Source organism: Plectropomus leopardus, chromosome 6 (assembly GCF_008729295.1).
Source record: "Plectropomus leopardus isolate mb chromosome 6, YSFRI_Pleo_2.0, whole genome shotgun sequence".
NCBI lineage: Eukaryota > Metazoa > Chordata > Actinopteri > Perciformes > Serranidae > Plectropomus > Plectropomus leopardus.
This window is the reverse complement of record NC_056468.1, coordinates 17,240,267-17,384,445: the sequence shown is the minus strand read 5'-3', so window position 1 is coordinate 17,384,445 and position 144,179 is coordinate 17,240,267. Positions and strand designations below refer to the sequence as shown.

The following is a 144,179-nucleotide window of genomic DNA, read 5'->3' as shown; positions in this document are numbered from 1 at the left end:
GCACACTGGGAGAACAACTCCTTAGCTGGGAAAGAACGAAAGGCCCCGTACCCCTGCTCACTACCCACTAATAACAGATGTGTGCAGATCCTTTCAAAGGATTCATCCCCACGCAAGGCAGCTAGACCTGATGGAAATTTGAGGCAAGCTCTTAAAGTATGTGTAGATCAACTGGCAGATGTCTACAAAGATATTTTCAATAAGACCATGTACTGACCACAGCATAGTAGCACTCACATCCATTGCATTATAAAGTGTTACTATTATAAAAATATATAATTAATATATGTTTATTTTACAGCGTTACTTCTTCTGCACCATGTTATGTCTGTTATTCCCATTTTTTACTTGCACAATTTTCTTTTTACACATATTTAATAAGCATTTTTGGAGGTGTAAGACTTTCATTGCCTATTTCCATTGCTTCTCTGTAACTCCACATGACAACAAGGAACTTGAAACATGAAACTTAACAGGTTGGATCGTGTTTATTAATTTATGACATGTCAACCTTGTGTGACATAGTATGGTTCAAATAGCTCTACATGAGTGTTATGTAACTGTAACTGGACTAACATAACCTGAGTTATGTAATTGTGCATAGATATTTTGGAAAACGCCAGGAATTGTTGTGTTAAACAGCCACTTGAGCATCAGCGGCCTGAGGAAGAGTAGTTTGACAGTGACATCTAGTGGAAAGATAAGAAATTACATATCAACCGTTTCTTTCTCACAATAGGAATCACCTTTATCGGCAAAGTGTACACATACAGAGTGGAAGAGTGTTGCATGGCAACCAGAGGGTCGTACGTTCAAGTCCCCATCCAGATCAATTATGGTGTGTGTACTAGTAACTTAAGAGGTCCTCCTGAGCACTGTCGAGGTGCCCTTGAGCAAGGCACAGAACCCCCAACTGCTCAGGGTGCCTGTCCATGAGCAGCCCCCTCACTCTGACATCTCTTTATTTAATGCATGTATAGGTCCTGTTTTTTGCATGTGTGTATCTTCAAGCCTTCTTCATCTTCCTCTTCTTCGCTCTCCCTAACGGCCGTGGCCCCCTAGCAGGACCATGTGCCATGCCACAACATAAAAGCTGCTCTGAAGTGACTCTTGATGCCAGATCCCATTCTGATAAGTACTTTTGGGAAGTATCCCGAGGTTGACTCCTCGAGCTCTTTGTCACATCACTTTGGTAATTTCTGAGCAGTTTTTATGGTGTGTCATGGCACAGTGTGTTAGGGTGGGGGTGCATGTCAAGTGGCAAGTGTCCCGTAGAAAGCCAAACAAAAGTTTTCCAGTAGAACATTGCACAAAGTCATTCACCTCACCTGTCAGTGGTTTTAATGTCGTGGCTGATCAGTTTAAATGCTGATGGATGAGTATGGACTGACTAAATGATTATGTACAGCGTGTGCAAGTCATGTTTATATTCTATAAATATGACTTGCAGGATTTATATTGACAGTGACAGATGATTTGTACAGTAAATAATCTGTAATAGTCTATAATGGTAGCAGTAGTGTTTCAAGGTTACTGACAGGCTGATGTAACTGTTCATCAGAGTGAAGGCCTGTGGATAGAAACTTTTTTTGTATCTGGTTGTTTTGGCGCACAGCACCTCCCGGAGGGGAGAAGTTAGAACAGTTCGGCACCAGTCTCCCCTCTCCTCCACGATCACTTGACCTGTCGACCTCGCAGGATCAAACCAACATATTCCTCTGAATCCATTCGTCTTTAAGCAGCTTCTTCACTGCAGACTGAGAGGGTTTTCTTGTAGATATTACACAAACTCTTGCAAAATCAAACTAATCAGACCAAGCTGCACGCAGGATCAGACACTTCTGCCCTTACATCTACAGAAACAGATCTGACGAGATTAGAAAAGGCAGCAATTCAGTGTTTTCATGCAGCTTGCCCTCATGCACACACAAAAAGTATGAGGCTACAAAGTGTGCCCCTATGTATGTGTTTGTTTCTGTCTGAGTGTGTGTGTGTGTGTGTGTGTGTGTGTGTGTGTGTGTGTGTTGGGTGGTGGGTGGTGGGTGGTGAAGGGGGCTCTCCAGCCTCTGCCAGAGTCTATGGAACCTGATACTTGATGACTCCCCATCACAAGAATGTGAGTTTCCTTCTCTCGGAGCATCTGGCCCGACGCCCGGCCACATCTCCATCTGTGTGTTTGTGTGTGTGTGAGAGAGAGAGTGTGTTACTTGTTACTATTTGCCCCTTTTTCAGAATGAGCGGCCTCTTTCAGCACAGTGAGGCATTCTTTGTGTGATGGTTGTCTGATTTGTTTTCTTTGTCCTCTGCTAACGTGCTGTCACTGTCATTTGCAACTTCCTGTCTGGAGAAAAAGGTCACATTTCCAGACTCTGAGACACAGGGGTCTCAATACAGCGGACAGAAAGTTTTCTACAAGTTTCTAGGACAATTTTGGATTATATGTAAAAAAAATCTCCTTGCTCAAGTTTTTTCATTGTCTCCCTAAACAGAGGGATAACAGATCACACTCACACCTATGAATATAATGTTTCTGCTGCCCTCCAGTGGCTTTAACGTCCCACCTTGCCTCAGTGATGTAGAAGTGTACATCAGGGTGTCTCTGTGCAGTGTGACATCACTGCTGGGTGTGGTCACAACAGATTAGAAACTGTCAACCAGAGAAAAGAAAGTGGAGCGCTGCTTTTCAATCTGGTTAGTTACTCGTAGGTTTCGTTTCGACAATTGAGGACCAGTGTGTAAGAGGGATATATTGGCAGAAATGATAATAATAGTAATGGTAATAATAATATAATCAGTATGTCTTGTTTAGTTTTTAATCACCTGAAAATAAGACCAGTTTTGTTCAGCTAACCTTAGAATGAGCCCTTTATATCTACACAGGGAGCAGGTCCCTGGTTTATGGAGACTGTCATGTTGCACTGCCGTGTTTACAGTAGCCCAGAGCAGTCAAACCAAACTCTGGCCCCAGATACAGCCATTCTTGTTTTCACCGCAGCCACCACACTAAGCAGTCCAACTGTTTGTAACGTCAAAGTGCTTTTTTAAGTATTTCTAGTGGTTGGAATCACCTGATCTGTTTGTTTTTGACCTTTGTGGATAATTTGGTTTCAGGTGAAAACCTCTTGACGTCTGGATCTAAAGTTATTGGAGAAAAAAAGGAGACTTCACACAAGTATGTGTTGGACCAGCCACTAGCAGCAACATGCCAAAGTGTGTAGGAAATACATGGATTTCTAAGATGAAGCTGCTATATCCGGTCTTTATAGCTGTTTTAATCGCCTGATTTTTGTTTTGGAGAGAAAGAGACCTCTGGGGATACTTTCGCTCCTGATAAAAACCTCCTGAAAATAATAATAATAATAATAACAATGATAATAATAATAATAATGAAAAGTGAAGGACTTCTAGCTAGGATTTCTTTTAGATGGTTGCAATCTGCAACTCACTACAGAAGCCACTATACCCCCTTAAATTTGTACATGTTTCCCCTTTAAAGGGGACAAATATAAAACAGAGGGTTCGTGAGTCCTCCACCAGAATTGTGGAAATTTCGGTTTTACTGTTTAATTTAACCTGGAAAAGGCCTCAGACCAGAATAGTTTCTGTTACAGAAGTGTCCTCGAAAAGATAGCAGGTTTCTTTTCAATATTAGGGGGGGCACTTATGAAACAGGTAGTTTAAGGGCTCTCAACCAAAATATTTCCTTCATTTTAGAGATTTTTTCTGCACCAATTAGTGCCTTTTTTGCATCCATTAATGGTATAAATGAACTCTGCCCCCCCATCACTTTATGCATTCTCAACATTTTTGCACTTTGTCAAAGTCAACATGAATGGCCAAAAATGGTCAAATATTTGAGCTCATTTTCCTCCTCAGGAGCTTAACATGTAATCTGTCATTTAGCCGATTTATTAAAACACACAGACAGTGGGGAGAGGATAGACGTCCACTGCACTTTATTACATCTAACTCTTGTGGTCTTTGCAATTTCAAACATTTTTCAATTAAATAAGCAGTTTTTTATAGTGTAAAACATCCCTTTTATAGAGTTACATTTTTAATCAGCACAAACATGCAAGGGACAGTGATAGCATGTCAAAGTGTAAACCCCTAATCACCTGAACAACAGAGATTGTTGTCTTCACGTATTATAACATGATATGATGCCGTCCAGATGTAATCACACCACCAGTTAGTGACTCACTCAAAATCTATAGAGCTGCTTTATATGTATCTGGCATTTAAATTACAGGGAAAAGATTAAATATTAAGTCATCAAACTGCTAAGGGAATAATGCACTTTCAGTTAACTCACACAGTGTTACAGTGTGTTAAAAATCTAAATAAATGTCACACAGTATCCTGTTCTCATCTTAAACCATCTGACACATTTGCGTTCTCATTCTCTTCAAACAGCCTCAAAAAATATTTGGTAGACATACTACAATACTTGCTGTAAAAAGAGAAAATTTGTGACCGAAATGCCATAAAAAAAAAAGGTGAAAACAGCGAAAACCAGGCACAGCTCACCTGTTGGAGCAAACTTTCTCATTCTGCACATTTGAGGCAGTATTTGCCGATGCATTAACAGAATCTTGATTCATATTTGATCAGCAGTGCTGAGTTTGACAGTTTGACCGCAGTTTTTGAGCAGTGATGACATGATTGACAGCTGCTCTACAGACTCCTGAGCTGTGGTTGGTTGTTTTTCAGCAGCTGCAGTGGATTCTAGCAAATGCCTTAAACCACTTGGAGGAGGGACATGATTTTGTTTTCATACTATCTGTAAAATACATTTTTCTCCTGCTATTTATTTTGCGAAAGTGACGGACAGGTAGAGAATATTGAGGGAAAACTCCTGTTTGGCAGTGCCACTTCAAAAACATCGTTAAGTGTCTAACTCAGTCACTGTGAATGAGGTGCTGGATTCTGTTTCCCTTCTTTAACATGCAATAAACTTCACTTCCCAGAAACCCAAACACAATACAGCGTGTGTGTGTGTGTGTGTGTGTGTGTGTGTGACAGCAGGAGAGGCGAGTGAGAGCAGGTATGAGTGAAGACAAAGGCTCACTTGTTCACAGCGGTGCTTTATCCTCATTACACTCCTCATTTGTTTACACTGTTAACTCTCTCACTTCCTCCATCCTTCACTGTCTCTCTCTCTCTCTCTCTCTCTCTCTCTCTCTCTCTCTCTGGTGACACATTCATTCAGTACGCGATCCGTAATCAGTGTTTACACTCTCGCCGCCCTTCACTCATGACATGAGTTGCAGCTCAAACATGTTACTGTAAATTGGTCCGTACGCTGTGTTGGCAGGACACGCAGGCTTACAAACATCTCACATCTGAATCAATAAGCCACGGTGCTAAGCCAGATGAGGAGAAGTCAACAGACATATTTAAGAGGATGATGAGGAGGGCGAAGACTTTTGGCCGAAAGAAGGGATTGTAGATGAACGGTGTAAAGTGGAGGGAGCGTGTTGGTGTGAGGGAGATGTGAGTGAGGGCAAAATGAAGGGGTTAACTGTGAAGCTGACTCTTGGTTCACAAAGAGACAGGCCTGCAGAATTAAAATCAGACAGACAGAGAAAATTTGAGGATAAGAGAGAGATGAAGAGAATAAAGAGAGGGAGAAAGGAGGAAAGAGGGGGAGTGAAGGAGAGCAAAAGACGGAAAGTAATTGGTTCTATGATGGCTTCCAGCTGCATGGCACCCGGCCAGACCAACTCTTCATAACATGCACTCGCACTCGCACACACAAACACACACACACACACAAACACACACACACACTCACTCACTTTAAGTCAGTAATGCACCATAAACATAAGATCTTGGTAGTTCCCGACAATAACTGTGACATGCTCGGTTGCTCAACGTGAAAAATCCATTTAGTGATTGGAATAATGACCTGTTACTCCCAGTGATTTCTTCCTGTTGTTTCTGGTGGCAGATGTATAACACACATATAAACATATGTTTGCCCATACTACCATACTAGGATTTAAGAAAAAATGTATTTTATTTGGGATGTACCTCTACAGCAGAAGCCTTTGAGGTGTCACAGCAGCTACCATGTGGGTGCAGAAGAACGGTGATCAGACTAGCTGTTAGGAATTACAGACAGGGGGACAAAACGTTCTAAATTGGGACCCTCATTCACGTCCGCACCAGCATCACCAACACTGATTAACCCTTAATTCTAAGGGCTACATCACACCAATATTCAATATCCTGTTGTTGAGCGTCTGTCACTCCAGTTTTGGCAGTTTGTCCCACATTATTGGCACTACTCGGCCCTTGTTAGCTTTTTTTCGGCTGATTCAGCATGTCGAATTGGTGTTGGAGACAGCAGAGCCCGTCACTGATTGAAATAACTCTGACTGGCAGTTCAGCTCAGTGAACAAGAGGAAATTAAGAAAGGAAAGTGAACAAACAGCTAAAGTAAATAGGAAGTGAGATAAAAAAAAAAACTATATAATAGAATGATTTTTTTAGCCATTAAGCTCTGAAGCAGAAATGGTCTGTGATGGTTTATGTCATTGTTCACATTACTTGCTCTCTCAACATCGGGTTATTTTATTGATCTCCATCCTGTTGATCCTCTAGTTTCCCTTTTTGAATGACAAATACAGACTGCTGCTGCCTGCTGGTATAGAGAGTTATTTTCTCCCACGCAGGTGCAGAATATACACACCAGTTGGCTGTTGGTTGTAGTCTTCGGGGCGTGTTCAGGTGCAACATCTTGGCTGAGACACAGGGGATGTGAGGCGACGCAACAGTTTGCTTTCATTGCCAATAGTTCTTTTGTTAGTTTAGTATATCTGGGCCTCAGTACCAACACAGGCTATTTCAAATGGTTTCACTTCAATGAAATGGCTACTATAGGGATTAACTAAGGAATTCTAAGACTGTTTAGAGACCTTAAAATGCAGAAATACTTAAATATACAGTTTTTTAAAGTGATAATGGCACTTTTTCCTGCTGAAATTTAGCCTAATTTTGGTTATTTAGCCCCTTCCCGACAAGATAGCATGACCTGGTTGGTATTAAGCCACAACCTCTGGGGCTGAAAAATGAAGCCAATGCAGAAGTACCAGAAATGGCACTTCCTTGAATGGCTACTTGAGGCTGGCAGGAGTTAATCCCCATAGACCCCCATGTTAAAATGCCCAATTTAACATCAGAAATGAATATGTTTACAGCCTGGTACAAAAAGGTGTTTTGGTCTCTATAGCAAATTTCAACATTTATGTCAACTGTACAGGGGGTGAATTTTTTTTTATAAAAATCACCCTTTTCGATTTTACTAAGGATTAAAGTTATGGGGCAGGAGTGCTTTAAGTGACAGTACGAGAAGTTGCTACAATCTGTGAGTCAGATCCACCATTTGTTCCTTCAAAAATCCACTTTCTCATCCAAATATGGTCACTTCTGGATCGAAAAAAACCAAGATGGCAATGGCTTTAATGCCAAACTCAGAGCTTTAAAAATGACAGCCCACAAACTAATGGAGGACTTCACAGCAGCTTTGTCCACTGTTTTATAAAGTCTGTGATTCGTACCAACAGATGCGTCAGGTTGTCTAGTTTTTTTTTATATCACACTGACATATTGCATTACAAAGCAAATCTCTTATCTATTCAAAAACACTTTGCAGTTACAACAGGATCTCATTTTAGCATAAAGAGAGACAGAAAACAGCAAGCTATATGTGTTGGTAAACAACTTAGAGCTTGTTGGATCCTTTTCTAAAGATTCTCCTGCGAAAAGCGGAGCTGCGGAAACTCGGCTGGGGACGTCGAGACTTGGTGACAGAATCAACTGATTTAAGCTCATATGAGCAGATGTGTACGGGTTTGGTGGTGATGTATGTTTGTGTGTATGTAAATGTTGGAGGCATAATGTGGCATCTGTTTAGAGATAGTAAATTAGCAAGTTTCCCTGCGAGGAAAGCGACATTGTCACTCAAAACAAATTGCTCATGCATGCACGCGCGTGCGTGCACGCACATACATACACTTGTGCACTCATACAGAGTATACAGCACAACATAACCACAAACACACAAGCTATCATGAACATTAAATAGTGGAAACATTGTAAATAACTCAAGGACAAATCAGGGCTGTGCAGCAGAAACGAGAATGACAGATTAACACCCATGTTAGCTATTTTTACGACTCACATTGTCAACAAATGAACAATCAAAATGAATTATGGTAATGGAAATCGAAATACTAATTTGTAATATTTTAAAATAGCAGCAAATGGGCCTCATTTTGTCAAAAAACACAAACAACCACAAGCAACTTATGACAGTGTTAAATTAACAATCAGGCATGCAGTTACATGTTCTGCCAAATGAAAGAAACCAATACTAAATCACTGCATATTGCATGAATGCAAACATCATGAACAGTTTCCATTATGCCTCACAGGAATAGATTTTGGCATTTTCAGCTAAAGAAGTTTTTTTCTTTTTTTATGTTTGTGAGCATTTCCAAAATGCAAATTTGCTGTCACAGATGCTCCTACAAAATGACTTCTAAAACTTGACAAACATACACGAACAGAAGTCATTAATTATCGCCGTCTTTCTGTCTTTTCTTTCTTTTTCTTTTTTTTTTTTACGATGTAGCAGAGCTTGGCTGAAATATTTATCAAGCCTGAGATGGGGAAGTAAATTTGTCGGCCAGTTGAACAGCTCATTTTCAGCTCTAATGTCTATCTCTGCAGAAAATCTCTCTAATTGATATGCATCTAACACTGTGCTTTACACTGTAGGTTAGTCATGGGCTGTTCAGTAATACTGTAACTCCTAAAACAAGGCTTCAGATGGCTAATCCATGTCTTGAGTCAGTAAAGCCGTCTGCTGTTTGACATTCTCACAGCTCCTTGCGCTCTCTCCCTCCAACCCTAGTTGCCTAGAGGCTTTATCCACTAAGTCAAAACATTGGCAGCTCCAATATTTTAATTCCTTTTTCAAAACTGCTTTTCCCCTTTATGGCTCATGCTCATCTGTTTTTTATGTGGCCGTGACTGAGAGAATAATGTTATTAGACTCCAAGTAAAGACAAGAGCGCTGTTTGGATCAGATAGAGCTTGATGAGAGCTGGAAAGAGCAAGTAAACGCATCTTTGTGATGCGCCAAATTTTCTCCCTCTCTCGCCTCTCTCTCTCTCTCAGTGACGGACGTCCACCGCTCTGCTCTCAAACAGATGGTAGAGGCATTAGGACGGGGATCTTCAGAAACCAAAGAAGTAAAATTATTATCTCTGACATTTCAATACAGCCTTTAGTCCGAGCTTCCACGAGGGCTTCCAAATCCATTCAAGCTAATCTAGAATCCTCTTCACACAGCTTATCCTCCTCAAGGCTCTTCCTCTTTAAGCCCCTTGGATCACTGCTCGTCAAAATCATTTCAAACAATTTACAGTGTGTAGAGCGCACCCACAACATAAAGACACCATCGTGTAATGACATTTAAGCCCTCAGATACTGACTGGAAGTGACTGTATCCATTTCTCTCGGTGTTTATGCTCTCAGCGGGAGACGGGCCAAATCCCAGGCTATGGCACGGTAAATTAGCATTGCATGAGTTGACTGTGGTCTTCACTTTCGCAGCAATATGAGCAGCTATCAGAATCACACAAGAGAGTCTTATTATGCATATTAGTAAATGACTAATCTTTAATGAGACCCACATTTAACCTTCTAATGGCTCTTTATTAGACTAACAAGCTATGCCCCAGCGTGTGTGTGTGTGTGTGTGTGTGGAAAGGAGAGAAAATGTGTGTGTGCAGACTGTATGTGAGTGCAGCAGTGAAACACTAATTAAGCTGTCGGATGGTGCGGCAGATTAGGCAGGCCCCCTGCAGAGTTTTCGGCCCCGGTAGGCAAACAGGCTTCATCCCTCAGCCAGCCAACCCAAATACATCTCAGCCCAGCACTACCCAGAGCTCAGCAATAACATCAGCGCTCACTGCACCCAAATATCTTTAGCCCAGTGAGGACAGATCAGATGGCCTGCCAGAGCCAACAGCCCAGACTGCTGGTTGACTCAGAAAATGGCTGGACAGAGATTTTAGACTCAGCCTTCTCATAGCAGTGCATGCACACATGCGTATGCATTGAGCACGTATGCACGAATGTTTAAACACAGAAACTTGTGTCAGAGATAAAGTTTGCAGAAAAAGAGAGGAGGGGATCGAATTTTTCTGCAGAGAGCAAAGCGTTTGTTTTATGGTTTTCAAAAACCACAAGATTATAAAGTTCTTGTGTGGTGTGTGTGTGTGTGTGTGTGTGTGTGTGTGTGTGTGTGTGTGTGTGTGTGTGTTTTAAGATGTTGTTACTGCACCACAAAGGGAAGGAAACTCTAGCCTCGGCTTTGCACAAATAACAGTTGAATCTACCGTAAGAGGCATGATGGGGCAAATGTTAAAATAACTTGTTTATATGATTTCCCTCTCTCGCTGTCTCTCTGGCTTTTTCTTGCACATAATCACTTGCACGTACTCACCCGCCCACACACACACACACACATACACATACACACTTTAATCAATTTCACTCTACCAGTATTCACATCATCACTGTGTGTGTGTGTGTGTGTGTGTGTGTGTGTGTGTGTGTGTGTGTGTTTGTGTGTATACAGCAATAATTGCAGTGCATCTGCTGTCAGTTTACATAAATTAATGAGGTATGTTTTGTTCTTTTCCTTCTCTTGTAGTCCCACTCACTGAAATGTGCAATGTTTCTCTGAAGGTTTTGCGAGTCTTTGCATCCAGGGGCATCCTAGTGGAGGGAAAAACTGGATTTGATTACCGAGGGCTCCAATGTAAAGTGTAGAGTGAAGAGTTAGGCTTGTTTGGAACATTTTTTTTCTAAATAATTTGTGCCATAAATAAATTATAATTGGCTAACTGCAGGCAAAAATACCAGTGTTGACAAGTGCCTACATTGGTATTTTTGCTTATTGTGATTTCTTAGAGTATCTGTACAACATTAGCTAAAGGAAATTATGTCAATAATCCATAATATTCAATAAAATTGTTTAAATTGTGTCATTAAAAATAATACAAATATCTGATGTTTTTCATCAAATTTCACAAAACAAAAAGACAAAACATATTGATCCAAGAGATGTTTCAGTGTAAAAACATAAAACATATATATTCTTTAATATCCCAGAAGTTATTTGAACAATGTACATTATTTGGTTTTTCAGATATGCTTATTTTTATGAGGAGAGTGTAAAGGCGTTGTGATGGATTCATCATTCGTTCCTCTGGCACCACTGCACGTTTAGCACAATGACGTCATTTCGAGCATACATGGAAGCCACTGAAGACTGAAGCCTTAGCTTTCTACAGCAAATAGAATGAATTTCCTAGCTATTATGTTTGTTTTTTTATTTTAGATGAATATACAGGACTATGCAAGCAGCGTTCCCCCGCGGCCGTATTCCCACAGAAATACCGGCATTATTATGACACCTTTGCAGCTGCATGCAAGGTAAGGTAAGGTTGTGACGTAATGACTGGGAGGACAGAAGCTTAAGCTTTCTGCTGCAAAAAGGTGAATGCTAAGAACCACTATTATGGTTCTTATATTAGATCTATTTCAACAAAACTATGCATCTATCTGTTGGAGGTTCATTTTTTTTAAGGTGGATGGTCTCTAAGGCCTCTCTTACCCCTTAAAGGCACAAAATGGTTTAGTATCTCCCTTTACTATAGGATTGATCTCTCAACTGACAGGAGTTGACTGGGTGACTTCTTATGCTGCCCATGACTTCCCCTAAGAATGGGAAATTAGTGTTCCAAAAAAGAAAAGAAAGAAAAAAATGACATGGGGGGGGTGAAGAGACATGGATCAAGCGAGGAAGGGCGGAGCCCACGGAAATGTCTCATGCATAGGGACCAGAATTTGGTGCTACGCCCTGTATGCATCTATAGTGGCTGCACATCCTAACATGGGTTTGAATAAATGAAAAATGTTGCTGCACATTTCTCACCGTATGAATAATACATATTTTGTGTGTCTCTGTTGGATTTGTGGGTTTTTCATCCAGGGTGGCCAAAGATTCGGATCTGGCCTTTTTTTTACATTTACAACAGCATCGGCTATAGCATCCTGTCCAAAACGAACACAACACCGTTACTCCACCTCACAGTGTGCGAAACGACGAACAAACCACAAACACGGGAAATGATCGTTTTCACCTTACGAGCGTTCACATTTACAAGTTGCGACTATTCCGGTTAAGCCCATCCCCGGCCGTGTGCATGTACCTGCGTGCCTGCGCATGGCCTGTGTGTGACTGCAGCTCGTCCTGGAGGATGCGAGGCTGCTCTCCCAGGCTCTTAAAATGGCCGCCTGGAGGCACGGAGGAATAGGGCTCCTTTTATTAATGCTACACCTTTGATTAATCTGAGCAAATCTGTTCCCCATCCAATGGCTGACAGCTCTGGGGCCGTGGCAGGGACCCCAACACACACACACAAACACACTCACTCTCTCTCACACACACACACACACACTGTCAGTGAGTGTTGACACAGTCCAGATGTTGGCAGCTCTGTTCCAAATGAAAGCAGGGCAGCCGGCCAACAACCTGAACCACTCTCCCCATCAAATGATATGTTTACAATAATACTGTTCTGAGACTCGAGAGACACACGCACATGTGCACATGCATGCTCACACATTCGTACAGAGCACACACACATAACACGCAACATGCGAGCGCGTTCTCAAAGCAGGGGGAAATGAACTAATGGAAAGCTAGCGAACCACATGGGTGCAAAAGGGAACCAGCTTGTGGTGGGGCAGAAAAAGAGAGAGCTGGAGAGAGAGAGAGAGAGAGTTTGGTGCAGAGGAAAAAGCAGAAAATAAGAGATGGGGTGTGACAAATAGACTGATCAAAAGAGAGGAACGAGTCATTATCATTGCCTTGTTTGGATCTGTATTCCCCCTGCTATGTCAGTCAGACGGAGAGAGGCAGGGGATGGAAAAATAATAGCGTAGTTATGTAATGTGCCTCGGAGGGTTGGAACTGAAACAGACAGAGAAAAAACCCACCACTGGTTCCACACAGAGGTGCGGCAGAGGTCAGACTGTACCTACTGTTCTCTATAGCCGCCACACTTAAGCATTTTATACCTCTGGACCTCAAAAACGTACCTGACCCATTTTTACAGCACCATACACTGAACTCCACCACCACTATCAGACACTGATTATTTTTCTTTCCTTATCAGGTCATAATTAATTATTGGTGTGAGCCTAAGGGCTGTAAATACTCATTATTTCTCAAACATTATTTATCACAAAGATTAAAAACATGATCATAAATTTATGCAATGGGAGTTTTTTTCTCCACACATTAATCATTTGGCAAATCTTTTTCTCTCAGAGCTGCCTGGGGGGTCCTGAGCTCCAGGTAGACTGCTGTTTCTCTTTTTTCTCTCTCTCACGCACACTTCTGTTGACACACTAAAGTATCTGCACAGGTGTTTTTATCTAATGACTGCCTGAGAACATTTTCTATATGTTGGCATATAACCAAACATTGTTGACATGCCTCTAATGAGCAGCCACTCAGTTTCAGTCTGCTGACTCTAATCAGTCGTTTGTTCTCAGCGTGTTACTCTTGACTGTCACACGGTGTCAAACCTTCACGTGTACCTGACAGCTCAAAGCTTCACTCTTCTTCATTAGGTGGACACACACATGCCAAATGCACACACGCGGGCGCATGCATGTAGGTGCATATGTTCAGAAATGAGATTTGTTTCGATAACATTACATCCCCGAACATACAGGCACTGCAATAAACATCCTATTATCTCTGTTGCTGCTCTGTTCCGGACTATTTCCTGGAGCTACGGCAATCAGATAATATTTCCTTGTTGTCGGTCCGATGAAGACAAGCCACTGCAGGCATAAAAAGAAGGGGAAGAAAAAGCTACGTAAAATGGTTTGATAAAGATTTTAATCCATTCATCTGTTCCAACAAGACCAGACAACAAGAGAAGTGGTACCGACTGTGCTGACTGTTTGCCTCAGCTTGTTTAGAGGAGGTTTATATCCAGAGTAGAATGAAACTGCACATTATAGAGGTATGAGGTGATGTGGATGCACTCAGACTATCAGACTTTAAAGTATCTGTCCACATATGCTTGAAGCCCTTCGAAATATCATGTTGTACTGCATTATGATGGTATGAAAACAGTGAATAATGATTGAAAAAAAATTACTGGCAAATGGTTTAATGGCACACATACCTGCCCTCACTGAGAGAAGAGAGACACTATGAATATGCAGATTTAAGAAAGCAGCTGAGTATATTTGCTGTTGGGGAACTCCTTTCATCCTGCAAGACGCACACATAATCTTGCAGATTAGTCAAAGTGTGTTTGTGTGTGTGTGTGTGTGTGTGTATTTGTGTCAGAAAAGGAGGGAGAGAAGGAGGGAGAGAGAGACTTGTCGATAGACTGTATAAATAATTTGTATTGTCATCAAATGTTGATTTGCAAAGCAACATTAGGAAATTTGTATGAAAGCCCTGATGGTAAGAGAGAAAATTTGATAATCCATTTCCATAGTCTGATCTAAAGTGTTTTCTTTCCTGGGTTTATGACCTAAAACTGGTGTCATTTTTTATTTTTTATTATTTTGAATTAGTGAAAAAGACGTTTTCATTGTTGTAATACACATTTTGACCACAAGAGGCTGAAGTACATCACTGCCCCATGTTCTGACTAAAAGCATTTATGTTTTATTTCAGGTGTTTTTTTAATTGCTCCATCCACTCAGATTAGCTCCAGTTAAAGTACATTTCTAAAAAAGAAAGATGTGATAGAAATGTTACTCAACTTCCTAAAGTGCACTATATGTATCTTGTTTTAAGAGTGCATGGAGAAATTAAAACTCAGGGGCACTAATAATAATAATAATAATAACAACAACATCAAACATTATATATATAGTGCTTTTCTTACCAAGGTCACAAAGTGTTTTTTATTTAGAAAAACAGCAGATTAAAACAAAAATAAAATAAAATGCAAACAATACATTCATTCATTTTGTTCATTGGCCATAACCGCTTGTCCTATTAAGGGTTGCAGGGGGACTGGAGCCTATCCCAGCTGTCATTGGGCGAGAGGCGATGTAAACCCTGAACAGGTCGCCAGACTATCGCATGGCTGACACATAAAGACAGACAACCGCTCACAATCACAGTCACATCTCAGGCCAATTCAGAGTTAGCAGTTAAGCTGACCTGCATGTCTTTGGACTGTGGGAGGAAGCTGGAGAACCCAGAGAAAACCCACACTGACATGGAGAGAACATCCCAACAACACAGTCACTGTAAAATATATAAACAATGGGGAATGTAGGAAAGTTTAAAAAAGTAGCCTAAAATGACCAAGGAGTGATGATAAAACCTATAATGAATATTTATAGATGCTTTCATATAAAAGACATTTTAAGACAGTATTTAAAACATGCTAATGTAGCCTCTCTGATCTCAATAGGCAGACTGTTGCACAGTTTTGGGGCTCTAACAGCAAACGCCTGGTCTCCTTTTGTTAAAAGCCAAAATCCATGCACGACTGGTATAGTATAAGCCAACTAGGTAGTTGCCTGGGGCTGCAGCTTGGCAAAGGTGACAAATAGTGGGCCAGCTATCATTAGTAAAATCATGTTGTAAACAATAGCAGTAACCGCAGTTTCCCAGCACGCTATGTTATGCTTTTTGTTTATCACGCTCTACCACAGATTTGCGAAATACTGGCATGATGGGTCATGCATACTTTGATATTGTTGGCACTGAACACTTGCTTTGCATGTAGGATTGCTATATGTGTGTGTGGCATATTGGTCTTTGTGCATTAATGCTGGTGTGTTACATTGCAAATACAGGGGTGGCATAATTGTTTTTTGCCTATAGCAGCAAAAGTGCATGCACTGACCCTGTATCCATGAACAACCAGCAGAGTGGCGTCTCTGAACACCCAGGCAGAAGAAAGCATGAAAGCGTCACTCGAATGTTTGAATGAACTTCTTCATCCTTAAATATAAAAAGATTATACGGTGACAAGATCTCTAGTTGGTGTTTTAAAAAGGTAACCTTAGCATGTGCACCTTATGCATTCAAATGGGGTTGTTTATTGTGTTCATAAGAAGAAACCATATGAACTTGTGGTACTCTAGTGGAAACATTCTGAGAGCTCTTAGTTCACGACTTTGTGCACACAACTTTCCACATTGTATACGTAAGCCCATGATATCCATTAAAATCCAGAATTAGGGACGAGGGGAAACCAGAACACGACTAATACCTCTTTCTACCAAAATAAACACATGCATGCAGGTTTTTTAAACACAAGGACACCCGCTAAGAATAGGCTATAGACACAGCTCTGCAGCAGATGAGCATGCCTGTGTGTGGGTTATTTTGGTGTGTCCATTCAGCGTCATGGACAGGCAGGAGAACAGGTGAACAGTTGACAGCAGCATGAACAGATTTGGCTTGTGAAATATTTACGGTGGTTACTTTATATATCTCTTACTTATTTAATTTCTCCATCAAACTCGGTGAGGCCTAATTTCGGTCAATGTTTTAGTGCTGTTTCCGAGGAGAGGGATAGTAATTAGTGGTGGTATGTCATTGCATCTTTCCGGTTAAGGAGCAGAAATTAGCGCATTCACCCTGATGTTGTGTTCCCATTGCTGCTGATTGGAGCTGGAGGTGATAAATACCCATGACTACTACAAAGTCAATTGATCTGGATGTGAATGTCGATTGTACATTTTCCCACTGCATTAAAAAGCCAGATGTTAGCGGGTATTAGCAGGTTTTTGTGCAGTGGGAATGAGGCTTGAAACACCAGCGAGCGTTTTGAGTTGTTTTTGCACTCTAGTGTGGACAGAGATATTTCTTAAAAGGCAAGTTGCATATACAGAATTATTTTTGACAACAGAGGGGAAAATATCAATTTTCAACCATATCTTGTAGACAGAGCCTAAATGTTGGCACTGTCGTGGGTATTTTGTACAGTGGTCTCACAGAGCTGCTAGCATGGCTAGCACGTCTTGTTGCTAAATCAGGTCAGCTATAGATGAAATTAGCCACAAAGAAAAGTAAATATGCTTTATAAAAACCCTGGAGATATGCAAAAACAACAGATTTTTTGGGGGGTAATATATCATTGAAGCAATATAGTATTTGAGCAAATTAGTGTTGGAAGAGTGTACTTCACCACAGAGCTTGCAATGCCTGGCACTGCTCAGACATATGGGATGAATTATCTGCACAACACTGAGGAAGAGAGAGAGAGAGAGAGACAGAGACAAGAATATTTCCACAAAATGTTTAACCCAATAATTGAACGCTGCCTTTTATTTCGCTGTCTTCGGCCTTTTGAAGCTGCACTGTTCCATGCTATCACTGAGCTGATGGAAGTGTAATGAAGTGTGGAGGAACAGTGCCAACTTCAGCAGAAACGCCTGTGGTTCTGCCTTCCAGCCCAATACTAACAACGCAGCAGACAAACGGTGCAGATGAAAACTAACCAAGGAGTTGAAATCATTTTTAACACCGAGACACGCTCCCTGTGCGTCACATAATCTCATCCACTAAGGGGTGTGTGTGTTCGCTATGGGGGTCCATTAATAAAATATGACTGTATCATATAATAGACTCGTCTGCCAAATTACAGGAGACAGAGAGACAGCTTATTAGGAGGATTGAGGGGGAGGTGTGTGTGTGTGTGTGTGTGTGTGTGTGTGTGTGTGTGTGTGTGTGTGAGTGTGAGCGAGAGAGGGAGAAAGAGAGAGGGAGAAAGAGAGAGTGTGCAAGTTGGAGCCTGAATAGAGAGATTAAGTGGCCTACTCTCATCAAAAAGGCACATTACCTAAGTGTTGGCATCATTAATAAGACTAAGGCAGAGCCAATCTGCTAACAAAGGCTCTAACTGTGACCGAGGAGACATGAGAGAGGTGGACAATTTCTCTCTTCTGCTGTGCAAAGGAAATCTCCCTTTATTTACCCTCTTCTCTTTCTCATCCCACCAGCACCAAAATACAAGCCTATATATGTACGCATTTACGTATATGCAAATAGGTGCATTGTCACACATGCGTATGCACATCCGCACACACAAAACAGGGCACCGCTCTAACTCCAAATCAAACTGCCATGAGTCACACTGTCACCGTGGCAACAGTGGCCGGCTCCATGCAGAACACATTCTGTCATATCGCTGGTGTTTTTTTTTTGTTTTTTTTTTTCCAATGCGCCACACACACACACAACTTTCAGCGTCTGTAATTCCTGCACTGATCTCACTGAAGTGGATCAATGAATAAAGCACCGGAGTGTGCAGGTCTGACTGCTTGAGGTCATAGTGCAGTTTACTATCATTCAAATCCACAAAAAAACAGTTTCCTTTTTAAAGCTAAATCAGAAAACTGTGTTTGTGTACCTGTCATATTTTCTGCTCTGACTACAGTGATGCTCTCTGTCCTGTGGATGTGACATCAGGGGTTTGAGCCGCACTGATATATTTCACCACCAGATGGTGTCTCCCATCACTGCCATGGCTGTGCAGAGGAGACACAGAGAGGAGGGAGAGAGGAGGGGAGCTAAGATGTTGCCAGCTCTATCCATCTTCATAAACACACGCAATAGTCGTCCTCTGAAAAGCCCAACAGAGATAAATTGAGAGGATGCTTGGTTACACGGCAGGCGTCCTGGTTAGTTGTCCTGGACTATCTGTTGAATATTTATGGCTCAGACTGTTGTTGGTGGTCTGTGTGGTTTTTGACGCGTCTCAAACGGTCACTACTGTTTATTAGCACTCACTCTTGTATCCTGACTCATATTTTTAGTGTTAAGAGGTGAAGAAAATAGTCATACAGTACTGTCTGACTGTGCTGAAGTTAGAAAAGTTGTGATGCACTAATGAAATGTACCTTTTTTTAACCTAAAAACCATGATCAATGATTTGACCTTTAAACTCAGAAATGCTTTAAAACAACTGTTACTGCAATCTGCCATTTTATTACCTTGAAGATCATGTGTGCAGCATTAAGGAAGATATATTAACAGAAATAGATTATAATTATGGCTTTCAAACACTGATTTAAAAAAAAAAGATTAATTGCTAAATTTCAATAGTTAATCCCGATTAATCACATTTTTTACTGCATGTTTACTATTCCATTATTTTGCATTTTCAAAACAGTTTTGAAGTTCATATTAACAAGGTAAAGCAAAACTTACCGGATCGTCTTGATTGGGGAACAAATAATAGCATTTGGTTATCGATGTTTACTGATCTGCAATCAGTTGCCACGGTCAGCAGCACTGTAGTTAACTTCTTTGATTTAGTTTCATCCACAGGTCTGTGGTGATTCACACACTCCAAAGAAAGAGCTTTGCTGTTTTGGTGATACGGTTGCCCACTGACGTCAGTCTGATTAGCTGCATCTGTGTGCTCAGCTTATAGGTGGGAGCAATTTCAAGACCGTTTAGGGACCCCAAGATACAGAAATATTCAAATACAATAAATAAAACAAAAATAACACATTAAGCAGCCATCGTACTGAGCAGCCCCCCCCCCCTTTTTTTTTTTACGTAAATCTCGGTGTTGTTACCAGTTTAAATCTCCGTCTGTCTCTTGAATAATGAACACTGAATTCTAACCATGAGAATTTTCAGCTTGTTGCAATCTGCAGTCCTCACCGTGAAATGCTACACACTACTCTTTTAATTAGATACATAGGGAATGCAAAGGCATGCAATTTGTGTTTCTTTCATCTACAGATGACTGTTTTAAAAGTAATAACAGAGAACATTTTGTGCACCTATCAAGTAGTAATTTGTTCCTATTCACTTAAGATTACTTATTGCATTATTATTATCATTTACATCGCTAATCATGCTATGGTTATTGTCACATTATCAGTTATTCTGTCGTTCTCAAATTCACTATTCACTGCAATACACTTACTGTTGTTTTCTTTGGCCTGACGCAGTCCCAAATCACAGAGAACTCAAGGAAAAGCGCAGTAAATACATTTACTGTAGTTTGTCTTGTGTTTTGGTTGGATTTTGTAGTAATCTCAAGTTTTATACCCTGTTTTCTGTAAATTGATTCAGGAAATTTTGCCTGAATCAATTTACTTTTTATTGTTTATTTTTTAACTAAAAGTGCCTTTGTAGGGTAGAATAGTCACCCGAACAAGCAGTGTCACTTTTGAGAGTCTTACTTTTGTAGTATTTTTTGTGTTTTGTCCTGAGAGGCTGCGAGAACTATAAAGAACATAATTAATAAAAGGTGACATTGGGATCACATTCTGGGCCCATACGAATAGGCTCCTGGTCTTACTCCGAAAAACATCAACAGAAAATAAAAACTTGCCAAAATACAAATATATGATAAAATACAAATATGAATATGTAGGTAAATCTATTGCCAAAGAGATGGAGGTGAATTGTCAAAAGTTAACACAAACTGTGATAGTTCACAGCCAGTTCAGACAGTTGTTGGTAAGACAACAGTTAAAGTTGCTATGTCAGCAAAACTGGGCCGAGACCACCAACAAAGCCGGCTCTGATTTATTCCCACTAACTTGTCCTTTTGTCTTCCAAAGTATGCTTCCAGGACATATGCTTCGGTAAAATGCTGATTTATGCAGGTTTGATGAAGTGGGTAGAATTTGGGAGGAAGAATCAACAATTTGAGAGTATAATCACCAAAGGCCCACCCACTCCATCGACGATACACTTCAAAGCTCCTTCAAAGCTCCCACCAAACGAAGCTCATATTCTCATACTCGTGGCTGGCAGCTATGTGACAGATGCAGCTGGCTGTTGTTGGGCTGTGTTTGAATGTCTGTGCCGATTATTACATGTACCTTTTATGGTTTGTCCAGAAATGACGCCTTTTTTGGCTCTTATCGGGGGCTGTGTGACAAATTTGGGTCACTTTTTCCTCTTTATAAACAGCTGAGCAGCTCAGACAGACAACAACAAGTAATGCAAAGCAAAACTTTACTATACTAGTTAAAGCCTCTAGAGATAACTTTTTTATTCAGTTCATTTAATTCTGAATTCAATGTTGATTGCTCAGTGTAATGTCTATTGAAATTGGTTTGCTGTTAGTCTAGCTTTTACTAACTCTGCCTGCCTCCCGGTACGATCTCCTGGGAAGCATGAAGGATTGATTTAAAGCAAGTGTTTGTTTTTATCAAGCCATTGACGGCTTCTCCAGCCATAATTGTTCCACCAAATACATTTTTTTTTTAAAGCCAAACTTTCTGTGCATTTCAGTACCCATACTATCAAACTATATATAGTATGCCAAAAATACCAGGATGTTCAACTTCATCCAGTTGGATTTTACAATATGCAAGCAGCACGCTTTTCTGGCTATTCTTACCCACAACCCTCTGCATAGTGGCAGATACTGTATGTCACATCTTGACATCTGGTTGAAAGCTCATTGACAGCTGACAGAAGCCACAATGACGGATGAGAACCCATTCAAGTGTCTTATGACCGGTCAAATGGCAACAACAGGAATAATCATGGAGATTACCAACATCCGGTCACACTAAGCTTTTGCACATATGATTTTTTTTCACTGTAAATTTGCCATCTTTATATAATTGATCTGTTGCTATACTGTTGTTTTTTGACTCTTCCTTGGAATGTAACTTTGAATGTTTTGAAAGGTGCCTACAGATAAAATTTATCATTATTGTTATTGTTATTATTATTATTATTAACTAAAAATGAAAAAAAGAATGGCAGAAATCTATAATAGGCTTATTTAGTGGATATAAAATGTTAGAATTCACAATGCATGCAGTTAGAACTTAAAATTGAAACATTGTTAAGTAACAACAGCAGAGCTCTCCGGGTTAACCTCCGTCTCTGCCGAGTTTGGCGAATGGTGATTTGTTTTACCTCCATGGTAACAGATACATGAAAAACAGGGTCAAAGTTCAGGGCGCAGTGTTATGAAGAAGTAGTACGTCCTGATTGTGTGCATACTGCATGCAACGGTAGGTACATACTTTGTAAAGGCAGCCGTAGTACCTACTAAAAGTTTTTTTAAAAAAGTATGTGATTCGAAACATACCCTTTATCTTTTACTAACCATAACCAAGTGTTTTTTGTCCCCAACTCACGCCTTAACCACAGTGCAAACAGCTGTACTATTACACTGCTTTAACCATAGAGTATTGCTATTCTGGGCTAAGTCTCCCAAGATGTGTAAAGATTTCCAGTCAATAAAACAACTCAGTGTTGTTGAAACGTAAAAAGTTTCAACATATTTGCTACACACTAACGTACAAATGTAAAGTAGTTTGCAGAAACATACAATGGCGGGCATTGTATGTTTCTGCAAACTACTTTACATTTGACACTTCTGCAGATTAGTTTGTGACTCTGTAGTAATGCCCTTTGGTCTCGCGGCTGACATGTACCTCTTCAAAAATGTCATTATGCATCGGGTGTATGTGGGGAATGTGGAGCACGAGAACTGTGACTGGTCAACTTAGATGGTGCATATTTATGAGATGCACACCCTGACTTACCCTCAACCCTAAATCCTTCATCCCAAAGGAGGTTGGTCCACCGAGGATTGGGAGGATGATCCTCCCAAATTTTTGGAACGGTTTCCTTAAAAAGCAGGTTGTTTAAGTTTCGGATATACAGGCCCCAGCTGAGCACCACAATTTATAAGCCCTGTCCTCCTCCTACACTTTCTGAGTGCAAACCTCCAGCACTGCATTTCCATCACAGTCTGTATCTCCAGATACCATATCATAACACTGATCCAACACTGCAAATATTTCTCTTTCTTTTACTATGTGCTTCTATAATTGTACTGAAATATTTCTGCCTTGCACAGATGTCACAGAAGATATGATTTACAAAATGATACAGTATCATTATATGAAGTTGAAAAGTTGTAGAAAAAAATTGCACACTTTTGGAGCAAGGAGAAAAGAGGGCAAAACAATGACAAGGAGTTTAGATTTCATCCATTTCTTTTGTCCAGCATGGGGGCTCCACCTACTGACCAGGTGGAGTATATTTTACCTTTATATTTCCATGAAAGTGCCATGTGAACACTTTCAAATATACATGTTAATGAATTACGTAACTTTATAGATGGGCAGAATTTTGCTATAAATTACTGATCCAGGTTCCCTTTTCAAATTAAATATTGTCACATCTTTCTATCAACACTTTTCAGTGTTTTATATATATATATCTATGCAATCTTTATATCTGGAGCGTGTGCAGTGGACAACGCTGTCTGGGAATAAACTACATCTGACACGAAACCTGGTGAGAAAATCCACACATTGCACATCAGATTGATGATCCTGCTTCTCTCTTTTAAGTGTAGCTCGGGCTGAACAGTCCATCCTTCATGCAGGATGTGTTTTGCTGTGCTGTTTCATCGTGATCAGAGCCCTGGTGATCTATCTCATCCCCTCTCTTGTGCTGGAGGTGGAGTGGGGCCATGTGGGCTCATTTACAGGCATCAGTGGAGAGTGATTTGGGTGCAGCCCCACTGCAGCCCTCGCTTCCATCAGAGGGGGGATTTTTTTTCAACATAACACCGACGGTGCCAACGGTTCCATCAGCACCACTAGATACACTGAGACACATTTGGGCAGCTCACCCTGCAACCATGGTAACAGAAGAATTTTACTAGTTGGCAGCAGCCAATAGTGGGGCACTTCCCACTCAGCTCTGTCCAATGACAGAGCAGCCTGCAGCCCAGCCCACCTAGAACAGACACTGATGGGCTAGAGCAGGGTGGATTTAGAGATGTAGGCTTGGCTAATGAACAAGAGTAAGAGTGTGTAGGTATGTGTGTGTGCGCGTGAGTGAGTGTGACAGAGTGAGGCTGTAGCATAATCTAATGAGAGGATTCCCTCTCTTTAAACTGCGACAAGTGAACACATTGTGGGATAGTACTCATTCACTGAGACCATCTGACTTTCAGCACCAACCGTGCAGCAAACCCTCCTGTCATCTTACTCCCACACACATTCACATGCATGCTGCACACACACGCGCGCACACACACACACACACACACACACACACACACACACACAGACCAGATCTCAACTGGCTCTTATCACAAAATTGGCCTTATCTCGGCATGTGACAAAGCAGTTTTTAGGAATAGTTTCCAATACAGTATTAACCAGAAAGAAGAAAATATGTGCCACCATCAGCTGTCAATAAAGTCATTTATTATTTCACACAATGGATAACATGAACAACTTCAACTGTAGTTCTTCTTGATAAGTGCTCAACGCTGCCAGCCAACAGAAGGGTAGCAAAAGAATGAGCTTTTCTTTCTGAGGAAAGAGAAATAAAAAAAAACAAACAAAAAAGAACCTACAAGATCATGAAAGATAAACATGACCAAAAGCATGCCAGCGGACATGGATATACATATATATTGCATGTATATATGTGCTTAAGACATATATCTGTATGCCAGCAAATGCAAATACAAAATATATGTGTACATTTACACATACATACTGTGACGGATATATGCATATGCATGCGCATCTAGTATTTACTCTATATGTCAAATATTTGCAGTTTTTAATATTCATACAATGTACAAAAATGCTTCATGAATTAAAAAAGTCATTACAAAAAGAAACATATCAAACAATGTACAAGTCTTGCTCCAAATTCAATTGAAATTCAACTTTCGGCTTGTCTAAAATATTTATGCATACAATCAGGTTGAGCATGCAAATAAAGGAAACCCACTCTAGAAAAAGGTTCAAATACACTATGTATACAAACTAAAATATGCCCACACTGTTAGAAGAGCTCACTTTGTGCTCTAAAGAAGTACATTTATTGGTTTTCTCGATCTGCACTTTCAGCTTTGAACAACATTATAGCTTAGAACTGTAATGTATGCTGTGAGGATGACTTCATGTACATTTATGAGGTTCTGTCTCACGTGACCCCTCACTCCATGTGTAGGACACTCGTCACAGCATGCTACAAAGGGAATGGGGGGGTGATCAAAATGTAGGTGCCATTATATCCCATTCTAGTCGAACTGGTAAGTGCAGACTTCAGTAAACACACCCCGAACCACTGGTTTAAGGTCAAACACTGTTGCGCTGTCCTTGATGCTTGGACCAAAGACAAGGTAAAAGACCCTTACATCAGTTCTTAGGGGCATCCTGTAGCCACTGGTCCAGATTGGCTGCTAAATACAATACAACAACAGTGACCTTGAACCCTATTCACAGCCACATCCCCTCTGCAGTCTCTGTGTAGAGTGAAAGCTCTGGATTAGGACAATACTTGTCAGTGTTAGAAGGCACCGGAGCATTGGCTGGTAGGAGAGACAGACAGGACAGACAACACCTGGGGTCTTTAACTCTTACATCAGAAACCACTGACCGACCACAGTGTGGAGTAAGCTGCCAAGCATGTAGTCTCTACACCTCACGGACCACACATCTAGACCTCATCCTTACCACAACAGACTGCAGACCCACCGAAAGTCATCTAGCGAAGCAAGGTTAAGCGCACTAACTTTAGGACGAGTGTATTTTTGGCTATTTCCTCTGAGAACTCCCCCCTACACACAACCTCACTTGCTTCATGCTACTGCACTGCCCCGACTGGCTGCAGGCAAAATAGCTGCAAGTCAGCGGGGATTCCTATTTTTGGTTGAGTACACTACAAAGGGGCTTTTATACTCCAGAAACTTTTAAAGGTGTGATAAGGCAAATTGTTTTAGCATTCTGTGTAATTTAACGGACTGGACCGATGACTGTCAACGTACAGCAGAATTTGTCGAATAGAAAAATCAATCAGGGTTATCATTTGTGTGTGTTTCCTTGGGGTCTTGAGCAGTCTTAATATAGAGATAAGGTCTACTGTGGTTTTAGGAGACAGTCCCAGCATAGCCGAGCCCAACCGGTATCCATGCAGGATGGACATACTAACACTATTTACAACAAACACTTCAATACTGTAGTTTTACATCTGGTTAAGGCTGTACTGCAAAGAGCTGCAGTAACGATAGTTTTCATGAAATGATAGTCACTTTCTGCACAACTTATTACAAATTATTACTGGTATTATTCACAATTCTTGTTACATGAATTCATTTTATTCAGTAAATAAGACCACTTATTTCTCTTTGTCGAAGGGTGGACCCAGAACAGAAATTCCTTTTAAGGTCATTGCCAGGCACGGCCTGATGCATAGCAAACAACGATGTAGGAGAAGATGGTTTTCATGACAACCTCCTCTGTTCCTGCTTTGCCAAGTGCATAACCAGTGTTAAATAACTGGTTAAATACTGGGCAGAGTCAGTGATCTGTAGTCACATCTGGGACACTGAATACAATCAATATTTCTGGACAGAAACACATCTGACACAGTGTATCGTTCTGTTTCCACCACTACTGTGGAGCAGTATGTAGGCCAGTACGTGATGTGTATTCAGTACAGTAATATTATATTCATCAGTTCAGACTCTATAGTTCTGTTATAATAATATGGGTAAGAAAATTAGGAGGAAGCTGGGAGGTGACTTTGCAAATCCTAGGATGGTGAAGGAATGGCCTGCCTTGCTCCGCCCCTGATTACCCTAACCCTAACCAGTCCCAGACGTCTCACTGAAACCTAACCAATACAACCAACAAAAGCAACTAGTACCAATCGTTCTAACAGGGCGTTTCCACCAGCAGGTCGGTTCAGTTCAGTATGCATTTTTTTCAGTACAAAAGTTTTGGATGGTACCTTTCGTACCTTTGGAACCTTCCTCATTCTTGGTCATACCTCTGCCTGAGGTAGCTAGCACACAGATCCATTACTGAAAGGTGGAAGTAGAAACACTGTAGTGCGTCAATAGTGGAGAATCAATACTCTGTGCTCAGGGCTGAGCAGTGGCTTGTTTGACATCCGTTTTTACCGTAACCAGTTTTCATAGATTAGTAAACTATAATTATAATACAGAAAGGGTGTTTTGGAGCCTCGAGCAGCAGCTGGGCTGACTGCCCGCAACTTTTAAGGGGGAACGTTTACTTGTAGTGTTACTCAATGCACGAGTTGGCGATGTGAATCCATCAGCACACCTTAAATTACAATATGACAACTTTGACCACTCAATCTGTTTTTATTGTCTCTCTTGGATGACATACACTTTAAGTTATGAGTGGATCTTCAAGCATTTAAAAAAATTACATGCATCACAAGCAGATTGTGTGAACTTCATATGTTTATTCTAACTTGGAGAAATAAACAAAATGGAGCTTCGCTTGGTGTTCTCCGGCAGCACTAAACCCCTGCTCTTGCCTGACAAGGAGTCGATGCACAAACGTGCTTTTTTTTAAAAAATATCCCATGATTGAGAGAGACTCTCACTCCAGCCTGCAGCCCCGTTCTGTGTATGATAAATGAGGTGCAGACTTCACTCAGTATCACCTGTGAACAAGCAAATACAGCGAGTACTGCTGGACGGAGCAGTGAGTAACAACAACCCCGCCCACATGTAAGAGTACTGTCTGTGGTGGAAACACTATACAGATATAGGGTCTAATTACCTGTTCATAGGTGTTGCTTTTGGTTCCAAAGGTACTATACCGAAAGCTTTTGATGGAAACGCAGCTTTGGGTAAGAGCAGTCATTCCTTCGCTATCCTAGAATTCACACATTGTAGCTGGAAAACAGAGGATGCTGGCTATGGAAGCTGTGAAGGGACACAGGCAGTGTCAGGGTTCGGATGACTAAGACACATGCGTCATATGCACAATCATGAATATTTGGGGTCAATTTCCGGGGCACTCTTTGCCACTTGTTATTTCTCAGGTCAAATGTAATTGGTGAGAGAAAGAAACATAAGGCACAAGTTGAACTGCTGCAACTGAGAATCCCACCCAACCCAAAGAAAACTCTGTAAATCTCCTGTAAAAAAAACAAAAAACTTGAACAAAGTTGCCAAAGAAACACTGATCGATTGCTTATATTCTGAAATACTTAGAGAAAGAACCAGCCACTACCCAAAGCCACAGATACTGTAGATAGAGTTTAACAAAGGCTTAACATATTGACACAAAAATCCAAGATGGCTACATTCTAGAGTGCACATAGGAATGCTTTACATTGGTGCCAACATGGTGGAGAGTTTGTCAAACTCTGATTCTTTTAAATAATACATCCTTACACTGAATACTGAGACTTTGGTTTCTAAATCTAAATACTGGATTTGCTTTAAAAAAAAGGATATGGATTAAAATCATGTTAAGTAGAAAGACTGGGATTAACTTTTCAAAACACTGACTGTGAGCCCTCTTCAGCTGAACTGTCCAATCACGATTCAGACTCGGGCTTCGGTTCAACGCTTTTGGCTGCGCAGCCTGCATATACAAATTGATTAAAATAATGCATGCTCTCTGGAATGGATATCCAAACCATCGAAGGCCAAAACATAAGGCTGGAACAAGCATGTAAGTGCTGCATTTGATTGATGCAAGTGTATGTTTTTTTCCCATAGTGCAATAAACCAGTTTTAAGGTTTACCAAAAACACACCTGATATTCCTCCTGTATGCAATGCCCCCGGATATAAACACAACAATGAGTGTATGAATGAATATATGTGGTTCTTTCGGTCTGAAAACAAACTTGTCTTGAGTCGCACCCATGTCTGTTTTTGGTTATAAAACAATACACAACTTTCATTGTCTATGGTACAACAATTTGATATACTGTATGCCAGTACGCGTCTATGAGCTGGTTTCTCATTGTACAAGGCAGGCAACAGTGGACTTTGTTTCTATGTACAGTCTGGGACAGTCTCATCCACTATATTGCCTTTATGTCCCTGCTCAGGTCGGGCCTGAGCAGGGAGCGAGAAATAGATGAGACGGGGGCGGGGGTGGGTTGAGGGAGATCAAGCAATGGGAGATGTAAAACATGACTGGGAGTAGATGAGAGGACAAAGCGAGATGGGGCTGAGCGGCAGGCACCAGGGAGGGTTAAAGAACTGGGGTGAGTGGGGAGCGGGACCAGGGGTGAGGAGCTGCCAGCAAGTATCAGTTACTCCTCGGAAAGAAAACAAGGAAGGTACAGACGAGGGTGGGAGCAAAACACAGGGATAAGTAAAAGGGTAAGGTGGTTTAATTACTGCTGTTTATCCCACGTCTTTGACAAGCTTCCTCAGAAAGGCAAAAATAAGCAGAGCTGCACAGTTTAATATTAACCATTCCCCCTCCCCTTGCTGGTAAATATATGGCTAAAGCCACATTCAGATACAGTATCATAAAGTACCATACACATCACTGTATCAGATACATAAAGAATCACATAATATCCTACACTATCATAAGTACCACACACTTTTATAGCATCAGAGTCAGTATCAAATAGTACCATATAGTGCCATTGTAAATGAAGGTCCAATGAATCCTCGAAAGGCTCATGTCTTGTAGCAAGCAGAGGGGTGGTACCGAAAGTGTTCCCTCCTCCTGCTCCTCCACTGACCCTCTGTAGTCCTCGCCAATCATTAACAAGTCAAAGTGCACCAAAGGAGTCCAACAATTAAGGACGCTGCATCTGAAGCAGCACTGACTCCGATAACTGCTCTCCGTTCAGGAGTTGCTCCCTCCTGCAGGTCTATTGACTGGAGGGAGCCCATAACTCGTCCCTGCTGTGGGCCCTGCCTCTGCGTTTCCCACCTTTGGCCATCGGAGGCACAGATCGCGCTTGATGCACCACGGTCTCAATCGTTGCTGAGATGGAATCGTGATTTGAGAACTCCAGAGGCTCGGGGGTCAAGCTTGGCCTGAGGCTCTGCCTACCTGGCAGGTCGTCACACCTCTCCAGGACGGGCATCCCCAGAGTCCTGCCATCGCTTCTCCGACCGGCCAACATGTCCAAACCCCGACCATCAGCCCGATCTTCCTCCCTCTCATTATTCGACTCCGATTTCTCCACGGGTTGTTTTCGGGGCCGCCCAGGCCGTCTTTTGATGACATTGTTTCCTGTTTTGGCTTGTCGCTGCAGGCGCTTGGCACGGAGGATCTTCTGCACATGCTCAAAGTTCAAAGAATGCATTCTCCTCACGTCCTTCTGGATCTGCTCCACCTCCCGTCGCTTATACCTCCGCTTACTGGGAACATCTGGGAGAGGAGAGAGTGGGCATGAGTGAGGTGAGACATCACAAGGTAAATAACTAGCAAAGTCTATAAAGAGAAACCAGTTTTCACACTAACATGTCAGTCAAAAGGAGCAGCCTTGGAAAGGCCAGGAAAGACATCATGCCAATTTAGCTCATGGTGAGAATGTCTTTTTTTTTTTTTTTTGCTTCAAGAGCTTCCTGCTAATTTTGACATATTCATGTAAGCCTTTCAAAGCCCAGCTGAGCCAGGAGAGCAGATCCTATCCTGTAATTGTCTACTAGAGAGCAGAGAGGAGAGGGGTGAGAAGGAGATCCCATTCTGCAAGCAGGAAACCCACAGAAATGTCTCCTTCAACCATTTAATACGTCGCTACACAATAACAACCCTGTGCATCTGGAGCACAGGCTGCCAAAAAGCCAAACACACAAATGCAAACACACAAATCGACACATTTATCCACATGCGCAGTCACAAACACACACATGTGCATACACACTCATGCCCAACATGCACAAATAATGAATTCAGCAGTTCAGAATGGCTGAGCAGAAGAAACTGGAGCCATATTGTTTCCTTCACACTGATGAACTGGGCAGTATGCCCTTTACACGCTGTTCTATCCTGTCTCTTTCCCCCTTTTCTCCATCACCCTCATTCTTCTTTCCACTCTACTCTTCATGGGCGGCAATATGCTACTCTCTAATTTTCAATTAAATTGGTAACACTGCACCATTTCATTTCCGTCTCTATTTCAGAAACCGCTTCCTGGTCTTGGTCCATCTCTGTCATTCTTTTTGTTTCCCATCTCTGTCCTGTTTCTCAGCTCCCCCCTCCTCCTCCTCCTCTCTGCCTGGGCACTGTTCCCGGGGCTCAGACTGAGCCACAGCCAAAATGGAGGAAAAGCACAATCAGCCACCAGTCCCCAAGCAGTGTGCATACAACATGCTTGGTCTCTTTTTCTTGAGCTTTTACGCCCATTCCTGGATTCCCAAACCATCTCCTCTCCTCTTTCCCTCCAGAACTCTTGATGACTCGTGATACAATGTAGCATGTTTTTGCGGTGCTCTAACACATGACGACTGCAATAAACCAAACCAGTAACGTTATATACCGGCAAGATCTGGCGATACATAAAGAATCATGATTCAGAGCTTATGAATCAATATATTGTGATATATTGCTATACTGTAAGCAGGGTGATACATTGCTATTTGTATAATTTTACTAAAACTGTAATAGTATAAGGAGCACATCATCATATGCATAAAAAAAAGGTTTACTGTTTATGTGCAATCAAAACAGTGGAATCTGCATTTGTTTTTACCACAGTATAACATCCAGAATCCAAAATCATAGAACTACTTTTTTGCAATCTGAGGAAGGGAATTAACATTTGCCTATGTTGGTAAAAATAAATAAATAAAAGTGGTTTCAGGATTCTTTTGTTAAACAAATTAAAAATAAAAAATTGAGACCGTATTATACCCCCAAAAACTGTTTTATACACCAAATATGGTGAACTACGTTAAAGGGTATCATATAAAAAGTGATGCACACAATAAATTGAGAATATTTGATCAACATGGCATCTTGGGTTAGAATAATTTACTTTCATGTTTTTAGGTGTAAGTTGTAGAGAGCTCATTGCATGAATAAAGTGTATTCTCAAACAAAAAATATAAAATGCAAGTCTCCTTCAAAAGTGATCCAAGGAGTAAGGTTTGTGCAAAAATTAAGCAGATTACAGCAGACAATGACCCTGATGAAGACCTGTGAGTTGCTATACATTGGTATACATGCAAAATAAATGCATTTTTATTTTTCTGCACAAAACATCCAAAGACTTACATGTTATACTTTTTGATCAAGAGTATACTTTACTCATGTAATGAGACGTTCACAAAATGGAATAAACACAGTACACCTGAAGTATCCAAAGAGCACCTGCAGCACTTCTATTTCTGTTTTGAGATACAGAACATATTTGTATCATCCAATGTTTTTTATGTTACAAGAAACCAATTTGAAGGGAAAATTAAGAGTTTAAGAGTGCATGGATCCACGGTAAGGTGTTTGCTAATGAACTAAGAGTAAGAGAAGATAAAGAGAGGCCTGACCGCCCTCCATTTAAAACTCAGCGGAACATTTCACTCTATTGTTGCTCGAGAATTCAGGGCAGACAGTGAAATTAGTCTAATGCAGAAAGCACTAAGTAGCAGTAGTTTATGAGCTGAACAAAAGTGTGCACACACACACACAAACACACACGCACACACACTACAAAGTAGCAGAAATTTATGAGCTGCATACACGGAACATAAAACCAGTGACCTTCAGCAGTGTGAGGGGCCGTATAGCACTGAGGACCTGTTTCTCTGTGGAATAGGAAGTCACTACGGCACAGAGATACATGCTCGCAGACCGGGTTTCAGACAAGATGGAGTGATTCTCTATGTTTATCATTTGATGAGACTGTTTCTCTGCATGGGAGTGCATGCATGTGTTTATAGAAGTCATGTGACACAAAGAAAATGATTATGTGTAATTTAGTATAAGATGACCTGCTTTTATGCAAATGTGCATGAGAGAGATTGCTGTCAGCTGCAGGGAGACCTTCTGATTAGTTAATAAACACACACAAACACATTCACAAAAAATGTAATCACTGCAAACTAGTTCCACTGAGGAATGATTTACAATCTCAAACTCGTCAGTGCTCGTGCTCAAATATGTGAATTTTACATTTTTATCAGCTTGTGGATGGGGATCTATCTAACTGTGTATGTATCTAAGGTCTAGGGTGCACATGCATGTGCAAGTGTACATGTATGGTTGTGTGACATGCATGCGTATGCACACGCGCCAGTGTTTTAATTGGGCTAAAGCTGTGAAGTGAGGCAGTAAGTCATGCTAGAGGAGGGGCAGGGAGAATGGGGAAAAGAGAGGGTAATGGGAGAACGAGGGGGAGGGGAGACAGGGGAAAAGGCAGAAAGAGAAAGGGAAGAGGAAAGAGAGATATAAGGGGGAGGGGGAGGGGGAGGAAGAGGCGGAGGAACAAGGGGAAGTCTGGGTATGGATGTGGGGATTGTGGGAGACAGGCAAAGGAGGAAAGCAAGGGCAAGAACTGCAGAAGCAGCACAAGGGGAAGAGGGAAGGACATGGAAGGTAGAGGAGGCATAACAACACTAGAGGGATAATTTTCTTTCTACAGACACGCCGTAAATGGGGGAGTTGTGTGTATATGAGTCATCCGTCCTGGATCCCCTGGGGTGGGGGGGGTGTATTCTAACTGAGCCCCTGGCTTCTCCTCCCCACCACTGGACTAGGCCCCAGTCATTAAACCCCTGGCTGCCAGCCAGCTCTTTTAACACAGGCAAGGGCCTTTTACGGCGTGTCTGTAGAAAATAAATCACACTGTGTGAATAATATATCTCTGGCAAAGGCATTGGCAGGAGAGGAGGAAGGGAGGGAGGGGAGGAAGGAGAGATTGGTGAATTATAGTCGTCTCCATCCATGCATTACGTTCTCTCTATCCCCAGCCAGATGTGCTCAAAGACAGCAGAATACAGAGTGTACCAAAATACACATTATTTTGGAAGTGAGGATTTGGGGTTACCCTGCCTCTTTGTCCACTGTATGTCTGGATTATGTTGTTCATGGCACTTTTATAAATAGGAATCACCTTGACGAAAATGCTGCCATCTATGTTTAAAACAGGGAAACCCTGTTAACTGACTAAATATATGATTAAGTCTCTGCGCCAGCAAATTACAAGACCATCATCACTAGGGAGCAGAATAATATATTGGAGACCAATTATTTTTGCAAACATGCTCCAGATTTAGCTATGTGAACAGTTTTGCAACCTTGGCAGGTTAAACATAACTGGCTTGTAAGATGCTACACAGTAAAGCACAAGTGATGCATCATTCCTCACTGCAGGAAGCACTGGATGTGCACGCAGCAACCCTTGTCCAAGCTATGTCAACATCATGTTAAAATCAAGTTCAGTTATTTATTTTTAAACTCCTGTGTACAGTAGAAGTCACCATCAGTTGCAGTTTTGTTTCACTATATTCCTGTTCTGACTTTACTCTAACAAATAGGAGTCTCACTGTTTTATGATCTGCCCTCCTCTGCCTTACAGTCAGATCTGTAATGAGGTCCATTGCTGTGTTCAGCTACTGTTAATGTCAGTCGAACACTCCCTGCTGACTCTTTACATCAGAAGCTTTCCACAGGTGATCCATGAATGGCTTTTATTGTGAGGCAGCTACAGGAAGTGGCCATAAGTGAACTGGTTAGATAAAGACAAGCGAGCAACAGGCAGTTGCTGAAGTTTGGGCTAACCTCCAACCTCCAACACTTCATCAAAGTAAGCAATATAATTTAGCGTGACACCGCTATCAAAAGAAATACTATTCCTGCTGTCATGGTTTCTGATCATGGCAAACCGTCAGTGCACTCCTTTGCAAATACACAGTGTGGTTTAAAAATGAACAGGTAATCCTGATGTAAGAGGTTCTTACCAGTGAGGGAGGGACTGGAGCAGTTGTTCATCTGTCCTGGCTCCTGCCGGGCAGTTTGGAATGACATTAAGCCCTGATCTCCAAACACAGTGAGCCTCGTCTTCCTGCTCCTTCCTCCACACTCGTCCTCACGTGACCCTAGAAAGAGGTCAGAAGCGGACTCTGACCGCTGCGATTGGCTACTGTAGCTGCTCATGAAGCTGTTTATTGGCTGTCGAGTCTGACGGGAGTGGAACTGGCTGTCAGCGAGAGAGTGTGTGGACAGCTGGTCCGACTCAAACATCCCTAAGCTGGATCCCAGGCCTGAGCCTCTACTGCTGCCCCTCTGCTTCTCCAAATGCTTTGAAGAGCCCTGACTGGCCAAGTCCCTCCTGTCGCTCAGCATGCTGAGACGAGCGTTGGTCTTAGCTCCGCTGAAGAGCCCACCCAACTCCTGCCGGTCTCGCAGTGAAAGGAGGGGTTCGTCCTTGTGCTTGTGTTTGTGCTTGTGCTTCCTCTTATGGAGGCGAACCCCTGCGAGACCCCCTGCACTGCCACTGCCCAGGGATCCCAGGCCCTCTCCTCTTACAGAGGGCCCCTGGAGTGGCCCACTGGTGCTGCGGAGCTTGGCCCCTGGCTGGAGCTTTGAATGTCCACTTGAGTGGAAAGCCTTGGGAGGGGGGACAGCGGGCCTCATGAAGGGAGATGGAGGTGCAGGTCCAAGTGAGTGGTGGGGTAGATAAAATGGGGGAGCAGGGGGAAAGTAGCCGAGACTCAGAGGAGGTGCGTAAGGCATCGCATACGGTGCTGCATAGTAATTTCCCCCTGCCAGCGGATAACCATATCCTTGAACAAAAGGCAGCTTCGATGTGATTGGCTCGCTGGTTTTGGCTGGACGGCCGCGTCTCCTCTTAGCCTTTAGATCCGCACTCCTGCGGAGGTATGAGCTGGAGTCACAGGGGTAGGAGTCGTAGGTAACAGGGTAGTAATGATGGAAGTTGAGGCGGAAAATGGAGGGATAGGGTTGCTGGGGGTAGCAGGTGTATCGCCTGTGAGACACTCGTAGCTGCTGGAGCTTTAACACAACCTGCATGGAGGGTAAAAAGACGCAGAGTAAGAAAAATATACCGTTTAATATACACATTACAGTGCTTGGTCAAAGATCACAGACTGAATGTATTGTTGCGTTTCTAACCTCCTCCAATTCAGAGAGAAAGTGAAGATGATCCCGGCTCTGTAGGCACTTCCTCTTCCGTCGATGATGTTTCTGCTTCTTTTCCTGCTGCGACAGGAAGTTGTCAACAGTGGTTGCTTGCCGTTCACAGCGTGCTCTGCTGCTCCTGTTGGATGCTTCCAGGGCTGCTGCCTCTGCAGCCTCAAACCCACACAGATCAAATGAGTACCTGTATGAACACAACATGAAATAGAAAAAATCACATTAAAGCCAGAGATGTCTCCATACCATTTTCCTTCCCAATACCAATTCCAATGACTGCACTTGCTTATTGGCCAATACTAAGTGCGGATCCGATATGTAAACAAAAATGACCAGCTGTTTACTATTAACCCTGTATGGATATAAAATGATTGCTATCAGTATTTCATGGCATGGCTCAGGTTAAGGCCCTGGCACACCAAGCCGATGGTGGCTGGTCAGTGTTGGGCTGTATGTTGCCCTTGTCTTTGCGTTTTGTCCTGCACCATGGGCCCTCGGTGGCCCTTGCTGGCTTTTTATTGGCATACTGAATTGGCCCCTGAGACAGCAGAACATGTTGAATGAAATCACTCTGATTGGCAGTTCAGCTCAGTGCACGAGAGAAATGGAAATGAGGAAAGTAAACAATAATTAAAGTCAAGAGGGCGTGAGGTCAAAACAAACTTCAGAAGGCAAGATTTTTTTTTCTTAAACCATTGAGCTCTTTGGCAAAAACATTTCCTGATGGTTTTTGTTATTGTTCAGCATGGTAAATATGCTTTGCTCTTTTAACATTAGATTGTGATGTTACTGTGCTGACTAACATCAAGGCGATCTTCCGGTTTCCCTTATTTAATGCGGATTACAGACTGCTGATATGGAGTTTTCCTCTCATTTCCTCTCATGCAGTGGCAGAACATACGTGCTGGTTGGCCGTCAGTTGTAGTCTTTGTGGTTTGTTCATGTGCAACTTTTTGGCCGAGACACAGATGACAAGATTAGACGGAAAGTCTGCTTTAGTCGCCACTAGCTCTTTGATGTCGGTTTGGTGCGTGTGGGACTTTAAACATTAAACTGGTATGGCATTAAGCAAACATTACACAGTTAACTGAAGAGCAATTCTTCTGCATTGCTCTCTAACAGTACTTGCCAGTGGCTGTACAATTCAAATTTCTGTGTAGGCTTCTGTTTTAAAACAGCATTTTATATGAATATAAACATAAATAACATAACATAAAACTGAAATGCAAAAAAAACAAAAACCTCAAAGTTCAAGAAATGTAAGGAAGTGTATTAGCACCTGCGTCTAGAAGCGGGGCCCTTCTCAGTTTGATCTGAGGTGCTGTTGTTATCCGTCCCAATCCCGCTGTCACTTGGAATAGTCTCCTCACTGTGGGACTCGCTGATGGGAGACAGCGTCACCTCCTTCACTGACGCCCCCTCTGACAGGTGCGAAGGTGAATTGGCCAGAAGGCGTGGAGGAGACAGTTTCCATCCACCAGACAGGAAGCTCCTGCCCGGTGGCTTGGAGGGCAGGGCTGAGATGGGCTGCAAACTGGGCATAGCAGCATCAGAGTGGCTGGTTCTTATGGATGGAGCACTGGAGCTGGGAGACAAGGTGGCAGAAGGCACTACAGGGCTCTCATAGAGACTGGACGTGGAGACAGACAGAGGGGGCTTGTCCCTAGTGGTTTTAGGAGGGTTAGAGCCTTGGGCTTCTGCTCTGGGTTTCCGCCCTCTCTTTTTACCAATGTAGATGGTTCCTCTCTTGCTGACATTAATTTGTTTTCCCAGCCGAGCCTCGATGGTGGACGCCATGGCGCTCATAGCCGAGCTAACAGGGGCAGAAGGTGACTTCAGAGCCAGAGCCGTGTTCTGATTGGAACCTGAAAGGATCTCATTCAGGATGCTTTGCATTTTACCAAGCTTCATCTTATTAACTGGCCTGGAGGGGCCCCTGCCACGCTTTAGTTTCAGACTATTAGAATTTGCGCTGGTGGTGGGGGAGCCCATTTGGACTAATGTGTTGAGTGTGTGTGTCTTCTTTCGACGGTTTAGCCCCACAGAGGTTTCCTGTGCCAGCGGGCTTGGAGGTGAGGTGGAGGTGCCCTCATGGATGGTCTCCACTGTGAGGAGAGGCTGTTTCTTGGGGCGTCCTCGTTTCCTCTTAATGGGTGTGTGGACAGTCAGGCTGTCGGTGTTGGTGTAGAGGGGGCTGGAGGGGGTGATGGGGAAGGCTGATGGTGGGTCAGCTAAGGTCGAGGGGCTACCCCGGTTGTCTCTCTGTGGTGACGTGAGGCTGGCATGGCTTTTAGCTTTCAGGTAGGACCATCTGTCCTTGGCCTTAGTTGGTCTGGAGCTGGCTGTGGAGCTGGTGCTGTGGCTGGGGCTCGGACTCAGGGCCGCCCTGGGCCTGGGGCTGAGACTGGGGCTCATGTTAGCCCTGGGTTTAGGGCTGGGGCTGGGGCTGATGCTGCCCCTGGGGCTGGGGCTGGGGTTTGGGCTTGGGAGTCTGGGGTGTGTGTGAAGATTGGCTTTGTTGATGTGATTGTGAGGAGGCTCTCTGTGTTTAAGGGTGTCTGTGCTGACTTTCGGACGACCCACTGGGTTCTTTTTCATTCTGTTTGCACCCAAAGTTGACTCTGGGTCAGTTCCACTTGTAACTATCTCTCCTCTCTCTGCCCTCTCTCCCTTTTCCCTTTTATCACCTTTATCTGCTCTCTCTGCTTTCTCTATCCTCTCTCTGCTGACATCTGCCTGACTCGTGAGCCGAGAATCATTTTTGTGAGTCTCCATCTTATGTGATACTTTGGGTTCTGGGGGCCCAGGCTGGTGCTTCTCTGTAGCGTCAGAGTCCTGCCGCTGCTGTAATTGCTCCTCTACAGAAAGTGACTCGTCGAAAGAAGGCCTCCTCCTCCTCTTTCTTCCTTTCCCTTCCTCTGTCAGCATGGGCATCCCTCTGTCTTCTTCATCTCCCCTCCTCCCAGCAGTCGCTCGCTCTCTGTCCTCTTTCCTCCTTTCCTCTCTTTCTTCATGAAACCGCTCAGCCGTCTCCTCGTGCCTGTACTTCTGCCTCTCCTCTGAATTAGTTGGGCTCTCCGATTCTTTCTCTGGCTGTCTTCCCCAAGGTGTTTCAGCACTGTGGGGATTACAGAGCATCCTCTGGGAGTCCTTCCTGCCGTACTTCCTCTTGATGTTCCCAAAGAGCTGCTCACTGACCTCTTGCAACCCCCTCCCCCTGGAGAGATGTATACAGAGAAAAAATGATGACAAAGGGAGAGGAGGGAGAGAGAAAGAATGTTTTGTATTTCACCATAATATAACCAGTACCCATATTCACCAGTATTTACCAGTATTCACCAGTATTGACTATTTTTGTGTCTGTATTTATGGATTGGTATCATTAGAGGACTCTTATGATATAAAGTTTTCACAGTTTTACAATTATGATAACCTGTAATATTTTGCATTTTTTTTGTTATTATAGCAAAATTAAACAAAACCAGGAAACATCACAATACAGCATTATATTGACTTTCTCCCATCCACTTTGCGTAGTGCACAGCATAATTGTTCTAATGATCATGTTTGGCTCATGATAAAATCCACCATACAAGAAAACAAACCATACCTGCTGAGAGAGGTCAAGTTGAGAATACTGGCATCTGTAACCACTGGCAGCTGCAGGTCTGGAGTCAGAGATCTCTGAGGCGAGGGGCTTCGTGTCGCTGTGCGTGAGAACGGTTGGGTTGGATCGAGCAAAGAGCTCCTGCTGGCTCCTGCCAGTTCTCTGGCTGGCTCCGAATCTGCAGGATTGGCCGGGGATGCTGAAGGTGCTGTAGACGTGATCCAGTCCGGATTGATTTGGTGTTGGTGTGCATGCTGGAATTGTTGCGTGAGGGTGTGCTGTGTTTGCTGTGTGTGTGCAAGTGTGTGTGCAGGAAGGAGGGAGCTGCGAAGCTGGTGTTTGGGCGGAGTGTGATCTCCCAGTAGTTGCAGCAGGCCTCCCTCTCTCTGCTCAGGCATTCTGAACTGACGCTCATATGTCTGTGGAGGACAGAGAGGAGAAACAAAGACCGGTTACCACATACGATCGGCCATCACAAGGCAGCTGTATATAGCTGCAGGGGTAGACAAATGATATGATAATGATAATGTGATCATAAAGCTGTGACTACTCTATATCCTGTCTTCATAACATGAGCCTATCTTCACAGAGATAATACATATGTCACACAGCATCCAGTGCTGCAGTCAGTTTCTTTTTGTCAGCACAAATCAAATCAGTGATTTGCTCTTCTCTGATATGATATTCTCGTCTTTTCACGGCAGGACTGGAGCTTTTAATGCATCTTGTGTGCATGAGCAAACAGTGTGCAACAAAACAAAAGGCTTGTTTACAGAGCAATTAAATTCCTGTGGCAAGGATGTTGCATGCTGTGAGAGCTGGGGGGGATGGAGTCGGGGGTGTCTGACTACACACAGTATTAAACACTGACTGCCCTAGACCCAGAATTATTTACTATTTATTATCTTTACTTTGTTGACAACTTTCGTGTACTGTTCACAGCTTTAGTGTTCTGAACTATGGCACAATTTATCTACATTTTTCCCATGACGTGCCACAAATCTGAAGCAAATCTTACTTTACATTTGTCATGTAAAACTAAAATTGTAAAAGCTTGATATAGTATAGAAATCCTAACCCTGCTAAATGTATCACTGCTGCTTAATCGATGTACTGCTGGAAGATGAGAAATAGAGCAGCGGATGGCCTTTGTGGTTTAGCCTGTTATTAACAGACTCAGTATGACGCAACAAGACACTGTTCTGCTGTGCTGCAGGGAGATGTAACCTAACCACAGGCCTGCCTCTCAGCATATACACACAGGCGTGCAAGCGCGCACGCACACATGCATACAGTAGATGTACACATTTCAAAGGCTTCACGAAATCCTGGTTTTACACATAGTAGCACAAAGTGTATAAAAACAATCAGGCAACCAATTTAAGTCTAGATGGATCGGCACCTTGCCAGGTGATTAGCTCATTCTTTGTAGATACACACACTCTCATACACACACAGTAAAGAAGCATATAATGTTCTTATCACAGTATGCATGTTTGCAAGAAGAAGCACTTCATTTCTTCTACCCCGCCAGTGGCTTGCCTTTATCTCTTCTTTCCTTTTTCTATCACTATCCAACTGTTTTCTTCCCCTTTCTGCTGTCCAATCAGTAGTTATGCAGTTACACTTTTTGTACTTCCACAAAGGCAGCAGAAGCAAGCTGCACACACTCACAAGCGCAATAACACACATAAACACTGCGTAAGATAACACTCCACACATGGATAAAAAAACACACACTAGACACAAGCAAACACTAAGCAGCATGATTAACAAAGCCACAAAATGCACGTGCTTTTACTCTCATTTACCTCCTGAACACACTGCTATAGTATCCTTTAAGTCCTGAGATGTATGTGTGTGTGTTTGTGTGTGTATATATATGAGTTTTAAGTGTGTGTGTGTGCACAAAGTGACACTGGAGAGGAGATGCTGTGAGTCCACAGGGGGATAAGATGACAGACACCTGATACACCCATGCTTTCTCATTTAACCTGTCCTAGAATACCTGCTGTTTCAGGTTAAAGGAGGCCACAGAGGAAAGAGAGACGGGGAGATGGAGGTGGTTAGAGTCAGGCAGACACACATACACAAACTAACCACAAAGCCACCACTGAGAGATAATAAAGAGAGGAGGCATGGACACCTTTCCTACTAGAGATAGGAGAGCAAAACAGAAATAGGGAGCCCCCCTCCCTCTGGTTGTGGTTGGGTTATTGGCACCAGTTCAGCTTTTTGTTCTTAGTTTCCGCCCTTCTACCACCGCCTCCCCTTCTCTCTGCCTCGTACACTCCATGAAGCATTTCCAGGGAAAATACACTGTCTGATATTCACACAAGTAGATATAAATAGTGGGCATATGGATCAAGGTAGTCTCGTGGTTGTTGTAGTCAACACAGTGTGAAAAGAAAGACTTACTCTCCTTGCCGTTTGAGACAGGGTCAATCTAAGTCACTCATACAACTTGACAGATTGTCACTAGCTTTGTATCTAAAAATATTAGCAAATATTTTCATTATTAATTAATCTGTTGATTATTTTCTGAATTAATTGATTAGCTGTTTGCTCTAAACATTGTCAGAAAATGGTGAAAAAGTTTACTGTCATAAAGGAGGAAAGAAACCTCAAAATATTCACATTTAAGAGGCTGAAACAGTAGAGTAAATGAGTTAAGATGGGCCCCAGTACACACTGTAATGATGGGCCAGAGTACCTGATTTTGCATTTCAACTAGCTACCATATACCGCATCATCTTGTCACATGATAAAACTGAAATTTTACAATGGAAGGCATCAACATAACCCAGCAATCATTTTTACAAATCTGTATATAACAAAAATACTAAAGAAAATAAGAAATGATTTATTTAATTAAATATTTTTCTTTTAAATAAAGTTTATTTATCATTTTTGCTACTAATTATTTTACAAAAAAAAGAGAAAATGAAGGGCATTTTTGAGGGCATAAATAGCACATAACAACACTTTTGTTTAAATGTGAGTTCTTCTGTGATCACAGTCGTATAATAGAGTGCAATCTGAATCACTTGTAAAAGCCACCTTTATCCCAATTCTCTTTAGGCCCCAGTGCAACATGCACTGTCTTCACTGTCTTCTCAGAATTTTGACTTTTTTCTCTTAAAAAAATTACTCAAAAAGATAAATTGGTTGTCAAACTAGTTGCTGATTAATTTAATAGTTGACACCTAATGGATTTATTGTTTTAGTTCTCCTTGCTATGTGATTATTACTCTACATTTTCATATGTGCTATGCACTTTTCTCTGTTGCATTGCCTTTTCATCACTGTATTGGAGGTCTTATCCTTATCATGTACTTTAACAGTCTCTGCACGGCTGCACCAGTGCTACAGAAAAACATTGCTGTACTCTGCAAACTGATTTCTCTGTTGTACATACACTGCCCTGCTCTTTTCAAGTGCTGTGTGAATAGGGACTGTGCTACTGCTGGCCTGCAGCAGGGGGCAGCGGTCGGGAAAATCAGCAGAGCTTGGACTCTGACCCTGGAGCAGCCCACCAGCACAAGAGCTGCGAGGCTTCAACCTTTTCCACACTGTCCTTCTTCCACAAGTCCCCTCGGGTCACACTTAGATATGGAGAGAGGCCAGCACGAAACAGACCCAAGGCATGTTTAGTCGTGATGCACTCTCCTTCCCTCGAGGCGCTTAGGCAGGGCCGTGTTCAGGGGTTAAGGGTCGTGCTCAGCTGCCAGGTCAACAACCATTTCTAGGAAGTCTTCCACTGGGTCAGCACTGTAACAACATGAATTGGTCTCAGTCAGTCACAGTCAGTCTCCAACACCCGAATGCGGGCAGATATGGAGCTGCACATTCCTTTCTACTGGTGATGTAACCATTAGATAAGGTCAGAGCGCAGCAGAGGAGCTTGTGGATAATATGTGACTAAGTGCTGCAATCACCCAACTGAAAGGCACTTTGCAAATGAGTCAGCATATATTTACGGACAAATTCATGTGTGTGTGTGTGTGCGCCTGACTGTGGCTGTTGTGAACGCAGATCTGGATGTAAAAAGTTCTCTCTCCTCCACTCTGACGTGAGGGGAGGTATGTGACGGCCCCTCCTGTCCTTTCCTCTCCTGCAGCCTCTCGTTTTCCACTGTTGAATAAACTCAAGAGTGGAACTTCTCCCTCACGTACGCACGCACACGCACACGCACACGCACACGCACACACACACACACACACACACACACACACACACACACACACACACACACAGAGCACCCTGGCTGCACCATTATACTGGGAAAGAACACCCTAAACAGGCACACCCAAATCTCACAACCCAGCACACATATACACACATAATACACCGGCAAACATATACACAAACTCCATGCACGCACTCAGAGACACACACAAACACGCTGCCCTTCAAATAGTTTTTCGCAGCCTTTTATTTGGCTGCACGCCCGGTGGTTAGAGTGTTTCATTTTTCCCTGTGTATGGAACTGGGCAGCTGTCCAGACAGACACACAAAGAGAAAGAGAGAGAGAGAGGCACAGAAAGAGAGAGAGAGGGAAAGAGAGAGGGAGAAACGGGGAGGGAGGGGGTTACTGAAAGAATGAGAGCGGCAGAGAGAGGGAGGGAAGAAGAGGACCAGCAGAAAAACAAGGAGAGAGGTGCCTAGACCCGTTAACAACTAGTTCCCTCCGAAACCTTATGATTGATATGATCCTCTCTTTCTCCCACCTTCTCCCTCCTCGTCACACTCACACACTCACTCTCCTTGGCTTTGACACCATGCTGTCTCCCTCTGCCCCTGTGGCCTCGTGCACTAGCCCCCTCCTCCTTATCACATCCCTCCTTTTCTTCTTCTTTTCTCTTTTTTGGAGCTGACCATTCTCCCCCTGTGGGAACTACCCCCCCACCCCCCCCGGCCCCTCTCTCTCCAGCTCCATTCAGAGCGCTGCTTCACTGTGATCTGTGTTTCTGACAGCTCTGCGCACACACACACACACACACACACACACACACACACACACACACACACACGCACACACACACACAGAGACACACACAGCTCCTCTGCAAACAAACACCATGAATACTAACACGGCTTTGTGTCCACAGCACTTAAAACGGGGTGGAAGGAGAGGGAGGGAAGGTGGAGGGGAGGGGTGCGGAGAAAAGGAGGGAAAAGCGATGGAGGAGAAAAGAGGCACTGTGTTGATCTTGTGGCCACTCTCACAGACCTCCCTCCCTCCCTCATTGCCCCCCCCCCCCCCCCCCCAACCCCATCCCTGTTTCTCGTTCTCTCGTTCTTCCCACCAGTTCTCCCGGGAATAAAGACTTCCATTCATGCGCCTGAGGAGACCCACAGCAGGGGAGAGAAAAGAGGGAGGAGAAGGGGGGAGGAAAGATGAGGGGGTGTCAAGGTGGGACAGTTTGTGGATCACTGGAATCAGGCCCGTTGCCTAAAATTGTGTGCGTCTGTTTTCACTCAGCGCGCCTCGGCCAACGCTCCACTATCTCAGCTCTAGTGGCATCTGTGCCAGCTAAAGCATCTTCTGGGAAAGTTGGGTGGGAAAGTTTGGAAATTGGGCTCCATTCAAAACTAATGCTACAATTTCACAACTATGTGCTCTGACTACAGCGACAGTTTAACAAAAATAGAGCTTGATTATTTAAGCAAACAACAAAAAAAACCTCACTATATCTGAAGCATAGTCTTGTCTACACGTTGTTATATGTGCCCTCCCTGCTGGGCGTGACCAGGATCCGATCTACAGTACATTTGTCCTCTGGCCAACTGTAAGGCAGAAGACAGATTTAATGCACAGCAGTTGGTCCCGAGCAAAATGTTCCCTCCTACGTCCACAGCAGTAATCCTTCAGATTGGAGTGCTCCTAAAGATAGCAGCAAAAACACCCAAGAGTCTCCTTGTCACACTCTCTTCAGACACGCTCAGACGTAGATGACTCAATCTGAACAAAAGCCAGTGATTGGCTGAACCGAAGCATGTTATTACGGTGCAATTGGAGGTTTTCACCCGCTCAGTAATGACAGACACATTTACATGCTACACAAAGTATACATCTAATCCCCGCTATTAGCATTAATGTTGTGTGTGCCGGCATATGTGTGTCCTACTTGTGAATAGCGCTAAGAGAGTTTTTTCATAGTGATTATTACAGCGATTATGTGCCAATTGTCCCTTTCATGGACGAACCTCCAGTGACAGCATTATGCATTTCACTCAGCACAAAGAAAATATACACAAGCAGAGAGACAGGCCACACACACACACACACACACACACACACATAAACACACTTTCTCTCTTTATGGGAAAGCATAAGAACAAATCTAATGCAGGTTGACAGACAGAATACTGTTTAATCAGTGCAAATATTGGGAGAAGTAAATAACGAACCTATATACACGTGCACGACAGACGAACGAGTTGTTCACAGTGCTCTGTGCACCATATGACCCAATTGTACCACTTCTGTACAACAGGAAACAATTAACAGCCAATGAGCTGCTCTAAATCCTAAGGGATGGCTTCCTGTGTGGAATGATGGGTAATTCAAGACAGGAGCTGCACAGAGATTAAACACTTCCTCTCTGGCAAACTGTGGTCTGTAACAGCGAAGCCCCACTCACTGATTAGTTATTTAGAAATAATGCACCCTAACGCATTGTTGTCTAATTACTGAGGCAATAGCCTACAAAACAAGAGACTATTACATTACATCTATTTCTGTACATATTTGGGTGATAAAAACTTAAGTAATGGTGTCTCCTTATCAGGCAATGCTCTGTTATACCAAATATTAAAAATTCAAAATCACTTTTTTATTATCCAATTTGATAAGGAAAGGCAAAGGAAATAATACATAGTCACACTGGACTGTGCTGCTGAAAATGATCAATTCATTAATCAATTCTTGCATGCCTCCAATGAAAGAATAATCCACGAATAAGAGGGCACGTTTAACAGCAGGAAAACTAAATCAAAACAACAGTTTACAAACTTTCACGCAACTCGCACAGTATAGTCCAGCTCTTATATATCCAGTCGTATGCTCGGTACTTCCAAACAGACAACGCTTTCTGTCGGGGACACGAAAAGTGAAACTACTATGCTCACTCAAACTACTCTCCATTGACGAAAATCGCAATTTGTTGGGCTTCAGGAGCTGATAAGCATTTTTCACTATTTTATGATATTTTATATAGACTGAAAAAAATAATTACATAACAGTTATTTAATTACAATTATATTAATCGTGTAGCATAACATTAATCAACAGATTAATGGGTAATAAAATGAAATAACCATTATTTGCAGCACTACTGAAGAGCCAATTGTTTTCCATCAAGTGCTGCTTACAAACAGTAGCTGACAGACGAATTACTACGTCTTGAAGAATAACTCTTGAGGCTGCACTTCAAGTTTAAAGCTCATAAAGTAACACTTTCATTGCTTTGTCTACATATTTCTGTGAATATATCAAGACCTCAGATGATCCCCAGCTTGCAAGAGAGAGAGTTATTAAAGAGCCACTTTATGACATCCTCAGTGACAGGGAGAATGGGCAAAGTGAGACACAATAGTCTTAACCAATCAGACTGCCCGCCTCCCCTCAGGCCCCCTCGCACCAACAATAACGCCTTTGTATGAGGCTGCACTCCACTCGCGCGTTCACACACACAGACACACACACAGAGACCAAAGCATGGCATCCTGCACTTTCTCAGACAGTCACAAAGGGAGGCGGGAGAAGCAGCGTACATCTAGATCTGCATCAGTGCAAACAAAACTAGAATTAGAGTGTGTGTCTTTTAGCTAACAACCTGGCTGTGTGTGTGTGTGTGTGTGTATGTGTGTGTGGGGCTGTGTGTTTCCTTCCAGGCCTGGGCACATGACTGCAGCTGCCCCCTCGCTCCCTTGTCTAAACCAGCACCCCTCCTTGTAGTAGGTGAGAGGTCACACGGAGTGGCATTCCTCTCGGTCTGAGAGCGAGCGAGCATTACGCCGAGCAGAGGGGGCAGAGGGAGAGAGAGAGCAGGGCAGAAAACACAAGGGGGCAAAAACGCAACAGAGCAGGGCAGGTAAAAGATGAGGAGCGCAGGGCATTCGGGAGTGTGTATGTGTGTGTGCATGTGAGCATATGTGTGTGTGTGTGTGTGTGTGTGTGTGTGTTGAAATGGACCACTAAACAGAAGACCCTTGTGGCTCTTCCCTGCTTCATAAACACAGCTGTTTGTTTAGTCTGAGCCGTCCCGAGGGATGGACACACAGACAGAAGGACAGACAGACACATTTATATCATTTATTCATGTCCGCATCCATACTTAAAAGACAACGAGCATAAATAAACAGCAGAACTACAGACGGATTATTTTACAAAGCCTGGTACAAAGACATGAAAAGCAGCGGAGAACTGGGCAGAGTGACACACACAAACACACAATGTCTGAAAAGCCCCGGCTTAGAGGCTTTTTAATGATTTGCATCATTACATTTTTTAATGTGAAAATGTTTTACACCACATAGTGTTCTAAAACCAACTAATCAAAAATGTTGTTTAAGAATACTGTCATGCCAATAAAGCCGGTGACAGCCTGTAAAAAAGATTTTTGGACACCACCTCTCCACTGTCATCTCTCTGGCTTTCAGAAACACACACACAGCGACACACACCCCTTCTGACAGGCGAGTCCCGGACAGCTGATGGGGCCATCAGATTTCACTGACAAACACACTTACGCTTCAAGTGAGACACAGTGAAAGTCAATACTCTGCGCCTGCTTCTCCTTTCCTTTGACTCCAATCATCCCCTCTGCTTCCCTCCCTGCACCGAACATCACCCTCGATCCCTGCCGGACCTCCTCTCAAAACCACATAATACAAACTCCTCCTTGCGTGCACAAACATACACACATGTATGCACACACACATACACACACATGCACACTGACTAACCACAGAGGCAGAGGCATGATGGAGCCACACTAACAAAGCGGCCACCAGGAACACATGAGTCTGTGACTCAACATCATCCCTGACCGCAGAGGACATCAAACATGGCCGCCCTCCAGATAATCCCACAGTTATGTGAGTCACAGTCAACCGCTATCCAAAACCCAATTCAGGCCTGTGTATGTTTTTTTTTATAGTCTACACTTAAATTGATGTTGCCTTGTCAAACCCTTGAGTACTTGGATTTTGTCTTTTGTTTTTTCCTTAATATTTCTAATTAATATCTATTTTTTTATTTTCAATGATTATTTTGGCTTCTAATAATTATGATAACTGAGATAAAACATTAATGTACCGCTTTTGCCTGTCCCTAAAAGCATCTGCAATTATCATTCAAAAAGGGAAACTGGAAGATCAACAAGACGAATTCAAGACGGTACTTAGCCAGTCACACAAACAGGTCAGAACCGCTTCTGATAAAACGTTCAATGGCTAACAAAAAACCCTTACCTAATATAGCAAGTTTGTTGCAATCTCAAGTCCTATTGACTTTAGCTGATTGGTTGTTTTCCTCACTTCCCTTTCTTTTCTTCTGTATCGAGCAGAACAGCCAATCAAGTGATTTTATTTACTGATGCGTTTTGCCATCACTAACGCCCTGACGGAAATTAAACATGCTGAATCAGCCAATGAAAAAGCAGACAAGCGCCAATGATGTTGGACACACTGCAAAAACCAGGGCGACAAACACTCACCAAAGGCCCGACACTGACCGTCAGTCACGCATTTGCTTAATGTTTCAGTGCCCTTAGCCAGACTGGGGCATCTTTCATACTCCTCAAGCCTGTTTTTCAATTGAATTATACATAAAATATATTGTATTTAAAGTTTAAGAAAATCCAGTGATAAAAGAACAAGGTTGTTTTTTTGTTGTTGTTGTTTTAAAAAAGTTCAATAAATGCTTTGTATTTCTAAAGTCAATGACTAATGGTGTTAAAATGCAATCTCAATATTTACCAAAATACTTTGTCATGATTTTTGCCATAATCGAGCAGCCCAAGTTGGAAGATGACTTAGTCTTCTTTTTACTACACAAAGTCTGTTTTGTATTATTTTAGCTGTTGCTGTGAAAAAGAAAGCATCCTAAAAATCTTGAAAAATTGTGATTCTTCTGAACTAAAACATGACTTACTGGCAAAGTATTGGTTGCCATTGTTAAATGTCTTCATGTTCATTGGTAGCTGCTCCCCAACTGAGCCAACTGAGCCAGTGGCATTTCTTTAAGTGCAAGTGGCTGCTTCAGATCTTCATTAAAATGTAACTTGAGCTAGACGGGCTATTATATTCTGCCTACATCTGCCTGAAGAGGAACAGCAACCCACTGGGACTGGACACAATAGTGAATGAATAGGGCTTGACCTTTGGGACAGATTGGGAAGATGGTATGTGTGTGTCTGATTGAGAAATTAGCTACAGTTCCAACCAAATGGTCAGCACAAACACACGCACATACACACTCACATAGAGACCAAATCCAGCCCTGAGGGTAAGAAAGCAAAGGCCAGACTCCAGTTGTCTCAACCCTGACCCACACACACAAACAAACAATACAGCACACACACACACACACACACACACACACACACATGGAGACACACACATGGAAGCTAACACAACTGTGGAGTCCAGCTATCACCTCGACTTTTGAATGTCCGGCAGGGTCAAAGTTCATCTCTTCTTCTGCCAGCCGCCAGCGTCTCTTTGTGTAACTGTGTGTGTCTGTGTGTGTGCATGTGCTCACTAGGAGTGACCTTGCAGAGTCATTCATTGTGGATACACTGCAGCACCAGCACTACTGCAGAGCTGATTAGGGAGCAATCTTGCTTAGTGTAATGTAGAGTGTGTGTATATTTGTGTGTGTGTGCGTATGTGTGTGTCTTTGGTGGGAGAACGACGGATGAACAGATTGTGTTTTGTCTGGACTTTCTTCAGGTTTGAGAGATACTCAAGAGCAGATCAGAGGTTAGATGCGAGGAGGTGTGTGTGTGTGTGTGTGTGTGTGTGTGAGTGTGTGTGTCAGTGTGGGTGTCGGTGTGTGTTTCAAGTGTGTACAGGGTGTGTATGGGGGTCAGACACAGATGGACAGCTGGTGTTTCAGCGGTGCTAAATCACTCACCCCTCCCCAGCATGCAAGCACACACACACACACACACACACACACACACACACACACACACACAAACATACACATGTCCCATCCCCCATCGACCACAGGGAAACGCCCCTTAAAGCATTCCCAGCTCTTACTCTCAAAAGCTCTTTTTACACAGAGAGCACGCTGTGGGGCTGCTAAGAAGTCATTTTTACACCGAACCAAACAACAGCGGCATGATGCCATCCCTTCTCTGTGATTAATTTAGACAGCATGCCAGCATTGTGGAAACAAAAGAGTGATGAGTATGACATGTAACACAACAGCATCGGCCTCTATAGTGCAACATATAACATACATATCGGCAACGCTTTCTGAACAATAACAATGGCATAACATGGCAATAATAATCATTTACGTCCCTGTAACGTGGCGGCTAGTTTTGTCCTCTGCTCCCGTACCTCATTATTTTCCCAATATGCAGACATTGTTGGCCCCTGTTCTTCTTTGAGGTAGCTGCTAACTGCTAATGGCTTCTTTTAAAATCTACCGCAGCAGGTCGCACACATAACATGTTGTCAAAACGTCACATCCTTGCTGCCAATCACCCTGCCTCCCGCCTGTCCCTTTTACAGACAAGTCAATTCGACACTGTTGCTACCTCTGTTGCCAACTTAAAGACAGGACAGCTCTCTCTTTTTCCGTAGTTGTACCTTATGTACAGAATGGCAACATGAAATAAAGGTATGATATATCTGCCTTGAACTGGCAGTGTTAACGAGGTTTATGGGCTTATTTATACTCCCTTTAAATACAAGATACATCTACTTTAAAACGTTGTAAACGTCACTGTCCTCATACTTTCTTGGGTCCTTTGTAATGGCATAGATGCAGCCAATAGAGGTTGTTTACAGCAATTTATGGCAATAATACAGTGTTTCTTCTGCGTCCTTAAGCTTTTAGAAAACACAAATACATATGAAATAAACACAGAGTAGAGACACAAGGCTCCATCCATGTCCATTACGTGTCTAACGTTGTTTTTGGCTGCTGCTCCTCTTCTTTGAGGTAGCTGCTAACTGCTACTTGCTACTTTTAAAATCTCCAGGCGGTGGGTTGCAGACATAACATGTCGTCAAACATGCCGGCTGTTCCTTTTACACAGTCCTTGACTTGGCACTGTTACTACCGCTGATCCTGGCTTAAAGGTGAGACAACGCTGTCCCCCATTCTGCAATTGAAGCTTTAATAAAGAACAGCAAGGTGGCATAGAGGCGTGATATTCTTGCCATTAGTAGGCAGTGTAAAAAGGGCTTAAGACTGCACACTAAGGACACACACACACACACACACACACACACACACACACACACACTAAAATAAAGCCTAGTTATTTTTGCAGTGATGACAGACACCAAAAAAGTCTAATATGACAGTTTGGTCAGGTCATATTAGAGGTGATCATTTCATGATCATACACTTTCATAAATCAGTCAAGGATTGCTCTCTGTGGGTTAGTACAGAGCTTCACACACACACACACACACACACACACACACGCGCTCTTATTTTATGAGCTCATCAAGTCCCTCAGGTCACCAACCGCCATCTCAGCCAGGGATAAAAAAACTCACATCAAAAGGCTAACCATTTCACACACACGCATGTGCACGCAGAGCATGCGCACACACTTGGCGTGGCAACTGTGGCAGCATTAATTTCCTTGTGAATGCACTTGACTAACACATAATAATCCCAAACACTGCTGGGAGACCACCAAGCAGCAACACACACACACACAGCCAGGGGGACCACCAAGCAGAGGGGCTGTCAAGACAAGATAAGTGTGTGTCTAGCGTTAGGGTTTCGTATACACCCACTACTACTACTACACACACACACACACACACACACACACACACACACACACACACACACGTGCGCATATACAACAACAACACACAGCCTGGCCTGGACTCCTGGAAAAGCTCTGGCTTATCTCTCCCCACAGATAGTGAAATGGATTAAGAGCCACATTTGGCACGTCCAGAGAACTGGACAGATAACCAGGAAAACACTCTCTCTAACTGCAATCACTGCTCAACATGATTTGTGTGTGTGTGTGTGTGTGTGTGTGTGTCTGTGTGTGTATGAGAGAGAAAGAAAGGGAGTGGATGCATTTTAGCTTGCGTATGCTCCCCCATGTGTAGGCATTGGATCGATAACTGTGTGTCTATGTGTGTGTCTGGAGGAGTGATGCAGTGGTTGACCCGGGACCCAATCCGTTAGAACACACGCATTCATCTTCCAAACACACACAGCGTGCCCAGACAAAGAGCTGTGTGTGAGGGGACGTTCAGCATGTGTGTGATGTCAGCTGGAGACAGAGAAGGGGAGCCCATCATATCCCGTTTATGTGTGTGTGTGGGTCTGTCCCCTGACACAAGGCGCCTGCTCATTGACCTCCCTGGTTATAGATGCCCGCTATGAAGATGATAGGTGGGTGAGATTCCCTTTAAGACCTGGAAACTACATCTTCTTATGTTTTCTTCAGTGCTTCTGAGTTTGAACCCACTCCGTCGTTCACTCATTCACTAAGCTCTACATAAAAATGGACACTAATAGCGCACTCTATCCTGAATAGTAAATTGAGATTTCGGACATTTATGAATCGCTGTTTTTCTGTGTCATCGCTGGCAGCTTTAGAGCAGTCATTTTTGCATCTATAGAACACAACTTATTGCAATATGGGATCGTCCACACTATGGACGCTACTTTTCTTTCTACTGTGGGAATTTTTAAGGGTACTACATCCTATATACATACATTTACAGTCAGCATTTGCACACTCAAATAAAATGATGAGGGGAAATAAAGAGCACCATGGTAAATGGGGAGGGCTGGGCAATATATTAATATATCGATATCATGATCAGAGTGTTCTAGCTGTTTCCACCAATCACTTTTGGAAAAGTTTACTTAGACTGTATGTAACCTGTACCTAAACTGTGGATCTGTTTGTGCTTCCACTGCAGAGAGTGCACATAATGATGGTGGGGTTGTTTCTAGATAATAATACTCATGTCACTACTCCAGTCAGCTCTTGCTATATTTCCTCTTTCCTCTCACCAACAATGCCTGCACCTCGTCGACTGTCCATGAAATGACAGGTCTGCAAACTTTTTATTTTATCTTATGTCTGTGTCCCTTTTTTATCATTCTGTGTTCCGTCTCTAAATTTGGACATTTCGGTGGGTTTGTGAATATAGCACAGGTCATCATGAGATCTTTTTTTCCCCTCAGCATTAGTTTGAGGACTGAGACGCACGATGGATAGTTGCAGTAAAGTTTCATTTTCACTGCACCTGGTGTTCTGCTTTTCCGTCTGTGCCTGTGCACTCCCAGTGTCGTGCAATCAGTAACCGAACTTAAGGCGTAAATATTTCAACAGTGCAACTAAGGAACAGTCCAGCTCCAAAAATATAATACCAATACGTGGTGGGAGATGTTTGAATTGTGACGTGACAATTTTTTAGCTCTGCTTTTTAGTATCAGTTTAGTTTGTGAGGTACCTCAACAGAGGGGTGATGAAAACTACAACTCTGGAAATGGAACAGCTTTATTATTGGTACCATCTACAACTTTCAATAATGGGAACACAAAAGTAGCAGTTCTCATTTGTAACCGGACTGAACCGGACTAGTTGGTCGAATCAAGGCTTTATTTGCCTATACCTGCTTAGTCATTATATCTACATTACTCATGACTATTTATAAAAAATGTAATTGTGTGAATATTTTGTGAAAGCACTCACAGTCAACCCTACAATGACATTTTAATAGCAATATTTAGGTACCGAAAACTGCCAACGTGGCTGCAGTTCTTATATGACTGTTACAACCTGACCGAATCATATCGCAGATTTCGGTGCCTGATTTCAGTGCCAAATTGTGTGAGAAGCGAAACAGAGAGCGAGTGAGAAAGATAGAGTGAGCAAGCGCGTGCATGTGTGTGTGTCGGTGACAGTGAGACTGCAGCGAGCGAAGCAGAGTTTGAAGTTAAGAGGCAGTTCAGCGTGTGAACAGCTCAAGCTGTTTGTCAGTGAATAAATGATACAACTTCTCAAGACATCAGCCAAGCTCCTGTGTCTTGCTTGTCACCTGCTTATTAGAGTGAAGAAGGTTTGCACTGAAGTTAGCAAGCAAAGTTAGCCTCCCAGGCTCCCTTAAGGTGGACTGTTAAGGTGGACCAGCGGTTCTCATTGTAGTGACAGTCTCAGTTAAGCCTAAACAGACAATGACTTGTTTTGCTGATAGTGGTCCTGTAACTGTTGGTGTTACATTTTTGTGGTTGGGTTCAGTTTTATTTAGAAGGTGAATTAATTAATAATGCTTTGTATTTATCCATATTTATATACTTAAGTATACTTTAAACTGTGAAATATACTGTAAAAATTTCAAGTTTAAATTTTCCTTTGCGATTTAAAAAAAACAAAAAAACAACAAAACTGTTCCTCAGTGTAGTTAACTGTTTTGTCGGTTTCTTGATTCAGGCACCACTTAGGCACTGGTAGTGATTTAAGAGCATCTTTTTAGTACCGGTATTGGAAAGAAACCCAAAAAACACCCAACCTTATCAATATTGAGGAATTCAGTCAAAAATATGTGATTTTCTTCATTTGCCAGTAGGGTGTGATTTCAGATGCAGCCTGTGCTTCAATCTATATTATTTCTTATGCAAGCACCAATTCTGCCTTGCCTCTGCTGTTGAATTAGTCAGTTGTGAACATTAACATAACCCATATCTGCATGTTTTGGTGTTTATTCTGCTTTTTGCCTGCTGCGTCTGGTTACTATTTGATGCTGGAACATGTTAGTTTTGATATGAGTAACAGAAAGTTTCACCTTCTAGTAGGTCGGAGAAGAGAAGTTTTGACAGAAGATCCACAAAAGACGGAGAGGCTGCCAACGCTGTCTTACTATGCGTTGTTCTGCATGTTTGCCTACTTATCTGTCTGTCTCTCCCCTTCTCTGTCTATTAGAGTCAAATCTCTGTCTTAATGGGCATCTATTGTATCCTGCCTCTCCCCCTCCTCTATTCACCACACTACCACACGCACATACACACTCCCTCTGAGGGGGCCCCTTAACCAGGCTCTCCATATGCCTGACCCCCACCTCCTCTCTCCTCCTCCTCCTCTTTCCACAACCCCCTTTTCCTCTCCCCATCTCCTGCTCACACTCTGGCTTCTGCTCTGTTGCTGCCGCTGCTGCTGCTGCCCCACGCTGCCATCTGCTACAAGACAACAGAGGGTGAAAGAAGGGAGGAAGAGGGAGAAAGGAGTGGAGAGTGAAAAGAGGAAGACGTGAGGGAAGAAAAGCGGAGAAAGAGGGACAGATAAAAGATAAAGAGAGAAAGAGGGAAAGAGTAGATGTGGATACAATACAGCAGAGAGCAGAGAGGCTGTCCATCTGCTCCCCCTCTTGCCTCCCCTCCCCTCCTGACACACAGCCTCACACACACCACAAAGAGAGTATTTAACCTCAACACACACACACACACACACACACACACACACACACACACACACACACACACACGAGAGGGAGACAGAGAGACAGAAAGCGGCCCAGCCTCTCTCTTTAACCCGTTCCTCTCCAGTGAGCCTGCCTGTATTACACCCTTGGGGTGGCAGGTGATGGGTGGATGGAGGGAAAGGATGTAGGGAGGTGGGGGAGTAGGGGGGTTGGAGGGAAGGGGGATGGGGGTGTGTGATTGAGGGACGCAGTGTAGGGGATGAAGGATTGAAACTGATCTGAATCAACACCAACACATCCTCCACTCCCCTCCCCTCCCTAAAACCTCAAATCTCAATAGAGACCAGCTTGCTACCCCTGTCACTATGACAACCTCTGTCAATCATACTGTAGCAGCGGGTTTCCAAATGGGGACCGATGGTGCTGGATTAGGAATGGCTGCCCAAATTTTAGAGTGCAGCTTGCTCAGCTTGCTCATGGATTTAAAAACATTTTTTAGTGGTAAACACCTCTTTTTGATAGAATTTATTCACAGAAATGCGACAGCAGGTCAGATATAGTCTACTCTGTGGTGAGAGTACACATCCTGCAGACGACTGGCTGAAATTGTGTTCTGTGGATGACGTCAAAATCTGCAGATGACAAAGCAACACCCACATGCTTTCTTTCCAATTTAGTTGCAATTTTGTATTTGAGTCACCACCACCAGACTCTAAGCACAAGGTGACAGATTGAGGTGGTGATTTCAGCCAGTGTTCCAGTTAAAAAAAAAACGACACCATACATGTAGAGCAGCCGTTTCCAACCTTTAAGACTTATCAACATATTTCCAACCACTTTTCACCACTTGCAAATGCCTACTAGTTTTCACCAGTTTAACAAAAACAAGTTTTCCTTGCTTTACTTCACTATAATTATCTAGTAATTCATTAAGAAAATGATTAGCAGAAAAACCTTGTGTAGCAGAATCATATTTCTTCTCTGCCTTGCCTGTGAATTATCTTAGGACACCTTCAAATCTGTCTTTCAACTCCTTTTTTGGGTTCCCAGCCACAAGTTGGGAAACTACATTAAATACCCTACTTAGCTACTGCATCAAACTATACCCCCTAATAAGCATATTCAGGATATGAAAGGCACTATGTAGAAAGCTACTGGTCTCATGGCAAATAGCAGCATGGCCAAAGTGTTGCAGGATGTGTGTGCTGTCATCAGTGCTAGTGCTGTTAACTAAAATTTGATATGAGCTGTTACCATCAGGCAGAGGCTACAGGGTGCCAGACCTCCAAAATCAGTATTGCTCTGTTGAACAAACTGTGAAGAAACTGTGTAAAATAACTGATCCTCTGTGTGCGAGGATGCAGCACCTTACGATATGTAGAGCACTTTAATGTCAGTGTCAGTGTTTTTGTTTTTTGGTGTTGTCGTTGGTGTTATAATAGTTGTCTATTTATTAATCTGACGATTGCTGTACTCAATGAATTACCAAAAACACAAATAAATATTCATATATTAAAAGTAAGTTATTTCCGTAGACAACTCTGCAGTTTAATGTGGAAGTAAGTGCTAAAATATATTTCACTTTATGTGTGCACCTTCCCCATGTGCGGCCATCAACCATATGCTGGTGGGTGTACATTTCAGAGGGGACGTAGGGCACGCCCCCAATATTTAGAACATGTACATTTGTCCCCCTTCAATAAAAACATGACAGCAGGGAAAAAAAGCATTTAAAACATAAATTATTCTGCAATAGGCCCAAAATATTGCAAAATAATTCAACAGATTGTAGGAGATTCAGTGTTTGTTGCTTAAAATTTTCTGGCAGAGGACCCCAAGACCCCTTGTTTCATGTGTGTCTCACGTGTTGAAACAAAACCTTTGCTCTTTTATGCTGGCTCCCTAATTTGGCACTCAGTCAGCTGCTCAAAACTTTGAGCACCCATGATGTTAAGTATGTACAAAACATCTGTATATAGCTGGTTTAACACAGGTAGCTGATCTGAGAGGGTGAGCAGCATGCAGCCTCTAATTGTCTGGCAACTGTATTTCCTCTCATTTACTGATTTTAGAGACCATGTCTTTAAACAATTAGACAATTTTCTGTGTAAAAGAGGTGTTTTTAAATGGCTGGTTATGTACAAATTTCCCTTATTTAAAACAGCTCCTGGATAATGCTGTTTTTTTGTGTGTTTTTTTTAATAACCGCCCACAGTTATTTTTTTGGCTGCATCAGACCCCTCTTGAACACAGACATAGAGCAGAGATAAATCTGACCATGCAATTACCTCATGACCCCCTTGAATTGGAGTTAAAACAACAAGACTGAAGCACAACAGAACAAAACGAGGCCCAGCATCATGTTGACAACATGACGCCTCCGCTCCTGCTGGGCCTGTCGAGCTCAGTGACACCGAGATGGCTGTCAGGTTTGGACACACACACCATTGTGTAGGTAAACACACGCTACAAACACTAGATTCCCCCAAGGACCTGTACGTACACAGTGTCACACACACCGAGCACCAGTGTAGTGAGTAAAGGGTGTGATGGAGGAGGAGGGGGATGAAGGGGCGTGACCCACAAGAGCTGATTTCATTAAAGCCGAGGAGAGGAGAGGAGACAGGAAAGGTCTCTGTGTATATGACCACAAATGGAGAGAGCAGACAGCAGCTGTCACTTGCTTATGTCAGCCCTATTCTCAGCTCTTATGTGAGTGTGTATGTTGTGTGCTTGTGTGTCTGTGTGTGTGTGTGTGTGTGTGTGTGTCACTTTGTGATCTCAGCTAGCCATGACTGGTTTCAATTACACAGCAAACTTTGACCCTGTGTAACCAAGCAGGGAAACGAGCTACTGAGAGAGAGAGAGCGAGAGAGAGAGAGAGGTACATATAGTGGAGCATGTGAGAAAATGAGCGGTTGAGGTAGAAAGATGAGTTTTTTCACTCAGTGAAAAACTCAAACTTGTAAAAAACAAACTGTACAACCAGTGGTGTAGTGGTGGTTGATGAGACAGGTGTGCTACCAAGGAGGAAGTGGGTATACTCTTACAGATTTAGTGTATCCCACAGCATTAGGGTGCACGTGTAGCTGTGGCGACAGGGGTGTAACAACAACAGCAAACTTTTCTTTTTTTTTTTTTTTTTAAATGCGTGTCATTTTGTATTATTCTGTGTCAAAATTCTGAGGTTTTTAGTGGGTCCGTAAATGCTAGACAGGCAGACCTCTCCATGAGTTCTCTTTTTCTTCAGGAGCACTTTGGTACTCGCAGTGTGGATAATTGATTTGTTGGTGCATTCAGAGCTGATCAGATCAGATCGATGGATGATAGGAGCAGCTGCTGTGAGTGACAGCAAATTGTTAGAGCCGGCAGAATAAATGATTATGTTTCACTTTCACTGCGCCTGACGTTCTACTGCTCCATCTTTGCCTAGAGTACGCTCTGCTCTCTGAGAGTGTGGTGTAATGCATAACAGTGTGTGTATATATATATACATATATACTGTATATATGTATATATATTTAAACAGTGCTGCTAATAAATGGTCCAACTCCAGAAATAGAAAATTAGTTTGTGGCTAGGGTTAGGTGCCAACATGGCACCGGTTCCTTTACGATTGCTACCTACCTGACCTAATCATAACGCAGATTTTGGTGCCTCATTTTAGTGCTAGGTTGTGTGACTAACGAGCGAGAAAAACAGCGAGCGAGCAAGTATGTGTGTGCAGATGACACTAAAGGCTGCAGCGAGCGGAGCAGAGTATTAAGTTAAGTGGCAGTGCAGTGTGTGTGTGTGTACAGTTAAAGCTGTTTGTCAGTTAATAAACACTAAAACTCCCAGACACAAGCCAACCTCTCATGTCTTGCCCACTTGCTAAAGTGAATTGGGGTAGCACCGAAGTTAGCAAGCTAAGTTAGCCACCCAGGGTCCCTTAAGGTAGACTGTTAAGGTGGACAGGTTGTTCTCATTGTAGGCACAGTCTCAGTTAATCCTTAACAGATAATAGAGAAATGTTTGTCTGTCGAGTTGTGTCATTAACTGTTTTGTGCTGTTTTTTTAAGTATCAGTTCAGGCACCATTTAGCCACCGGTATCGTTTTAGCACAGGTATCAGAAAAAATCCCAATTATACCCAACCTTATTTGTGGTGGCAGATGTTTTATGGCAGTCTGCGATTATTGCCTGGTGGTATACTATAAATGGCCAGAAAAAGGGAAAGGTTTACCACGTATACCTGCGCAAACCCTCCACTATACCGCTTTGTACATGACATACTACACTCTTACTGAAACCACACAAAATGGACAGTGCTTCCAGAGATGGTGACTTACCCTTTTTCTGGGGGGTCCTCGTTCTTCATCTTTCTGGCCTCGCCCTGCCCCACCTCCTGTCCGTCCCTGCCGCCCCCCTTTGCCCTCTCCAACTGGAGGTCTGATGGTCATCCTGATCTCCGGTGGGCAAATGTAGTTCTCGAGGTTCTTGGGGGGCTTCTTGGTTCGCTTGGTGGTCTGAATCTTCAGCTTTAGACTTCCTTCCTGGAAACTCGCTTCCTTGATGGAGAACTCCTGTTCCTCCAGAAGCCCCTCCCCCTGCTCCTCTAGCCCCTCCCCTTCGCTGATGCCGCCATTAATCACATCATCGCTGCGCGCCAAACCGATGCCCCCTGCTCCTACTTGGTCCTCTTCATTTGGCCCCACCCTGCCTCCCTGTATCTCCGCCTCTTTGGGTCGGGCCGAGCCAACCAGATCCCTTGGCTCCATCCACGCTCCCGCCAGAGCCAGTCAGGATCGGGGAAGCTGTGGCAGCCAGCCAATAGGAAGATCAAGAACAGTAGTCTGTCGGGCTGGTCGGGTTGTTGTCAATCAGCTACTGGGGTTGGGTTGATTGTCCCACAGGAACACAGCGAAGCCAGGGACAGTCTGCAGAGAGAGCAGGTGAAGGATATGATTAGGAAAACAAGGGCGACTAAAACAGAGTCCTGTAATCCTCATAGCTTCCATTCCAGTGCTACCTCTCAGCACAAGCCTGTCTGCTGTCATCAACATCATTAGCCGCCTGTTATGTATGAAGACAAACACACAGGCTCATCACAGAACTGTGGGGGCATGCTGCCGCGCTCTCATTTGCATTTTCTACCTCGCATAAACAAACCCGTTTTTGACACCCACTGACGCTTGCCTTCCTCTCTCCCTGCCCTCTTCTTTACTCACTCTTTGCTAATCTCCTCTCCCTCCCTTCATCCCCTCGTTCTGTCCTCCACGACATATCTGAAGCAGAAATGTACAGACACTAGAGTGATCAGTGCAAAATAAGACATTCCTCTTCTCTGCTCTAAAACCAGGCTGAAGTTAGCCTGAGGACACAAGACAGAAAAAATGAAAGAAGCTGACTTCTGTTTTTTTTTCTTTTCACCAGAGCAGGGAAGGAGGGAGGGAATCACACATGGGGAGAAGGAGAAAGACGGAGGGAAGGAATCTAAATTCTTTCCCCAGATGTGGTTTACGAGCTGGTCTGGAAAAACCAGCGTCTGAACTGTTTTACACACGCATGCAGTGGCATTGATAGACCCGCACATGCATGAAAAACTGCTTACACTCCATGCACAACATCCAAATGACAGTGTTGCTGTCACCGCGTACATTTATTCACCCCCCGCTGCTATTTCTGCTCTCCAGAGAAAACGTTGTGGTAGCCATTTCTCACAGGATTCAGGTTTTCCTTTTTGGATCATTGCACATGCCGGCGCAGATATATATTACATACTTCCATCACAACACACACGTATGCACTTACACACAGGCGTATAAACAGAAAGCAACCAAAACAAACACTGGACTACACTTCTCACTGCAGCTCCAGGGAATCCCATCAGTCAATATGACATGAGGCATGACTGAGCTGGAAGTGGGGAATGCTGTCTCACACACTGAGCTCAGACTGACACCATTTACACTGATGTGAACCCGGACTAGACCACTACCTGCAGACATGACTCAAGTAAAAGCTTACAGCTCGCTGCAGACTCACAATGACCTGAGAGCACAAAAGGTTTACGGCTTTGAGAATTCAGCTAATACACTCTCTGAAACTCTGAATGTGTGTGTGTGTGTTTGCTCTGTGTGCACTCTCGTACCAGCCCACACTACTGTACTGACAGCTGATCCCCATCATAATACCCAACAGGCCTCACAGCACATGCTTACAGTCCATCCATCCAGCTATACCCGCTTATCCTTTTAAAGGCTCCCAGCTGACACTGGGCAAAAGGTGGGGTACAGAACAGGTCGCCACTCAGTCACAGGGCACACATGAGCAATTTAGAGTCGCCAATTAACCCAACCTGCATGTGGGAACACCCAGAGAAAACCCAAGCGTCGGCCAGCAGCTTCAAACCTTCTCGCTGTGAGAAAAAAAGTGCCAAACACTGCACCGCTGTGCCGCCCCGTGCTTACAGTGTGATTGAATAATCATAATCCACAGCAGTATTTCAGTGTAAGACTGCACATAAACAGTGCCCAGCCCTGAGGTCAAAGTCAACAGTTACTCATTTCTCCTCTGCATTTGCTAGATTAAATAAAAATGAAAAGGTTTGTTTCTACGAAACCCTCTCTTTAGCTGTTAAGTTTGCCAATCTGAAACCGCAGTCATTGGAAGCTGACTCATAAGAGTTATTGATGGAGGTTCTGGTAGCCCCATGGTGGTTGAGTACGAAAATTCTTTGAAGGACCATAACAGTGGTTGTGCATGTTGAGAGCTTATGAGCACGAATCGCAGATACTTTACATGGCCAACTTAATGCTGCCAGTCATTTTCCAAAGCATGTTAATATGTTCTCAAATTGATTTCCAGCCTTCTTTAAAGTCATCTATTTTCATTCATTAAGAAACTTGAGTCTTTAGACTGCTATATTTTTACATCATACTATCATACTATGCTATACTATCTTCACATGTTAATACATTTCTGTGGAAGGACAGTTTATCCCTTATTGCTGCCTTCAGGAAATCTTTTATGGTAAGAATGTAAAGTTAGCAACTAATTTTAAGGTCCACTTTGTAGGGTTTTGCAGAAATGTAATATAATAGAAGTATGTAATAAGTATGTAATAAGGGTGCTTGTGTTTTTGTTACTGTAGAATGAGCCGTTTAAATCTATATAGGGAGCAGATCCACAAAATCCAGCATGTTGCACAGCAATGTTTCTACAGTAGCCAAGAACGGACAAAATAAGCACTGGCTCTAGATAAGGCTATTCATGTTTTAAATGAATCGTCAAAAACGTCTGTTTTGGAGATGAAGAAACTTAAAACCTCCTCAATGTCTTGATCTTAAGTAATAAGTAAAAAAGGTGAGCACACATTAGAAGCAGCCCGTCTGCAATTAGCTGAACGGCGTTGGAGAAACACTGACTTGCATCAGTGTTTTTAATGGTTTAAATCACCTGGTCCATTTGTTTTGGAGAGGAAGAGACCTCTGGGGATAATTTTGCTCCTGGTAAAAAACTCCTGAACAATCAACACTGAAGGAATATTAACTGGGAGTTTAAGTTTGGCACATTGAAGAAGTTTCACCCGATTGCAATCTGCAGTCCTCAGCACTAGATGCCCCTAAATCCTGCACACTGCTCCTTTAATGCAACAAACTCCTGTTATTCTTTTCACACTGTCACTATTTGTCTTTTGAGTTTAATTTCAAGTTGATTTTGAGTGCAATGCTTTTCTGGCAGTCTAAAAATCTCAAATGTCAGAGCTCTTCCACTACAAACAGTCTTCTAAAACAGAGCCTGCTCGCTGCATAACCACAGGACGACAAGGGTTACATCAATCAGTAACAGTGACGTACAAATAAAGGAGGCTAAATGCTCAGTTTGATGGATTACCTATCTCAGGACAGTCTTTTCATACTCCATTAAAACCAATAAACCACTGGCTTCCTGGAAGTTAGGAAATCGGTCCAAAAATGTATGGTATGCTTCGGGAAACGGTCAGCAGTAAAGTACAGTATAGGCGATTTGCATTTAATGGGATAAAACATGCAAAACCACCACAGTGGCCCCTCAGTAACTTTTCAAGTATTCAAAGTTATACAGGGATGACCAAAAGATAGAGAGTCCAGGCTCAGTCCCGACCTGATCGTGCAGCGCCCACATGACCATGTTTGGTCCTCCAGGAACCTCCCAGTCCCTAATGTCAGCTTGGTGACTCGCCCTCATGGCATGTGTGAAACTTACCCACTCCGTCTGTCATGTGACTGCGGACAATGACAGGAAAAAGAGACAGCTGCCAACCACAACAACACAAACACACATCAAAAAAGAAAGCTATCCACTTTGCTCTCAAGACTCCCCTCACCACTATAACCCAGTATGACAACAAAATGGCGTCATACATTAGTACAGTCTTCATTCTGGCCCATTACTGTGTAAACTACTTAGCTGGGTCATGACTATTCCTCCTCCCTCCCTGCTCGCTGCCCTAAGCTGTGTTAGTTCTCTGTTACTGGCAGACAGGCTGAGAGTTTATGTAAGTCTGACCCCTCCTCGGGCCTCCCTCGCCTAGCCTGAGCCTCACTGTCTCCTCTCTCTCTCTCTATCCCTCTCTCTCTCTCACTCTTACACACACAAACACACTGGCACACACGCACACATACACACCTCGACTAGCCTCAGACAGCAGGGTGATTGTGAGAGGCCAGACTCACTGCATAAATAGCTTTATTATGTTCTCAAAACTACCAACGCTAACCAGCTTCCCTCTCAAATAGCATAAGGTCATTCCCCGCGCTGGATGTGAGAGGCTGTGAATGAGACACTCCTCCGACGTTTCGCCTCGTCCTTTGAAAACAATTATGATAAAGCGTCGATAATGGAATGCAGATGGACAGAACGAGAGATGGTGAATGATACGGACACACAGACAAAACAGAGGTAGACAGAGTCAGAGTGAGAGAGAGAGAGAGAGAGGCAGAGAGATGGCAGCAGAAACACAACCTTTTAAGGCTGCATACCCAGCAGCCCAGAGCCTGAGGTGGACTCACAAATAGCTCACATGCAGACAGATGCGTGCTCACACACACACACACACACACACACACACACACACGGGCTCACACATTTATCCACACCAAACGCCTGTGTGATTGCACAAGGTGAAGAGTCTTTTTTTTTCCTCCTTTTCTTTGATGTGAGAGTGTAGTAGAGGCTCAGCCATCCCTGGCTGCAGATGAGTATCTCAGAGGGATGATGAACATAGTCTGTCTGCCATTTTCATTTTTCTTTATCGCCTTATTCCCTTTTATTCCAGCCCTCTAGTGAAGGGGCAATCACGTAAACCGATGTTTCTAGAAGGATCCAATCTTTGGTTGGAGACAAATCAAAAGGAATGGCCTCGGCCTTCTAATACTTCCAAATGCAGCCGGGACGAGTTTTCAAACAGGAAGTCTATTAGTGCTCTACCTCAGAGCGGAGTAAGGTGAAGGAAGCCATCATTTTGTCACATTAAAGAACATAGTCTGTTTTTAAGTGGACATAATGAACTTCTATTTGGATGGGGAATACAGAATAAAAAGCCATCTCTCCGCAGTTCGGCACGGGTGGCACAGGCATGTGTTCAGCTGTAGGGCAGCGAGAAGGACAATCATAAAGTACCATGTGTGGGACAGCCATAATAGAAAATGATGGCCTTGCAGGCGCTCTGTGCAGCCACACACACGCACACACTCCTCTGGATGAGCCATATGCCAGGTAGCACTAAAACCATCCTCACCTAACTACCCCGCAGAAGCAGATGAATGTTAAACCATTTTAACTGCAGCAGAAGCCACAAAATGGCTGTCAGCAAAAACACCTCCCCTTCTCCCCAACTGTCTTCCTCCTTCCCCTCACCTCACCCCCTCCACCCCAAACCTCTGTTCTCTCCCCTCTTCTGTGTGCTACCTCTTTCCTTCACCCTCCACCTCCTACCTCTCCCTCCCGCCCTCTCTCTTTCTGTGCGCTCTGCCAAAAGGTGCTCCAGTGCTGATATTCTGTTAAGAGAGCCTGCCAACAGTTAGATTTGTCCTTGGATCCCATTCACCCCCCCCCCCCCCCCCCCCCCCCCCTGATCCCACTTCGACCCAGAGGTATCCAGCTCAGAAGGGGATACACCTAATCGATTTCTCATGCTTTAATTTAAAGGTGGCATGGGCATCTCATTACCTAATAGGGGGGGTTTAATAGCCTGCTTCATACTTCCACGCCACAAAAAACGCTGCCGGAGTTTCAACTCCCCGCAAACCTGTTAACAAGACAAGATCGATGGTTCCCTCCGAGTCTGAGTCACCTCTATTATCCATCCTTCAACCCTATTTCTTTCCATCACACACTTCTCTTACAATTGCCTCTCTTCTCATGCCCTTCCTTTTTCATCCAGTTTCCACACCTTCATTCCCACATATCCCAGAGAGCTGATCATTTTTCCAGACTTTTCCCTGACTCATCCAAGCTTGTCTATTTATCTTCTGGTGCTGTGGTTGTTACGGAGGTTTCTGGAGGCTGCTGATAAAAGTGGCCCTTCACTTTCACCACATCACCTCACTCCACACAACTGAAGCACGGCCATCACTTCTGGCCACGCTGTTTCTGACACCCACATGAAACTGACCAGCTATTGATAACCAGAGTGGATTAGCACCGGCTTTCACCAAGCCCACTAAATCCAATTTGGATGTATGTCGGCACCTCTGCGCTCGTGCTACAGTGGCATGTGTGCATTTTGTGCTAGAAAATGAAAAACAAACGTTAACGAATATTAAATAAGGAATGAAACACCCTCCTCGCATACTGAGTGTGCTTCAGCTTGCAACTTCCCCAGCTCTTGACATCATTCATGTGACACATGTCCCTCTCCAGCCTCTACAACTCGACCAGAACATGCAGAAAAAACACAAATATGCCAAAACATTCCATAAGATGCAGTTTAATGGGACATGACAGCCAACTGCTTGCTGCATGTCACACACTGTGATGCTTTGTGATGGACTATCAATGTCTGTGAAGATGCAGGAGGTCCATTTAAGGCTGAGCTGTTCCTTGATCAATGTGTAGTGGACACTTCACCCCATTGACCTAATTAGCTGTTTTATCTTACTGCCACCTAATTACCGAGGTATTACACAGTCATAATGGATGGTGGCTGAGTGGTACAGCATTGTTTGGGGTGGTCTGTGTCTATGTGCGTGAATGTGCGCGTGGTGCTGTGAGTATGAGCACGCGTGCGTGTGTTTGGTCGGAATTTGTTTGCATGTGTCAAGCAATTTCACATATTTCATGTCAAGTAAAGGATGAAAACGACACAGATTGAATATAAAAAAAGTACACATGTTAAGGTAGCATGTAAAAAGCAAGCATGCAAAGCAGCTAATAACATTTCTAAAAACATTTACAGCAGAGGTGTGTTCAGGTGTGGAATGTGGCCAGTCAACCGGGGCTACTTACCCATGTCTAATGTTGTCACACACTCGGCTCTAACGTGTAAATATTTTATCAAGATCATTTACAATCCATTTAGAAACATTTTACACAAGCGACGGATGGGATGACAGCCTCCCGGGGAGCTGTCAAACGGTGCCAGAATATATGTATATATTTTTTGACAGAAAACCCCGAGGAAAATGGCGTCAACGGTGCTTTGGAGAGGGGGGAAAAAAGCGAAAATAGGATTTGCAGTCGATCTGATGACAGAAGCAAGGTAGCCGCACAGGAGGAAAAAAAAATCCAATCGGAAACTTGGCGCTTGTGTCCAATTCCTCACAGAAATACGATCTTTGGAGGCTGTGGCGGATTGGCTGGTGTGGTGAGGAGCCGCGGCGGTGCAGAGTGCGTCTCCGGTGCCGTGCAGGATCGCTGGTCACTCGGGGAGCTGCACAGCGCTGAGATCCCTCGCAAATCCGCTACTCGGGTTGGTAGGGGAGGAGGGGGGGAGTAGGACTATTACTGCAGTCAAAACAAGCCCGCATCCGACTACAAGCCCAAATCCAGCGGGAAAATGTCAGCGACGAGACCGCGCTTTCAGCGGGCGACTGGAGAGCCGAGGCCGGAGACGGTGGTTTAGGTCGCTTTCCCTCGCCGGTTGCATCGGATCAAGGGTTTTCTCTCGCGCGCGCTCGCTGTGTCTCTCTCTCTCTCTGCTTTTCCGATCGGTGAATGTCAGGTCCCGGAGCCTGGTGTCTGGTAATGATCTCACCCAGCAGACTGAAAGCTGTGGCCGAGCAGAGCAGGAGAGAGCAGAGGAGAGAGGAGGAGCGACATCGCCTCCACCTGGCAGCAAACACGCTCAGCGCGTCTCCTTCTACAACCTTCCCCTAATTCCCATGGCCTTCTCCTGTGGGACTGTAATGCATAGGGTGAAAGCAACATCTGGCAAAATGCCTGTTGTTTTGACTGAGTCACTCCTTTAAGGACAATATGGTGTTTTGCATTTTTTTTTCCAACAGGCTGACCCTTTGAAGCCTGGATTGACATCAGTTTTCTTGAGTCTTTCACACGCTAGGTAACCCTTGAGACCTAAGCAAATTGGTTTGATTTTTTTTTCGAAAGCATGAGGACAAAGGCAATGAGCATCTTGGCCTGCAAATTGAAGAAAATAGTAAAAGGTGAAAGGAAAATGACCTGAAATTTAGTTTTTAAAAAAAGAGGAAAAATGAAAAATTCCAGGGAAAAAAACTATTGGCCTATTTCTGATTATCATAACCATATATTTAAAATTACGTTACAGAAAAAAAATATTCATAAAAAAATCCTTGTTTGTTTGTTTTTCTCCCGCTAATTTCCTCCTAGTTTTGGGGCCATTTCCTGTGTAGTTGCTCATTGCTTACTGCCAATGCTCTTGACAGAAGTCAAACCAATTCTCTCAGCTTTATAAGGGTTAAGAAAGTTTTATAGAGTGTGGCTCTGCAATAATGATTCTGACATATTGGATGAAACTTTAATTATAGGAATCTTGGTTCAAAAAATGTCTTGAACATCGAAAATGAAGTGTTTGATTCCCTTACAGAAATCAAAGGTTCGACGGGGTCAGTTCAACAGATGTTGAGTTTACCAAATCAGAGGCTTGAAGTCCAGTCAGTTTGGGTTGGACTCTAAACCAGTTTGCTGCCACATTAACAAATAATAGTATAATCCCACAGAATACCAGACTCAATTTGAACATCCATGGTCCTGAAGTCCCAGGCACCTCCCAAAAATATGAAGAAATTTTCTATTTGATAGACTTATTTAACCAGGAAAGAGCCTCACTTAAGTTCTGATTAAAGTTTCTGTCACAGGAGAGTCCTGGCCAAGGTAGCAGCACCCAAGGGTGTAGTTTTCATTTCAACATTAGAGGGAAGGCAGTTATGAAACAGGGAGGTTTGGGGATCCTCCATCAGAAAATTTTGAGCTTCAAATACTTAATTTCTTGCATCTGGTGAATCTTATGCACCAATTTAGAATTTTTCTGCAACAATTTATGGTGTAAATGTCTTTAATTTCGTCAAAATAAGAGTCCTCTACTACTTTCATTTCTTTATAGGGAAGAGACAAATGCATATGTTCTAAATATTGAGAGGGACATGCTCACTATACGCAACCAAGACACATTGTGATTCAATCTCTCATTCCACTTACTGAGGCGGTCTGGGACGCACTTGACCACATAATGTAAACACTAAGTTGTCCTGATGCGTCCCTCACAAGGACCACATCATCAGTGGAGGACATGGCGGTTGTTTTGGTGAGAGTGTGCTAATGCTCTGTGCCGAGTTGGAGAAAGTGTTGTGTGACCATCAGTCATTTTTCCCCATGGAAGGAGATGTGTTAAACTGTGCTGACAGTGGTATCAGCTGTACGGACGCTGACACTAATGTGACGAGTAAGCACGCTACAGAGCAGCTATCAAAAGTGTGGACGTAATAACTGTGCACGGGGCAGGAATAAAATCTGAACACAGGTGTGAAAACAGGTCTGTCCAATTACAAATAATTCAAATAAACAATTTAGAAACACAGACAGCTAGCTCCTTCAATTCAAAGGTAATGGATTTAAAGGAAAAAATATAATCACTGGTTCCACTCCCTTCACCTACAATCGACAGCCACTCAAACCTCGACTGAGTCATTACTGAATACATAAATCTTATCAGATGTTGTTGTCTTGCACATCCTCCTGAAAGTTTTGACATGAAACATTTTGCAAACCCGTGGGCTAACCTATAAATTAAGTTTATTGCCTTTGTCTTAATAGGAAATGGTTTGCCCATAAACCACAATGACTGGGATGACTTGAGATGATGTTGTTTGACAGACACAGTGTAATTAAGTCCAATTTAACATGTGTTCAGCGAGACAAGAGTTGCCACAACACACTTTTGCTTCAGGGTCTGTGAGAGGGGACAAGTGACTGAGTGAAGGTGGATTTAAGTGTGCGTGTGTGTGCGTATGTGTGTGTGTGTGTGTGTGTGTGTGTGTGTGTGTGTGTGTGTGTGAGAGAGAGAGAGAGAGAGAGAATGTGTGTGTTGGTGCTTTCCCCTTAATATGTCAAATTACAGCAGGGTGGAAAACCCACATCAACCAACCTTGAACAAGCCACAGTTGCTCCATTAATTCATCATTGTCAGATGTGTTTGTATCGTGTCTCCATGCAAACCCTGACCTTCCTTGTATGGAAAACATCCTTTAACATTAACAAGCAATGCAAATTATGTCAGATGACCTTTCTCTCTTGGTGCCCCACAGTTAGTAGCTGTTACTCATCCCCTGTGTGTGTGTGTGTGTGTGTAGAGATCCCACTGGGAGGTATTTCATTAGCCGGGGTGGTGTTTGTGAGTGTGTGCTCAGTAGCATGTAAACACTCAGCCCAGTTTCAAAGTTGTAGTTAAAAATCTGCAGTGCCATCAGTGGTTTGGGTGTTGTTGCTTTTCACATCCCCTGCTGTGGCACATTGATTACTTTCACAAACGTGTTATGTGCATGTGGGTTTGTGCACGTGGGTTTATATTCTCTTTTTTTATTGGGACTGTTTTCGTAGCAATGCCACAGCAACTCTTTACTACCTGGTTGCACATTTCTCCACGTATGGGCAGGGGGCCAGTATTGTATTTATGCATGTGTGTTTTTGTTTGCATTTTATGTCTATCTTTATGAGGACCAAATGTCAAACCAATGATAGGAAGTTCAGAAATAGACACTCAAAATGACAAAGTTATTATTGGTTGTTGCTTTTAAGGTGATTCTGGGTTAAACTATTCTAAACATCAGTTTTCTTGTGCTGTGTTTTCAGATGCCTTATGCGAGCTATTTAACCCTTTGATACCTGAGGTTTCATATCGATTGAAAACAAGGGGTAAAAGGCAATGAGCAACTTAGCAGAAATATCCCACAAATTACAAAACAAATAGTGAAAAATGCCCCCCCCCCCCCAAAAAAAAATGGTTATTTTATTAGAAAATCATCCAAAAGGGAAACATGTCCAGAAACTATATTTAGATTCTTTATTTATTTAAAATTATGTTACAGAAAAAATGTAGGATTTTCTCTTTTTCAATTTTCAGGATTTTTAAAAAATCATTCTCTTCTCTTTTTTTCTTCTTTTGCCTTTTTTAAAGGTAATTTGTACTTGTACCTTTAAACTGAGAGATTGTTTTGTAGTTGGGACATTTTTTAGATGGCTGAAATTCATCTTGTTGCTGGCCCCTCCACACAGTAGTAGATTGCTCAGCTTTCATATGGGACTCCTGCCTGCTTCATCTTCAAACTGGAGTTGTGCTGCCTGACAGCTACTGTAGGTAATACACCGTCTATGGATAAGTACGATATACAACCCCACTTCAAAATCAAAATCTAAACTGTCCCTTTAATGTTTTAAAATAAGGCTATATTAAAATTTGGGGGTTGACATCAGGGTTTTGGATTATTTGACTCCAAGATAAATTTTAGGACCTCACAAATATAGACTAACTAACATGTGCGTGTTCACATTCATGTGTCTATTGATTTGGGATGTGTGCAAGAATACAAAGAGACCCCTGAGAGCGAGGGGTCAACAGCTGCTCCCCAACAACCAATCAATTGCAGTGTATCAGTAAACATTACACACAGACACACATGCACGCACACACACGGACACATACAGACGGCACTCTGTTCTCGAAATCTGTTGCCATGGATACCAGATACAGGCAGCCAAGAGGGAGCAGTTTTCCAGCTTAAACTGTAAATATTGAATTATGATGGGGAGGAAAGAGACAGCAGTGCAGGGCAACGTTCCTGCCTCAATGATCTAAATATCTAGATAATCCTTTCATCTCTATTCACCGCTACAGGAAATCTGGTGCATCATTCATGTTCATCAAGTTCAACATAAAAAGATCAATCTGTCTCCCCGATCCAGCCATTTATCTAACTCTCTATTACAGACTGAGAGCTGCCCCCATTCCTTCATCTCTCCCTGCCTTTTTGTCTGGAAGATCTTCACTCCCTCAAGTGGGATGCAAAGTAAATGCTTTTCCCGTGCCTGATTTGCAACACATAAAAGTGAATCTCATTCAAAACCACTTTACCAAACGCTGGAGCTTTTATGTGGCAACAGTTCCTCTGTGGTTTCATCGATGGGGAGAGAGGAGATTGAGATGAAGAAGTGAAGAAGGAGGGAAAAAATGGTTTAACAATTAATAAATGCTTTGGCAAATGTTTTAAGTGGGGCCACTGGAGAGATGAGCGGAGAGAGGAAGAAAAGAGATACTCTGAAGGTGAATGTCAATAATTGGTTAACTGTCTTTATGAATAAAATAAGCAGGGGAGTCAGCAGCGCTTTAATAATAATAACACACTGATATTCATAACAAAGCTACAGCACTTGACTGCCGGGAAAGAGAGAGGCAACGTGCTAACCTTGAGCTGACATTGTGAGCAGGAGAGACTCACGTTCAATCAATGAAGGGCTTTTCTCAGGGAGTCCACTAATCTCACAGGGCAGCGGAGGGTTCATCAGAGCTGAGAGACCCCTGGGACTGACAGAGGTAATGGGGTTAGCTGAGAGAGAAGGAGAGGGAGTGTGTATGTCTGTATGTGTGCAGGAGAAAAGGCTGTGAATAAGACAGTGGTAGCACGCAAGGAACAAGCAGTTGCGTGTGTGATAACATGCACTTGTGTGTTGCAGATACAGATGTGCGTAACAAAAGTGCATCTGTGTGTGTGTGTGTGTGTGTGTGTGTGTGTGTGTGTGTGTGTGTGTGTGTGTGTGTGAAGGAGCAAGGGCCATGCTGATAGAGTGAGAAGTTAATGGGACGTGTGACAAGGTTGATTACTGAGGCCTCAGTGATCTGGCTGGGTTAATGAAGTAAATGACTTCTTGGATAACACACTACCGGGGCTATCTCCAGCTCTTGATACACTCTGATAAACCAGAATGGCCCCCTCCTCTTCCTCATTTACCTTCCAAAGACGACACCAACATCCTGCTGCCCTTAGCTGCGTGTGACATATTCACTGGCATCATGGGATTGATTCCATCCTGGGACACTTTTCACCCACTCCTATTTGTAATCTTCAGTTGTATTTCTCCGCTGTTAACTATCAACTATGACACACAAAAAAAGCAAAACATGAAAGTATGGGCATGGATGGATTGTGAGACAGTGGGCCCCCTGGGTACAGAAATGCAAAAGGCCCCACCACCTATGTTAGATAGCAGCAAGACTTTGTGCAGGTTTTGAATCTCTTTGTGTTTTTGTGTTTCTTTTCAGTCATTTGTGTCCTTCTTTGGTCGTTTTGTGTCACTTTGTAATAATTTTGTGTCTCCTTGTGGTTGTTTTATATCTCTTTGAGGTAATTTTGTGTCTTTTTGAGGTATTATTGTTTTTCTTTGAGGTAATTCCGTGTATTTTTTGACTAAATTGTGTCTTTTTGTAGTTGTTTTGTGGCTCTTTGAGGTAATTTTGTGTCTCTTTGAGATAACTGTCTTTTTTCAGTTTGTGTCGTTTTGCAGTCATTTTGTGTCTACTTGTAGTTGTTTTGTCACCTTTTATTGGCCTTTTTTTTGTCTAAGAAAACGTTGAATATTATTGAGGTAATAAGGTATCTCTTTTGGGTAATTTTGTCTCTCTTGGGGGTAATTTGTGTCTTTTAGATGATTTTGTGTACTCTTGTTATTTTGTGTCACTTGAGGTAATAATGCGTCTCTTTCAAGTGAATTTCTGTTTTCTGTTGTCATTTTGTGACTTTTCGCTGTTTTGTGTTTTTTTTATGTTAGTTTGTATCTTATTGCAGTATTTTGTGATTCTTTATAGTCATTTTGTGTCTCTTTGTGGTCGGTTTGCCAGGTTTTGGTGTCTGTATGTTCGTTCTGAGTCTTTTCCTTAGTACTTTTTTGCAGGTGTAGGGCAGGGGGCCCCTGACACTTTAGGCCCCTGGGGCTGTACCCGGTAGGCCTGTTCAGTAGTCCATGCATATAGGCTACATACAACATTTCATTCAAACAGAACTGCTCAGCACACAGCGTAGAGTCTCTCTGAAAGACTAAAGTGGCCACCTGCTGTTTGCACATGCAGTCATACTTCCATATACAACGCCAGACACACATACACACACAAACAAAGGCAGAGAAAGAGTTATTGGAAGACTTTGTTCTCCATTTGGGGCTGAAATAGAGATGCTTCTAATGAGAGCGATAACGACGTCTGAGCGGAGATGCAGACCAGAACAAAACAACAACGCAGATGGGAGCTAAGACAACAACAAAGACAGCCCTAAATGCACTTGACTGTGGACTCCCTGCTGGCTCTGTCTATGTGAAGAGATGACACTGCGCCCATCCCCCTGCTACTTATAGGGACATTATCATAATGTTGTCTCTGTATGAGCCGAGCTATCAAGTGGGCTCATCTTGAAGTCCTCCACAAGCCTCGGTTTACGCCGATGCCTCAGATGCTAGAGGAAGACAATAGTAAACGAAAAAATTCTGCCCTAATATTTATTCAAACTGACAGTTCTGGCATCTAACAATGCAGCCCAGGACTGACAGCACCAATTTGATGAATCTCTGCGTTGGTTGTAAACAAACGGCAGCAAGGAAGATAATGATTGTCCTTCTGTTTGTCCTTCTGCTTTCTTATTGTCTTGTCGCTACAGACATCTGCAAAGAATAAATGTGAAACGGGCAAAGTGAATCATGTCTTGGACTGTGAGTGGTTGCAGTAAGTCACTATCAGGAGTTAAAGATACATTTGGGTTCAAATCCTGGCTTAGCTATAAACTGTACTAACGAGGAAAAAAAACAAGCAACAGATTAAGAGTGGAAGCATCTATTAGACACATGAATAATGAATAATTAGTTCTCAGAAACAGATATTGTTTGTCACGGCTTATGTGAACCTTCACACCTCAAACATCCACCCTACAACATCCTGTTGTGTTATAACTGTGCATGTGGTCAGATACAGCTGCGTGTGTGTGTGTGTGTATGTGTGTGTGTGTGTGTGTGTGTGTGTGTGTGTGTGTGTGTGTGTGTGTATGTGTATATGTGTGTGTGTGTGTGGGAGAGTCAGAAACAGAAACCAAGAGGAAAACTCCCTAGATGACAGAACGCTACCACTTCCCCGAGACTCTGTGAGTAAAATGAAGACATAGATGTACAGCAGGTATATGATACAACTTTGGCTGCGATTAAGCTGAATCATTCTTCTCCTACACATTCAGTCATTGCATCAAAGTACCTTTAAAATTGTATCTCTCTGACGTATTGGTGTAGTAATAGAGGGCATATAATATGACTGTAATGTCAAATGGAGAATAATTACCAAACACAGCAAACTAACATCAAAGAACTAGTGGTGACTAAGGCTATCGGGACGCGTCCCTTATAGTGTATTGGCCAAAACGTACCACTTGAACGTACCACAAAGGCAGGCAACGGTAATCTATATCTGTCATCCCAAAACTAGCGGATCAAGAGGATGGATTCAAGAAGTCAGTTAGCAAATTAACAACACAACCTGATGTTGAAAGAGCAAAGAATATTTACTGTACAACAACGAATGATAACAAGAATCAATACAAACCATTTCTGCTGAGGACCTAAATGGTTAAAATCATATTACCGTTTATTGCTTACATAAAAAGCTTCTTTTGATCTTATGCCCTCTAGACTTTAGAGGTTTGCTTGCTTTTCTCACGTCCATTTCTCTTCTTGTGCACTGAGCTAAACTGTCAGTCTGTGTGATTTCATTAAATGACAGGATCCGCCATCTCCGACACCAATTCAACATGCTGAATCTTCAAAAAATAACCCGCTAAGGGCCAACAAGGGCCGTTTAATATCAAAATTAGGGCGACAAGACACTAACCGATGGCCCAACATTGACCGATGGTTGAGGAGGTCTGATTTACAATATCTAAAATGCTCATATATTTAGCTTGAGGAAAGTTGAAGCTTTTGACAGTTTTCTCTCAGAAAGGCCTCTCCTCTTAAATTTCACACTTTTTGCAATTTCACAATTTGCAAATAAATCGTCTAGGAGTCATTGCGGATTTACTCCGGATGTTTTGGAGCCAGCCTCAAGTGGCCAGTAGAGGAACTGCAATTTTTGGCACTTACATGTTTGCCTGATATTTTAGTCCCAGAGGTTGCTTTCAGTTAGTGAACAGAAGGCCCAAATTTATCCAACTAAGTTCTCCTTTTTCTGTTGATTTATTGAGAGAGCTGACCTATACATTAACCTGTGTTTCAAGTCAGTGAGTGGGACTCGGCGCAGTTGGAGCTACAGTCAAGCACAAATGTTTTTAATAGTGATTCAGTGCACTGATAATAACTGCTTTGCCCATCATTACAGGTTTTTATGTCATGTTTTCTTCATTTTAACGTGATATGCATGGTTTGTGGGCCGTGAGGGCTAAAAGAAATCAATTTTTCAGTTGTTACAGTGTGTTACAGAATGTGAGTTAGGCAGAGTGATGCAAAGAGGAAACTAACGGTAAAAAACATCTTAAGGGACCAGCTGACAGCCTCCTCTTCACTCTATTAAAGACAAATGTCAGATTAATTATAGCATTACAATCAGTGTGCAGTGCTTAAATATCTGGCCACATACCACCCACCCACCCACACACACACACACACACAAACACACATATGCACACCAAAAGAACACCTGGCCTGCATTAGTTGTTTACTGTACGTGGTGTGAACACTGTCCCGTCTGAGGCTGCATCCCAGCAGCAGGATGTGGTGGTGCGATACGTCCTCGCTCAACAACACCCACTTCCTATGAGTTTGATAAACAGCCCTGCGGTTCCACTCTCCTCCTGCCCGTCAAACAAAGGTACACACACACACACACACACACACACACACACACACACACACACACATCAGCTCAACAACATCCCCATCTGCTAATGTGACATATAACCACAGTGAGTTATTGTGCGTAATGTTACCCATGCTATCATGAGATTTACTGTGACAAACTGTATAAACGCCACCAGAATCACTTATGCCTCCATAACTCAGCTGCTGCTCTCCACGTCAAAAGCCTCAGAGAAAGACTGAGGGGAACGAGCACAAGAATGCCCTCAAATCATATCAGAATTAGAGGAGGACATCAATATGTCACATTTGTTTTAGAGCGAGTAATGTAAGTAGGTCTGAGTTATGTCCGCCACTGGACAGTTATGTTCCACATTAAGGCCGCCAATGCAAAGGTTGATGATACAATGCAGTTAAGACTTTAACTGCTGCCTGAGTGTCTTGTCTTGTCTTGTCTTGTCTTCTCTTGTCTCATCTTGTCTCGTCTCGTCTCGTCTCGTCTCGTCTCGTCTTCTCGTCTCTTCTCGTCTCATCTCTTCTCTTCTCTTCTCTTCTCTTCTCTTCTCTTCTCTTCTCTTCTCCTCTCCTCTCTTCTTCTCTGCATGGTTGCATGAGCACATACGGTCCTGTCAGTCACATCTGTGAGCTGTCAGGATATAAATGTGCATGCATCTGAGGGGAGAATGAGGGGTGTATTAGGCCTGCTGATCCTTCACACTCCTCTTGTCAAACTTAACATGAAAATGAAAGTCAGTCAAAGAGAGAAAGTGTGCATGTGTGTGTGTGTGTGTGTGTGTGTGTGTGTGTGTGCGTGTGTGTGTGTTTTTGCACGTGTGCGTGAGGCAGGGAGGGTCAAAGGAGAGGAGCCATGCCTAATCCTGTGGGATGTGAGGGTATCTACTGTGTATGGAGATGGGATGTAGAGATGTGTTCAGCGGTGCATGGATCACAAAACCTTCCTAACTGACAGAAGAGACTCCCAAAGGACCGATGTCAAACTGCTAACTGTTAAAAAAAAAAAAAAAAAAAGGAAAAAGAAAAGAAAGAAAGAAAAAAGGCAGACAGTCTGGGACATAACAATACTACATATTGCATCATAACTGGAAACGTTTCAAGAATTTGACAACAGATAAAATCTGAGTTGGATTTGTTTTTCTGTCATTGATTAACAAATTATACAAAGTGCAGAATGAGAAAGTGTCGCTGTATTATTGCATCAAGATATTGCTGTATCACTGGTATTCTTATTGCTGGTGGCAGTAGTTGCACTGTTAGTCTCAGAAAGATATAATTACTTATATTAGAAAATAAACTGTAATACAAAAGGTAAAAACAAAGGTACAAGGTAATTCTTTGAACCTAAAATCAACAAAATCAATACAACATGAGTTTTTATTTTCAGCTAAACCTGCTTAAAACGTTTTCATATTTGTTAGAAATTTTGATAGCCAATGAGATTTGAGCTGAGATTTATTTTTTCTTTAACTGTGTAATAAATCCTACTAAATGTAATATACCAAATATTTAATTACATGCAGTATGAAAAATAATAATATTAATATTATCACACTATTATTATGAATATTCCTATAGTTTAGTAACTGTTGTAATATTAGCTGGTGAATTAAACCCTATCAAATGTAGAATTTATTTATATTAAGTAGAAACATATGGTTATTTATATATTTAAAAAATATGGTAAACCAAAGGGTAGTATACAAACAAAGGTACGAGTAATTGTCTTTCTCCTCAAATAAATAAAATAGCCCACATCACAATACAGCACAATTTTTCTTTTATTTTCAGTGAAACCTAATGTAAGCGTTTACATATATATTAGTAATTTTGATGACAGAAAAGATTTAAACAGTTTTTTCCATTGTTTAAGAAATCCTAATACATGTAATATTCCAGATGTTTGATTGTAAAGATTATGATTATTATGATTAATATTTATGATAGGTATAGCATAGTGTAGTAGTAGTAGTCTAGTTCTATGGCACTGTAATAAAGTAATATGAAAATTCCCACCTCATACAATTAGGCAATAAAAATATTGTGAAAGAATTGCACTTGGTTTGGAAACATTTCACTGTAAACCTGAAAAATGAAATAAAATGACCATAGCAGCTTGTTTTTATGAACTAAAGCTGCTGTAGAAGTTGATGTGGTGTCTTCAGTGTTGGATAAATTGACCCGGTAGGTGGCGGTGTTGTTCAATCTAAAACCTCCTTTAACCCGGAAAAAGAAGCTGCGGACCTTTAACAAAGCAGGAAGTGTCTCCTGATGAAATTGACAGTTAGCCATCATGGCGGCTGATGCGAAATCCAGAAACAAACGATACGAGAAGCTGGATTTCCTCGGAGAGGGTCAGGTAGGTACAAGGAAACATCAGTGATTTCGGTCTTTAAATCTGTGTGTGGTCTTTCCCTCGCAGGCTGTGGCTGGCCTCGAGAGCAGAGACAGCGTGATAGCAAGCTAACAAGCGTTAGCTGGTTGCTAATGTCAACAAAGCCTCGCTGGCCCACGCTGATGTGCTCACAGCAGCAGTGATTGTGAAAAAAAACTACTTTAAGACTCTGTGCTTTTAAATTTAATGCTCTCTGTTTCTTTTCTCCAGTTCGCCACAGTGTACAAAGCTAGGGACAAGACGACTGATACCATAGTTGCCATTAAAAAGGTAAAAATTTAGCTTACATTTGGACATTTGTTAGCATTTGTATGCTATGCTGATGGTTAATACCAAGCTTTTGTCCTTTTTTTCTGGCAGATTAAGGTTGGCCACAGAACTGAGGCTAAAGATGGTAAATGTTGACTTCTATTTAGCACACACTTAATGTTTGTAGCACGCAGTGCATTCAATCCTCTGTCATCTGTTAATGGCTGTAATTCCTTATCAATAGGGATCAATAGGACTGCCCTTCGAGAGATCAAACTGCTGCAGGAGCTGCATCACCCAAACATTATCGGGGTAGGTAAACGTTCATTATCTCAGAATTTGGTTGTATCTTCATATTGTTATTTCACTGGTTTTAGTTGTGCTGACTAAAAGAAATTACTTTATATATGTCAAATAATTTAATTGAGAAGTAACATTTCATGTGCTGTGTGTTTTCTAGCTGCTGGATGCCTTCGGACACAAATCTAACATCAGCCTGGTGTTTGATTTCATGGAAACAGATCTGGAGGTGAGACACTTCCTCACCTTTTGGAAAAATCTGTTTTTGTTTGTCTTGTCTTTTCAGGAAGGGAGAAAAAAATGATACAATAATATGCAGTCCTACACAACAGCCCATCTAATTTAGATTTTACTAAATTGTAAGCATTTGTGTAGTTCACCTTTCTCTTTTAAGTACTGAATGTGCTGTTTCCTGAAACATTCAATACCTCAAACAACTTCAGTTTTATTTCTTTAAATTGTCATAAATGATTGTACCTTAACTAATAGGGCTGAGACCTGTACTCTCCTGAAACGGAAATCCAGTGCAGATAATGTCCTTTTTTGGGGGGCTTTTGCCTTTTTTAGATGGGACAGATTAGTAAGCATGAAAGGGGCAGAGTGAAGGGATGACGTGCAGCAGAGGCCACAGGTTGTAGTTGGCTGCTGCAGCAAGAACATAGCCTTTGTACAGGGGGCGCCCACTACCAGGTGAGCTACTGGGCGCGCCTTAACGTACTTTTAACACGTGCGGGTATCATCCGACTAAATTGTGTCAGTAATGATGAAGGACAGTACTTATTTGGGTTGCTGTGGTTATTCTCTTCTCTCATGGTCAAAAATTACTATAGGCTGTATACTGAGGCTGTTTTGTTTACATATAGCAATGTCTCATCAACTTCTACCAATGTCTTGTTTAGAATAATTTCTGGTTAATTCCCACCTACTTCCTGTCTAGCCACACACACTTCCTGTCCAAACCCTGCTGACTCTTAGTACAGACATGGACACGGATAATTTAGTTGGTTGAACAGATAACTGAACTACCTCACCCCTATTAAGTAAAGCGACAAAATCACTTTTTCAGGAAAACATAATCAGAGTTGGCCTTTGATCAGCTCTGATGGTTTGCCTGTTATTTTCTTTATAACAGCACCTTGTAATTCAGTAGCACTGCAGCATATGATGTTTTGTGCCAGTTCCTAAAACTGCAGCCTCAGTGAGTGATTCAACATTTCTTGAATTTGATTACGTCATATTGTACAGATGTGCATTAAAGTACATCAGTATGAAGCTTTACATCACGTATTCATGGTCGTAAAAGAACATGTTGGCTTTCATTAGTGGGCCGCCAGATGGAAATTTCTGTCTTTATTACCTACTAATATAGATAGCGGAGGGAGCATTTGAAAGCTTTCATTAGTGATTTTTCCTCTCAAATATGTACTTAAGGTGTGTGGCAACTCGGATAGTCATTTTGTCTGCTGCTATGTTCAGCTTCCAATTTATGGCTGACCAAGCAGGCCAAAAAATGTGCAGATAGATGAATCATGAATGAGAGGTGTAAGGTCAGATGACACACAGAGAAGGGCAGGATGACGAAGATCGCCGCCTGAGTGCTCTCATCTGACCATTAAGTGGTTCTGCGAGGTCACCAAGGCTTTTATGTTTTTCCTCATGGTTTGTTTTAGCATACGAGGCTCCAGATGGGCGCCCGCCACCAATACATCAGACTCTAATAGAACAATGCAAAACGAGATAAATACGTTTTAAAAAAATCAATAGCACTCCGCTCTTGGCTCTCGCAATGAATTGATGCCATTAGTGGCTCACAGGCAGCAGACAAACAGGGCAGACATGAGGATGAAATATGACGCTTGTCTTATTACCGGTGCTGACAGTCTATTTTTAAGCCACATGGTTAAATTTGTCGGTATAAGCTTATTAAGTACAGATGTTCAGTGCTTTTATCCTTGTCAATAAAATAAAACGGGATACTGAAGTCGGTGTTTTGGCACGACAGAGATTCAGGGTGAGTGGTTGAATCTGTATTGTGCTGTTTGGTTTGGCTGCAGCTGTGTGACCTCTGCAGAGATGTATCCCACTTGTCTTAAATTCCCTTATCTGCTCTGATAAGTGGAATTTGGTTTTAACATGTAAAAACATTGGTGATTATTTGTTGTGAGATAACCAGCTTTTGCTTAAGCCTTTTTGTCTTTGCCTTTGTTTTTTTAAGGTGATCATCAAAGACACGAGCCTCGTCCTGACGCCAGCCAACATCAAAGCTTACATCCTCATGACTCTACAGGGATTAGAGTACATGCACCAACACTGGGTCCTACACAGGGTGAGAGCACTAACACGCCACTGCTCAGAGATATGCAGATATTCACACACACGGTCTGTAATGCACTTTTTGTACTTTACATACTTTGTATGTCCAGGATCTGAAGCCCAATAATCTGCTGCTAGATGGCAACGGAGTGCTGAAGTTGGCTGATTTTGGTTTGGCCAAAGCATTTGGCAGCCCCAACAGAATCTACACGCATCAAGTTGTTACCAGGTCTGTGCTTTTTGGTCCATATATAATGTATGAACAATACAGAACTTATTGTTTCTTTACTGTTTACATTTCACTCATTGGAAATGTCCTACAGCAGCAAATCAATTTATATAAATAAATCCTTGTGCTTAATTTTATTAAGTGAAATACCTGTCATGAGGAGATACTTTGGTGACTATTTAAGATATCTGTGACAGCACCTACTATTGAATATAAATAGTTAGACCCATGGAAATATGGTCATATCTTGGTTAAAGGTGGGTTTCCGCAGATCCTCGAAAGTCTTAAAAGGCATTTCACTGATCTAAAAATAAAAAAGCCTTAATTGGCCTTAAAATGTCTGAAATCTATCTTTCAAAAGTCTTCAAAATGCTCGTTAAATCTTAATCTTATGCTCTTGGGTGCACCATTCTCTCTTGAAAAATTGTCCTGATGCAGAAAAGTCAATGATCGGAAATTTAAAATCTTGTTCTTGACATGATCCCATTTTGTGAGATCGCGTGGTACATTCCTCACAATTACATTACAAATACAAAAAGAAAAGAAAAGTGAAAGACAACAGATGTAAAAATGTGTGTATTTGTATGGTGGTATTGTGTATTATGTAATCTGTATATTTTAATTATGGATCATTAAAATTACGCTGTATATTATAAGTAGAACGTAGTCACATAATGAGACAAAAAAAAGTGTAGCAATCCCAAATTTTGATGTATCAAGATGCACTGGTAATTGTTTAATAATCGCATCGTAGCCATTGAATATGAGTTGAATGTCAAGAGGTTCCCACCCCTAGAAGAGCAGTGCACTTTATGCCTGTGTAAGAGTTTTAAAATGTCACTCTGTCTGTCTGTTGATCCTTTATCCAGGTGGTACCGCTCACCTGAGCTCCTGTTTGGTGCCAGGATGTACGGCGTGGGTGTTGACATGTGGGCAGTGGGATGCATCTTGGCAGAGTTACTCCTTCGGGTACACAAACAACACTTCAAATAGATATTTCTGCATTGACAGGGGATGCTGTTATCTTTGTATCTGTGCTAATGTCTCTGTATGTTTCCTTTGCTGTAGGTACCGTTCCTGGCTGGAGACTCAGATCTTGACCAGCTGACTAAGATCTTTGAGGCTCTTGGGACACCCACAGAAGAGACATGGCCTGTTGGTATCTGTTTTTTATCACCAATGGTTGTTTTTTACTCACATGCGAAGATCCTCGTGTCATTTATTTGTCATATGTCTGTAGGGAATGAGTAGTCTACCAGACTATGTGTCCTTCAAGATTTTTCCCGGCACACCTCTGGAAAATATTTTTAGTGCAGCTGGAGACGATTTGCTGGAGCTGCTGCAGGGCTTCTTCACCTTTAACCCTTCAACAAGGCTCACAGCTACACAGGTAATGAACCACTACAGTCACCACAGTAGTGATTCTTACGTTCACATTATTGGATAATTGCATTATGGTTTATTGTGTGCAGAAATCGAAGACTACAGCTAGCCAAAACTCCTAATACTATTTTACATCTTCAATTGAGAACATTTTAGTTTCTAAAAAACAGTGTTTGAGTGTTTTATACTTATTTTTTACTCATGTATGTTGACTTTTAAAGTTTCTTAAAATTAATATTTAATATCATAATGTGTATTTATTTTGAGGGATACATTTTCTTTTTCATTTTCCAAAGCAGATTCTGAGTGAATGTTACAAGAAAATCATACAGTCATAAATCTTTGATAAACTTTTTTCCAAAATGGTCAGATGATCAACATGATGTTCAGGGAACAAATTTCCTAAAACTTTTTGCATTTTAAAAAGTTAGGGCCAGTGCACACCAAGTTCATATTTCTCGTCTGAAATTGCATTTGTAAGTATACCTTCACGTTGTGTTGAGAGAGAAAGAGAGAGACAGTTATTTGATCAATAAGCAGTAAAGAAAGGTTGTCCTAACCTGCGGGACACATAGGTATGCAGAGAAATCAGGAGGCTGCAGTTATCATTTCTTAACTTAGGAAACCTACTTTCAGCCAGTCAGAGTTGATGCTTGTAGACATGTCTGCCTTAGGATTGACTGTCCATCCGCAGAGGATGACATATTTATACTGTTGTCCTCCAGGCTCTAAAGACGAGGTACTTCAGTAATCGACCCGGTCCCACTCCTGGTCACCAACTCCCCCGACCCAACTGTTCAGCTGAGGCTCTGAGGGAGAAGGAAACAGTCGGGCTCAAGAGGAAAATCGAGGGCCTGGAGACAAGTAATCAACACATATTTGCTCATAGTTGCTATATGAATATATATATATATATATATATGTACTCCTAATCCACAAATTAGCACCTTTACCTTTATATATCCATAGTCAGACACAGCTGGTCAGTATAAGTATGGTAAAATTGTTAAAACTGTGGTTTAAACTGTGTCTGCCACAAAATATGTGAGGCTGATTTTGAAAGAAGCTCTAGATTTTGGAGCATCCCACTCAGACCAAACTCACATCTAACATGTGAATTTTAGCCCAGTGAACCGATGCTGTGTTCTCATGGTTATACACACCACGGTCACAAATCTAGAACACCGCTTGATTGAACCTAGCAATTCAGAGGGTGTTGGCTGCACATTAAACTACAGTTAGAAATTCAAAATATAGCACAGTAGAACACACACACACTCACACACACACACACATGTGTACAGTTGAGAGGATTGTGGTAGGGTATGTTTTACTGAAGGAGGACCTTGATGTTACTGGGAGGTTCAAAGCTTTTTCCGGCTTCTTCTGTGGTTTGGAAAATATCTGGGTTGACTATACGCTGCGCTCTATGCTACAGTATATTATAGAGAGAATTTCCAAATACTTACAGGAGATGGAAACTTAAGCGGTAAGCAGAGTCCTCATTATAGACTTGTTATACTCGCACATGTGTACATACAGTTTGTGACTGTGCTGTTCTGTAAATAATTATGTTTTGTAACAAGTGGCTCTGTATTATTTTCAGCTGTGATGAAGAAGAAGCTTGTTTTTTGACCACATTGGACATGATCAATCAGATGATCAACCACACCATTGCGTGGCTCAGCTGTCTACGTTGCTCAGGATCGTCCACTGGAATGGGAAAAAAAAAAGAAAATCCAAAACCAGCGGAGGGGGAAAAGGCTCAGATGAAACTTGACTATTTAGAGGTTGTAGCTGTTACATCAGTGAGAATTGTGCCTAAAGTTAGCTCTTAGTATCCGAGGTGCTGTTGTTGGTAGCATCTCATCGACTGATGCACAACAGAGGTCGATAGCGTTTGCTCTGATGTTTCTTCATTGTAACAATGATGCCTAAGCTCTGGGAGCCTGTTGTAATATGTATATTTATGTGACTGAAAATAAGAACAACCAAACAAGCACGTCTTATGTATTTCATGTATATGCATGTAAATGGTGCAAATGTTAAAATGGGATTTTCTTTAAGGGACAATTTACCCTGAATCAAAAATACACATTTTCCCTCTTACCTGTAGCGCTTTTTATCAGTCTCGATTGTTTCGGTGTAAGGTGCCGAGTGTTGGAGATACCAGCCATGGAGATGTCTGCCTTCTCGCCAATATAATGACTACATGGCACTCAGCTTGTGATGATCAAAGTGCCAAAAAAAACCACATAAAAATACTCTAAAGCACTGTTTTTTTCCAGAAATCATGACCCGATTACTCAAGATAATCCAAAGACTTTATTGTGAGCAGATTCACATAGGAACTATTTTCTTTCTACTCAACTACACTTGCTGACCGTATCACTGCGCAGATGGAAGTGGGCATCTACTCACTGACGAGGGGCTGTTTGTGACAGCATGCAGTGTAACCGGCGTCCTCCTCAGTGGTGCTAGGTGAGCTAGCAGTAGGTGCACACTTCCCCCCTGGGCAGTGGTACTGTTGCTGGGTGTAGTTTGGTAGAGAGAAAATAGGTTATACATGAAACTTCTCACAACAAGGTCTGTGGGTTACCTTGAATATTTGTTCTCACTGGTAGCGAGGCATGATTGTGAGTGTTCCTGCCGGTTTACAAGTTCACACAAAAACGCCCTTAGAGTCCACAGCACACAGACTGATGTCATGTTAGAAGTATTCACGCAGACCTTTTTTTTTCACCTGTTGAATATGTGTGGTGATAAATATACTTGTGGTTTATTTACTTAACACGTCAGCGGGTGAGAGCTGTGTATCTGTGTGTTTCTGTTGCATGAGCCCTTCCTTCAGGGCAGACAGGGTGACGCTAGGCTTGACACTGTCATGCTACAGTGTGTCACCAGTCATGTAGTCCCCTCACTGTCCTTTCGCTTCAACATGACTGTGATCCAACGCAGTCTGACATGTCAGAGGCCTGATGCTCCGCCAGGCGCCCTGCTGCCCTTTTGGTCATCTGTCAAACCAGATCAGATAAGAAGACAGAGGAAGAGGAAGAGATGAGAATATGTCACATGAAAAATTCATTCTTATTATTAAATCAGATCTATTTCTTATTCTTTAACAAAAGCTAGAGCGGATTTGTGTTTTCTGTGTAATATTAAAATGACATCTGTGTCAGTGTTCACAATAAGATCATGCATAAATTAAGGTATGTCTGACTACGTGCACCCAAAAAAAAAAAAAAAATTCCATTCATAAGTTCATCATCCTCTTGTTTAGCATGACCACTTTTTGGATCTGAGCAGAGACACTTGTGGATTTGAGGTCATGGTCCCCTAAGTTCAACAAGAGGGCGCCCTTTGTGGTTTGTGCCTATTTATAAATGCCCACATTACAGCACTGAGAGGACACAATGACTTTGTGTGACTGAGTGTGTGTGTGTGTGTGTGTGTGTGTTGGGTGACTGTGTCAGATGACAGGTTTGGCAAATAGCAGCGCAGTCACAGAGAGCTACAGTAGCAGCCTTATCAGCTCGGGCTCATACAAAGGCCATTTCACTGGCCAGGAAAGCCACTGTTGGAGCCAACACACCGTTGCCCACATGCTGTTACAGAACATGAGCGCCTGGTTTGTGGGAGAAAGTCATGCTTGCTCATATGTCTGAATCAGCAAGATAAGGATGTGGGATGATCTGTGGAGGGGTGATAAAGACTTTGGTGAGAATAATACAGTGTAGAGTCTATTGTAAAGACAAATGTAACAAAAAATCTGACTTTAAGGACTTTAAGGAGTACTACAACCATAAAATGACTATTTGTAAGTCAGCTAGTCATGCTGTTACCTTGAATTTGGAAAACTTTTCTTGCATGCTTCCACAAAAAATAAAGAACTAAGCTAAATTTAGCTTTTAAAATTGAAATGAAATTGAAACTTTTGTATGCTCTCTTCAAATTTTGGACTCCAACGCTCAAGTTTTTCAAAGAAAATGCGTTTGTTTGGGAAGTGTTAAGCATAAGACTGGGTAAATGAGACTTAGATTACACTGTACGAGTTGTTAGTCAACAGATGTTTCGATAAAGTTTTGCTGTTGTTAATTGTAGTCCCCAGTAGATCAATAAATCAGTCTATTTCCGAGGCCTGCCAGAAAACCAAAGTTTATTTTTTCACAAATTCAAGGTAACATGGTATGACTTATTAGTTTACAAATGGTCATTTTGTGAGTTAAGTGTTTCTTTAAGGTGATTTGGGTGAGATTTAAGGCAATTATATTTTTATTACTCACTGTATTACATTTTAGGACTACACTCTTCAGTAGCATATACTCTTCATTTACAAATAATTATAAAAGATGAACTATATTTTAAGATAGGAACTTTTTTGTGGCAGATTTGTGGACAGAAGACAAAGTTCTTTGCACTAAGTTATGTTCACCCCCCTCAAAAAATGCTCACCATTACAGTATTTTTGGGTGTTTCCTGTGTGGGCTGTTTACTTGCATTTGCATGACACAGTAGCATAACATTACAAACAGAACATGCTTCATATTCTTTGTTAAGCCATAAAGTTACAGCCTGGTTCATTTGCACTGATGAATGGCTTATAATTTATTGGGCTCCTGGACACAGATATGCCTCTCCTACATAGGAGACTCTGTGGTGGTTTTGCTTCTTTTTTTGTTGTGTCTCTTTGTAGTCATCTTGTGTCTCTTTAAAGTAAATTTGTCATTTTGTGTCTCTAATTTGATTGTCTCTTAGGTCATTTTTTGTATTTATTGGTCATTTTGTGTTTCTTTGGGTTAACTTTGTGCCTCTTTTTTGATGTTTTGTGTCTCTGACTTAAATGTGTGTCTCTTAATGGTAATGTGTATTTCTTCATCGATATGTGTCTCTTTGTTGTTGGCTTTTTTTGTCATTTAGTGTCAGCTTGGGGTCATGTTGTGTTTCCGAGTTAAATTTGTATGTCTCTGAGGACATTTTGAGGGTTTTTTACTTAAACATTATTTTGTATTTCACTTTGTGTTTATTTTGGATGTTCTGTGTCTCTTTGTGGTTGTTTTGTGTTTCTTTGAGTTTATTTTCTGTGATTTTGTCTCTTGTTATGCCCTTTTTGTAACTATATTTATGTCTTTACAGTCCCTTCGCATCTCTTTGTGGTCGTTTTTCAGTCTCTTCTCTTGGTCGGTACATATTAACTTGAGTGACTTTATGCAGGTGAAAGCCAGAGGGGGCCCCTGACACTTTGGGCCCAGTAGGCCCATTTAGTAATCCATCCATGTTTGTACTTTCTCATCCTTTTTTTTTATAACTGCCATAATAATCCAGTAAAACATCTCTATTAAAAATGCATTATCTTAATACTTTAACGATCTTACAGGCTTTGTGCAGTTTATTGCGATGAATGTGTGTGTTGTGAGAGGCTTTGATCAGAAATGAAAGCACACTGTAACCTCAGAGTGTGTCAGATTTTTTTTTTTTTTTTAGATTTTCGTGGTTTATTGAGTCATCTGGCTTGAACCACTTCTTGATGCTCTCTGTGGAAGAGGCAGCTCAGCTTTGTGTTTGGCTTCGTGCTGGTGATGTGCTGTGGGAGGAGAGACAGGGAGGAATACTGAGGGGGGGGGGAGGAGAGACAGCGGCGGCGGCAGCGGCAGGGAGGAGGAGGGAGGAGGGAGGACGGAGCAGTTTGAGGAGGACAGTCGCGTTGTTGCTGTGTGGCGGGGCTGATTTCATGTGGAAAAAGGAAGAAACCGACAGAGAAATCAGCGAACTCGCCTCTCTCTCCTGAGCGGATTTTATTTATTGTCCCCCCCCGCAAAATGTGCACCCCGTGTTGTGTCTCGCAGGTGAGGAACAATACTCGGACTTACTGCTGTTTTGTTGTTGTTCAAAGGCTCACGGTTGGAAACGTTCACGTACAATGAAACGTTACAATGAAGCTAACGTTTGGTGTAACGTCGACTTCGGTCTTGTTTACTGTTTGTATCGACATCTGTAGCTATTCATTGTCAGCTAACGCGAGCAAGCGATTATTTTGTGTCGTGGCGATCCCCCCCCCCCAAAGCCCTGTCAGCCATCATAACTCATTAATAATAAGAATACGTTATAATCCTCTCACTAAAATGATTGAATAACTTAACTGTAGTAACGTTACAGCCGCCGGAAGACAAAGAGACGAGGCAACTAGCTTAAACATCAGCGAGTAGCCAACGTGCGGTACCTGCTATTATTAGTAATCTCTCAGTGTCTTTACAGATGTGTTGGGTGGAAATATTGTGGGTTTACAGAGATCAGACTTGTTTTGTCTGCACAACCAGGTAGCGAGAGATGAGTCTTCGTTGTGGTTTTCTTGTTTTCGTTTCAGTAATGCAGAGTTGCACTTTCGTAACCACTGAGGAACATCTTGCTCCCCAGCTCCAAAACTTCAGGCCAATCCGGTTTCTAGCTTCTTCTATCAGCCACACACGGGCTAACTTTAGTTTATAGAAATGGTATGGCTTCATATTTGTGTTTCTGAATTGATAATGGACAAAAGAGGCAGAATTACCTGAAAAAAAGGCAGATTTACTGTGAAATGATCTACATTATCTAGTACACCTCCTGTGGAAATAATATGGTTAGGCCTACTTTTTTTTGTTTGTTTCTGAGATGTTATAGGGCAGTTTTGAAGTTGCAGAATTACTGCTATTGGCAATATGGATCAGGGCTGCGCAATCAATCGAAATCTAATCAAACTTGCAATATAAAGTTTAGTTCTTGTAACTTATTTGCACATGCATATAGAAAAGACAGAATTTTAACATTTTGGACATTGTGCAGGGATGAAAATTAGCACCAGCCAAATGCTGGTAAAAGATGCAAGTGGTGGCTACTAAATTTGCTTCACTCACCAGCTACAAAAATAATGGTAACTTATTGAGCGGCTGGTAGATTTCTGAGTCCACTGTACTCAGTGGCAGGTGGACAAAAAAGTACATTTCCAACCCTGATTATATAGCAACAATCATACATTTAAAAAAAGATGAAACAAAGATTGTATAAATGATTCATTTTTTAAGACTAAGCAATCATACAAAATTTATACAGACTTAAAAAACAAAAAAGTATATATTTACAATTTGAGATGCATGTCAAATGACTGAACTGTTATGAATCATTACAAAAAAGAGTTCTTTTCAGATGATTTTTGAATAACGATAAAGTGTAATGCTTTACAGCAGGCACCCTAAATATTCTGCAGTTTAGTCAGTAATGAAAGAGACTGGTGGTTCCATTGTTTGTGTGTCTGAATTATTTGATGGCTGTGGGTAATATAAAAAAAATGTAGATTTGTAGAAGCCAGGCAGCTTCTGGTTTACATGTTAAGTTTGAGAGGATTTCTCTCAGCATTGAGTGTCTTGTTTCATCCAGCAGATTGTTTTTGACCACAGGGTTACCACTGCTGAGCTGGTCTGGTCAGGAATTTAATTACACAGACACATCCCTCATCTAAGGGGAGCTCACTTCTATTTCCTGTTCTTTTCAAAGACAGGATGATGGAAACAGGGGGAGGATTACAGAGAAAATAAAGGGCAAACAATAAAACAGTTATGTGTCGGTGGTGTCCTAATCCCTGTCACAGACAGACACTCCGTTTAGTGTTGTCGCCATCTCTGTTTATATGTATACTTGTAATTAGCTTTTTTTTTCAGTGTGCATATATGTCCCCGTCTTGAGGTTTAGAGTAGCCCAAATTGATGTGTGGTCCGTTAATTTCCTCTGGCTTGGAGGTGGAAATTAAGGGAGGGTGGGCGTTGTTTGGGTTACATTTGGAGAGGGGAGCAGGCATGGAGTGGGAGCAGCTCACTTGTAATTTCTCAGTGGGATCGGGGATGTATGCCATATTGTGATGGGATAGGGGGTAGGCTTTAGCTCAGTGTTGAGTTTTGTCCAAAGCGCTGCGAGCGTTGGCTGCGAGTGTGGGACAGGACTGAATCCATGTGGGTGTTTCAAGCAGCACAGCTATGGCACAGGCAACTCTGGCAGGGTACAGGGGTCTTGAGGACCTAGAGGGTACTAGAAAATGTGGTTCAGCAAGCATCCTTCCCGAATCCTGATAAAGTATTCTTGAGTAAGACATCAAGCACTAAACTTGCACTGTGACCTGTTGCACAACTTTTCTCCAGTACAGCATGCTTTATTCACCAAACATTTTGGCTTGCCTTTATCAGGGTGGTGCAAGATAACCAAAGCGTTTGATGAATTGAGATTTACAGGCAATGTTGTTATTTATTCTTTGGTGATATTTGACAAAGGTTAAGTTTCATGTATTTCTCATAAAAAGATTTCTGCAATTCTGAAGAATTCCAGCTGACTGCAATGTTATTACCCATTAGGCTTGTATCACAGTATTATGGTATACCAGGTTATTTAGAAATCTGGATGGTGTTATTTTTAAATGCTGTCAAAAATACTGAGCTTTATCTTTCAATTCCCTCTACACTGGAGGGGCTGTATTGAGGATGTTTTGCATTCTTGAGTTCACATTGGCAGTGTTTGTTGTTGCGGCGCTGCTGCAGAGCTGCCTAATGTTATAACTACTCTATTTCCACAATTAAAAGCACATACTGCATTTATTTATGAAGCCGTGCAAGCGGCATTGTCAACAGCACAGTCCTGCAAATGTTTCACAGGAGGACACCTTGTACCAACAACTGAATAGATTCTGTTGACAGAAACGTAATTTTAAAAAAGAAACAGGAAAGGTTGAGTTAAATAGATATATTTGTATTTCCTCATGTCTGTGACGGATAAAGACATCGAAACTGTTGTGAAATTAGGTATAGAGTCAATATAATTATCAAAAGACTATTTTCATTTTCTATTTTTTACTGAAAACCGAACACGCCATGTGGAAAAAATCAGCGAGGCTCCTTTTATCTAGATGTGCTATAATTAAGCAGCGCTGCTTATGCTTGCCGCTCTAACATGGTAACATGGGTGCCAAAATAAAAAACAACAGGTTCTGTAATGCAGAAGTTTTGATAGAAGAGAATAAAGGAAATGGGTGCAAGAATATTACCATTTGTTGACATTTCGTGAGTGTATTTGAGTAGACTGAAAATGGCAAGACAGCCTGCAGAAAACAGTGAACTTGCTGGCCGGCGGTGAAATTCCAGCAAGGTATGAAGGTATAAAAAAAAACAGATACGGCCCATTCCCATTTCACATATCAACAAATATTGTTAAACTATCCCTAAATGTTCACCAGCCACACTCATACAGCTGTTACATCAGGTTGCCGCCCAACTGTTTGTTGTCGAGGTCACGCCACACAGGCTGTAATTTCACAGAGGGGCAGGTGATCCTAAAAACACGTGAAATGAGGCGTAAAATCACTTGACTTGTAAAACTGTAGCCTCAGTGAATACGGCCACCGAACATCTGTAGGAATCCCCGCCGACATAAATTTCGGGGCCATTCCTACGATTAGAGTTACCGGCCAACTGTGTCCATGTGAGACATGTCTGCTATTTCCAGCTTCCCTTCAGGAATTTTGCTGTGGTCAGCAGCAGCAGCAGCAGGAGTTTGTTTTCCCACAGGGACATCATTGGCAATCTTTCATCTCTTTTTTCTCCCTCTGAACTGTCATACGGCAGCGATACTGTCATCCGCAACCTCCTCCCTCTCACATCTTCCCGTGCCTTGTCTGTGTAGTTTTGTGCAAGGGCTGAAGGTGCTGATGTAACCGTGTGAAATGCCAGCCAACTCTTTGCATGGTGCCATTAGTAGCAGTTGAACCCACTGTGTGCTGCTCTGTGAAACTGGAGCATCACACCAGTAAACAATACATTTTGGGAAGTGAAAAAGACCTTTTGATAAACACCGCGTGATGTTGGATTAGCCTGCGCCTGTTGATCTGATATTGCCTTGTATTTTGACTGTCTTCCCGTTCTTGTTTGGTCTGTTTCCTTTGGTTATTTTTGTGACGACTCCTTTGTCTGCACGAGATTGTTTCATTTCTGCCCTGTTTTTCAGCTCTCCACTGTACCTCGGCTCTTTTGTCTTTCTTTTCTGTCCATTGGACTTAACTTTCTCTCTGTTGGTTGTAGCTAGGGGCTGTATTTGCCAAGAGAGAAGCAAAGCCTTCCCTTTGTGTATAGGAAACAGAGCAGTGATACATTTTTGCTGTGTGTATACAGCTGCCTAGCTATATGGACAATAGCGTGGCTGTCAGTCACAACATAAGGGGAAATGCAGTAGGTCTTGGTCTGGAGCTCACGCCAACCTCACTTGTGTGTGTGAAAAAGGTTGTCCTTTGTGTCTTATTTAAGTTTTTTTTTCTCTCTCTCTGCCGGTTTCTCTGAGCTGCATTCAACTCTATGCATTGTTGCAACATGAGAGAAGAGGGTGGGGTCCACAGTTTCCACTGAGTTGCCGGTCTGTCATGATTCATCGTGGTCAACTTAATCCAACGCCTGCTATCATTTTGCTATAACTATCAGGGAGTTCCCTCGGTTTAAAAGCAGCCAGTGTAACAGCAAATTCTTCTTTTGTAAGGCGAAATGTACTAAAGGAAAGTAGGACAGGGAATAAAGCCGAATGTATTAGATGAGATGAATGAAGAAACACACTGGTGGTTTGAATCAACCTGATGTTAACACTCCCACGGATGCAGTTTTTGAAATATTTATACCACATTCTTCCAGTCAAGTTGTTTTGACAGTGCTCGTCTCACTTGTGAGCAGTGGTGGAACAAGTATTCAGATCTTTTACGTAAGTGAAAGCACTAATACCACACTGTGAAAATACTGTGTTACATATAACGTCCTGCTTTGAAAATGTTACTTAAGTAAAAGTTAGTAAGTGTACTTAAAGTATTAAAAGAAAAAGGATGCAATGCAGAAAAGTATTTTTTTAGGAGAAAGAAAACCACGCACCCCTCAAAAAACCCTTAAAATTATTTTTTTTAAAAAACCAAAACACTAGAAATTCTTTAAAAAATAACACAACAAAAAACTCCAAATTATAAAACATTTTTTAAAAACACACATCAAAACTCAAAATAATAAAAACATTTAAAATTACATTCTGTCAATCAGCTGATTGATTAATCAATTAATCAATTCAGCTGTGCATGTATAAACTGTAGAGTAGTTTAATTGATAACAAAACATTATACGTCAGAAACCTTTATGCTAAAATCGTAATTTTTTTAAAGCTACTACAGCTGTCAGATAAATGTAATGAAGTAAAAAGTATGATATTTCCCCCTGAAATGTAGTGGAGTAACAGTATAAGGTGACATGAAAAGAAAATACTCAAGTGAAGAAAAAGTTCCTCAAATTCGTACATAAACACAGCACTTGACTAAATATATTCTTAGTTAAACTGCACCACAGGTCGTGAGTCACGTCTGTCTGTTTGTGCTGCGATATAAACTGCTTTCTACTCCTACTGATAACATTAAGTCAACATTTCAAGTCAACTGATGAAAGTTTTTCCCTCTGGTCAAATTTTGGGAGGAGAATCTGTGTCAAAAACAGAAACGGGTCGTTTCTGCAGTCCGGTTCCAAATACTCCTGTCACAAATGCCACACGGGCTACTTTTTGGGTATCCGGATGTTGTCAGATTTCCTAATTTTCCAACTTGCGGAAGCATTGTTGACATATTTGTTCTGCTTGAGGACACCCTAACTGCCTCTGTATCTGTCTGCCCCCTCCCGAATCCCCTTTGCTGTGCCATACTGTGATATAGTGCGTGACCTATTTTGTGATTGGTCTGTTTGTATTGCGTAAGCAGTTGTGTCTGCGTGGCTGTGTGCTCCACAGTTTACTCCTTTATGTTTAATTTAGGCTACCCTTGCCATTTCCTGTTTGCTAAATACTGCAGTTCTTTTCATCACTGCTGGGTTGAGGATAATAAGGTGGGAGAGAATACAGGAGGGAGGAAACATGATAATTATCATCAATGCAGCCTCTGATAAACAGCTCACAGATGTGGTTTTAGGATTGATTAAGCATCCAGCTGTAGGTCAGAGTCCTTGTTTAACAATCGAAGGTCATACAGGAGCAAATCTATCCCTGCAAACACTTTCTTCACTTTGAGTGGCATTTGGTTTCATTTCCTGAGGGTATTTACTGCTGTGTCCCGTCCATCCTCTCTACGTGAAGCTAATTCTTGTCCTGTGCGTGTGTGCTTTGGGCAATATCGTCTTTCTTTTGACTCTGAGAACAGCTGGAGCGTAGCATGGGGGTCACTGATTTAGGGTAAAGGGCAGGTGAAGATAACAAAGAAAGGAGTGAAAAGGAGAAAATAAGAAGAAAATTGACAGAGGACAACAATAAGCCTCCAAGTAACATTGTGGGGGAGGATGGAGGAAGTGAGGTGAAGAGAGTGAACCAGAGCTCCAGGCTGAGTGAGAAAGAGACAAGTCTTTGTCTTTCGAGTGTCCCACACTCAGTGTAGTGAGGCCTGGTGCCTTCAGTGGAGAGTTGTGAGAGTTGTTTTGAGTCTTGTAAAGCTGGAACTGAGGAAGTGGCTAAAGTGCAGTGTTGAGGATGATCTTTAGGCATTTAGCAAGAGCAACATGACAGTCTAGTGGGGGGTTGCTGTTGATATTGAAGTCGGGGTGTACACTGCATACACGCCAACCACCTGTCGACATGCTGGTGGGGCAGGCGGGCAGTGGAGCAGGGGGTGGATGGCCCATTAAGTGGGTAGGGTCAGCTTTAGTTACCATGGATACTCTTTTTGTATCTGTGTATGTTGGAATTCCCCGAGATGTTCCCCCCTCCCTCCCTCCCGTTCTGCTGCAGTTTTCTTTGGCCCCCCTCACTGTGTGCAGTCAGCTGGTGAAACACCCCCTAACTAATGAAATCTAAACACCCTCATGACTTAAATCATCCTGCTTTTTCCCGCTTACTTTGTCTGTTGTGGTTAATTAATCGCCCATTGAAAAAGACGTGTGGGTGCAGCAGAGACAAAAAAAAAAAAGCTTATCCTGTTAAGCTGTGTGTAGTCAGGGGCCACATACATAAAACTTAGATTCAAGGCTGGAAATCTGCTTTAACACAGAATTATGCACACGCAGCCTTGGAGGCCTATTTTTCGACGTTTTCGTATGCACTCTTAGATTAGATTTGATTAAAACTTCTGTGGTAAATTGTGTGCGTGTGTATGAATTTACTGCCAACTTCCAAAAGTGGATATTAATACACCACTCTTGAATTCTGATTGGAAATAAATTGGTCTCATTCACTGTTTGATCTGGCATCCATGGAGTCTCTGTGTTTGTTGCCCACAAGCCATACCTGATAGTACGAGTAGGACGAAGTTATCATTTGACCTGTTTTTTTCTGCTGTTTTTATTTCTGCATTCCAGAATTACATCTGACCCCTGTTTGTTGACCTGTTTACTCACGCTTGTATAAACTTGCGGAGTTAGGAGGGTTTCTTTAGCCCCCTTTACACTGCCTGTTCAAAGCGTGGATATTATTTGCGCTGTTATTCTGCCTCACAGTTCTGTATTTAAGGTTCGATCGCAAAGTGAGGGTGCAGAGCTGTCTTGCCTTTAAGCTGGCAGTGGTGGTAGTAATATGAATCAACGTGTAAAAGGGACAGCCAGCAGGACGGGACCATGGAGGGGATGGGTGTGACGCTTTCATGGCATGTTGTGTGTGCAACCCACCACGTGAGATTTAAAAAAGCAACAAGCAGCAGTTAGCACCTAATGTAAAAAGGAAGAAGAAAAACCAAATATGTCTGCAAATTGGGAAAGCAATGAGGTCTGCGAGCTCCTTAACGTCTCTCTGAGCCGAGGACGAGATCTGCCGCCATATAACGGGGCAATAAATATTATTATTGACATGTTATGTTATTGTTATTGCTCAGAAAGTGGTATGTAATAGGTTACGCCTGTTCTGCTTTCAGGATGCTGGCATGTTGTATATAATCACAAACTAGGGTGATGTGCTGTTGTTTTTCTGTGTAAAAATGCTAATGCGGCATAAACAAGGGGCTTCTTAGCGGCCCTGTAGCACGATCTGTGTGTAAAAAGGGCTAAGAACAGACACTACAGCAAGAAAGATCACAAGGGCTTAAACCCTGATATTAAGATGAAGGATAGATTCCTTACTTACAATACCGGCCCGAATTGTTGATTCCTGATCCTAAAGGTCCAGTTGAATGTCTTGATTTAATTCATTTCTAACTTCAGTAACAGGAGCAACAGACACAGCGATGTTTGTCTCAGCTCTTAGAGAGAACTGTGCAGAGACATAACTGAGCTTGTTTCACATGGGAATCAGTTCAGAGAGCTAGAGAACTGACACCACTCAGCACATATCACAAAGGCAAGCCTGTTGGTTTGCCTTTCTTTTGCGCCGCCGGGCAAAAGACAGTTAAGTTACATCTAGAGAAAACTGGCAGCAGGGAGGCCCAGTCTGGACGGAGCAAGCAGGGAGGCTGAGAAGCAGCATGATCCCTCTGACCATGTGGCGTGTGTGGTTCCACGAGTCTGCAGCATACCGCACATTACTGGCATCAGGAGCGGAACGCAACACATCAGATGATGTTGCACACTGGCTTTACTACATCAGGACATCCTGGCCAGATTACAGGCCCCGGCTTAGGACACACACTCACAGACAAGGGCCGAGATTACTGTTATGACTGAAAGGCACATTGAACTGATCTTGCTATCATGTATTAACGCGTCTGGAGAAAAAAAACATTTGAGATACAATGTGGGGTTTCCTGGTGGTTTCCAAGAAAGTCAGATACAGTCACATATTTATAGATAAAACTTTGCATTGGGAGAGTAAGAGAGGAACATCTGCTGACCCTGAACACAGTCACCCACACTTTGAGTTGATGAGCGTCAGAAAACAACAGAATGCCCCTCATTGCTTTGTTCAAGTCTCACACACACACAAATGAAGTGGACCATGGACACCAATTTAATTCAGGTCAGATGAAAACTTAAACAAGTTTATATAAGGTAATGTTAAATTTTGTTCCTAAATTTAGGTCACAATACAGTCGTGTTGCAATTTTATATATTTTGCAAAATTTCAATAACATATTTTGCCATTTATTACTTTTTCTTTTTTAACATTTTTTGGGGGGGGGGGATAGGAAAGCTGAAGAGTAAAAGGGGGAGAGAGAGAGAGGCTGAGACTGGAATCGAACCTGTGGCCGCTGCAGCATCTACAACTTAAAAAAAGAGATCTGTTTTTATCTAGGATAAAGTTATAAGTTATTCAGTCATTTTTATTGCTGTAACATGCGTCTTACGGACTGAAACAGCAATTGATTTTATTGTTCTAATAAAGTGCCAGATTTTTTTTTTGGCGTTTGCAATATTAATAGTTTATATAATTGAAAACATCTATGCTTGGCTTCCCTGTATTTATACAATATTGCCATGCAAATATTTTGGTAATATGCTATATTGTTTTTTGTCCACCCCTGCTGACAATGTGATGAGGGACTATGTTTAACTACACCAAAACTATACCAATATATCCATTTACAAACTCCCACACTCATCACAGTTTAGCAGAAGTGCATGTGTTTGGGAAGTACTTAACATAGGCCTGGGGTAATGAGACTAGGATTATACAGCACGAGCTGTGTGAGTGTTTGTAAAAGGATGTTTCATTGCTGCCATTTAGTGTGGTCCCTGTTTACTTTAATTCATGAGGAATGTTGGCCTATTTTTTGATTCTTCATCTACTGTGGAGGTATGTGAGAAAATCAAGGTTCCCTTCACAATTTCACACGGTGAGAAATGAATACACAAATGGTAATTTTGTAGGTGTATTCCTTTTATGAAGGCAAAAAATGCCCCCAGTGCATTAAAACATGAAATATTTTTACCTTTTATCGACATGAATAGAGATTACGGGCATTGGGAAAAGAATTGTATTTCAGGAACACAAATGAACTAAATACAATCACAGAAGAAGAAGCATTTTGTTTGTGATATTTAAAAAAAATAAGTAAATCTGTTTGTGGCACCCATGTGGTGCTCCTGTTAGTTATATGATGAGGTAGCTTTAGCCTTTAGTCAGATAGTTTATTATGAAACAGATGGGGAATTCCTGAGAGACAGTACTTACTGGAAAACAAAAATCACAGCGACGCTGATTTCAACTGTACTTTCTGTACAACACCTAACTTGCACTCTAGGCTATCGCCTAATACTAATAATGATGGCACCTGGAGACAAGCTTTCCCCTACGGCTAAAAAAAATACTCAAACGTGGTAAGGCTAGCCCTGACATGTAGCCCACAGCACCTTTTCCTTATCACTTTCAAATTTTATTTTGTATCTCATAAGGGGAGAACATCACAGAAATTGGTGTGTGTGAGCCGTCCAGCTGTGGCGCACTATTGTGGCCCTTCAGTGTAACACACCTCCACTGTAGCCCACAACAGAAGTTCACCTCTCACCACAGCAGTGTGTGTTCTACGCGCTGATGAGTAGGACGTTTACAAAAGCAGGGTGGGGTGCCTGCAGAAAGACGCTACTGTATAATTATAAAACCTCCTCTTTCCTAAATAGAACACAGGGCCTGTCTTCATGAGACTGCCCCCCCTGTATGAGGGGCCTGTCAGAAGAAACATAGTAAGCCTCTGTGTGTGTGTGTGTGTGTGTGTGTGTGTGTGTGTGTGTGTGTGTGTTTTCGGACAAGACTTCGCTGTCTACACAGACCAAGAGTTGCTTCTGTGAAGGTGGTGGGGTAGTGGGGGGTGTTCCTCGTGATAGAAAACATGAATGAGCTAAGAGACAGGCTGGTGTCTTCTCCTGCAACTTTTTTCCCTGTCCATTAAGTTGCCATAATAGTGTGTTCTTGCTCAGACCCGCAGCAAGTGGTAGCTGTCTCAGGATTGTGCCAGAAGGCACCAGACGCATTATATTCCACCACAATGACTGCAACATTTTCAACTTTTTTTTTTTAAATCAACTGATTAACCATGCACATTTGCTAAGATAAGATGAATTTTATTTTAGTCACTTCACATGTTACAGCAGCTCAAAAGAAACAAAATAAAGAAAAAAAGTGATGAGTGAAAAATCTTAATGAAACAAGATGAAAACATGTCAAAAATACAAATAAGATAAAATACAAAAGATGCAGATACTGCCCATAACAGATAATTGCACAGGATAACTGTTATACACATATGTTGTGTTAGCAGCATAATATCGTATCGTATCGTATCGTATTGTATCGTATCGTATCGTATCATAGTTATATTATTCTATTCTGTTTATTATATAGTATGTATGCAGTGAATAAATATGTATATGTATAACCTGAGGTAAATGGTGCAGAGTAGCCGTCATGATTTAAATGGTAGGTGAGACAGAGAAACATGTCACATGATGTTATACGTGATATTAAGAAGTCTGAAATCTGTCTGATTATATGACCTGCAGTAGCACTCCTTATTTACACTGTGGTTGTCCCAGTTTGTTACTGAAGAAGCTGCATTAGGCTCCCACAGTCTCATGTGGGGGGTGAGATGTCTGTTGTGTTTTTTTGTTATAGGATTATGCGTGTTGCATTTTGTAAGCACCAAAAATAACTCTGGAGCAGTGCCTGTCTTTTAACATTGAATTTAAATTTGTATTAATATAAGTTTTGGTTTTTATGTTGTTTCATGAAGAGGAGACTCATTAAGACATTGCTTTAAGGTGTCTTTGGTTTTGGCGTCAACGTTTCAAACAACTGTACTGCTTTACTACTGCTATTTTTGCACATGGTCTGAACATTATATTTCTGTTCATCCTGAAAGAATAATCCCTCCTGGTTCTCCTCTGAGGTTCCTCCCCTCTTTTCCTGTTTTGGTTTTGTCTTCTATTTTTATGGAGGTTGCCTTTACTGAATTGAAGGTCTAAGGATAGAGGGGGTAGGTTTTTCAGATTTCTGACAGTGATTTTTTTTCTTGCCTCGGGTGTATTTCTATTTTCATCTTTTGTCCACTGCTCACGTTTGCCATCTTTTTACTACAACAAAACTTTAGTTGCAAGAAGTAAATTTTCAACAAATGCATTTAGAGATCTTGGGAGATTTTTGTTTTCTCTGTTGCCTTAAAGAAGCAAGCCTTAAAGATCTTAAAGAAAATCAAACTGCAGTGTCTAGTAGAGATGGTTGCAAAACACACACACACAGCCTGTCCTGCCTGATCCAAGTGCCCCGTAAATACATTATGTCTGTATCAGATGGCTTATAACAGTGTGGAAAATTGTGTAACTGATAGCTAATGTTTTCCCCATCTCTCCCTCTTTTCTCCATTGTTCTCGGGGCGAGCAGCTGGCCTGCTGCTGCGGCTCAGCGGCCTGCTCGTGCTGCTGTAACTGCTGCCCCAAGATCAAACAGTCCACGGGGACACGAATCATGTACGCCCTCTACTTCGTGCTGGTCACCGTCATCTGTGTCATCATGATGTCCCCCACTGTGGAGCAGGAGTTGAGAGACCACGTGAGTACATAAATCACACTCAGCAAAGTGTAACTCCCTCAACACCCACGCATGCACGCTTTTTTAAAAAAATGTCATATAATTCCAGAGTTTGAACTGTCTGTGGTTGAAAGTATAAAAGTAGGGAGGAATAAAAGGCGCATTATGTGCTCCACTACAGCGTCATATTAAGTGGAGAGTGGAGTTGTTCTGAAACTCGGAGTCACAACAGCCTCTAACAGATAAGTGCTTCTTAGTACAGTGATGAATGATAGACTGGTATTAAGGTATGATGAGATATACTCAGAGGTCATGATTTTCTGTGCAGTCAAATTATTGGGTACATCAGTCCAGGATAGTTTCTGTTCAAAGTAGCAAAATAAAAATCAGTTGTTTAGTTCTTATCAGGATTAGTTTAAATGTATCTGATGTTTACAGCTGAAATCAGGCATGTCAATATCAGAGGTGCAAGCGGAACTAATATTTTTAAAAATACTGTACAAAAACAAGCAAAGTGATAAATCTTGCAGGGTTCAGTGAGTGAGAGCGTATCACAGAGGTCCACACATTTATCGGTTTGGCCCATAAGACATTTTACAAACCACTGCTATCAGTGAAACTAGACTCCAATAGTTGGCCGATGGCTGTGCAACCTCCACCGGTCACATGACAGCGTACACTCCAGACCGGAGCTGAAGAGGGCTGTATGAGAACGAGCAACAAGGAGCTTGGTCAGTGGGTACAGCTCCAGAGAGAGCTGGTCCCCTCTGCTGTGAGTGTGTCTGGTATTTTTCATTTGAACATATCGGCCGACTAATCAGCTATCTGCTTTTTCCTGTTCCAAACTATTGTAATTATATTGTTGTTTAAAAAATCCAGTTTGGTTGAGTGTATTTATAATTCAGTTCATCCAGGTGTCAGCTGAAGTCCACATTGCCCTAATTATACTCACTAATTACCTGTTTCTGTCATGCATTCAACACCCCCCCCAACACCCCCCCCCTTTTTTTTCATTTCTTAGATGAGCGGGGCACATTGATTATTGCTGCTTTTGTAAAGTAACACGTAAGGGATTGTTTGTATCTTGTACTGACACAACTCTTATGTCTACTTGTTAAATATCTGCTGCTTTCTGATTGTCAATACTAAAAAATCTGCGTATTTTCTCAGAAATGAGTTATGTCTGCATTGTCTACTCTTTGTAAGTATAAATAATGTGTTAGTTGTTAATTCTGTTGTTGTTTTGTGAATGGCCTAGTTAACTGAGCAGAAGAAAGGGGGTCAGCTGAGAGGCTGCACAGGGTTCCCACGGATCCCTCAAAACTCTTTAAAGGCATTGAGTTTATCAATTTAAAAATGAGGCATTGGTTGCCATTAAAATATCTTCAATTGATCTTTCAAATGTCTTAAAAATGCTCAGATTTTGTAGATGGGATTTTTGTGAATCTTTTTTTTATCTGACTTGGTGTTGCAAAAGCTCAAAATAATGGGTAACTTAAAAAGAATAATAATTCACTGAATGGCTCTTGCACTAACAGCATCAAAGAGTCATGTTTTATGTTACGATAAATTACCCCTTATCTTAAGTCATTGATGTTGTTATATGCTTTTTTCCTTAAATATTGGCTTCTGTAAAAGTCTGTATTTCATTTCAAGTGGCATTATAAAGGTCTTAAAAAGCTGTAGCTGTAGCGAGCCTGCTGTAGTAAACCAGCTTACAGTAACTTTCAAACTGTGACCTTTTTTTTTGGCCTCCTGCTACGTCTATAGTGTACTCTCTCCCCAGGCTTCCCCTCTCAGAGGTTAACTACATAAAATCAGTCTGCAGACATGGAACAGAACTGAAAAGGAACATATTTGTAGGTTACGCGCTCAGCACACATTTATTTTGAAATTTGATGTTTTCTTGCCAGGTGAGCCGACTTTTGTGTTGAGCTCTGTGGTGTAAATAGAATAAAATTTCAGAGGATGTACCAGTGTTGCCTCGTCATTGCTACAGGCAAAGAAGACATCCCACTATCTTATCTGGAGATCCCATGTGTATCTTCACAGTAGTAAGGTCACAGTCAAGGAGGCAGGAGTTCAGGCTGCTAGCTTTCTGTTTTTAAACGCCCACCAAACCCATGAAGTTGGTAGAAGATACACAGGAGGCCTGCTGCTCTCTCTTTTGATCTTCTCAGCTTTCATGTGTTGTTTTTCTCCCCATATTTCCTCTTTGAATCGTCATAATGTAGGATTATTATGAGACTCTTTCTGTGGTTGTTTCTGAGAAATTCCAACTTACCTGCAGGGCTTATGTGGCTCTTACAACAATAGAGTTATCCGGGTGATCAGACAGGAGTAAGAGTCTCTTTGTCTAAGTTAATACTGGTGTCCTGGAGGTGTCATACACTATGTACAGTTCAGTTGCTATCAGCATTCACTAGACTTGAAAGACCAGGAAGAATACCATCAGCTGACTGTGTTACTATGGCAATGACTGCAAGCTTCCCCAAATGAGAGCGCTGTTTGAAGACTGATATTTTTCCACCAATCTTCCTCTGCTGTTTTTCTTCTGCTGTCTTTCTCTGCCAGTGTCTGCTGTACAGTAATAAACGACTCCCCGCTGTGTGTCTCCTTTTGAGAGGACAACCCCGTTAAAGGCCCATCCAGGCACAAAATGGCCTCTGATAGCCCCACGCAAAGCCCGCTGAGCTACACACACATGCTATATACACATATACACGCACACTGCCAGTCGCACACTGAGCACAGTGGGAAGTCCCGGCTAAGAGAGCAGCCATTGTGCGTATGAGAGTGCTGGTCTTTTCTCAAGAGATTTACAGCTGTCTGAAACAGCCGGCCCCCTTCCCTCTTAATCACGACACCATGGACATGCTAATATGGTCCTCAACGTGAGACAAAAGCTCTGAAATGGGCTTTTTACTCTATGTTGTGATCTGGTGCTGGACTGTGCGACACAGTTAGGTGATGACAACTCAATCCGCTGGCGTCTCACCCATGTGTACAACCTCGAGGATCAAAATACTTTGCCAATAACTTGTAAAGCCAACTCAAACCATTTATTATCTGACAGTAAAGATCTGTAGTACTCTCAAAAATTGACTTCTGTTTGAAAAGCAGCTGGTGTGTTGGACTTTGATTCACATCGCTGCAGTCAGGGGGCATCAGAGAGGGGAACAGATATGTGAGCCTCGTTCTGTGGTTATCATTGCAAAGGCCGTCTCGTCTGTTGGCACCGAGCCACTGAAGCACTTCCAATTTCCTGTTGAAGGCCACGGCAAAGTCCTTATCTACTTTTTTTTATGCAGCTCACTGTAGGTCAAAATAAATGTTGGAAATTCATACTAAGATGGATCTCCCAATCTTTCTCTCTTGCTCGTGCTCTCTCTGCTTTTCACTCTTCCCAGTCCCTCTGACTTGCTGACAAAAGGCAGTTAATTTATTCATCTGTGTCTTTTGTTTGTGTACACTGACAGTTAGTTGTAAGGCCCCTCTAACAGCCTGTAGAGAACGAGGGATGAAAGAGGGCTTCACGGACAGAAAGAGGGGTTGTTGTTGCTGCCTGTTCTCTCTTTCTGTTCCTTTAGAGGCGTGACGTTCAGAATAGACGCCATCGGGCCTTTTCACTGAGGCCGCGCACTAGACAAACATGAGCAGAGTTGGAGGGAGGTGGGGGGTTCAGCACCATAATGAGCTAATCTAAGTGTGTGTTTGTGATTTTGTCAATCAGATCCCCTTCTACAGTGAGTTGTGTCAGCAGATGAATGCAGGGGAGAATTGCAAAACTCTGGTTGGCTACTCTGCTGTCTACAAGGTGTGCTTCGGCATGGCCTGCTTCTTCTTCCTCTTCTCTATCTTCACCATACGAGTCAACAACAGCACCGGCTGCAGGGCGGCTGTGCACAATGGGTAAGAAGGCCCAGTTCCTCCTTCCTTCCACCTTTCATCTTGTCTTTTATTGAACACTATATAAAAAGCTGGAACCCCAAATTTGTAGTGCTTTTCTGTGAGCGCAAAAGCTACGGAAAATTCAAACGCTTGACTGAAGGTCGGTACATTACATGTTTTCATAAAGGGAATACTTCAACCCCTAAATGTTTATTATGTGTGCATTTTTCACTCTCTTTTACCTTGAATTTGAAAAGAAAACTTTCTTTTTCCCACACGCCCCCATGGTGAACAAAGAATCCAAAAAAGGCAGAAGTTCTTGATGAACTGAAATCACAGGGAGCCATATAAAATGGCAAACACTATATCAAAACATCCGTTTACAAACTCTCACACAACTCATGCAGTATAATCCAAGTTTCATTTATCTGGTTACATTCTTAGTACTTCGCAATCACATGCACTTTTGCTTAAACTGCAGCATTTAAAAATGTTTTGCATAAACAAAGCAGGCACACTACTCATTGTTACATGAGCATTTTTCTGTAGAATTATGTTAAAAAAATACTTCTTTTTGGAAAAATGCACATGTTTAGGACGTACTGAACCTTGACTGGATTAATGAGACTTAGGTTATACTGCATGAGTTGTATGAGAGTTTGTAAACAGATGTCTTGGTACAGTTTTGCTGTTGTGAAACACGGCCTCCTATGTCTTCAATTCATCAAAAAAAAGTTAATTTTCTGATTCTTTTGTTCACCTTGAAGACGTGAAAAAGTTTTACTCACTAAAGTTAACTTAACTCTTAGTGAGTAATTGAGTGTTCCTTTAATGTCATAAGTCATAAGTTAGGTCTGTTCCTCGTCCTGCAACATGACAAGTGATCTCTTTTCTGAACACAATTATGACATAAACATAAGCATGTGTTATCTTACAGATCTCAGTATTTTTGTATTCCTCATACTATGTATTCCTAATTGATACAGTATGTAGTTTTTGCATTATTCAGGGTTCCCATGCTCATGGAAAACCTGCAGAAGTCATGGAATTTGGAAAATTCATGGAATTTTGTTGTGTTTAGTGAAATTGTTACAGAAACCTTCTGTGAATAACTTTTCATTGATTGCAGCCTAACGGCAAATTTGTTTTCTATCTGATGACGTAACATAGTGCTAACATGGGTTGATTTGTGACGTTTTCTTTACCATGTATAGCATGTTCTTCATTTTCTCCCGGTGTCCCTTACATGTATGCACGCTAACTAAAATTACATTTGAATATATTTCGAATCTACTTTTGAATCTACTATCGAATCTACTAAAAAAGAGATATAAAAAAGTCTTGAAAGGTCCTGGAAAAGTTTGAAATTTTGTCCATGAAAATGTGGGAACCCTGATTGGAATACTGTCAAAGTCACACTAAAGCTGTTCTGTCAGGCGTCATTGTTTTGTATGTTGTTTCCTTTTTTTGTGTGTTTTATGTTTCACTTTTTTCATGTGTTTCCCTTCTCATTATCACTGCTTTGAACGTCAGGTTCTGGTTGCTGAAGTTTATTGTGCTGGTGGCGTGCTGCGCTGGAGGCTTCTTCCTCCCAGAAGAGGAAACCTTTCTGGAAGGTAAGCAGAGAAAACTCTGAAGTAAGAGGAAGTAACAGTTATTGAATTTTTTTGTTGTATGTCCCAAGCTCACTCAAATACACTGTCTTCCGCTGCTGAAGTAACCCTGCCATCTTTGACCTCACAGCATGAGAGTGAAACAGATATCTGCTGTCAGATCTTCTCATCTCTAAAACGATTTGCCTATCTCTGCCTCTGTTCAATCCCACAGTGTGGCGCTATGTAGGAGCAGCTGGCGGGTTCATTTTCCTGCTGATCCAGCTCATGCTGTTGGTGGAGTTTGCACACAGATGGAACACAAACTGGTAAGAGACACATGTCTTCTCTCTGCTCCTGTCTGTCTTTTGTCCCAGTAACTCAGAGCCTGGGTCTGCCCTGTAAGCATGGGAGCAGTGCAGTACTTTTTATTTGATCATGAGAAGCTCAAAGGGTGGGCCTTTTTTTGCTGTGGGGTTATTTGGATGAAAAAAGTTTGTAAAGAGGAAGTAATGAAGCTCTGTGTTTCTGTGGGTGGAGGGGAGGCCCGGCAGTGGGCCGGCCCTGTGCAGATTCACAGGATGCATATGGTTTAGGAGCGTGCACTCTGTTTCCCTTTCCTTTCCCACACAGACACACATACCACAGCAGATTGTTTCAAATTTGTTTAATGGTTTGGTAACCAATGTAGTAAACTTAAACCTCTCAGTGTGCATTGGTATGCTCACTTGAACCCACTTTTAGTGTTGTAGTAAAACCTTGAATTTCTAGACCGAGAAAAACGGATGTGAAAGCACTTAAGCAACCATAAACCTGTCTTTTCATCTCCACGGGGTGCAGGAACAACTCACCAAACATAACTCTCTCTCTCTTTGAATTTTTCTTTAGGGATATCTCTCATGTGTTCGTTTTTTTGGCTTTTTTCCCTGTTTACTTGATTATTTTTGTTCTTCAATTTGCGTTACCCTCGTTCATGTTGTGTTTTTCCCTTTCTGCCGTCTGCTTCCTCTCTCTCCCGCCTCTCTTTCTCGCTGCAGGAGTTCAGGGCTCTCGTATAATCGTCTGTGGTACGCAGCTTTGGCTTTTGTGACTCTGATGCTGTTCAGTATTGCAGTAGGAGCCTTAGTCTTCATGGGTGTGTTCTACACCGACCCCGAGGCCTGTTTATATAACAAGATCTTCCTGGGCATCAATGGCAGCCTGTGTCTCATCGTCTCCCTGTTGGCCATCTCCCCGTGCATACAGAAACGTGAGAACCTGTCCCCACCAGCACATGATCTCATTTGACTCTCCATACAAATGAAAGCACAAGCATTTGCATTTAGGTGCCTTTTGTAGAAAGCTACCATGTTTATCACAAAGAAAAATTCAGAAACAGCCGCACCTTAGACACCTCAAAAATGATAACGACAGAATTAATGATGAGCAAGACTTTAATATGTACAGCACTTTGTTAAAAGCATTAACACCAACTTGGAATTTCTGGCAGTAATAATGAAATCCTTTATGCACTTTTGTGTCCCTGCAGTGCAGCCCACATCAGGCCTGCTGCAGCCAGGAGTCATCAGTGTGTACGTCATGTACCTCACCTTCTCAGCTTTCTCCAGCAAACCAAAAGAAAGTAAGTCCCAACAGACACTCATCTCTAATGAGTTATTACAGCCATCGTTCAGTCAACTCGGATCAACAAGTAGTTTTATGATGAGTCACAGGTTAGGCTTATCAGTGCTGCAGCAAACACCATGAGAAACATGACCGCCCCGTACTAAAGATTGATAAAGTCAAACCAGTGGGCTGACACTCGCACAGCTGCTCCTCTTACAACTCCTGCATTGACACACTGTCCCACTTAGGAAAAGGAACAAAATCAATATAAATACACAGATGGTGACAAATGAAAGAATAAAGGAGTGGAGAAAAAAAACAACTGATGATGCAGTAGCTCTGTGATGCTGTGGAGAGCATTTTGCTGGCATCTCATAATGTTAACGTAACAGTAAAATCATTCATGCATCCGCCCTGTAATTCAGATCTACTGCAAATTAAATTCTTTCTTCCTGTAGCCCTTCCTACATCCTTCTAACAACTTCATGAAATTTCGGCTAGTATTTTTTCCTTATCCTGCTGATAAACAAACACTCAAACAAACCAAAGAGAAAACATAACCTTCTTTGTGGAGGTAATAATAAATAGTGGTTGTAAGTCATTTGGTAAAAATAAACCATCAAAAATAATTGAGACAATAGAACAGACACTTCAAGAAAAGGGAAGCACCTCTTGCTTAGACACCTACCAAAAAAACATCATTATTTCCATTGCTTTCTGGTTGAGGACACTGATTTGACAGTCAAGTGTTCAATGTTATCATAACAGATAAGGAATCCTGCTCATCTGCTCTGTGAAAAGTTATCGTGGGACACTCAAGAGTGAGAAACATAAACCAAGGCCTGTCTGAGATGAGGCATTAAGACCTCCATGATAAAAAGTTTCACAGAGAGCTTAAGAGAAAGTTGTGTTCTCAAAACAAATTACTTTATAAGTCAGACGTACATTTCCATCCCTACCGCCCTCCTTTTTTGATAGTAGGTGTCAAGATAATATTCCACGCTGAGAAAGTATTGTAAAGATAATCTGAACATAAATATTTAATATCAGCACACGCCTCCAAAGTAACACTCAAGTACTCTATCTACTGCTGAGGCTGCCGGTGCTTTTGTACTTACTGTATGTTTTACTGTGCCTCTATATTTCTCCTTCCCCTCCTCCTCTCAATACTGCTGTGCCAAAACACACACACACACACACTCACTGCTTCTTTCACAATCTCCCTACTCCTTACAATACTCCCTCTGCTTCGTCTTTCGCCTCATCCATCTCTGTCTGCTCTGTCTGTCTAGTTGTGGAAAGAAATGGTGTGAACACAACCGTGTGTGTGTTTCCCTTCAACTCTGGGACTGAGAGTGACAAGAAGATTGTCACAGCTTTTGGAACGGTTATCCTCTTTGGCTGCGTCCTTTACTCTTGGTAAGACAGAGGCATGCACACACACACACACACACACACACACACACACACACTCACTTGGTTGTCCTTTTCCAAATCATACATCATCATATCATTAGATTTAAATTGTTAATAGATTTCGTGAAGGCTCAAAGCTAAACCCATTATTAGCAGTTGTGTTAGAAGCAGTGTGGAATAAAGGTGATGTATTTGATGGCAGGCTGTAGCGACAGAGACAGGGTAGTTTTGATTGGCTGTGACTCTGGAGAGACAGCGCATGATTGGCTATGGCTGAGCAGAGGGTGTGAGAGGCGAGAACTATGGCTTTTTGCGTTGGTTCACATGTGTTTCTCATCAAGTGGAGGCATCATGTCTCTTGTGGTCATCCTCTGAAGAGGAGGGAATTAGACCCTGCAGCAGTCTGAAACTGCAAATTAACGGAAAAATGCACAGTGATGGAATTACAACCTTTCTCTCCCTCCATCTGTCTTTCTATCTCTGTCTCCACCCTCCCTCTAGTTTGACGTCCACCACCAGGCGAAGCTCTGCAGCGCTCCGGGTGTGCAGGAACAGTGAGCCAGAGTCTGAGGTAAACGCACAAATATTCAGCTCTCACTGGGTGTGCGGGTTAATGAAAAAGACACACTGGTTCAACAGATTAACAGGACTTACTAAATCCCACCGACCAGACGCTCACAATTAGACGTCCTTATCAAATTAAACAAATTAAGCCCAAGAGACAAAATGTGTGTGTCTGCTCCAGTTCAGTGGTAACCGGTATGTTTTTCTTTGTCCTGCAGAGAGCTCGCTGCTGTTTCTGTTTTGGAGATGACACAGGTGAGGAAAGCCAAATCCTTTCTCCTCACCACCACCACCACCACCACATCTTTTTTTCCCCTCCTTCCTCTCTCTCTCTGTCTCTTCAGCCTGTTTAGTGTGTATGCGTCTGTCCCCAGACGTGGTGTTTGCACACAGAGGGGCTACGCTCATTGCTATTCCTCAGCCAGATTGAGGATGGTGAGAAAGTATTGGTCAGCAAACACAGATGATGTCACTGTTACTAGGAGGGTAGAATGACACAGTGAGGCAAGACCAGCAGTGAAGTAGAGTTGTGGGTAGGCTGACACTGCCCCCTGCTGGAAATAAAATGGGTTTGTTGGCAGATATAAAAATCAGAAATATACATGTTTTATTTTGAGAGTAGAGCTGCAGTAGCAATTCATGAATTGCCAGCTCTTCTGATAATTTGCGTAGTAAAAATGTCAAACATTTGCTGGCTCCATCTTCTTAAATGTGAGAATTTGTTGCTTTTTTGTCATTTATGATATTAAATGAAGAGGACTTTGGGTTTTGGCTCTTAGTTGGACAAAAGAAGCATTTCAAACATAATTTTGAGCTGCAGATACTTGTATTTTTCAGTTTGTTTTTTTTTGACATTTTGTAGACTTAGCTACAATAACCAATAATTGTGAAAATTGTCTGCAGTTTAATCAATAATGAAAGTGTTAGTTTTAGCCCTATCTGGGAATAACACATACTTCATATTACTAAATCCAGAATGACACTGGGCTTTCTCGCATAAGATAAAATAAAATTAATTTATCTTAAGGGAAATTTCTTTGCAGCAGTTGTAATAGGAATTAGGAGTGCAGATACAAAAAGTGCAGTATACAAGGACTAAAATAACATAGCAGAAAAAGAAATGTATAGCGAATATAAAATACAATATATAGCAACTAGAGGTAACAGTAAGATGCATAATATAAAAAAATAGCTAATAGTTGCAATATATAACCAAAAATACCTAACAGTGAGGCGTATATAAAGTGCAAAACATAGTCAGTTTGTCCATAAATATGTTTGTACAGTGTCAGATTTGGGGACATATCTTTTCTCCTGGTTCACACCGCTAAATGCAACTGAAGTGTCTTTAGGCATTTTCTCACATTAAAAGTGACACTAACCCGCGTTCTGTTTGCATCGTCCTGTGATTTTTAGACGACTACGATGAGGAGAAGACTGGTGGAGGCCAGAACGTCGTGTACGATGAGAGGGAGGGAACCATCTACAGCTACTCCTACTTTCATTTCGTCTTCTTCCTGGCATCCCTTTACGTCATGATGACCGTCACCAACTGGTTCCAGTAAGTGATTCTCTAAATGTGCTTTGGTATATATGGGTGTGCAAATCCAGTTACTGGGGAGGAGTTGATACAGAGCAAGCGATAGAAACGTCCTTCCTTAATTTCTGGGGTAATCACAAACATCCTCGGAAAACAGAATTAGGCAAACATGCAGCTTTATAAATCTGACATAAAAAAAACGTGTTCTCTTTTCCTGCTATGACAAGTGAAAATATCACATGAGAAAAATGTTTGTAGTGGCCTTACCCAAATCAAGGAACCAGATTAAGGTTGCATGTTGTAAATTTCGTCTTATTTGAGTGGCTAAAAGTGGCTAAAATCATTTTTTAAAATAATAACTATGGATGAAGTGACAATGGAAAAGCCTAACCCGTAGTGACAAACCCACGGGGGATTATTCCCCTCGGCTCTATCAAGCTTTATCAAATCATATCAAATCAGATTTTTTTATATAGCGCCTTGATTTGACAACATTTAACAACAGTGAAGGCAATAGGAAAAAACAAGAAATTCAATTATATGTGCTCAAATCTAAAACAGGGAATTACAAAGAGGCTTCAATCATGGAACAGATTTTTTGATTGCTAACAATACGATAAATGAAACTGGGATCTACTTGAGCTTCATCATCACCTTCTGGTCACAGCAGAAGTCTTCCCTTGGAAAAGTGTTGACACTTTTCATTAGTTTCATACATTTTTTCACTGATCTCATAGAAAGACCCAGGACTCTTTTGGATTAACTATCAGTTAAAGTGAAAACATCTCCTCACAGTTGATAGAGAGTACTTGCAACATTATGACTCTCTGTGTAAAACTCATTTGGACAATTCCTCAAGTTGCAGTCAGCCCTCATCCATCAACAAAAGATGCAGCTCTGTGTTACTATTCGCAAGCACGAATCAGAGAGGAAAAATGCAAGTAAAGCAGAGGAGGAGACAATAATTCAGTGTTTGAAAAGTCTGCAAACAAGAGCAGCTCATGCCTGCATGTCTGGTGCAGTCCAGCCAAAACGAAATGACATGGAAAACTGTGTTTGAGTACAATACTGCACTTTAGGTGACGTTAGTTATTGGTTGATATTTTGTTTGTTTTGTTTTCTGACAGTATTTCTACAAGGTATCTCAGTAAGTGTAAAAAAGGCAGGTCTTGAGTGCAGCAGGGATTGTTTTCTCTAGTAAAATCATCTTCAGAGGAAAGGATACAGTTCATGCAGTGCATGCTTGCTTCACCTTTTTAGCACAAAGGCTACTGAAAGTATGTGCAATATCAACAAATGGCAGAGGCATAAAGCACACACTTTCAAGGTTGAACAGCTTCATTTTAATAGCTGTATAGTTAATTTTACTATCTGTTGTGTGATTGATTGAAGGAATGGATTTATTTTACAGAAAGTTGTCTTCACTGATGGAAATATTTACTTCTGTTGCACGTTTTTTTTTTTTTTTTTTTTAATTTTCTTTTTATTGGATTTTTGCATTCAAGTACCTGTTGCACGTTTTTAATGTCATCTGAGTGTGAGAATACTTTGAAAACAAAATGTGTAATTTTGGCCAAAGATTTTCAGTTGAAGTTTGTGTGTGAGCTATTTTGGAAAAGAAACCTCTTAGTGGACGATTGTGTTCAAGCACATTCAAAAAATCTGTAAAAGTTCTGAGAGATGCCAGGGTGCTAGCCCATTTAGAGCTTTAAAAACAGTTAAAGAAAGAATTCATTTCTGTGTTTGACAGGTAGACTGTTTATAGTGGATTTTGAGCTCACTGCATATTTACTATTTTGGTTCACTCTCATAGCATTGCCTTCATCAACATGTTGCTTCCTTTTACAGTTTTGACGACCACAAGATTGAGAAGTTGTTAGACGGGAGCTGGTCAGTGTTCTGGATCAAGGTGGTCTCCTGTTGGGTCTGTCTCATCCTCTACATGTGGACCCTCGTTGCTCCCATGGTCTGCCCCAAGCGCTTTGAGGCCTAGGACGCTCACCACTACACTAGAGTCAGACCACTTTCCTGATTCTTGGGATGTGGCCAGGCAGAAGCTCTCACGCTGAGCCAAGGGACCACCCCCTCCGCCCCCCCACCCCGCCCTTCAAACACAACCCTACACTACCCTCAGCGTTTGAATCGGAGGACTATCTGTTGCATTTTGTTTTATACGCTAGTGTTAATTTGACTTTGTTTTACATTGTTAAGCTGTTAATACCTTGATGGTAATTTTGTTATCTTTTACTACCACTTACTCATGGAGTTTTGTAATAATTACAGATTTAAAATTACAGAAAGGAATCACGGTGATTTTTGAGACACGAGAAGCATCCAGCCTCCGTAGATTTCTTCATAATTTCAGACCTGAAAGTACATTTTGCAAGTATTTCCTGTGTGTGTATGTGTGTGTGTCAGTTTTTCTTGGAGTCTCGCTTTTACCCTCAGCCAGCCATTTCATTTCTGTACAGTCATAAAAGTTGTAGCAAAGTTTTGGGACAAATTTATTTCAGGTTAGAGATTTTACAAGAGAAATTGTATTTATTTACGTGTCTTCAGTAATCAGAAATCATTCTGTAAAGGGATGTGGTGTAAATTGAATTAGATTTGTCTGGACTCTGTTGAAAAACTCATCTCTCAGGCTCACATTTAAGCTGTATATGTTTGTGCTTTGTTATATTGCTCCTTTTTGTAGAAGTTTTCTATGCAACAGAACAAGCTCTTTTCGGTATTATGCCCAGTGTTGTGACGTTTCCACTTAGATTACAAGGATAATGTTTCCAATTTTATTAATGTCAGCGCTCCCTTTGAGCCAAATCTTTTCTTAGGAAAAATCCATGTCATCTGTACAACGTTTCCAAATCATCGTCGTTGTTGTTGTACGGGGTAGTGCTCTTCAAATCAACCTGCCTTACATAGGAGTGACGTTAGTTAGTGGAGTGCCGCCTCTCTGGAAGAGCTGCCGTGACACAGATGAGGAACGTTTGCCAAAGGTAGATGTCAGAAAACAAACTATCAGAGAAGAGAACATTATGTATTTGCATGCACACTCAGACACTTAAATCAGCTGTTTTCTGTACAGTTCTCAAGGCTTTTTGCCTCTGCTCCATGTGTCAGCGCATTATGGTGGACAGAATAAGGTAGCATGAGTGCTTTTATTAGTGAGCTATTCAACACTGGATGTTGACTTTACTGCCGAATCTAAATTCACACAAAGACCTTCACCTGTTTTTTTGTTGTTGGTTTTTTTTTTTTGCATTTTATAAAGAAACAATTTATTCACATTGTCAACATTGGGAGTCATTCTCATTTGTCAGTAAATTAGAATGTTCTTCTGTTTTTTTACTAACATTTTATAACTTAAGTGCATATTTTGGCTTGAGTTCTGCGATCAGTGGGAAGTTTCATTAAGTTTATGCTTTATGTAACTGCAATTCTGTCATGTGACTTTTCTTTTATGGAAATATTTCTGCATTTTAATAGTTGGTATGAATGTAGAAAATACATGGTGCTCTGCAGCTTTGACATCAGTCTATAAAGAAAATACGTATAGCAGGACCCACTGTGAAGGCTGTATAGTACAACAGAAAAACAATTTTGGACCAAGTAGTATGTTGAAATACAGAGGAGTGGGTGCCTTGAAGTTGTTTGTTCTCAATCTTTCAATAAATCATCCATTGAACGGCACGTAGTGTCTCCAACGATGTTTCTGTCATACAGATGAACACCCAATTGGCCTCATGCAAGGAAGCCATTTACAAACAAATAATCCTTTACTTCTGTTCGTCATCGACAATTACTTCTTATTTTGTCAGTATCCATTGATTTCTGGGACTCCCAGTGTTTTCTTAGTTTTGCTTTTTCTTTGGGAAGAGAACTGGTCATTTATGATCAAGTGGGATTCATCGTTTAGCGATAAGAGCTGGGCAAGATTTGGATGGTTCAGACTATTTGGTGAGTACTCCTTTTTTATTTTTTCTATTAAAAACATGCAGAGAAAATATAAGTGATCGATTTAATGTAAAAATAAAACCTGCTGTGGATTTCTTGAAATGCTCTTGATTTTATTGTACTTGCAACATATTCAGATAGTATTCTATCTTAAACAGTACTCATAAAATGCCGATAAAGAAGCATTTGAGATATTGCATAGACATACACAGAACCCGCTGATGATTTATACAAGAATGCACTTCGCTCAGTTACAAAGTATAAAATGCCCAACAATATGCTTTCCTAAGACCCTCTAACTCAAATGGCTGTTGAAATACTATCATTAAAGTATTTTACCAAAACATTCATCCTCCTCTCTCTAACTCACGTCCTCTACCTCTTTGTTGCAGCTCTGCTCCCTTCATCCATGTTTTCAGGCGGGCTAAAGCTGTTTTGTTGACGGATGGCTCCTCTGCTCGAGCTTCACTCAGTGTTCTGGTTGTTGGGATCCTCGTAGTCAGCAGGAATCGTGTCTGAAGGGAACAGAAAGAAAGAGAAAGTGGTAGGTATACTCGAGTTTATGTAGCAGACTGAACTGCTCATTACTTACAGACACTCACCATTGCATCGGTACTTCAGATTGGACCAGATTATATTTTCCTGAGAGAAGCAGAACACGCCCAGTCTCCCACCTCTCATACTGGTGTCAATTATCCCCTGTGTGTCCGCTACCAGCGTTGGACCCTCAAAGAAGCGGGCCCTGGCAAACACATGGAGTAAAAGTCAGTTAACACAGTATGAGTTGGAAGGTCTGTGTAGTGTTTGTGTGTGTGTGTGTTTGTACCTGATGTATCCAACCTGCGGTCTGTGCTGGAGGAACCAACGGTAGGAGACCTTGTCCTTCCAGCCCACGTTCCTGGGGTCCTTCCACAGGAGACGGACCTGGTCAGGGGTATCTCCTGTGTGCCAGAGGGAGTTCCTCATGTACTCACCAGGACCCGTCTTTGACTTCACAACCTGGTGATACAGAAGAAAAAGAGACGGATAATGCTGATGAGAGTAAAACACGAGCGTAGGGCGTCGACAATCACAGGATTCGCACGTTCATGGACGGATTATGACAAATCAACCTCCTGGGCACAAATGCACAAATCACAATTTTATCACATTTGTAATGAAAGACAGCTGTTTTTTGGAAGTGTCATATTTTGACATTTTTCGACATACTAGAGTATGTTTTTCAACATACTATATTCAAATGTTTTTGCACGTTTTTTTTTTAACATTCTCTATTATGACGTGTGTAGACATGCTATTTTATGTGGTTTGGGGCTGTATTTTGGACTTGTCAAATGCTGAAATTTTTCGACATACTACGGTATGACATTCTCAGTAATTTTGCCAACATGCTATATAAGAATGTTATTGCACGTTTTTTCAACATCCTTTACTATCATGGTTCTCGAGATGCTGCACTGCGTGGTGTTCAGCTGATTTGGGGATATGTCATATTTGGAAATCTTTAGCCATACTATAGCCTTGCCTTTTCTGTCATATTTTTGACATGCATTTTTATGGTGTCTTTTGCCTTTTCTGCAACATTCTATGCTATGGTGCATCTTGGCAGGCTAATTTGAGCTGTTTTGAGGTGTTTTCAACTGTTTTTGGTTCACATCAAATTTTCACATTTTGCAATACTATGGCCTTGCCTTTTCTGTCATTGTTTTGACATGCATCATTTTGCTATATTTAGCCTTTTAGGCAACATTCCGTGCTATGGTGTGTCTTGGCAGATTATTTTATGCTGTTTTTGGCCTTGTCTTTTCGGTCATTTTTTCAACATTCATTATTTTGCTGTTTTGGGCCGTTTTTGCAACATTCTATGCTATGGTGTGTAGTGGAACGCTAGATTATGCTGTTTTGAGGTGTCTGCAGCTGTTTTTTGGAACTGTCATATTTTGACATTTTTGCCATACCATAGCCTTGCTTTTTCCTTCATTTTTTGGACATGCATTATTAGCGTGTTTTTGGCAGTTTTGGCAACATTCTTTGCACTGATGTGTCTCAGCACGCTATTTTATGCTGTTTTGAGGCATTTTTATCTGTTTTTTGGAACTGTCATATTTTGACATTTTTGCCTTACTATAGCCTTGCCTTTTCGGTCATTTTTTGGACATGCATTATTAGCGTCTTTTTGACCGTTTAGGCAACATTCTTTGCATTGGTGTGTCTTAGCAGGCTATTTTATGCTGTTTTGAGGTGTTTGCAGCTGTTTTTTGGACACGTCATATTTTGACTTTTTTGCCTTACTATAGCCTTGCCTTTTCGGTCATTTTTTGGACATGCATTATTAGCGTCTTTTTGGCAGTTTTGGCAACATTCTTTGCACTGGTGTGTCTTGGTACGCTATTTTATGCTGTTTTGAGGCATTTTTAGCTGTTTTTTGGAACTGTCATATTTTGACATTTTTTGCCTTACTATAGCCTTGCCTTTTCGGTCATTTTTTGGACATGCATTATTAGCGTCTTTTTTAGCAGTTTTGGCAACATTCTTTGCATTGGTGTGTCTTGGCACGCTATTTTATGCTGTTTTGAGGTGTTTGCAGCTGTTTTTTGGACACGTCATATTTTGACATTTTTGCCTTACTATAGCCTTGCCTTTTCGGTCATTTTTTGGACATGCATTATTAGCGTCTTTTTGGCAGTTTTGGCAACATTCTTTGCACTGGTGTGTCTTGGCACGCTATTTTATGCTGTTTTGAGGTGTTTGCAGCTGTTTTTTGGACACGTCATATTTTGACATTTTTGCCTTACTATAGCCTTGCCTTTTCGGTCATTTTTTGGACATGCATTATTAGCGTCTTTTTGGCCGTTTTTGGCAACATTCTTTGCACTGGTGTGTTTCGGCACGCTATTTTATGCTATTTTTGAGGTGGTTGCAGCTGTTTTTTGGAACTGTCATATTTTGACATTTTTGCCATACTATAGCCTTGCCTTTTCGTCATTTTTTGGACATGCATTATTAGCATCTTTTTGGCAGTTTTGGCAACATTCTTTGCACTGGTGTGTCTTGGCACGCTATTTTATGCTGTTTTGAGGCATTTTTAGCTGTTTTTTGGAACTGTCATATTTTGACATTTTTGCCATTACTATAGCCTTGCCTTTTCGGTCATTTTTTGGACATGCATTATTAGCGTCTTTTTGGCAGTTTTGGCAACATTCTTTGCACTGGTGTGTCTTGGCACGCTATTTTATGCTGTTTTGAGGTGTTTTTAGCTGTTTTTTGGAACTGTCATATTTTGACATTTTTGCCATACTATAGCCTTGCCTTTTCGGTCATTTTTTGGACATGCATTATTAGCGTCTTTTTGGCAGTTTTGGCAACATTCTTTGCACTGGTGTGTCTCGGCACGCTATTTTATGCTGTTTTGAGGCGTTTTTTAGCTGTTTTTTGGAACTGTCATATTTTGACATTTTTGCCTTACTATAGCCTTGCCTTTTCGGTCATTTTTTGGACATGCATTATTAGCGTCTTTTTGCAGTTTTGGCAACATTCTTTGCATTGGTGTGTCTTAGCAGGCTATTTTATGCTGTTTTGAGGTGGTTGCAGCTGTTTTTTGGAACTGTCATATTTTGACATTTTTGCCTTACTATAGCCTTGCCTTTTCGGTCATTTTTTGGACATGCATTATTAGCATCTTTTTGGCAGTTTTGGCAACATTCTTTGCACTGGTGTGTCTTGGCACGCTATTTTATGCTGTTTTGAGGTTTTTAGCTGTTTTTTGGAACTGTCATATTTTGACATTTTTGCCTTACTATAGCCTTGCCTTTTCGGTCATTTTTTGGACATGCATTATTAGCGTCTTTTTAGCAGTTTTTGGCAACATTCTTTGCATTGGTGTGTCTTGGCACGCTATTTTATGCTGTTTTGAGGCATTTGCCAGCTGTTTTTTGGACACGTCATATTTTGACATTTTTGCCTTACTATAGCCTTGCCTTTTCGGTCATTTTTTGGACATGCATTATTAGCGTCTTTTTGGCAGTTTTGGCAACATTCTTTGCACTGGTGTGTCTTGGCACGCTATTTTATGCTGTTTTGAGGTGTTTTTAGCTGTTTTTTGGAACTGTCATATTTTGACATTTTTGCCTTACTATAGCCTTGCCTTTTCGGTCATTTTTTGGACATGCATTATTAGCGTCTTTTTGGCAGTTTTGGCAACATTCTTTGCACTGGTGTGTTTTCGGCACGCTATTTTATGCTATTTTGAGGTGGTTGCAGCTGTTTTTTTTGAACTGTCACATTTTGACATTTTTGCCTTACTATAGCCTTGCCTTTTCGGTCATTTTTTGGACATGCATTATTAGCATCTTTTTGGCAGTTTTGGCAACATTCTTTGCACTGGTGTGTCTTGGCACGCTATTTTATGCTGTTTTGAGGCATTTTTAGCTGTTTTTTGGAACTGTCATATTTTGACATTTTTGCCATACTATAGCCTTGCCTTTTCGGTCATTTTTTGGACATGCATTATTAGCGTATTTTTAGCAGTTTTGGCAACATTCTTTGCATTGGTGTGTCTTGGCACGCTATTTTATGCTGTTTTGAGGTGTTTGCAGCTGTTTTTTGGACACGTCATATTTTGACATTTTTGCCTTACTATAGCCTTGCCTTTTCGGTCATTTTTTGGACATGCATTATTAGCGTCTTTTGGCAGTTTTGCAACATTCTTTGCATTGGTGTGTCTTGGCACGCTATTTTATGCTGTTTTGAGGCATTTTTAGCTGTTCTTTGGAACTGTCATATTTTGACATTTTTGCCTTACTATAGCCTTGCCTTTTTTTCATATTTTTGTCAAAATATGACATGTCCAAAAAACAGCTGCAAACACCTCAAAACAGCATAAAATAGCTGCTTGCTGAGACACACCAATGCAAAGAATGTTGCCAAAGCTGCCAAAAAGATGCTAATAATGCATGTCCAAAAAACGACCGAAAAGGCAAGGCTATAGTAAGGCAAAAATGTCAAAATATGACAGTTCCAAAAAACAGCTGCAAACACCTCAAAACAGCATAAAATAGCGTATCAAGACACACCAGTGCAAAGAATGTTGCCAAAACTGCCAAAAAGACGCTAATAATGCATGTCCAAAAAATGACCGAAAAGGCAAGGCTATAGTATGGCAAAAATGTCAAAATATGACAGTTCCAAAAAACAGCTAAAAATGCCTCAAGACAACATAAAATAGCTTGCTGAGACAACCAATGCAAAGAATGTTGCCAAAAACTGCCAAAAAGACGCTAATATGCATGTCCAAAAAATGACAGAAAAAAGGCAAGGCTATAGTAAGGCAAAAATGTCAAAATATGACACTTCCAAAAAACAGCTAAAAGTGCCTCAAAACAACATAAAATAGCGTGCTGAGACACACCAATGCAAAGAATGTGCAAAAACTGCCAAAAAGACGCTAATAATGCATGTCCAAAAAATGACCGAAAAGGCAAGGCTATAGTAAGGCAAAAATATCAAATATGACGTGTCCAAAAAACAGCTGCAAACCTCAAAATAGCATAAAATAGCGTGCGAAGACACACCAATACAAGAATGTTGCAAAAACTGCCAAAAAGACGCTAATAATGCATGTCCAAAAAATGACCGAAAAGGCAAGGCTATAGTAAGGCAAAAATGTCAAAATATGACAGTTCAAAAAAACAGCTAAAAAAACACCTCAAAACAGCATAAAATAGCGTGCTGAGACACACCACTGCAAAGAATGTTGCAAAAAACGGCCAAAAAGACGCTAATATTGCATGTCCAAAAAATGACCGAAAAGGCAAGGCTATAGTAAGGCAAAAATCAAAATATGACAGTTCCAAAAAACAGCTGCAAACACCTCAAAACAGCATAAAATGCCTGCCCAACACACGCATGCAATAGAATGTTGCAAAAAAGCCCAAAAGCGAAATACTGCATGTCCAAAAAATGACCGAAAAGGCAAGGCTATAGTATTGGCAAAAATGTCAAAATATGACATGTCCAAAAAACAGCTTGAAAACATCTCAAAACAGCATAAAAATAGCGTGCCAGAAACACACCAGCATAGAATGTTGCAAAAACTGCCAAAAAGCAGCTATATATGCATGTCCAAAAAATGACCGAAAAGGCAAGGCTATAGTATGGCAAAAATGTCAAAATATGACGTGTCCAAAAAACAGCTGCAAACGCCTCAAAATAGCATAAAATAGCGTGCCAAGACACACCAATACAAAGAATGTTGCAAAAACTGCCAAAAAGACGCTAATAATGCATGTCCAAAAAATGACCGAAAAGGCAAGGCTATAGTAAGGCAAAAATGTCAAAATATGACACTTCCAAAAAAACAGCTAAAAAAGTGCCTCAAAACAACATAAAATAGCGCGTGCTGACACACCACTGCAAAATGCATGTTGCAAAAATGGCCAAAAAGACGCTAATAATGCATGTCCAAAAAATGACCGAAAAGGCAAGGCTATAGTAAGGCAAAAATGTCAAAATATGACAGTTCCAAAAAACAGCTGCAAACACCTCAAAACAGCATAAAATAGCGTGCCCAACACACCTATGCAATAGAATGTCGCAAAAAAACTGCCAAAAAGACAGCTAAATACTGCATGTCCAAAAAATGACCGAAAAGGCAAGGCTATAGTAAGGCAAAAATGTCAAAATGACATGTCCAAAAAACAGCTGAAAACACCTCAAAACAGCAAAAAAATAGCGTGCCAAGAAACACACCATAGCATAGAATGTTGCAAAAACTGCCAAAAAGACGCTAATAATGCATGTCCAAAAAATGACCGAAAAGGCAAGGCTATAGTATGGCAAAAATGTCAAAATATGACGTGTCCAAAAAACAGCTGCAAACACCTCAAAACAGCATAATAGCGTGCCAAGACACCCCATAGCATAGAATGTTGCCAAAACTGCCAAAAAGACGCTAATAATTGCATGTCCAAAAAATGACCGAAAAGGCAAGGCTATAGTAAGGCAAAAATGTCAAAATATGACAGTTCCAAAAAACAGCTAAAAAACCTCAAAACAGCATAAAAAATAGCGTGCTGTGACACACCACTGCAAAGCATGTTGCAAAAACGGCCAAAAAGACGCTAATAATGCATGTCCAAAAAATGACCGAAAAGGCAAGGCTATAGTAAGGCAAAAATGTCAAAATATGACAGTTCCAAAAAACAGCTGCAAACACCTCAAAACAGCATAAAATAGCGTGCCAAGACACACCAATGCAAAGAATGTTGCAAAAACGGCCAAAAAGACGCTAATAATGCATGTCCAAAAAATGACCGAAAAGGCAAGGCTATAGTAAGCAAAAATGTCAAAATATGACAGTTCCAAAAAACAGCTGCAAACACCCAAAACAGCATAAAATGGCCTGCCCAACACACTATGGTATATAGAATGTCGCAAAAAAAAAGCCAAAAAGACAGCGAAATACTGCATCTCCAAAAAATGACCGAAAAGGCAAAAAGGCTATAGTATGGAAAAAATGTCAAAATATGACATGTCCAAAAAACAGCTGAAAACACCTCAAAACAGCAAAAAATGGCCTGCCAAGACACGCCATAGCATAGAATGTTGCAAAAACTGCCAAAAAGCACGCTATAATGCATGTCCAAAAAATGACCGAAAAGGCAAGGCTATAGTATGTAAAAAATGTCAAAATATGACGTGTCCAAAAAACAGCTGCAAACGCCTCAAAAAGCATAAAATAGAGTGCCAAGACACACCAATACATAGAATGTTGCAAAAACTGCCAAAAAGACGCTAATAATGCATGTCCAAAAAATGACCGAAAAGGCAAGGCTATAGTATGGCAAAAATGTCAAAATATGACAGTTCCAAAAAACAGCAGCTAAAAACACCTCAAAACAGCATAAAATAGCGTGCTTAGTCACGCCATAGCATTGAATGTTGCAAAAACTGCCAAAAAGACGCTAATAATGCATGTCCAAAAAATGACCGAAAAGGCAAGGCTATAGTATGGCAAAAATGTCAAAATATGACAGTGTCCAAAAAACAGCTGCAAAACACCTCAAAAAGCATAAAATAGCGTGCCAGACACACCACTGCAAAGAATGTTGCAAAAACTGCTAAAAAGACGCTAATAATGCATGTCCAAAAAATGACCGAAAAGGCAAGGCTATAGTAAGGCAAAAATGTCAAAATATGACGTGTCCAAAAAACAGCTGCAAACACCTCAAAATAGCATAAAATAGCGTGCCAAGACACACCAGTGCAAAGAATGTTGCCAAAACTGCCAAAAAGACGCTAATAATGCATGTCCAAAAAATGACCGAAAAGGCAAGGCTATAGTAAGGCAAAAATGTCAAAATATGACAGTTCCAAAAAACAGCTGCAAAACCTCAAAACAGCATAATAAAATAGCGTGCTTAGTCACGCCATAGCATTGAATGTTTGCAAAAACTGCCAAAAAGACGCTAATAATGCATGTCCAAAAAATGACCGAAAAGGCAAGGCTATAGTAAGGCAAAAATGTCAAAATATGACAGTTCCAAAAAAACAGCTGCAAAACACCTCAAAACAGCATAAAATAGCGTGCTAAGACACACCAATGCAAAGAATGTTGCCAAAAACTGCTAAAAAGACGCTAATAATGCATGTCCAAAAAATGACCGAAAAGGCAAGGCTATAGTATGGCAAAAATCTCAAAATATGACAGTTTCCAAAAAACAGCTGCAAACACCTCAAAACAGCATAAAATAGCGTGCTGAGACACACCAGTGCAAAGAATGTTGCAAAAACAGCCAAAAAGACGCTAATAATGCATGTCCAAAAAATGACCGAAAAGGCAAGGCTATAGTATGGCAAAAATGTCAAAATATACAGTTCCAAAAAACAGCTGCAAAAAACCCCAAAACAGCATAAAATAGCGTGCCAAGACACACCAATGCAAAAAATGTTGCAAAAACTGCCAAAAAGACGCTAATATTGCATGTCCAAAAAATGACCGAAAGGCAAGGCTATAGTATGGCAAAAATGTCAAAATATATGACAGTTCCAAAAAACAGCTAAAAAGTGCCTCAAAACAACATAAAATAGCGTGCTGAGACACACCACTGCAAAGCATGTTGCAAAAACTGCCAAAAAGACGCTAATAATGCATGTCCAAAAAATGACCGAAAAGGCAAGGCTATAGTAAGGCAAAAATGTCAAAATATGACAGTTCCAAAAAACAGCTGCAAACACCTCAAAACAGCATAAAATAGCGTGCCAAGACACACCAATGCAAAGAATGTTGCAAAAACTGCCAAAAAGACGCTAATAATGCATGTCCAAAAAATGACCGAAAAGGCAAGGCTATAGTATGGCAAAAATGTCAAAATATGACAGTTCCAAAAAACAGCTGCAAACACGCCAAAACAGCATAAAATGGCCTGCCCAAACACGCTATAGTATAGAATGTCGCAAAAAAGCCCAACTACAGCGAAATACTCCGCCTCGAAAAAATGACCGAAAAGGCAAGGCTATAGTATGGAAAATATGTCAAAACATGACATGTCCAAAAAACAGTTGAAAACACCTCAAAACAGCAAAAAATGGCCTGCCAAGACACACCAATGCAAAGAATGTTGCAAAAACTGCCAAAAAGACGCTAATGATGCATGTCCAATGACCGAAAAGGCAAGGCTATAGTAAGGCAAAAATATCAAAATATGACATGTCCAACAAACAGCTGCATACTATATTATGATATTTTGATGCTATTTTGGACATTAAACTTAATTTCCAAGATCAGACAAGATCGGGCATTCTCAGGGCGGCATGGCCTTAAGCAACTGAGGGCAACACACATGGGCTATTTATACATGTGAAAACACCAATGACAGTTTTCAAAACTGTTGAATACAGCTAAGGATTCATTAGATTGTTAGTCCACTAGTGTTGCTTTTGAAGGCCCCTCTCCGCTAAGGTAGTAGCAGCAGCCCCTGCTGATGAAAGATGAGAAAAGCTTACAGCACTGGGTGTTCCCAGCAGTCTCCCATCCAAGTATTGATCCAGCCCGACCCTTTTTAGCTTTCCAGATGAGAAGAGAGCAGGTGTTCTCAGGGTGGTATGGCCATAAGCAATGGAATAGGACGCACAGGGGGTATTTATTCATAGTGAAACACCACTGAGAGTTCTCAAAGCTGTTGATTACTGCTTACCATAATCTGAACCTTACATACAAATCCCATGAAAAAGACCATAACCACTAATGAGGTAATCTAATACGTACAGAATGTCAAAAAAATGCCATCAAAGAAAAGCACAGGTGAAAATGTCATATTCCAAAAAAAAAAAAAAACCTATACAGTATGTGATTAAGAATGTTGCTAAAAAGTCATAATATAGCATGCCATAAAAAATCATAATGCATCACAGTATAGTATTTCATAAGAAAATGAATAGTGGTGTGCTAAAAAAAAAATCATGATATAGTGTGTCAGAAATTTTTTTGATAATAAAAAGCCCGTAGCAGAGCATGAAACGAGTATATATGAAAATTCATAGCATAAGATGTCATTGAACAGCGTAAAAAATCATGGTATAGTATGTCGTCCGAAAAACCATTAGAAAAGTCATAGTGTAGTACGTCATCAAAAATCGCATGAAATAGTCACAGTATCGCATGTTGTCCAAAAGTATAGTGTGTTCAAAATAGCCTGAAAAAGTCATTGTGCAATATGTTGTCCAAAATAGCGTAGATGTGTCTTAGTTAAGTATGTCATCCAAACAGCATACAAATTATAGATTGTTTTGTCATCCAAAATGGTAGAAAATAGTCATAGTGTAGTATGTCATCCAAAAGAGCATAAAAAAGACAAGTATAATAGGTCATAAAAAGTCACAGCTTATTATGCCATAAAACATGATGTAAAAAAGTAATTGTATGGTATCTTAAAAAACAAGGTGTATAATGCCAGAAAAAAATTAATAATACTGTTTTGTTTTGTTTTTTTTACTTTTTTTTGTCATTGAAAGTGTCAAAATTGAGTGCAAAGTTACAAAAAGACATAGTATACTATCACCCCAAGACGATAATACAGTTTTCACAGCAAAAGTAAGTCATTGTATTGGGAGAAGTATGTTGTGCAAAAAAGCATAAAACAAGTCATATTATACTATGTTGTCCAAAATAGCACAAAAGAGTAGTATCTCATTCAAAATATGTAGAGAAAGTCATACTATGGTATGTCGTTCAAAGAATGTCAAAAATGTGATAGTTAAGCAGGGTCGGGCAGGGTTAGTACTTGCCTGGGAGACCGCCTGGGAATACCCGGTGCTGTAAGCTTTTCTTTTTCCCTCTCTCATCTTTTATCAACAGAGGGTGCTGCTGCTTCCTTGGCAGAGACAGGACTTTGAAAAACCACATGGCGAAAAACTACACGTTTTTTTTTAGCCGTGATCAGCAGTAAAAAAGCTTGCTGAATTACCGATAAAATGACTTACTGTGCTTGCTGTGAAAACTATATTATTCTTTTTGGGATGGATAGTATACTATGTCTTTCTCTGAAGTTGCACTCTATACAATTATGACACTTTCTTTCAATGACAAAAAAAAGGTTAAACAAAAAACCCAATATCATAATTTATTTTTTCTGGCATTATACACCTTATTTTTTAAGACGTCACACAATTACTTTTTTACATCATGTTTTATGGCATCCTAAGCTGTGACTTTTTTATGACCTATTATACTCATCTTTTTTTATGCTCTTTTGGACGACATACTACACTATGACTATTTTCTGCCATTTTGGATTCATTTTGAATGAATTTTGACGACATAATGTGCTATTACTTTTTTGATGCTATTTTGGAAGACAGTATAATATAGCTGGTTAATGCTTTTTTGCTCAACATACTGCACTATGAGATCTTTTATGATTTTTTGGATGACATACTATACTATATATATGGTACATAAATAATACATATATTTTTGATGACATCCTATGCTATTAATTTTCTTATATAGTCTTTATGCCATGGGGGGGTGTTTTGTTTCCAAAAATACTATCATGAAATTTTTTGTGGCACATTGCATTATTCATTTTTCATGAGAATTTCTTATGAAATACTATACTGTGATGTTTTATGGCATGCTATATTATGACTTTTTTAGCAAAATTCTTAATGACATACTGTGCGGTTTGGGTTTTTTTTTTGCATATGACATTTTTTTCTGACATTCTCACCTGTGCTTTTCATTAACTGAAAAGGCGTGTCAGCCACGAAAGCCCAACAATGTCCAGAGATTTCAGCATCTCAGGGCAAATCTCATCCACACTTGGAGCCTTGCTGCCAAGGAGCTCTTTAACTACTTTAGCGACCTCTGCCAGGGATATCGACAAGGGTTCCCCTAAGTCGTCAGACTCTGCCTCCTCCACAGAGGACATGACGGTAGCGTTCAGGAGTTCTTCAAAGTGTTCCTTGCATTGCTCAATAATATCTCCAGTCCGGGTCAGCAGTTCTCCCCTGCTGAGCAAAGCCTGAGACAAACCCTGCTTTCCCTTCCGCAGATGTCTGTCTGACCAAAAGTCCTTCTCCATTTCCTTTCCAAACTCCTCCCATATCAGAGTCTTTGCTTTGGCAACTGCCTCAGGTGCAGCCCCTCTGGCTGGCCATTTCCTGTCTGCTGCTTCAGGAGGCCCCTGGGTTTACAAAGCCCAAAAGACTTTCATCTTCAGCTTGACGGCCTCCATCAACGCTGGTTTCCACCACCGCATTTTTTGGTATGCCACCACGACAGGCACCGACGACCTTCTGACCATAACTTTTAGCAGCCTCCTCCTCGATGGAGGTTATAAACATAGACCACTCCGATTCCCTTTCCCCCACCTTCCCCAGGGATGCACAAAAAAATCTTCTGGAGTTGTGAGTTGAAAACCTGGACAGGGGCCTACACCAGACGTCCCCAGTTCAACCTCACCACATGTTTGGGTTTACCAGGTCTGTCCAGTCGCCTCCCCCGCCACCTGATCCAACTCACCACCAGGTGGTGATCAGCTGACGGCTTTGCTCCTCTCTTCACCTGAGTGTCCAAGACATACAGCCGCAGCTCGGAAGATATGTTCACAAAGTAGACCATTGATCTTTGGCCTAGGGAACTCTGGTACTAAGTAAACTTGTGAAAATCCCTATGCTCGAATGTGGTGTTTGTTAAAAATAATCCATGACTTGCACATAAGTACAATAACAGAAAACCACTTCGGTTCAGATCGGGCAGGCACTGACGCTTTGGGCCCCTGGTCCTGTGCCCTGAAGGCCCAGTCAATAATACATCCATATACAAATGTCTAGCTGTCCTTGGGCAGGACATGAAGACCAGCACTGTGTACAGTAGCTGGCTGCCATTTGTGTGTGATGATGTATATGAAAGCATCCACTTACCTTGAGCTGTATTCCTGGCTCGGCGACAGCTCTGAAGGGTGCAGCCTGCCAGTAAGTTTGTTCAGTCTGTTTCCACATCACCACGTAGAAGGAAGAGGAGTCCTGGTAGCCAAAGATGAAGCCAGTGTAGTCATCATCTGTCACTGTGTTAACGTGAAATGTTCCCTCAAAATCGACCCCGCTGAATGCTTTGTAGCCTGCAGATGTGGAGAGGAAATACAACACAGTTGGTAAAGGCTGACAAAGAAAACACACACACACACACACACACACCTAATAAAAAAGATGGAACATGTTCTCTTATTTAGACAGACAGTATGAAGGTATTCTGCGCTCACCGACTGCAAGACCAGGGTCAGAGTTCATGGTCTGAACAATCTCCATGCCCTGTTAGGACAGAAGAAAAGTAGCTTCACTTTATCTGTACTCTTATAGGACTCATTTGATATGTTAATCACAGTTTTTCTTGTTAAAAAGAAGAGGTGATCAAATTTTACGAACAATTCAGAACTCAATGGACTGAACAACGATGAGCTTTATACAAAGGCTTTAAATAATCTGTAATACGCTGTAATAGTTAAGTAAAGGGGGTTGAACTTTGACCCCTGTTTACCTGATTGAGGACAACCCAGTTGGGATCAATCTGAGAGTCCCCCTCTGGATCTAGCACGACGGTCTGATAGGCTCGGAAGTCGGTCAGGGTGATCTCAGCGTTCTCCGGGCAGTGGTCGATTATGTCAATAACATTGTCTTTGTCAAAATCTCCTTCACATGCATCTCCAACACCGTTCACTGAAATACGAAGACACAGCTCAGGGGGACCTTGAAGCACAAACACGCACTGTGCAAATGCATGTACATGCACCCAAAACAGTGAAACTTACTATCTGTGTCTTTTTGATCTGGGTTGGGGACTAGTCTGCAGTTGTCATGAACGTCCAATATGCCGTCGTTATCATCGTCATCATCACATTCATCTCCCTGTCAAAATTTGAAAAAGGAGATTTGGAGAAGTGTTAATGCATCTAAAAGTCAGTAAACATGGGATGAATTAATGACATATGATCAAATAAATCAAAGAAATACTTCACCCCCAAAGGACCATTTGTATGTAATACTACTAATAATAATACTACAACTACTGCTAACTACTACTAATAATAATACATTTGAAGAACCTTTAAAAAGAGATATTACAAAGTGCTTTAACAAACAAAGCAAACGAGAAATGAGATACATAGACAGCAAAACATCATTGGAAAGCCAAACAGTCCTATTGAACACAAGCAAGAGTTAGTATAAAATAAAAACCAGTGGACAAATAATGCAAGATGCAGGATGTTAGAATGTCAGTATAAATGAATGCAAAGAACTAGATCAAACACAACAACAACATAAGCAATAAAAGCACAAATAAAATGAAATAATATAAAACAGAAATAAAAAGACAACATCAAATAAAAGCAAGTCTACAAAAATTGGTTATAAGAAGAGGTCAGATCAAGGGGCCCTGATGGGAAAGGCACTGTCACCTTAAGTTTTAAGCCTTGACTTTGGAATTGCCAGAAGGGCCCCACATGAGAATCTAAGGCTGGAAACTGGCTCACATAGGTGTCAACATTATTGTTATGTAGGTTTGGGACTTGTGAAATCTTAAAAAATTAATTCTGAAAAGAACTAGAGTTGCAAATCACTGATTTCATCACGATACAATAACATATTGATATTTTGGACTATCATACGACATTTGCCAATATCACAAAGTCTGCCTCGATACCATTTCGATTCGATTTAGGGGCCTGCTTTGGATATTTCCCGCTATTATATGTTCATTTAACACAGTTGGTTACAGAGGAGACTGCCACCCCTTTATTTGCTTTTGGCCAGAGAAGATAAAAATGGATCGACGTTTTCAATTTGCATCTATGATGCATGGTCGTTACTCGGTCAATGGATTGTTACGCCCCTAAAATGAACAGGGAGCAAATGGAGAGAAGCCAGGATTAGGCTAATGTTGTGCTGTCTGTTAAAACCAGTGTTTTAATGACTTGCTCCATGGTTAAAGAAGAGTCCAAAAACAGATAAAGTTCTTGATGAGCTGAAGTCATAGGGGTTAAACAACAGCCAAACTATATCAAAACATCTGTTTACAAACTCTAATACAACTTGGGTACTAAAATCCAAGTCTTATTTATCCAGTCATATGCTCAGCACTTTCCAGACAGACAAAGCCAAACAACACGATCAAACTAACTACTCAAGGCAGCGATAGACCAGCAGCTCCAATATTCAGCGAAATTAAATTTTCAGTTTTTATCAGTGGAGTCTGACTTTAAAGAGACCATAGATAAGTTTCACTTTCAGTTCAATTCCCTGTCAGAAAGGACTGTTTGTTTGGGAAGTACTGAGCATACAACTAGACAAATGAGACTTGGGCTATGCTGCACAAGTTGTGACAGAGTTTTTAAACATATATTTTGATACAGTTTTACTGTTCTTTAACATCGACCTCTATGACCTCAATTCATTCTCCTTTTTAGAATTCTTTGTTTTGTGGCGCCATGATAACTGATGTACAAATTATCATTTGGGAGATGAAGTACTCAGTTCAGTTAAGTATGAATCAGAAGATCAAAACCATTCCATCCTTGTCAGTGTCCAGCTGAGAGGCGTTGATGATTTCGGGACAGTTGTCGTTTGTGTTCTGGTGGCCGTCACCATCACTGACAAAGAGAAGGTAGTGTAGGTAAAACAAATGGCAAAACTTTATATTCAAACCACAGGTCATGACAGTGGGCTCTACCTGTCTATATTGTTATCACAGGTATCGCCCACAAGGTCGCCATCGGTGTCAGACTGCAGGTAGACAAAAGACACACCGTTGGACTTATGGCAGCAGATCTTGAATCTTTTGTCAGCTTGTTGTTTGATTTGTTACCTGGTTGGGGTTAAACATATCAGGACAGCTGTCACAGACATCTCCCACCCCGTCATTGTCTCTGTCTTTCTGGTCTGGGTTGGGGACTTGCTGGCAGTTGTCGAGAATATTCATCAGACCTGCGAACATGAACACCTCAGCACTTTTGTTTCTAGGTCGTGTGTAAAAGCGTTGACAGGAAAATCAAAAAGCTTGACAAAACGCAGCCAGACACGGCCTGTCAAATGCATCACCAGATGGCAGTGTTTGTTTAAGAGGAAGGTAAAATAGTTTCCAGTAGCCTTGAATGCCTGGCAGAGGCTTACCGTGGAAAAATCACTTTTTTTTTTTTTTACAGAGGAGACAGACATGACCTAGCGCTTAGAAATCCAGCCTTGGACTTAAAGACATAACCAAATGATCAAGGGGTTGGAGCTCATCCAAAAGTGAATGAACATAAGTCAACAAACAGAGTCTAAACATACACATAAAGGTGAACATGCGGGCAAAACACAAAGGCAAAACGTAAAAAATGTGCTTCCAATGGAACAAATGAGAGGTGCTCTAAAAGGGCAATCAAGTGAAGTATGTGAGACAACACTTATGATTCCAGTTGGAACATTTTAACATTTAACACTGTTTTCTCCTGGGGTTTTGAATGTTTTGGTTTTTCTTTAATGAGGCTTGAATTGTTTCCCTGCGGGGGCAGTGACCTAACTGGTTGAGGATGTGAATTGGAAACAGACACAAAAAAGGAGGATGTTTTGAAAAGATAAAGTGCTGCCAGTGCAGTGAAAACAACAAAAGTGTCCACACTTTCCACTACACAAGACTGTAAAGATTGAATTGTTGTCTAGACAGTCTGTGGCTTGGATAACCTTGACAGACACAGTAGTTGTCCAACGTGATTATTAGCCATTTGGTTTCACGATGTGTTTCTAAAATCATTAACTCTAATTGATGCAATAAAAGCAGTAATGATCCAGTTACACCGCCCACAGTAATGCCGGTCCAACATTTCAGTTAATGTGATCATTTACAAAAATGGACCCTCAAATGGGACTCAATGATGTCCAGCAATCACAAAACTAGAATAATTATTTGACTGTTAAATAATAAAAACACCTACCATCCCCATCCTTATCATCATCACACTCATCTCCCAGCCCGTCCTGATCAGTGTCCATCTGTGAAGGATTGTCAACTGTCCTGCAGTTGTCACAGGCGTCGCCAAGGAGATCCTTATCGCTGTTTCTTTGATCCACATTAGGAACGAGCCAGCAGTTGTCCTAGGACGAAAAAAATAGGGGTGTACTGTAGTGCAGTGTTTCTCAGTTGTCGTAAGTGTACCCCAAGGGGTACTCTGGAGTACCGCAGGGGCTATAGAAGACTTTAAAGTGTTAATTTAAAGAATATTAATCATGCATAATTCCCAAAATAATTAAAATCAGAAAAGGATTTATAGCCAGGTAGGTTTTCACCCACAAGGAATCTGCTGTGGTATTTTTGGTGCATATATTAAACATATTAAGAGGAATAAAAATAAGGCAACACTGCAACACTCAAGAACATAAATATTAAGTGGAAAAATTGACAATACAGATATTTCAAAGGTACTTTTAAAAGGTACTATAATATGAGTTTGGACACCACTTGGTATAGTGCAATGGCTCAATCATAAAAATGTAAGAGTGCACCAAAATGTGTGACAGCTCATTGTATGCTGGTCGTGTGGAACAAAGTTACCCACATCTAAGTTAGAAATGCCATCGTTGTCTGCATCATCATCACAGGAGTCGCCTATCCCATCCCTGTCTGCATCCTCTTGGCCAGAGTTTGGCACAAACACACAGTTGTCCTGGAAACAACAGAGCAAAAACAAACACACAAATACACACACACACAGCATTAGTTTTTAATACTAGTGTGGATTAATGCTAAAGAGGGCGGGGGGGTGCAGAAATTAATACCTGCTCACAGTTGATGTTGCTGCACGGGAGTTTTTCGTCAGGGTATCCGTCAATATCTGTGTCCTTTCCACACACATAGCCATTACCTGCCCAGCCAACACCACACTAATACACATACACACACACACACACACACACACAGACACACAAGAAGGAAACATCAAGTCATGACATTTTATATAAATGATGTAATGAGGAACAGTATAACAGTAATTCACGTTCATGATCCAGGAGGATGTATATCCAGCTAAACATGACGTCAGTGTTTCCAAAAACTCTTACCACACAGCTAATGCTGCCGTCTCTCTCCACGACACACTCGCCATTTACGTCACAGGCACTGAGTTTACCGTTGGGGCAAAGCCTGGTACCATGGCAGCCACTCCTCTGGTCACCTGTGAAACCAGTTTTGCAGTCTCCGCAGCGGAACGAGCCCTGGTGAGAAAGTACAGAGTAAAAAAATAGAGCTTTCTGCTATAAGAGTATGACAATAACAAAACTGTCATTTAGTTTCAAGGTCCCCCCTCTTATATACAAAGCGCCAAATGGGCAAGGACAAAGCTACATTGATAACTCTCTTATTCACTTTGTGCTGTGAAGAAAATTGTGATCATCTGCTGATGGTTTATTATAGGCTCTCGGCAACAGCAGAAAGAAAATGAGAAATGCGGTCTTTGTTAATCACACCAAATTCTGGGCCCTATGTGCACACAGTCTTTGTGAGCCCCCCACCCTTCCTATCATAGCTCATGTCTCCCTTGCACACTTTTTGAATCTTTTTGCAAAGTCAGTTTGCCTTCTTAACTTCTCCTTTCTTTTCTTATACAATGGTCGCTCTCTTTGCAGATTTATTCAGCCATGTTTTGTTTAGTTATGGCATTAATTAAAAACAAAAACTTACAAACAAACTCAAACTTTTAATTCCAAGTTTTTTGAAGGCATCCTCCATTTGGGGCCCTGAGTAATCAGTCTCTCTTTTCCCCACACAACGATGCCCCTGGTTAATTACATCCTAAAGCTATGGAACACACTGCCTATAGATATCAGGGAAGCTAAAAGATACCTAAATTTCTCTAGTTTGACTTTAACTACCTATGACTTCTTTACAGACCTGGAATTTAGTCTTTTACACTTCATACTGCTGTAATTCTTTTAAAATGTATTTTTCTTGATCCTTTGACTATGATTTATTGTTTTGCTGATATTGAACTATGATGCCTTCTGAACTCAATTTTCATCTTATTTTTTGTTTTCACTTGTGTCCTTGTTCCCTTGTTGGCCTGTTCTATGTCTATTCTGTCTTTCTGCACATGAGGCCCACAGTGCATATAATTGCCTTATTGTAAAGCAATTTGTGTTTCATTGCTTTTATGAAGGATGCGAAATGAATAAAATTTATAAAACAGCAGTTCCAGTGGTCTTACTATAGTGTTGTAGCAGTGCGAGTTGGGAGTGCAACCTCCTATCTCAGGCGGGCTCAGACACTCATCAATATCGTCACACACCTGAGAAAGTAGATGAAAGCCATTATATAGAAAAAACATTCATATTCTGCTAACAGAAACAGATAAATCAAAGAGAATTTAATGATTTATATTAAGCATATTCATTTTGTTTGTTGTACCTGTTTGTGTGACTTGGCATAGGACACTCCCACTCCATTTAACTCTGGTCCACTGAATCCCAGAGGGCACTTCTCACACCGAAAACCAGGAGCAGTGTTCACACACCGGACACCAGGGTAACATGGGTTAAACTGGCACTAAAACAAACAAAAAATTGAGAAAAATCATAACTAGTACTATTACTGGTTGCAGAGACACTTGAAGGAATGTGTGATCCATACCTCATCTACATCGTCACAGTGCACCCCGTCTCCTGTAAATCCATCAGGACAGGGGGCACACTGAAAACCTCCTGACTCTGTGGGGATGCACATGTTCTGTCTGAAACAGGTCCCAGGTAGACACTGCGTCAGAGGCTGAGGCTGCATGACAAACTGCCAAGGACTCGGAGCTGGATCTGGGTTGGTTGGAGTGCCCCCAGGACCTGTGGGAAACACATGGAAAGATGTGAAGCACCTCGCTGAAGTGTCACTTTGTAAGCAGTGTCTATATTCGGCATAAATGATCATTGTTTTTTTTTCTGCTTACCACAGACAAGACACTCTGCGATGGTATTCCTCAGAAAAGTTGTCTCCTTAATCTGAACCAGAGAGAAACAGAGCATTGGATATTCAGAACAAAACTGTGTGCTGTAGTGTTAGGACTTCACAGGTAAAATTATTAGAGAAATTATAATTTTATGTTTCAATAACTTTAAAATCTGAAAGTTTTGAAAAAGCTATAAAAATGTGTCTGCTAAGGCGAGCTCCAGTAATCTGTCTCCTCATATAATGCATTCTCTCAGTGTGTTCAGCAAGTCTGCTTATAAATACCTTGGTTTCTGGTTAGACGACAAGCTGTCCTTTAAAAACATGTCAGTGAACTTACTAAATCACTAAAGGAAAATCTGTCTTTTTTTTTTTTTTTTTTTTACAGAAACTGTAAAGGCATGTATGACCCAGAACTAAAGAAAGCAAATTGTTCAAACAACCGTTTGATGTTTTAGATTATGGTGATGTTATTTATATGCAATCTTCTGCCCTCAAGCCACTTGATGCAGTCTATCACTCTGCCCTTAGTTTTGTAATTGGTGATGGCTTTCGGACGCATCATTGTATACTGCATGAGAAAGTTGGTTGGCGGTCACTGGCAACAAAAAGATTACAGCATTTCTCTCTATTTATTTACAGATCACTTCTTGATAAACTACCTGGATATCTCATGTGTTTAAACTATAGAACAATGTCTTGCTGCACTAGGTCCCAAAACTATAGACTATTTATAGAAAATCATTAGGTAAATGCTGAAATTGGGAAATTGGCTTTTAGATATTACGTCTCACACAAGCGGAACAACCTGCAGAAGCTCTTGAAATTAGATGCTCTAATCACTTTTAATCAATTTAAATTTCTGCTGACTGAGCATAGTGAATGCAAGTGTCTTCCTTGAGTGATGTTGTCCTATGTGTTGATGTTCTGGGATTAATTGTTGATGTATGCAGTGGCTATTGTGTGTTTTTTTAGCTTGTGCACACACAGTGTGCACTTTAGTATCAACCATATTTCTCATGTTTGTTGATGTATACTTTAGTGTGCTTTTGTTGTTTTATATATGAGGAATCACAACATCCTTGTAAAAGAGAGCTTGCTCTCAATGGCATTCCCCGTGCAAATAAAGGCTAAAAAAAAGTCTTGATGTTTAACCTTGTAACAAGCATTTCATTGCCTCAGGCTTCCTGTTTGATGCCTCATCTCCTAACAAATCTTCTGCTTTAAGTGTCTGAAATCATCCGTGTCTGTCTGCTGCTGAGGTGAATTCACTTTCACTCAGATGTCTGCTGCTGAGGTTACATAAAGTCTTGAAACAAGAGAGCTCCAGCAGGTCCTCACAGTCTGGAGTCTTACTTTACATAACAAACTGCTGATTTTATTGCAAAACCAATCTCATCCCGAAGAAAAAGGAAATTCCAAATGGTTGTGAATCAGCCCACATTCTTTCACTTCTAAAAGTAGGTAACTCCTCATAACAACCATAGACCTCTCCGCATTTTCTGATACCAAGGCTCTCTAAAAAACCCTCTCTTTCATTTTATCCTCTTAATTTCATCTCAGTATCAACCTGGTTTTAAAAGCAACCATAAAGCTGTCGAACGACAACATCAAATTATTGGACTATTTATCGGAACTGTATGTTGCAATACTGTTTAATTATACTTTGATTTATTTTCCAAATCATCCTGAACAATTTCAAAATTTGGGTTTTCCCTTTCAATCAAGAGTTATCCATGTGAGACACACAAGCCTGGGACCAGGGTGTCTACAGGAATCAAACACTTATATTTTAATACTTTAAGACCCTTTCAAGATAATTTAAGACTGATTATTGTATGGTCCCATTCAGAGAAAGACTTTATGAGGGATTCTGGTTATTAGAATGACTTTAATTAATCTACATTTTGTCAGCAGTTCAGTATTAAGTTTCAAATGAATTAGTGGGTTTTGTGGTAGGTTTTAAGATTTGTGACATTCAGAAATTTGGTCTTTCACACAACAGCTTGACTCATTTTGACAAGAAGAAATTACAAGATGGATAAATAAAATTAGATCAAATGTTTGTGCAATTAAATCATCAGCCTAATGTTGATTTAAAAAAATCTAATTAAAGACATTTTAAAACTTATTAAGGACCTGCAAACACCCTGCGGGACACAGTACAGGTTACCTGCTGGAGGAGCAGCTTCTTCATCTCTGAAAACATGGTCCTCAGCTCCTGTATGGTGTCTTGGTCTGTTGCTGTCCTGCCTCCCTGGATATCTGACAGAATTTCATAAATCAGAAGTAGAGAATTAGACACACAACACACATCTACCAGGTTTATTGACTCCACATGTTTGTCAAATGCAATCTGTTCTTCTCACTCAGCAGCTGCAGAGATTCACGTTGATCCACGCTGCAGTCCTGCAGAGTCGCCACATTGTCTATAGTGTCCTCTATCACCAGCTTCAGGTCTGTCAGCTCATCCTTATTAAGAAATAAAAGACAAGAGTTTAACTAATTGATTAAAATAAAATGCATGTGGTGTGTGTCTATCAAATAATTATTCATAATTACACTGTGATGTTAGGACTTTTCTATGCAGCATATCTCTGCAGTCAAATGTGTAATTACTCTCAGCTGAAAACTCACCTGTCCACTGGACTGTAGGGTCCTTAGAGCCACCTTGTTGGGGCCAAGGGGGAGAGACCCGAAAGCAGCCGGCAGATCCTCCAAAGTGTGCATCAGAGTGCAGTCTACATAGATGTAGAGACGAGGTGGACCTCCCTGTAGACCACTGGCGTGTAGCATTATATGGTGATCTCGGCCATCTGCCAGGGAAGCGTGGTTGAAACTGGTGGTGCCAAATCTGCCATCAGTCTTCTGGTAACGTACGGTCACTGGAGAGGAAGCGAACCGATAAGGAAAGAAAACAGAGTGGACAGAGAGGCAGAGAACACACGTTAAAGGAACAGCTCACCTCAAAATCCAACCATGAAAAAAAAGAAATTCCTCTTACCTGTACTGCTACTTATGCATCTACATTGTTTAGGTATGAGTCGCATATTGTTGGGGATGTTTACCTTCTCTGGAATACAATGGAACTAGATGACATTTGGCTTATGGTGCTCAAGGCCCAAAAAATATGTATTTCAAAAGCTCAGCAGCAATGTCTCTTTCCAGAAATCCTGACCCCATTACTCTGGATAATCCACAGACCTCGTTTTAAGCAGTTTTATGTAGAAATTATCTTTCTAGCAAACTACACCCACCAACCACATTGCCATGCATCTACTCATAAACAAGAGGCTTATGCTCATGACAGTGCAAATTTTGTTTTAGGTTTTTGTGTTTGTAGGGCATGTCTTTTATGGTGAAATTGAAGACAAGTTTTCACATTTGTGAACAATAAAGTTTCCATAATGTAAACATTTATTGCATCCTCCTCAGCTGAGCTGCAACATTAGTTATCTCAGTGGTGCTGGGTGAGCTGGCAGTAGATGCACGTGTAGCTCAGTAGCAAGAAGATAGCTTCTGCCGCTCCATCTATTTACAATTATATGCAAGAGAAGGCATCTCTACGGACAATACCTCCAAAACTCGCTAACTCGTATAAAAACAATCTAGATTGATAAATAGCACTACAGGTAAGAGGAGAAAAACTCAAATTTTGATGTAATTAGTTTAATCAGTTGTCAACATTGTTTTGAATTTAATAATTCACCCTTGCTCAGTTTGGCCTGCACGCTGAGCTCCAGGTACTTGCTGTTGTCTTTGGGGTTAATGACACTGTACAGAGAGACGGGAGCCTTGTTGTGGAGCCTGAAGGAAGAGAGGAGGAAGGCCTCATCTCGCCCTTTGTTCTTCAAGCTTCCTTGGAGCAAGTCTGGCAGGCAGTCTGGAGACACCAGCAGGTCGTAGACTAACACAGGAGAGGACTGTTAAACACCTGCATTAAACTGTAGAAACATTGCACTGTGACTGTGAATAACGTTCAGAGAAATAGCACGGTGTAACACAGACAGTGAGGCAAACATGCAGCATAGTAGTCAGTTAATATGCAAGGATCGTAGATTGATAGTATGAGCATGAAGGCAATCAGTCTGGCACACTGTAAGTGGTGCAGAGTTTCTTTTTTAGTCACCATTATAATGGAGAGTTTCCTCAGTGTTTGTCTTAATGGCTATGATTGAGTGTTGGAGTGTGAGTGTCTGGATTGCTACTGCTGAGTCAGTGCTACTTTATTATGTGTGACAGTGTACCTGTGTGTGTAAGTCCACGTTCATGCTTGAATCCTGCTGTGTTTTATAGAGTGGTAGACTGAAATTGTAGAGGGGACCAGCACAAAAAACTCTTTCCACTGGAACAAAGTAACCCACTGCCTCACACTCACGCGCATACACACACAAGAACACCACGCAGCCATTTCGGTGAATACAAGAATAATACAAAGTGACAGGTGATTATATGGAAACATTTGCATGTAGATTCCAGGCAAATCAAAGTGTTGCACATGCACTTTCTCACATGGCAGTTAGTGTTTTACCATCTAAAACTGATTTACGTATTTAGGTCAGACTGTTACTGGATCCAGGAAATCAAGATCTATGAGCCACAGAGAAGCCAAACAAATCAGTCCTTGTTATTTGCGGGTTTGCTGCAGATTAGAAGTTGTAAAACCAGACAAAAGACTATATAAGTGGAAAAGACACTGACTGCAACAGACATAATTGACAGTGATATACAGAGGTTTCTAACATGTGCTGATCTACAGACAAGTTTTCCAGAAGGGCATGGATGCTGAAGAGTACTTACTAATGCCTTGAGCTGTGATAGTGAGCACCAGCTGTTGCAGCACCAGAGACAGAGCCGCTGCTCTGGCCCACACACCCATCATTCAGTGCTTCAGCTTGGGACACACCTCAGCAGAAGCTGTTCAGGAAAAAAAAAAGTTTCCACTTGTGGATCAGTAGGAGTATCACAAATGAATCACCTGCTTTAACACAGACTGATGGAAAAATCCAGACGTTGAAGCAAAATCTCAGCAGAGGTGAGATGGCTTTGTGGACACAGGCACAGCTTTTAAAGCAGAGGGGAGTGTCCTTGCACTCTACTGTTGCGAATGTGGCAGTGTCGGGGCTATTTTAATAGTTTGTGGGAGTGTCCCCTTGCTGCTACACTAATGATGCATGTTGTCCCTGTTTCTGTAAAAGCTGAGGTGGCCTAATATTACTGGAAATATTCTAAAAACATTTTTTTTACAAAAGGCATTACCTAGTATATTACAAAAGCCAGACTACTGAATCACTGTATGAACTAAATGTGAGTGTTTTTTTAATGTGTTTATGACCCTTTTTATTTAAAGTCAAGATAGAGCTGTTATTCATTAGTCCTTCTGTCTATTGTCGTTGGGGGATTTGTAATATAATAATATAAAAAGTGCTCTAAATCAGCCTGTAAACAGTCAGCCAACTCTAAAAAAGTGTCTCTGATGGATTTTGACTCTGTGTTAAAGTAGGAAAACTTGACTCCAGCTGGCCATTGTTTTTCACAAACATCATGAACCTGTGTCATTGATGTGGATTTCAGCTCTCATCTCCAGTGAGCAAGTTTAGTTGTATAACAGTAAACCAGATGTTTTTAATTTTAATCTAATTGAATCTAACTTGTTCTACATGCCTCTGCAACCGTTTTCTAAATTCCAGCTGTTGGAGAATGTGGAGAGGGAAGGACAAAGAGGGCTAGACTCTGGACCCTGGAAACATTTCATGATAGATGTCTGGTACTTGTCTTAAAACTTTCTCTACAATCCTCAAGCACATTTCAACATCTCTGCCGCCAAGCCAGAGAGAGACATTTACCATCCCCACAGTGCATTATCTCCGCGCATCCGTTTGTGTCTGGCTGTCTGGTCTACGATCAAACACCTGGCAGCCTTCAAACAGTCTGACAGTCAGCCAGCGGACAGACGTCATGCTATTGTTGCTGAAAATAAGTAAAATTCCACAAAAAGCATAACATGTATTATTTGACATTTTTACATGAAAATCAAAAAATGAAATGGTTACTTCCAGTACTTATATAAAGAAAGTCAGTTCCAGTCAACACAGAAGCTAAAAGTTGGGGATGCACAATAATATTGGCTCGTCATCGGTATCGGCAGATATTGGCTTTAAAAAGAAATATCGGAATCGGACATGCTGATTTCTGCCAATAGCAGATTTTTTTTTTAATTTATTGATGAAATGAACATGTACAAAACATCAACCTTAAGTTGAAGCATTTTCCATTTTTTTTGCACAATGAGTA

The 144,179-nt window shown here is 41.5% G+C and overlaps 4 protein-coding genes across 4 annotated transcripts; 2 read left to right on the top strand and 2 right to left on the bottom strand.

Moving 5' to 3' along the window:
* Positions 1 to 28,326: 28,326 nt before the first annotated feature.
* Positions 28,327 to 68,439, bottom strand: setbp1 (SET binding protein 1). The gene is made up of 7 exons (XM_042489000.1): positions 67,689 to 68,439; positions 60,548 to 61,135; positions 39,562 to 39,977; positions 37,231 to 39,168; positions 35,931 to 36,138; positions 34,757 to 35,822; positions 28,327 to 30,227 (listed from the first exon to the last, which is right to left on the bottom strand). The coding sequence occupies exons 2-7, from the start codon at positions 60,974 to 60,976 to the stop codon at positions 29,722 to 29,724; spliced, it is 4,563 nt and encodes a 1,520-aa protein (XP_042344934.1). The 5' UTR covers positions 60,977 to 61,135; positions 67,689 to 68,439; the 3' UTR covers positions 28,327 to 29,721.
* An 11,376-nt stretch (positions 68,440 to 79,815) lies between these two features.
* cdk7 (cyclin-dependent kinase 7) lies at positions 79,816 to 86,524 on the top strand. Its single transcript, XM_042488232.1, has 12 exons — positions 79,816 to 79,905; positions 80,152 to 80,211; positions 80,302 to 80,335; positions 80,435 to 80,502; positions 80,651 to 80,719; positions 82,706 to 82,816; positions 82,914 to 83,032; positions 83,902 to 84,001; positions 84,101 to 84,187; positions 84,273 to 84,422; positions 85,141 to 85,279; positions 86,022 to 86,524. Exons 1-12 carry the CDS (start codon positions 79,840 to 79,842, stop codon positions 86,048 to 86,050), a joined length of 1,032 nt encoding a protein of 343 aa, XP_042344166.1. The 5' UTR covers positions 79,816 to 79,839; the 3' UTR covers positions 86,051 to 86,524.
* A 3,547-nt stretch (positions 86,525 to 90,071) lies between these two features.
* On the top strand, positions 90,072 to 117,160 carry serinc5 (serine incorporator 5). The gene is made up of 12 exons (XM_042488572.1): positions 90,072 to 90,258; positions 102,719 to 102,886; positions 106,599 to 106,777; positions 108,290 to 108,372; positions 108,584 to 108,677; positions 109,386 to 109,597; positions 109,877 to 109,969; positions 111,246 to 111,372; positions 111,871 to 111,940; positions 112,152 to 112,188; positions 113,350 to 113,494; positions 115,322 to 117,160. Exons 1-12 carry the CDS (start codon positions 90,232 to 90,234, stop codon positions 115,464 to 115,466), a joined length of 1,380 nt encoding a protein of 459 aa, XP_042344506.1. The 5' UTR covers positions 90,072 to 90,231; the 3' UTR covers positions 115,467 to 117,160.
* Positions 117,161 to 117,516: 356 nt separating this feature from the next.
* On the bottom strand, positions 117,517 to 142,930 carry thbs4a (thrombospondin 4a). The gene is made up of 23 exons (XM_042488571.1): positions 142,686 to 142,930; positions 141,595 to 141,792; positions 140,523 to 140,770; positions 140,255 to 140,357; positions 140,059 to 140,150; positions 137,887 to 137,938; positions 137,580 to 137,782; positions 137,358 to 137,495; positions 137,158 to 137,238; positions 136,016 to 136,168; positions 135,734 to 135,838; positions 135,514 to 135,621; positions 134,893 to 135,052; positions 133,785 to 133,903; positions 133,650 to 133,702; positions 133,485 to 133,569; positions 131,731 to 131,827; positions 131,460 to 131,638; positions 131,185 to 131,233; positions 130,847 to 131,043; positions 118,251 to 118,423; positions 118,027 to 118,166; positions 117,517 to 117,939 (listed from the first exon to the last, which is right to left on the bottom strand). The coding sequence occupies exons 1-23, from the start codon at positions 142,765 to 142,767 to the stop codon at positions 117,890 to 117,892; spliced, it is 2,865 nt and encodes a 954-aa protein (XP_042344505.1). The 5' UTR covers positions 142,768 to 142,930; the 3' UTR covers positions 117,517 to 117,889.
* Positions 142,931 to 144,179: the final 1,249 nt, after the last annotated feature.

Bases quoted from the DNA above. Each gene is read 5' to 3' on its own strand.
- setbp1 (XM_042489000.1), bottom strand. From the start codon at position 60,976: ATGGAGCCAAGGGATCTGGTTGGCTCGGCCCGACCCAAAGAGGCGGAG. The intron at 39,978-60,547 runs GTAAGTCACCAT...TGTCCTCCACAG, and splicing joins GAGGACCCCCCAGAAAAAGG to ACATATGAGCGTCAGTTCAG. The intron at 39,169-39,561 runs GTATGGTTTGTT...ACATCTCTCCAG, and splicing joins AACTTGACCTCTCTCAGCAG to GGGGAGGGGGTTGCAAGAGG.
- cdk7 (XM_042488232.1), top strand. From the start codon at position 79,840: ATGGCGGCTGATGCGAAATCCAGAAACAAACGATACGAGAAGCTGGAT. The intron at 80,212-80,301 runs GTAAAAATTTAG...TTTTTCTGGCAG, and splicing joins CCATAGTTGCCATTAAAAAG to ATTAAGGTTGGCCACAGAAC. The intron at 83,033-83,901 runs GTCTGTGCTTTT...TCCTTTATCCAG, and splicing joins ACGCATCAAGTTGTTACCAG to GTGGTACCGCTCACCTGAGC.
- serinc5 (XM_042488572.1), top strand. From the start codon at position 90,232: ATGTGCACCCCGTGTTGTGTCTCGCAG. The intron at 90,259-102,718 runs GTGAGGAACAAT...CGGGGCGAGCAG, and splicing joins CCCCGTGTTGTGTCTCGCAG to CTGGCCTGCTGCTGCGGCTC. The intron at 112,189-113,349 runs GTGAGGAAAGCC...TGTGATTTTTAG, and splicing joins CTGTTTTGGAGATGACACAG to ACGACTACGATGAGGAGAAG.
- thbs4a (XM_042488571.1), bottom strand. From the start codon at position 142,767: ATGATGGGTGTGTGGGCCAGAGCAGCGGCTCTGTCTCTGGTGCTGCAA. The intron at 137,496-137,579 runs GTATGGATCACA...TGTTTGTTTTAG, and splicing joins ACTGTGACGATGTAGATGAG to TGCCAGTTTAACCCATGTTA. The intron at 133,904-134,892 runs GTAGGTGTTTTT...TCATGTTCGCAG, and splicing joins TGATGATAAGGATGGGGATG to GTCTGATGAATATTCTCGAC.